At 35.3% G+C, this 144,179-nt stretch overlaps 1 protein-coding gene across 3 annotated transcripts; it reads right to left on the bottom strand.

The window, feature by feature from the left end:
* Positions 1 to 59,985: 59,985 nt before the first annotated feature.
* On the bottom strand, positions 59,986 to 121,527 carry PCDH10 (protocadherin 10). Of its 3 annotated transcripts, none has more exons than XM_041757647.1 (5): positions 117,910 to 121,527; positions 116,148 to 116,206; positions 115,476 to 115,582; positions 107,189 to 107,494; positions 59,986 to 60,461 (listed from the first exon to the last, which is right to left on the bottom strand). In XM_041757647.1, exons 1-5 carry the CDS (start codon positions 120,559 to 120,561, stop codon positions 60,394 to 60,396), a joined length of 3,192 nt encoding a protein of 1,063 aa, XP_041613581.1. In that variant the 5' UTR covers positions 120,562 to 121,527; the 3' UTR covers positions 59,986 to 60,393. The 3 variants fall into 3 exon arrangements, with proteins under 3 accessions (XP_041613581.1, XP_041613583.1, XP_041613582.1); XM_041757649.1 differs by lacking the exon at positions 59,986 to 60,461 and adding an exon at positions 79,727 to 80,360; XM_041757648.1 differs by lacking the exon at positions 59,986 to 60,461 and adding an exon at positions 101,281 to 101,484.
* Between the last annotated feature and the right edge of the window lie 22,652 nt (positions 121,528 to 144,179).

Raw genomic sequence — 144,179 nt, 5'->3', positions numbered from 1 at the left:
AGCCCCCTCTCTACTTAAGCATGATGAGTTTTGGTAAATAAGAAGAAAGGGGCCTCAGAAGGAACCATGTTGTATTATTTGCAAATAAGGCTAATGGATAGACGTTCAACTGTTGCTTGTAAAAAAAAAAAAAGTTGATGTTCTGTTTATATGCTCAAATGTGCAGCAAATCTAGGTAGTTCATACCCATTTGTCATCAAGCATGTCTTCTCACTGCTCCATAGAGCTGCCATTTAAAGCACTATCTAATCTTGTTTGCAGTGAGCAGTTATATATCTGTATATTTTTTATATATAGATGCATTTGCTTTCATCTATGAAGAAATCTTCTCCAATTATACAGATCCAAACCCTATCTATCTCTCAGGATGCAACCCAATGTCAACTCCTCCATGAAGCTGTCAACTAGAGGGAGATTTACTTCTTCTGAGCTCCAATATCACATTACCTAGACCTTTCATGTGGTTTCATAAGCTGTTCTCAGAATTTATCAGTCACAACTCATTCTGAAAGCAAGCAAGACCCAACTGAAAATAAACAATATATGGAAGTTGGACAAAAGTTTGGGCAGAAGTAGAACTCTTTTTGGGTCATTGTTCAAAGGTCATATTCATCAAATATGAGAAAATAACCAAAGGTTAGGCAAACGTAATTACCTGAGTGAGCAGCATCAGGTTATAAAATCAAGGATGTGGAGGAGACAAATTGGAGAGGATGGTGTAAAGCCAGAGTTCACATTGATTCTTCCACAAACTTGGAAAGGACCAGTCAAAACTAGAAGAGTGTTAAAATAAGCTTATCTCAAGTGTGCTGAGTGGTGGAGAGAGACAGGCATTAACACTATCCCAGAGTTGGGATATAGGACCAGAGTTCCCATATCAGAGATGCAAGGAAGTCCCAAAGAGGTATGCTCTGGTGAGTCCGTTTACCAAGATCATAACCTTTTGGCTATTAAGTTGTAGAACATGTTCACACTCTTGACTTGAGAACTATAACAGTAATTTCCTTCTAAATAATTATTGCTTAATTGAGAGTGCTTCAAATCTAGATTTCAATGTTTCAAGATAAAAAAATCAGACTTCACATGATAAGATTATAAATCACTTAAAATTATGATTTACTTCTGATTGAACCCCCTTAATGCTATCCCCAAGGTTCTTAGTGCTATGCATTTCACAAACAAGAGACTAAAGTATATTTTAAGTGGATGATTGAAAAAATGTTTTATGAAATTAAACTCCAAAAATATTTCTTAGTTATTCAGAAATCAGGCCACAGACAATGAAATAAAGAGAAGACTTACATACTATTTCTTATCATGCCTAATTTAGAATACAAATACAGCACAAATGTTTTATTACAGAAATACCATCTTTATGACCATTGATAATTCCATATTAAAACACATGTTTATATGTGTATTGTTATTCCTTTTTTTAAAAGATTTTATTTATTTATTCATGAGAGACACAGAGAGAGAGAGAGAGAGAGGCAGAGACACAGGCAGAGGGAGGAGCAGGCTCCATGCAAGGAGCCCAATGTGGAACTTGATCCCAGGACTCCAGGATCAGGCCCTGGGCTGAAGGCAGGCACCAAACCACTGAGCCACACAGGGATTCCCTGTATATTGTTATTCCTTCTATTCAGGACCCTTGCAATTGATGTTTAATTCAATACATTACAACATGGTTTCGTATACCCATTTTCTTAGTTTTCTATAGAAGTTATCTGCTTTATTATTAATTTTAAAATATTACTTAGAAGATAGGGAATAGGGTGGCAATTATCTCTTCTTTCTATAGAAGAGTTGGATCCCTTTCCATGTAATTGCATGATTTTTTTTAAGATAAGCTCTTAACCATGAGTGAAAAAGAAGATAATATTCAACTTGTAAATGGAATTGCATTCCAAGAGCTCTAGGTGAGTCAATTATTTAACACTAAGGAAGCTTATAATTGCAGAAATTATTATATACTGGTACCAACCCACAAAATCTTATTAATGTTCAATAAATAGTAATAGCATAAATTCAAGTATACCTGAACAATTTCTAAAATTATCTCCATGGACATTCAGGGGGAAAGGAATTTAATGATCCTATTTGAATGTTAGGAATACATATTCCCATCCCAATTCCCATTCCAAGTAGCAGTATTCCCCGTAGTGACAATAGACAAGAAACTCATTTAATGGTTAAATACTTCTGGTCACCAGTAATTTATGAACTCTCTTATTGTCATAACAAAAGAAAAAAAGTTCTCTGAACTTCTATATACGCTTGCAACAGAAAAGATGTCTTCCTACAAATCTGAGCTCCATGTTTTGCAAAAAGTAGCTGGCAATGATTTCCAACTAATCGCCACCCCTATGAAGGCAGGAATAATGGTGGCTGTATAAGCCCTGACTATAAACAGAGGGCCTATTATATTACTTAGCACAGAATATGTACTCAATAACAGTATGCCAAATGCATACATGCTTGGTTCGATTAATAACGAATAAAAAGAGTTGGGTAAAAGCTGCAGTTCTATTTCCACTTTGATAGAAAAATTGACTATTGTTAAATCAGAAACTTATATACTAGTTTCCTCAAGTCAATACATCTGTCAAATTCCTTTTATTGGTGAATTAAATGGATCACAGAGAGAAACTCATATCCACTAGTGAAAAAAAAAGAAGTCATAAATATTTTCCAAAAAGAATGCCGCATATTGAGTGTCACTTCCTTTGACATGTTTGCTACCTTCCTGATTCAATATATTTTGTATGCGTTTCATTGAGTCTGAAGGCTTATTAGTGCTTCAAATATGCTTTAAAATGGAGAAAAAGATTCCCATGTGTTTTCTAACTGGCTACACTTTGTGTATCTATCCTATGTATAGAGATAGAGTTTCATTTTAGACTGAAGGACTGCCATAATGGACACAGCAGCATTGTTTCTGAATCAGCAGTAACGGGAATGATGTTGCCATTAGTGTGACAAGGGCTAAAGCAATTAGATTTAAACTTGATGAAATAGCTGTACCATCCATTTACTAGATCATGTTGAAACATTTCCACATCCTTTTATGTGTTTGTAATGGCAGGTGCCCTGTGTGTTAGCTCTAGTGTTCTTGTCTGGCACCCTGACTTGTAACAGTGCATACAAAGAACACATTACAGCCTTGAGAGACTGATTATCTCTATTGTCACATCTCTCCATGGTACTGTATAATTGTTTCAGCTGCAAGAACATTCCTGAAATGCTCACTACTGCACACTGGATGAATGTCTGCTCAACCTTCTAAAAATGCTAGTCATTATACAAAGGGGAAAGCAGGTCCCTTTGGAGGCATTAAGGTTGCAGTGCATTCTTTATGTGCTGACCTATAAAAACACAGATGTTGCCAAAACCAACAAATCAAACGAGGAATTCATATGGACTATGTAGTGAATTTGTCTTCAGTGATTTGGACTGCATATTGCAAAGGAATGATTGCATATACCATAAACACATTGTAGTCTGAGTAGGTAAAAATAAATGTTACTTTGATATTTTGGCAGTTGGATTTTGTTTTCATTACTTCATATGGATAATATGCATGGATAAGTTCATCATCAGCTGTTAATGGCATAAAGTATCACAAATGAATTATTTTCCCTAAAAATATGTGTATATTTGAATTGGAAATATACTACTTTGCTTGAATTTGTAAAAGCAAGAAGAGAAATAAGCAAACTTATTCAAATTAGAATTTTTCTCTTAATTAATCAAATCTTACTTAAGCTTTTCCAGATGTTTTTAGAGTTATATGTAATTATGACTAAGTGAAAACACAGTATGTTTGATTGTTAGATGGGAACCTGAAACTGATGATCTTCTAATTATCCTGATTTTCTACTTGTGTGATAGCTAGACCTCCTTAGATTGGTTTCGGAATAAAGTCGAGATAGATTTATAATATCAGCATATAAAAGAAAGAACTGGGGAAAAACAGTACTGAATGGATACAGTTGTATTGGTGTTTTATTTTGGAGCCGGTAACCTGGCCAAATTGAGGGCAAGATGAATCGTTAACAGGTACAAAATTCAGTTATGATCATGAAGCAAAAGACTAATGTTTTAAACGTAATCACCTAGGTATCATTATGTAGCATACAGTTGAAATTGACATCCACGGGCTACAAATATTTTAGTAAATATTGCAGGAAAATGGAATATTGTGTATTATACCATCTTTTGACTCTGAAAAAAAATGTTTCCTTTTAATGAGAAAATACAATGGCACCATTTCTGGAGGCTGCTTACTCTTCTTCAATTTTCCTGCTGTTTCTACACTTAAATATTTTCTTTACAGGCTCTAATTTGTATGCCAGCGTAGTGCTGGATTGACAGGTAAATTACCCTTTATAAACATTAAGAATATTCACCAGATAAACTATTATACTAAAATACATCACGGAGCTTAGAGTTTTTTCCTGACCTTAGTCATGAAAAATATTACTTTTGAATCTGCAATGGAAATGAGCATAAATTATAACATCATTTAAAAGATAGAGTCCCCCCTCCCATACAATAGGATACATAAGAAAGCCAAACTCTCAAAAAGAAAATAACTAAGCCCTGATTCTCCCCTTTTGAAATCAGTATGTACAACCTCAAATTAACTGCAAAATCCTTGTATATGACCCAGGCAATAGAATATACCAATTGTTACCTTTGATGTCCCAGAGAGTTCTATTTGTGGATTTGGCTGTGGTATCTGCCAAATATAATTTTGGGTTAATACTACATTTTTTCCCCATTGTAAAGACTTCATTGTACTTTCAGTAGAGATTTATATCCATGCCTTCCTAAGGCAAGTATTAGACTGACAATTGGAAAATAGTATATTAGGTTACATGAATGTTTCAATTTGCTCACGAATAGAAATTTGGAAAGTCTTTAGAAGCTTCTATAAAAATCTGCAAGGAATTTATACTACATTAATTACTAAAGTTCTTGTTATATTTCTATAGCTATATTTCTACATAGCTATATTTCTATGGAGTCATACTAACATTTATATTTCTGAATCAAAAAATTACATTTCTGTAAATATATCTATATACATTTCAGTGATGTTTATAATGATACTGCCAACTAGGTATTTTTCAATACTTGCCCAGTGTCTTTATATAAATACTAACTTACAACAAAAGAGTTGGAAGTAACAACATAATTCCCTACATTATTATAGAGAAATCTAGAGCCTACTTGAGGCAGAAAAACAAGTTAGGTTAAATTTTGACTTTTTTATACTACAAATGACCAATTATTTATATAAATGGGCTGGAATCCAGTGCTGTGTCTACAAATGGTAAATTTATAACAGATGAGCCATTTATTGTTTCTCATTTAGAAAATGAAGAGCTTTAAAGAGAAACAGACACCTTCTCTAGAACTCTTAATTAAAACTCATGTATCTCTACATTGGCTACCAAATATTTCTACTTAATACTTTTAAAATAATTTGATCAGGGTACCTGGGTGGCTCAGTGGTTGAGTGTCTGCCTTTGGCTTCAGGTCATGATTCTGGGATCTTGGGATCAAGTCCTACATGGGGCTCCCCACAGGGAGCCTGCTTCTTCCTCTGTCTATGTCTCTGCCTTTCTCTCTGTGTGTCTCATGAATAAATAATAAAATCTTAAAAAAAAAAACACATTTGATTCGTTTTCATCTCTGGTTTCTTCAATGGGATTTTGTGTAAAAATAAATAAAAGAATATCAGTATTGGCATAGTGAAGAGACATTTTACTTACCTATTTATTTCTGTCTAGATTCTCTCTAACTTGTAACATATACATACACACATCTGTAGATCTGTATATACACATACATATACACACACAGAGTCAAACCTCATAATCTCATTTTGCTTTAAGTAGAAACCATGTCAAAGGGATCCCTGGGTGGCGCAGCGGTTTGGCGCCTGCCTTTGGCCCAGGGCGCGATCCTGGAGACCCGGGATCGAATCCCACATCAGGCTCCCAGTGCATGGAGCCTGCTTCTCCCTCTGCCTGTGTCTCTGCCTCTCTCTCTCTCTCTCTGTGACTATCATAAATAAATAAAAATTAAAAAAAAAAAAAGAAAAGAAACCATGTCAAATATATTTGTCAGGTACAATGACCCTAACCTGTGTCTAACAAGAAATAGGGCCTCAATCAATCTCTTCATCTCTCCTTGGAAATTAGGTTTCACCTCTGTTATGAATTGACAATAATTAAAATTTTTATTACAGCAAAATTACAAAATATTATCTGCTTTGGAATACATTATTTATATGTATCTTTTTCATATTTATAAAAAAATTATCTCTAGTTAGTTTTACTCAAAATCACATTACTTTATGTGTTTTTTAAAAGTTAAATTTTGTAGAAAAGATAAAATATAGGATATGAAAGCATTTACACTTAAGTCATACAATATATAATATATAAAATGCTGTATATGGAAATTAATATTATGCATATTAATTAACATTTATAAGAACATAGCCTTATTCACACTACTCTGATCATTTGTTTCTCAATAATATTTCTCAATATTGTTGAGAATGTGCCCATGGTCTAGTGCTATCTGTTTGTTTTAGTACATTGTTCATGCTTCTTGGGTAATCATATTAATATACACAACCAGCCCTATCTTCCCAACCCTACAAAAAGATAGTCTGGTAAATATTTTAAGTGTTCACTTGGGAGCCCTGAGATAATGTACTTCAGGAAAAAGGGCAAAATAGAAATATATCAGTTCATACAAGAACTGGAACTCAACTTTAAACAGCTTAATTCCCTATTGGATTAAGGTGATTTGCCCCTTGAACAACAGCCTGGCAAAAACAAAGGTGATTTTTCTCTGGAGGAAAGCCACAACATCAAGAACTTCTAATCATCTCTAGAATTTGTTATATGTTATATTGTATAATCAATAGAAAATTATCAAATAAAAATTAACAAAAATAGAAAAAAGCCAAAAAATCCAGAAGAGACATAGATAGCAAACAGAGATCTCAGATTGCCTATAATTAATGTTTTACAATATATATGTCAACATGAAGAACTTCCATAAAGATTTGAAATATTTAAGGGGACCGGGTGGCTCAGTCAGTTAAGCGTCTGCCTTCAGCTCAGGTCATGATCCCAGAGTCCAGGATGGAGCCTCACATCAGGCTCTCCTTCTTCCTCTCCTTTTGTCCCTCCCCTTGTTCCTTCTCTCTCCCTCACTGTCTCTCTCTAAAAAAAAAAAAAAAAAAAAAAAAAAAAAAAAAAAAAAAAAAAAAATCTTTAAAAAATGATTTTAGATATTTAAAAACAGTCAAGTGGAAGATATACAAATAAATAATACATGCAAGGATGCCTGGGTGGCTCAGTGGTTGAGCATCTGCCTTTAGCTCTGGTCATGATCTCAGGGTCCTGGGATGGAGCTGCAGGTCTGGCTCCCTGCTCAGCACTGAGTCTGATTCTCCCTTTGTCCCTCCTCCCCACTCATGCTCCCTCTTTCTCTCTCAAATAAATAAATATAATATTTTAAAAAACACATATAACAAAATTTAGCTAAATTAGCGGATTGAAATATAAATTAGAAAATGTCCAGAATAAAGCACAGAGAAGTAAAAGAGTTGAAAAAATACCAAAAAAGCCTGCAAAGAAAATTATGCTACTTAGCAAAATAGTCCAGTAAACAGTTAATCAGAGTTCAAGAAACAAAAGATGAGGGAGAAGTAATATGTGATGTAATTATAGTCAAAATAATGTTAAAAATTGATGACAGCACCAAACCGCAAATTCAAAAAAAAAAATTACAAAATGCAAAATGATTAATACGGAGAAAATTACACCTATACACATCATACATAGTGAAACAAAAAACAAAAGACAAAAGACAAAACAAATTCTAAAGCACCCAAAGAAAAGTATTTTATCTTCTAAGAAGCTATAATAAAACTGACACTTAATTTTTGACAGGGGAAAAAATAAACCTACAGCTAGAAGATAATAAAATAATGTCCAAGTTATTTATAGAATATAACTGCCAATCTAAAATTCTATGCCCACCCAAAATATGCCTCATTTTTTTTAAGGATTTTATTTATTTATTCATGAGAGACACAGAGAGAGAGGCAGAGACATAGGCAGAGGGAGAGGCAGGCTCCATGCAAGGGACTCCAAGATCACACCCTGAGCCCAAGGCAGACACTCCATCGATGAGCCATCCAGGCATCCCCCAAAATATGCATCTTAAAGGAAAGCAAAATAAAAGCACTTACTGACAAAGATCTAAACGTACCTATACCAAGCTTTAAGAAATTAAGAATGTATATTGTAAATTCCTCAGTAACTCCTAGAAATAATAATGTAATGCATAATAATGAGTTTCTAGGTTTAAAATAAAATAATAAAAATACTGTATTAATCCAAAAAGGCAAGGAAGTAAAAAAAAAAAAAAAAGTGTGAATACAGGGGAAAAAAAAGAAAAATGAGTAAAAATATAGTTAAATAAAAAATACATAAATAATTAAATTTAATGAAACCAGTCTAAATGCACTATTTAAAAGACAATTTGACCCACTGGAGAAAAGAACAAAATCCAACTATGTACTTATACAAGACATACATCATATATATACATATAGAAACCTTTAAAGCTAAAAAATATGCATTATACCAACATTAAACAATCAGATTAAAAGATTATTATAAACTATACATACTATATGCTATATATATTACATACTAGTATCAGAGAAGATACAGTTTGTGCTTAGAAAGATTATTAGTTATAATGAGCTTCATTTAATAATCATAACAGTATCAACCTATCAGGAAAATATAAAAATACTAAGTATATAAGAACTCAGTTCTCTTTTTCTATGTAACAAAACTACCTCAAAATATAGCTCTTTAAATAATACTTTATTGGGACACCTGGGTGGCTCGGTGGTTGAGCATCTGCCTTTGGCCCAGGGCGTGATCCTGGAGTCCTGGGATCAAGTCCCACATCAGGCTCCCTGCATGGAGCCTGCTTCTCCCTCTGCCTGTGTCTCTGCCTCTCTCTCTGTGTCTCTCATGAATAAATACGTAAAATATTTTAAAAAGTAAAAACAAAAACAAAAATAACCCCAATACTTTATTATTTGTCATGATTCTAAAAGTTGAGTGGGCTCAAATGGGTAATTTTCACTTAGAATATCATCTGGTTGCAATCAGATGGCAGCTGATACTTGTGTCACCTGAAAGCTCAACTCAGCAGGCTGTCCAACATGTTTACTTGTATGTAATACACTCGTATATACATACATATAAACATGAAAGAAAAGTAAAGCAAAAATAAAAACATCATAAAAACAACAATATAAGAAAACAAAAATCAAAACTTATACATTTTTCTGAAGATGTAGCTCACAGGGAATTCTCCTACATTATGGCAGGAGTGAATTTGGTACAGCCACTGTAGAAAACTGATAGTATGTATTAAAGCTGAACACACTAAAAAACTATGCATATATATTCATATCACATATATGTGCTTATCGCAACATAAGTCCAGCAATATTTGAATTGGCACAATTCAAAAAATATAAAATGGAAAATAACCCAAACGTCCTTCAGTACTAAAATTAGTAAAGAAATTATAGTATATTTCCACACTCATGACTATCTAGAGATAAAATGAATGAACTAGTGTTACCTATAAAATATAGCAAAATCTGGGAACAAATCATTTGGATGGTGAGAGACACACATAAAAAGTACACACTGTGTACTCTGTATGATCCACTTAAATAACACTAAAAAAATAAAAAAAGATGAACTTAAAAACCAGGTTGGTGTTTACCTACGAAGAATGGGAGTGATTGACAGGGAGCATATCATTTCTGTGTGAAATCATACATGCTCTGGGTTTAAGCTGCAAAGTATTATGGTATTTCGCTATACCATGATGGATGGTTGTCCTGACTTTAGAATGGAAGTGTTTTCAGGTATATCCTCAGCTAAATGCAAGATCCTCTTTACAAAGAACAACTATCATTAAAAAATATGTTTAAATACCTTGAATGCCAGAGCTCTGATTCTCTTACATGCATGTTTACTCCATTCCTGAACAGTTTTGGTTATTAAATATTATCCTTCCGTTGAAGAGTAAAGCCCATAATTTTCATTCATGTTTCCTAATTCTGCAGTTACCTGATTCTAGTTAACAGTACACAGAGAAAGGTAACTCTCTCTTAATAAGACAACCCCTTGAACATGTGAGAAGCAAACTGTTAGATTTATTTTAGGTATTTATACCTTTATGGCTTCTGCATACATATACAAAATACAAGTTCAGCACTTCTGCTAATTTTACCCACTAAAACTTTCCAGAAAGAAGAAATTCTAGTGAATTCCTGCTAAGAAATGCCAGACCAAAAGGATTAGTACTGCCCCAGGTTCTAAAGGTCAATGGGTTTGTTAAAGAGAGAGGATGAAGGATTTCCTGAAGCCAAATCTCCAGCATCCAAAATGCCCTGTCTGGTTTCCAGAAACCCAGATCTGCAGGCTGCTTACAAGGCAATATTTATAAATCTCTTATGAAAGGGTCAATGCTAGGGTATTGCAATACAAGCTATCATCACTAGAAATAATGTAAAGGTCCTGCAAGAGGCTGCCAGGGTAGGTTCAGCACACACAGTGACAAAGCAGTATCACCTTTGCCAGTCATATAAGAGCTAAGAGGAATATTGTAATTAAATTTCATCTTTATTAATAAATAACCTATAATTAGCTACATAGGGACTCATATTGGAGGAAATTCAGTCTTCAGAAAAATTTGAAACATGTTCATATTTTTAAGACTTTTTATACCAAAATGCTTACATTAATGATTAAAAGTCATATGGAAAATTAATTTTCAAAGAAAACCTTGAGATATTGAAGCTTGAATGGCATAAATAAAAACATGTAGTCTTCAATCCGTGTAAATAATGCAGATAGATTGTTCATTTATAAAGTATTTGGAAAAACATACCTCAGAAAGATTTCTATTCCTGACACTAAGCAGATTTGACATCTTAAAAATTAGCCTGCTTCATAATACCAACAAGTCTGGATTTAAGATAACATTTTTAAAAAGCATAGTTGAACTCATAAGTTAAAAACAAAAGAAGACAAACAAAAAACTCCTTTGACCCCAAATGGAGGACAGTGGAAACCAGAAGTGGCAAAATGTAGCTGAACTGCAGCTATCTGGGGAGTATTTTCTGATAAAAGAACCAAGAGGCTTGCAATTTACTTTTTTGACAACTGGAAACAATACTTTGGGTCTACAAAAATTGTTGGGTTAAAACTGAGACCCATGGAAGACAAAGATGTTAACCACAAGGGTACTAAGAAAAATACGCCCACTTATGAAGAGGTATGATTAGAAAAAGGAGTTCCTAATGGCACTGGATGGGGAATATACAGCTCATGAGAACTTGAAAATTTGGACCTAATTCCATGCAGCTTTGGAGTTTCAGTATATTGCAGGAACTCCCCGACTAAGAAACTAAGAAATTAACCTAAAATGACATGAGATAGTGGCATTTCAATTCACCTAAAAAGCAACTTTCCACTGAAGAGGCAATATTAAAGCAGGCTCCACGGGATCTCTATAGATAACATCCTACCCAGATAACATCCCATAAAGGCTCCAGATCCTAAATCATCAAACACACAGGAAGCATCTATGAATTAGAATCAGTAGAAACATCACCACAAAGTATTGATCTGCTCAAAAATTAAGGTGTTATGGAATTGGATATAAACTACAAATAGGTATATTTAAATGTTTAAAAAAATGGAAGGTGGAGTCACAGCTGTGATTTAAGAACAAAGGATTATGAAAAAAGTCCAAGTATATTTGATGATGAGTGAAATTCGTTTTCTAGACTTGACAAGTGTAAACTTTTACAGCAATAATATAGAGCTAAGTTACTCAAGTAGGTATGGATGACAAAAGAAGTGATGCTACTGGATGCAGATCTGAAAAAAATTACTCCGATTTGTAGCATACTTTTACAAGAAGCAGACATAAGAGCTGATAAAAATAATGGATGATAAAATAGTCCTGAAGTTACCTCATTGAATTTCAAAAAGAAGAAAAATGAGGAAATAAGGGACAAGCCATACTAAAAAGTAATATAATAACTGAGAATGACTCAGAATTGATAAACAGAAAACAGAAAACATGAATCGTCTTATTTAGGAAGCATGACACATCCCAAACAGGATGTATTTTTAAGAATCTATACTATGAAAGATTATATTTTTACAAAGACGATTGCAACAGTGTCTTATACTCCAAATGATTTTCTATAGTATAACCATACCACTCTCCCTCCGAGAGGAGAAATTGAATTCCCTTCTCCTTAAATCTGGGATGGCCTTGGGATTTGTTTGTAAACCATAGAATGTGGAGGGAATGATGCTATTTTACTTCTTCAGCTTGATTGGAAGAGGTCATGTGGCTTCTGCCTCTTTTCAAATACTTCTTTTAGGGAAATTCCCTCCCAGAAATCTCCCTTTTGGAAGTCAGCTGGATGCCAGGAGAAGCTCAAGGTGCATGGGAGGCCATAGGTAGCTGCACCACTCAACTGTTCAAGCTGAACCTCTCCTTAGACTCATGGCAGTTGAGGTGTCAGACATTTAGGTGAAGAGGTCCCCTAATAAGTCCAGGCCTTAGCTATTCATATCTTCTCGGCTGAGGTCCTGGACATTGTGGAGCACAGAGAAACTGTCTCTGCTCTGCTCTCGTGGATTCTTGACCCATAATAAGTATAATAATATAGCTGTTTTAGTCTTCTAAATTTAGGATGCTAAAGAACCTTTATCTATGACAGTTCCCTGCAGAATAACAACGAAATTAGAAGATCTTAAAATCAGTGTCAGGACACCTGGGTGGCTCAATAGGTTAAACATCTGCCTTCGGGTCAGGTCATGATCTTGAGGTCCTGGAGTAGAGCCCCAAGTGAGGCTCCCTGCTCATTAGAGAATCCATTTCTCCTTCTTCCTCTGCGCATCCCACCACTTGTGTGTGCATTCACTCTCTTTCTCAAATCAATAAAATCTTTTTAAAAAATCATCCTCTGAGTTTCTATTCATATATTTATTAAAGGCCTTGTATTAAGATTATGCAAAAAAAAAAAAACCCTACAACAACACTCTAGAAAAAAGGCACAAAGCTGATAGAAATAAATGGTCAAGATTGACAAACACTTTAAAAAGACAATAATAGGAGATAACCATATGGCCAATAAGTATAAGATATTCAACTGCATTCATCATCGGGGAATGCAAATAAAAAATACACTTGGTGGAACTCACCATACCACAATGGTTAAAATGAAAAAGGTGAAAAATAACAAACAATGGTGACGTAAAAACAATCGAAACCCATTTAACTCTTGGTGAGAGTGTAAATTAGTGCCCCTCTTTAAGAAATGTTATTGAGGTATCTACTCAAGTGAAATGTGCCTAACCTATAGCCCAGAAAATTTAATTCCTAGGTATAATCCTAACAGTATTACATACATAGGTTCCCCAAACAAAATCAAACCATCATGTAGTAGGATATTCATAACTGTACTTATGAATTCCAATGTCATCAAAAGCAGAATGAACAGGGGACGCCTGAGTGGCTCAGTGGTTGAGCATCTGCTTTAGGCTCAGGGCATGATCCCGGATCCAGATATCAAGTCCCAGATCAGGCTCCCTGTGAGAAGCCTGCTTCTCCCTCTGTCTATGTCTCTGCCAATATCTCTGTGTTTCTCATGAGTAAATAAATAACATCTTTAAAAAATAAAATAAATTTCAAAATTTCAAAAGGCAGAATGAACAAATATACTTTGACACAGTCACACAGTGTAATACTTCATAGCAGTGTGAATGAAAAACACCAACATAAATGCATAAATCTCACAAACACAATCTTGAGCAAAATAAGTCAGACACAAAATAGTATGTACTGTATAATTCCTCTTTAGGAATCCAAAAGAAGGCAAAAACCAGTAAAGTTTATTAGAAGACTTAATAATGCATACCAGTGAGAGGAAAGAGCTAATAATTCTAAGGTAGTTTGAGATCAGAGGTTGAGGGTTTGGGGTTTTATTTCTTCAGAGATGGCAGTTGGTTGTATTGGTTCAATTTATGGATTTTATTCAGCTGTAAACTTTAAATATCTTTTTGTATATTTAATATACTTTATAAAGCAAATATTTTTTTGTTTTTGTTGCTTTTTATTAAAAACAATTGGAGAGATACAGTGGGTTTTCAACTAAGGAATCAAAACAGCAAAAGAAAGCCACAACACACTTACATTATATCTTTAAAGATTAAAAGAAAATAATTTTCAATCAAGAATTTTATATCCAACTAACTTATTCAGAAATAGGGGTGAAATAAAACACCATAAAAAGAACCAAATGAACAGATTTATTCATCAGGGATTTCTAAAATAGTCTCTCTACTCTGCAGAAATTTTCAAACATACAAATAACTTGATCCCAGAAATTGTGAATTAGCATATTTTTAAAAATGTTTAATTCATTTATTCATGAGAGACACAGAGACAGAGAGAGAGGCAGAGACACAGGCAGAGGGAGAAGCAGGCTCCATGCAGGGAGCCAGATGTGGGACTTGTCTGGGGAACCCAGGATCATGCCCTGGGCTGAAGGCAGGTGCTAAAGCACTGAGCCACCCGGGCTGCCCCGAATCAGCATATTTGAGCAGTGCCAGGATATGTGGATCCTTAAAAACCATTTCCTACATTTTAAAATGGAGTCTGGGTTAAAAAAGTCTAGGATTAGGAAAATCTTATATTTAAAATCTAGTATTGAGAAAATAATGATGTTTCTATTCAGGTTACCAGCTACTAAAAATATTATTTGTGCTCCCGATTGTTTATTTTATTTTCCTTTGATAACGTTGTATATTTCTTTTAGAGTAATTTTTTTTTCTTTTAACTTCTTGCTGTGATGCCTACTGGTCATTTCACTTTGGAAAACAATTCTGAAATGGAGTTTATATTTGTTTGTTAGATGGTATATTCAATTTAACTGTATTATTTTGGAGCAAACTTTTTATCTTTTTAATTGACAGTTTCTCTAGCAATTATCCTGATACCCCTTGGAAAAACATGTGAGTAGATACACACAAAAATATATATAAACACAGGGCAGCCAGGGTGGCTCAGAGGTTTAGCACCACCTTCAGCCCAGGGCGTGATCCTGGAGACCCGGGATCGAGTCCCATATAGAGATCCTGCATGGAGCCTGCTTCTCCATCTGCCTGTGTCTCTGCCTCTCTCTCTCTCTGTGTATCTCTCATGAATAAATAAATAAAATCTTTAAATAAATATATAAATACACACACACACACACACAAAATTGATAGAAACTAATGGAAAAATGTGTGTGTGTATGCATCAGTAAAAAAGCAATGGTTTCATGTACTTGTTCAAAATTATCTCTTGTTTAAAAATATATATATATATACATATATATATGTATATATATATATATATATATATCACTTGTTTGACCAGCCCCATATTATGAGTAAATCTTAACTCACGTTTTGTAACTGGTATAGAGTTTTTATTTCAATGCATCAAGTTCAATATGAAGTAGACATTTTATAATGTAGTGATTGGAAGTGTTTACACCAGAACAATCAGTACATATTTAAATACTGGCTTTAATAGTTATCTGGGCCAATCCCATAATTATATTTTGTATCAATTTTTTCATTTATAAATGTGAGAAATACTAATACAATGGTAATTATATAAGTTAATTTATATAGAGGAAATGCCTGAACTTTCCTTTAACCAATAAACAATAATTAGTAATTAATATCATGAAAATTTGTTTGCTATTAAATCATCTATATATTTCAAAAATCCTTACATCTAATGTGTTCATAATTTTCTTCATTTCAATTTGAGTTTTTACAGGATTTCAGTATATGTTCAACAATCCAACTTTTCCATTTGAAAATGCGACTTAAATTATTCTGTTTCAAAAGTTTTAAAAAGTGTTAACATAAAAAAATACAATAATAACCATGATTAAATTTCAATTAAATTCAGATTTCTTTTTAGCAATTTTATACTATTAATTTCTCCCACTTCATAGACTTCGAATCATGAAAAATGTATGCATGAAATATGACTTTAAAATCTTTCTATAATTTCCTTTTAAATCTTAAATTTTTGAACCTCTTCCAAACAAAGCCAAAAAACTGACCTTCTCAGATAATGCAGAAAATAGTTATTTCAGATGAAAGATAATGCCCACAAACTTGCCCACTTCTGACCATTAAAAGGTTTTGATCATTTCTCTACTTATGTTTGATGACAAGGTGAAATACACTAATTAGGCTTTTCACTGTTACTTGCTTAATCTTTTTCTTATCCAGATTTCAGTGAATGTGTTTGATCTAACGATGTGATTTAGAATAAATTTCAATGAGTATAAGATGGAATTTTAAAAAGGTAATGAATTTAACTTTTGACGAACTGGAAATTTCACATAATCTTGTATGATATCAATTTGGAATATTCAAACAAATGAGTATGTCAAGATAATGCAAATTTACAAAATGTCTTAACAATTTCATGTAATTTCTATATAAATTTAATTAACTAAAAAATGATTTCAATAAAGGGAACAATAGAAAATATTTAAAAGATCTTAAATGAAAAATAATTTTAAATTACTTTTGAAGCATTTTTCTTTTGCAATGTTTACCTGAAAACTACTAAAATATATAAAATATTGCACAAAGAAAGGAAGAGAAATTTAATTTTCTTGAGCTCTATTTTATTTTATTTTATTATTTTTTTTAATTTATTCATGATAGTCACAGAGAGAGAGAGAGAGGCAGAGACACAGGCAGAGGGAGAAGCAGGCTCCATGCACCGGGAGCCCGACGTGGGATTCGATCCCAGGTCTCCAGGATCGCGCCCTGGGCCAAAGGCAGGCGCCAAACCGCTTCACCACCCAGGGATCCCAATTGAGCTCTATTTTAATATATATTAGGATAAAGTTGTAATTTCCCCAAGTAGGGTATAAAACTTTTCACAAAGCTTTTGAATTTTCTTATTAAAGAGTTCTAATAGATCTTTAATCCAACTGAAAGATTTTAAGGTTTTAAGTACAAAACAAAGATCTAAACAACAAAATCTAATTCACAAGAGATTAACAACCCAATCAAGTATTATCAAACATTAGTAAATAATTCTAGGAATAATGAAAAGTGTAAAAGTTTTAAAGAGCATAATTGTAAGAGTTAGTAAGTTAGCCAATGTTCTCCAGAGAAACAGAATCAGTAGAAGATCTATAGATAGATATAATTGATGTTTGTTTGTTCACTATAGGAATCGACTCATGTTTTTATGGAAGCCGAAAATTTCCACGATCTACTATCTGCAAGCTGGAGAACCAGGAAAAAACTGTCAGAAATTCAGTTTGAGCCAAAAAGCTTGACAATCAGGACTGTAAATGTCCGTGGGCAAGAGAAGATTGATGTCCCAACTCAACCAGAGAGAAAATTTGTCTTTTTTGTTCTATTCAGTGTCCAGACAGGTTGAAGAATGTTAACCTGCATTGGTGAGGGTGCTATTGTTTACCTGGTCTAGTAATTCAAATGCTAATCTCTCACAACCACACCCAGAAATAATCTTTTACCAGCTATCTACACATCCCTTACCCAGTCAAACATGAAATTAATGATCACAACTACTTCATATTATGTGTTTTAGAGTTCTGAAGAGACTGAGAGAGGAATAGACTTTAAAACAATGTGCAAGTATTACTCAAAAAATATATGATTTGAAGAAGAATCCAAGCTACTTAAGACATTATACAATTTATTTACCAAACTATATAATATATGGTCCTGGAATGACTGGGTGGCTCAGCGGTTGGGCGTCTGCCTTTGGCCTAGGGCCTGATCCTGCAGTCCCAGGATCGAGTCCTGCATAGGGCTCCTTGCATAGAGTCTGGTTCTCTCTCTGCCTGTGTGTGTCTCTGTCTCTGTGTCTCTCATGAGTAAATATATAACTAAATAAATAAATTATATATATATATATACATTTTTTTTCCTGACTTGGCACTTATATCTTCATAATGAAAAAAAAGAAAGTTTAAGTTACTATTATCTTGTGAAAATGTATCTAGAAACTTAGTACTCCAAAGCCATTAAAAGAAAAAAAAAAAAAGTGGGTTCTAGTATGTAACTTTTGATCTCAGGGATGTGAGATGGAGCCCCACATTGAGGATAGAGTTTGCTTTAAAAAAGTACATTTAAAAATGTGGGTCTTGGGATCCCTGGGTGGCGCAGCGGTTTGGCGCCTGCCTTTGGCCCAGGGCGCGATCCTGGAGACTCGGGATCGAATCCCACATCGGGCTCCCGGTGCATGGAGCCTGCTTCTCCCTCTGCCTGTGTCTCTGCCTCTCTCTCTCTCTCACTGTGTGCCTATCATAAATAAATAAAATTAAAAAAAATAAAAAATAAAAAAATAAAAATGTGGGTCTTTATTAGGGAAAGAAAGAACTTATTAGCTATCAAATTTTTTTCACTTAATAATATTGTCCTTTATGAAAATTAGTAATTTGGCACTCTAATTTTAATAGGACTCGCAAAAAGTGATTACCAGGCAGCAGAATTATTATGGAAAATAATGCTAGATGTTAATTAAAAAAACAAAACAAAACAACTATGCTTAGAGTCTTGTCTTCCATTTTATAGCTTTGTGTCCTTGGGCAAGATACTTAAGCTCTCTGATCATTAGTTTCCTCATATGAAAAATGACGATACTAAAATAAGATATATCTTGTAAGCTTAAATTTAGGTACTTTACCTAAGCCAAGAAATAGATATTTGCTAAGTAAGAATACTATATAACTCCTGAGTAAATTAAAACTGGAAAAATTTTAAAACATTAGGTTAACAAGATCACAGCCATATAAAAGGTAAAAGAAGGCCAATGGGATATTGCTGTAATTCCCATTGAATTAAAATGAGAAAATAAATATAATCTATTTATCCCAACAAACTACATCTCATAAATTATTATATTATCACGGACTTACTTTTAAACACTAGTTTAAAGACACAATAAAAATCATTGCCACAGTAACCATTGAGTGTGGTTCTCTAACAAGATGAGAATATTTTGGTTTAAATTTTTTAATACCTGAACATTCCCAGGATTGAGCAAAATGCCAGAGTTATTCATTATAATCACTAAAATGATGTATTAACATCTTCAATGAACCCAGATATTTACATGTGTTTTATCCTAAACAGTGCATTTTATTGTCTGTAGACAATCTACAGAATCTAGATATAAGATATAAGAATCTAGATATAAGAAGTAAAGAGAAACTAAAATATTGGTGCCAGTGAGCTAAGAAGGCTAATGTAAACTAGTGAAAAAATTTAGTGTTTCTTTTTTTCTTTTCTCGTATAGTATTGTGCATAGTGACCAAGGCATTATAATGTAAATCTAAGTAAATAGCAAACTATGAACAAATTTAAGTATATGTGTTTGTGATAATCACTTTTGTCTTTTATACAATTACCACTTTAAATTTAATATGCAAGACTTATAAAACTTCATGTTTTTGGACAAGATATTAAAAAATATATGAAGTTATGGATTTCAACACTTTTATTATATATTCAAAGTCCCAAAAAGGTAGAAATATATGAACCATAATAGCAGGAAACAGGTAGAAAGTATTTACTTTTTAAAATACTTTACAAGGGGATCCCTGGGTGGCGCAGCGGTTTGGCGCCTGCCTTTGGCCCAGGGCGCGATCCTGGAGACCCAGGATCGAATCCCACATCGGGCTCTCGGTGCATGGAGCCTGCTTCTCCTTCTGCCTGTGTCTCTGCCTCTCTCTCTCTGTCTCTGTGACTATCATAAATAAATAAAAATTAAAAAATAAATAAATAAAATAAAATAAAATACTTTACAATATATTTGCATATGGAAACTCATTATAATGGTATCTAAAGGCTAAGGGAATCACCTACTGAGCAAGACATATTTTATTATGAATTTCCTTAGCAATTTAATAAGCATATATCCTTAAATATTTTCCAATGATATCCTTTTATATTAAATTACTTTACATGCCAAAATAGTTTATTGAATATTTTCAATTTTTGAATATATGTATGCACATATATTAACTAAAAATTTTGGGCATGTAATACACTTCTTAATTATTATTATGTGTTCTGTAATGTTCAAATGTTCAATATTCCATATTACATATAATAAAATATTCAATATTTTACATGGACTAGGTTAACAATAAATAAGAAGTCTAATATTGTATTACCATCTTAAAAATATTATTGGAACCATGTTTGCATTCTCAAGAGAAATCTATATTGAGCGTCGGGAATTTATGTCTTCTATTTTCTCTGTTTTACAGGTATTTCAGTACTTTCATAGTTGATTCAGTAGTCAACATGAACTTATCAAAAACAAGTGATGCCAAATTGCTTTCACTTTATTTTTAGATGAGGTTTTCACTTCTCAATCAAGCGAAAGTCCTGGATGTAGTTGATCTTATTTTCTAGAAATAAAATACAAACGGGCTAGTGATTTGACAGTTCTGAAGGGATTCTAAGAGTGGATAGAAGGGATGATTACTTCCCCGTGTGGCCTTCTCCAACTTTAATGATCTTTTTCAGTGCCATACTTGGTTTATGGTGTACCAGACAAGACCTGCAATGGATGTGTCACTCGTTCAATGCTATGATTCTATTTGAATGCTTAGCTCTGTGACTCTTGTGTCCCCACCTATGTCCCAATGTGGGTTTGTATTCCATTTGCTTACCAGACACAGAGTAATAATAGGCATCAAACTTCAAACTTAACCCTAGAATCAAGCCAACATAAGCTTGTCATATGTAGAGAGAAATAATATATGTGATGAAATCTTTAGTGAGGATATTACTGACACTCCTGTAACGTCCTGTCCTTGGCCTTTGTACATTGGCTACACAGACATATATAGTATATTTAAATATCTGTATGTTCTAAAAAATGTGTATCTGCTGTCTAAATTTTATTAAATGTATACTGTCATGTCCCCATATAGATTTTATTTATAGATCATTTTATTTTCTGTTACTTAAGGTATAAACTTTGGAATTATTTCCTCCAAGCTTTTAACTACAAAAATAATTATTAATCTCCATTAAATCCACTTCTAAAATCACTTCTAATGTTATTTAATTTTCTCAGAATCTGTTGTTGCCATTCTTTTCTGGACATATTCTCAACTGTATTACAGAAACAGCCTCCAACTGGTCTTCCTGGACCCAGTAGTTATCTCAAATGTCCCAGTCAATCCTTCCTTCACCCATTCACCAAAACCACAATAAACTCCAAGCCTGACCACACCCATCTGTTGTTTAAACCCTTAAATTTTTCTGATTTAAGTCAAAACTTCTAAACATGATTTGCAAGTTTTTCATGATTGAGAACCAGTTTTACACACTAAGTGCACTACTGAATTATTGTCCGTGCCATTAAAATGCCATGTTCATCATGTCCTAACTCACCTCTTTACCTTTGAGAAGACTCTTCTTTCCAGGAAATATTTTTCTACAACATTTATCAACTTTTCCTGGATCTACATGACTCACCCATCAGTTTAAATTTTCCTTTCCTGAGACTGCCTTCTCTCACCCCCAGAGCACTCAAGTTGGAACATTTCAAATGTGAATTTATGCAACTTTGGGACTACATCCTTACACTATAAGAGAACTTGCCTTGCTCTGCATTTTCTTATTTACTCATTCCTTTCTTCTAGCAGAGTCTTTAGCAGAGTGAGCACTGAATACCATTTTTGACAAAACAGAAGGACTAGAGAAAGGGAAGGAGGAAGGGACATGGAAGGTGAGGAAAGGAAGAAAGGGGATAATGGCTAAAGCAGGAGGAAAAGTGAGAAAGTAATCTTTTAATCAAATAGGAAGTACTTAGCTGAGTCATCAACCTGTACTTCATTTACAAGAATTAATTCAACCGTAGTAACAATAATACCATATTTAATGAAGAAACATTTTTTCATTTTCCTCAATGTGGCATGCTAGAGATGACCATCAATGACATTTTTCAATATATGAATATTATAAGCAGGTTTTGACATTTTAAGAAGATTTTTCCTAAAACCCGTCAAATTATGATGTGTTAAGCCAATTCATTGGAAGGAGAAAAAAAAAAAAAGACATTCCAGGTGATAAAATCATGATTTTAAGAGAAAAACAGAAAACAATCCATTAGATATCTTTTCCTTGGTAACACTACAACTTTTAACATTTTAAAACTTTGTTATTTTAAGTGCTATAATCAGGTTTAATTGAATAGAGCTGACAAAATATTAAAACGTGTAATATATTTGCTCATTTGTTCAATACTTTTACTAATTCAATGAGATTCATATTCAGGTTAGTAATTTACTCGACTGCGTGATTCATTAAAAAGAACACTATTTAATTTGAAAGTCTCAGAGATAAAGAGATGATCGTCTGTATAAACATGTAAGTTAAATTATCTTGCTAATATGAAATTTAGAAGACGTTAGACTGAGAACATAAGACACAGAGTATGGGAAGGCTACAGTCAGAAAATACTAAGATTAGTTGTGATTTGTAAAACAAGAGAGAAAAATTCCAGCAACATCCTTATTCCAACTTGTTTTCAAATGCAGGTCCTAGGTCAGTGGTCTGAGGTGACTAATTCTTCATTCATATAATAAATATTGAATCTGTACAAAGGTGAAAAAACAGTATATAAATCTCTCACAAAATAACATGTTTGCTAAACTGTCATTTAAAAATCATCTTAGGAGGCACCTGGGGGGCTCAGTTGGTTAGTCCACTCAGGTCATGATCTTGGGGTCCTGAGATTGAGTCTGACAACCAGCATCGGTATGGCATCGGGCTCCCTGCTCAGTGGGGAGTCGGCTTCTCCCTCTCCTTCCCCCCCCCCCCCGCTGTCCCCGCTCATGCCATCTCTCAAATAAATAAGTCTTTACCAAAAAATTAAAAGATAAAAATCATCATAGTATCTGTGGAAATACTAATATAAATTTCAGAAAACTGAGATGTAATTGTGAAAGACTTTTTTACTACCAGTGAAATCAAACTAATGTAATATGTTCTTAGAAAAGAAGGGGAAGGAATTTCAGAGAACCATTCTCCACCCATCATTCCATCCATCTGTTCACCTTACTTTCCCTCCCTCATCTGTCCCCTTGTCCCCCATTGCCTTTTCCTCTGTTGTCTCTGTTTCTGGGTGTTCCTTCTTTTTTGTGCAGGCCAAATTCTCCAACTTGACAGGGACCAGGAGTACCAGAATCCTTAGCACTTCACATCTCTCTTTCTTCTACCAGAAAAGAAGTGCAGGTCGCTGTCCTGGAAGAGCTCCCTGATTTGCCCCATAAGAGCCAGATTTCCACTCCTGGGCTAAGCAGCTGTAATGGAGAGGGAATAATGATGGCCTTAGCTTAGGTCAAGTATTCAACTTCCAAAGCTGAAGATTCGAAGAAGGTAAAAGCTTCCATGTGGGCCACATGTTTAGGAGAATTTTCCAGAGGCAAGGGGTGCTGTTTTTGTTAGACAAACCATAGATGGCATGTCATAAGGTATGCTGGGTTATACAGGAATTGAAAGAGGCATAGATAAACCTAAGACATTTTTCAGAAAAATAATTTCTAAAGCAGCATAATAATGTCAATATATCAAGGGAAGAACCAAGGCTATTTCTCTGTGAAGTGATCTAAAATTAACTTGAATTAGTCAATACATCCATTTAAAGCTTTTTATAAAAGCTACTTCCTTCTTATTCTCTTTCTACCGTCCAAACTCCTTTTGCCTGACAACAAACTATTATACTTTGGCAAATTTACTCTCTGGCATTCATAGGGGAGTTGCACACAAACAGCAGAAGGTCATGTCTATCCCTGTTCTAGATTAGAGTGAAAGCAAATAAAAAGGACTGCCAGGGCATAATGCCTCACAGACCCATTCCTGGTTTGGGATTTAGCCCAAAGTAGAGGGATGGATATTTGAGTTGCTGGTTTGCTCACTTCCATCTAAAAAGTTTGATTACTTTTAATGACTTAGGATAATAACAATAGTCTCATGGTACCTTAATTTTAGATCCACAAATTTATTACTTTTTTTCATTTCTCAGCTAGTATTATCAATATTTTAAAGAATTCGAGGCTTTCTTAATTTTCCAGATATTGTTAACATTTTTTCATAATTTTTTTCTTAATCATTACAATACACGTATTAGCTATTTTTATTCTCGTTTTTGAAGTAAGAAAACAAAGAAGCAAAGTGAAAGTCTCTAAGTTCAAATAACTGGGAAATGTGTGTTTTTTACTTACAGCTATGATGGACACTGTTGCCCATGTTCTTTATACTTCAACAACTACAGCATTCTAATAGTTCTCATTATTGTCCCCTCCCACCACTCTTACTACCTAATGTTTAGATAATTCTCTAAGTATGTAGCCTATTTCAGGTGTCTCCTTAGTTTAGGCTGTTTTTCAGATCCCTGCCATACCAGATTTCTTCTACATCACTGTAAATGGCACACATGCTCAAAACCCATCGGGACCAAATGCAATAATTTACATACCATTTTCTTATATGTTACTAGTGAGAAATAGGTACCCAATGTAGCCATTAATAGAACTAGCACTGGTTATTAATGGTAGTCATAATCAGATCCAAATAACCCCCAATTCTGCTTTATGTTTAACTAAACAGGCATTTATTTAAGACCCCTCTTTGAGTCTACATTTTCGTGCTGCCTGCCCTGTGTCAGTCAGAAATCATCATTAGCTCTTCTAAGCTCCTATAGAACGCCCTTGACATGCCATGTGCCAGATTTATCCTTTCTGTGGCTGTTTGGCCACGTACTTGAGACTTGAGGTTAGAGATTTTGTAAAACGTCTTATGTACTGGCGTGCATCTAACAACTGCCTTGGATATAGATGCTCCAATAAAAAACAAAACAAAACAAAAAAAACTTACTTTCTCTTAGGTGTTAATGACCTTTATTTAATTAGGTCATGACATAAGTCATTATTAGGTCACAACATAGGTCATAATTAGTTCATTATATAGCTCATATCATAGTAGGATTAAAATATTCTTAAGTAATAATTTTTGTTCCTAGCTAAGATTTTGCCATACCAGTTTAGGTTTTTTTTTTTTTTTAATCGCAAGGAATAAAAGAGAGGAATTAAACTGGGACAAGAAGAAGGCTATGATGATATAGAGGATGTCTCTATCAGACATTAACAAAAAGTAGAACAGATACTTCTATTCCTGTAAGGAGAGAGTGAGAATGGGGGGATTTCAGATAATGAAGTAAACATGTATGATTAAGACCCGGCTTGTTAGGGAGAAAGCACTGGGCACTCACCCAACAAAAGGATAGAAAATTTCATCAGTAGTCATCCTGACAGATAAAGGTACAAGCAATTTAGAGACCATTCCAGCCAAAAAGCTCACAGCTGAGTCCAGCTCAAGGACAAAGAAAAAGCTCTATGTTATGTCAAGGAGAAATTGCAAATCAATATTGTTGGTATCATCTGGTTTGGTAGAACAAAATCATGTATGGTCGTTAAGATTGCCCACTATAAGCCCTAGAAGAATATGTGTCCATATTAGTGTGCTCACCTTTGTGTGATGACATTATGACCCTCCATGCAGGGTTTAAGGAAACTTTCACACTAAAATCCCTTCTGGAACAGAAAGAGGGAGAAGGAGGTGGTTATAAAGAGAATTGTTAAAAAAGAGAAAAACTGCCTCAAATAATAACAAAACAAGATACCTTAACTGGAAAGTGTAAGAATGCCTTAATGTTCGTGCCAGTGCCATGGTGTTTTGATCACTATAGCTTAATAGTATATCTTGAAATCTGGAATTATGGTAATTCTAGCTTTCTCGTTCTTTCTCTAGATTGTTTTCACTATTAGGAGTCTTTTTCAGTTCCATACAAATTTTAGTATTATTTGTCCTAGTGCTGTAATAGTCACATGTGGCTATTAATGACTACCATATTGATTAACATACCTCTAGACAATTACTTATCTCCTTGCATCTATCTTCCATGAATAGCAAAATATCTAACTTTACTAAATGTCTTCTCTTTGTCATCATAGGTGAAAATGCAAATTTGAATTCTCAACTGTGTTCACTAAAAGCTACAGCAGACTATCAGCTTTCTTCACATCTTCTTGAAATAACAGTGTAATAGCTGGGACAACTGAATGATAACACTGAAGGACAGTGATACCATTATAGTATCTGTTCATCTATCATCTTTTTATAGCATGGTTTGGAATAAATGATGAGTGATGAAATAATTCCTAAGATGATGATAGCAAATATTTTTAAAACATGGCAAAAATAAGTTAAGAACCCATAATGTATCTTAGATTGATAAGAATCTAGTGGACACGTACAAGTATTTGCCAGATACAATGGATTTCATTCTAATACAAAAGAAAATGTATTTTTTCCTCTGGTCTTTGGAAGATATCTAAGAAAATAATAAAATATTAATCACTATGCATAGTTAGACAGGTTCAAAAATAGAAACAAAAGCTGAAGCTAAGCACAATGCCCTCTAGTAGTCTACCAAAGACTAACGTTAGATGTTGCATGTCATTCACCATTTTGTCTCTGTGCTTTCCTCCATTGAGCTGCCCACAATATGATATAATTTTATCTACTACAGCAGTCATCCTGACTCATAAGCACAAAGTTCACACCTGTGGAAATATCAGAATGATAAGATGAGGGGGGATCCCCGGGTGGCTCAAAAGCACCTGCCTTTGGCCCAGGGCATGATCCTGGAGTCCCAGGATGGAGTCCCACGTCGGGCCCCTTGCATGGACCCTGCTTCTCCCTCTGCCTGTGTCTCTGCCTCTCTCTCTCTCTCTCTCTGTGTGTCTCTCATGAATAAATAAAATCTTAAAAAAAAAGAATGGTAAGATGAAAGAATCTGGTTATGAAACCAGAAGCTACCTCTTGACTCTTTATTTTTAATACTTGGTGGATGCCCTCAGTATGGCCTTCTTACAGAATAGTATACAAATGAGAATTATACCCATGTTTTTATTGTCATTCTCTCACCCAAAGATATTTTCACATAAAGCAATGATAAAGTTAATGCTAAATTACACACTAAAGGAAAAAAAAAAAAAAACAAAACAAAACAAAAAAAACAAAAAAACACAGCTGTCTGATTTATTTAAAATATCTTTCACCTAACTTCAATTGTCTTCTTGTTTTACTCCATACTTGTTTACTGAATGACCAGAGAATTCAAATGTCAATCAGGGTTTCTTTCATTTTTAAGAATGCATTGATGTTGAAATGATGAGAACTGGTGAATAATAATTATTGCGTAAAGTGAAATTTATTGTAAAAGCACTGACAGATCTTTGAATAGATAAAATTCTGTTAGTAAGCTTAGTGCCATCTCAAAATAGTGCCAGTTCATTCAAACATGACTATAGTTGTTACAGTATGACTTTAGACTTTTTTGTTTTTTAATGCTTTCTTAAGTCTGGACACTGTATTATCTATATTTGTTTCTGGCTGAATATGAATAAAACATCAGAAACTAAGTTATATGTCCAGGTATATAAAATTGCCTTGACCTCTTTGTAAATACCATCAAATCTTGCAGAAAAACACATTTTCTTTATTTCCAAAATACAGGGTGGTTTATTTTGAAATGAATAGGTCAAAAAATAAAATTGTATGCATTTTAAAATATGGATATAGGAAACTATAAAGGAAAAAGAGAGCATGTAGGTCAGGTTAATGATCCTTTGCTTATCACAACCTGAACAAAATCTATAAATGTTAAAATATTTTAGGTTATTTCCTCTGCACAAATTTCAAGCATATGAAAGCCTACACAGAAATGCGATTTTATGCTACTGTTATCTAAACACTCAGTCCAATTTTCCTTTTGGTGTTAAGATATCTAAGGAGATATATAAACACCAGGTTTAGGAATACAGGGGCTCTGGTGAAGAGAATTAGAATGACTGGGTCTGAAAAAAAAATTTTTTTTGCATGAAACAAAAAACAAAATGAACTTTTCTTAAAGAGGAAAAAAATAACTGTAAGCATCATGCATCTTTCTTCAAAAGCATTTTTGTCTTAGTAACTTTTTAGCATGAAAAATATTAAAGGTGAAATTTACAAATAAATTAAGATTTTGAGTTTTTGTGTCCGGATTATTCATATTTAGTACCTGAAAAATACTTCCGACCTATATTGTCCTTTTATTTTAAAAAGTAAATCTGAGCAGACTCTACAGTTGGAATTAATTTATTGAAAATTAAAGGCATGGCACCAAACACAGAGAAGACAATAACTGCATTCTGAGTTCTACTCTGACCTTTATCTTTCAAAACAGTAACTCTCCAAAATTGCTGAAAGGTTAACTAATCTCTTAAAAGGTCACCTGTCTTTAAACTAGCTACAGTGTATAAATGCTTTTCTGCTATCCTGGAGCAATTCATCAATAACTCATTAAAATGGCACTGTTTCTTCCTTAAAGTTTTTACTTTCCTGAAAGGCTATTTCCTCTTGGTCAATGTAACATTTAACATATGTCATAATTTATGGAAATATGAGTACATAAGGCTATTATAGTGCGGCTTGGTTAATTAAAACCATTTCTTGAGTACATAATATATGCCAGGTGCAGTTCTAGTTGCTAGGAAAAGTAGGCAAAGAAAAAGTCATAGAACGGAAGAAATGTTTGCTATGATATGTGCTCAAGGATCATGAGTAAGGTGTACATCAGCATGTGATATTTAAGCCAATATAATGTCTCCTTAAACACTTTGAAAGAAAATGTACTTATTTTAATATTACTGAATTGATTCAAACATTTTCAAAAGTATTTTTTCCTAACTCGTTTGAGAGCCTCCAGTATTTCTTAATATCCTTAATGTTAAATATAAATTAAAGAAAAACTTTGTCTTGGAGGTACAACTGGATATTTTAATGTGATCAGAAGTCACTAAAAGATTAATGGGTTGAATAAAGTGACTAAGGTAGATGAAAAGGGGCTCCTAATTGTGGACAAGGATAGAGTTCTAGAGTAATAACATAAAATTGGCTTCTACTTTCAGCAAGTTGACCCAGAAGCTTTTTGTTTTCTTTTTTTGGTATTGTTATTCTGAACGGGATAAGAAATATTTTTTTTTGTATAATCTTTGTCTGTTATTTAAAAATGAGTCTTGCAGAGGTACATGAGCATGTATTAGGGTTAACCATTACCCACTCATTTATTAAGGCCCAAAACGCAATTCTACCCAGAAGGACAATGATGTGCTTTATGAAGAGAGACTTCTTTCTCAAAGAAATAACAATTTGTCCACCCTTTAGATGAACAATTACAGTTAATAATAAAAGTGGAAATGCAATTTATAAATCCATTTTACTTAAAAGTGTTCTCATTTTTGGCATGTATTAAATTCATGTTTTTTTCAAGCAGTGGATCTGCCATATATTAGCTAGCTTTTCCCCAGCACAAGAAAAATTATAAAACAGAAAATGCACCAATAAAAATCAGAGAGTATCACACCTAGCAACGCCAAGAAGTGTTTTATGAAACTTGTGTTTCAATTTTGTTTATTTCTATGTCTCTACACATATATTTATGTGTAATAGGTTACAGTGTAAATCATTTTCTTGTCATTTCTTTAAATCTCTAAGACATTAAATTTGAATATTAAGTCAGTCTTGAGAGCACCAATAAGAAATAATGTCTGATTTTCACAAATAATCATTATTTTCACATCTCTTACTTTTCTTGAAAATAAGCTGGAAGTTTCAGCATTCATAAACAAATTTATGTTCATTTGGTGCAACTGGGTGACTCAGTTGGTTAAGGGTTAAATGTCTGACTTTGGCTTAAGTTATGATCCCTTTGATCACAGAGTCACAGACCAAGCCGCCCACCCCGCCTCTGCTCCCTGCTCAGCAGGGACTTGGCTTCTCCTCCTGCCCCTCACCCCACTCAGCTCTTGCTGTCCCTCTTGCACTCTCTCTCTTAAATAAATAAATAAAGTCTTTAAAAAAAAAAAAAGCACACACACACACACACACACACACACAGAAATCCTGAATTATTTACCTAATTCCTTACTTTTGAATTCTCATTCTTGCCTAGGAAACTTTCCTTTTAACTCTCCAAACTAAAGTACTATCACCTTTTGCAATGCCAGTCACTATTTAGAATGTCACTCTGTTTTATTTTCTTGATAGCAATTTTGTCATAGGAATGACAGCACTTGATTTAGGAAACCAACAAAAACAATGAAAGGTTAGAAGTCCTTTTAATGTAAAGACTTATTTTTTTAACCTTTCTGTGTAAAAGAAGCTATACAGACAAAGCCGAGGACAGATCAGTATATTGCATTTCAGATAACCTTCCCAAGCCCTTAAAATCCAGCAAATTCTATGTTTACCTTCACTCAGGAGGAAATGAAGGCAATTTAACTGGAAAAGAAGAAAGAGGTTTCAGGCTTGCTTGAGGCCCTTTCCTGTAATCCACCTTACCTATGATTCAATATTTTTGCAGTACCACCTTGCTAGTTTTATCATTACTTATCTTTCTAAAATGTCTCTTACATTTTGTATACCTATCTTTTTCACTATGATAAACTACAAGCACTGCACTACTCAGGAAGGGAAAGTTATTATTGTAATTAACTAAATCTAAATATTTCACATTTCTTTGTGAATTGAAGGTTGTTTCTCCTTTTTCCCGTGGGAAAATAGGCAATGATCAATTCACTAACACGAGTAGGTATGTATTTTTTTAGCATTCCATATACTACTTAATCACTTGAGGATCATTATGGCCCTATGGCCACTCACAAACTCATTTTTATTTATGATATTGTTGTTCTGCTCTAATTTTAGTAGTATATATATGTATGTATGTATATGTTATATTTAACAGGTATAAAATATTTTAATATATACACATGAATATACATATACATATATATGTAGTATATTAGTATTGTCCTGCCTCCTTCACAGGACGCTAGTTCCCTGGAGCAGTGCATCACCAGCAACTTCAACAACTTTGGTAATACCCAACATACCCGTGACATCTTACACATAAAACAATCCAAATCAAAGAACTTTTCCCCATAAATGAATGATTTCTGTCTTATTTAAGATTTGCTTTATGTTAATAAATTTGTTCCAGGTACAGCTTTGACTACACCTCTGAAAGAATTGTTTGGTAGTGAAATACAGACAAATTTGACATGCAGACTCAGAATTTTTCTCAGCTCCAGTACTTTTTCTCCTATTAAGTTTCTATTATAACTTTTATAATGATTGTTTTGGTTTCTAATTAACAATATCTACTAAGGCTTAGGTTTGAAATTTCTTGATGTCTACCATTTATACTTATCTCACATCATTTTGATACTTGTGCCACTTGTTTCACTCTTAAATCTTTTTTGTGCTTTTCAACTTTTCTTTCTTAATCTAATTTAGATACATTTGCATCTTTTTTTAACCTTTAATTTTAGATTGTTCTCTCTTTGGGAGATATTTTGTCTTTCTTCATAGAGCTTCTTATTGAGGATTTCTAATCTTTATTTTTTTAAATACTGGCAACAATTCATTTTCTGAGTTACTGTTGTTTTCAGTTACATCTGATTATTTTTCAACAGGTAGAATGTTTTCTTTTTCCCCTTATGGTCAAATATACATTTATCTCTCTCTTTGCAAATAGAGAGGCACATCTACTTTGTTTCCATTTTTTGTGATTTTCAAATATTCAGTTGCTAACATGAAGGGATCACCTAAATCTTGAAATCTAGTTTCTGGCATTTGCTCACCTATCTGGTAGAGGAACATTTCCCAACCTCTTTTTGATTTAGCAGCCCCTTTCAGAGTAAGACATAATCCCATTAAATGTGTAAAAAATTACTTAAAGAAGTATTTAGTATGAAATGTATTTCATAATAACTTTTTGTTAAAGAATGCATTATAAAGTTCATTTTGGTAAAGTAACAATATTCATAATAGAGTCAATATTGACTATTTTATATTTAACAGTGACATATTCTTATTTACTTAATTTAAATTAATTTATTTTACAGTATAGACATGTTGTTAAATATTTAAATCGTACATGATACTGTATTTTGGCTTTTTATGAAAAAAGATTTGAATATAAGTTTAGTTTCATATCAATGGCACCAAAATAGACAAAAGCCACTATCATGTTTTGAATCACCTCTGTTTACTAAAGGATAAAAACTTAATTTGTTTTTAAAATTACATAGATAATTTGTCAGTGAAAAAATTAGAAATGGTTTCAGGGTGCTATTTGCTAACTCCTTTACTCAAAAAAAAATTGAAAAAGATTTAAAAATTGTATGCACCATGAATAAAATCCACTTAGCAGGAATCATAATTTTACTTTCACTTTAAAATACTGGATTTTGACATAACAGAAATATTTTTGCTTGATCATAGGAATAAAAATTTGAGGTCTGTTGGCGTTTGGGGATAATTTTTGAATTTTAAGATCTTTGTTCCTTAATATTGCAGTATTTCAACTTCAGTGGTTGCTTTTTTTTTTCCTCTAATAGACTCTTACGGGTATGAAATAAATAATACATAGAATTAATAGTGGAAATAAATGTAATGGACTAACACTTAAAATATCACTTTGATGAACAGCTTTTGTCTGAGGGATTATCAAAGTTAATGAATATAACATCAGTTTTCTCAGCTGAAATTCACAGTTAAATGTACATGCTAACATAACACCTACTTCTTAATATAAGCTCTCAGAAAATGGCAGGAGGCATCTAGTTATACAGTTAAACGTAGATAAAGTGTTCTAAGTTACTTCCATTGTCTGGGAAGTAGAAAAAGTACTGTTACATTAGACTTTAATAACTTAAGGAACAGCTTGTGTACTCTAATGCAATAATGATAAAAGTCTACTAAAAGAAAGTATAATTCACAAACTAATAGACAAAAAAATGAAATAATGAGAAAAAAAACTTGATTACTCTAAAAAAAGGCAAAAAAAAAAATGGGCTACATTTTCCAATTAAAAGAGAAAGTCACTGTAATGGGCTAAATTGCATCCTCCCAAAGTTCCAAATCTCCAGGATCTCAGAATGTAAACATATTTGGTCATTGCAGATGTCTTTAGTTACATTAATATAAAGTGATACTCAATCAGGTGGGCCCCTAATTCAATGACTGATGTCCTCATTGGACACAAAGACACATGTATTTGAAGAGTATCACTTGAAAATTAGAAATATGTTGCCATAAGCCAAGAACTACCAGATGCTAGGAGTCCTCTGAAATAGACTCCAAGAAGGCTATATACAAATGATATGTCTAGTAGACAAATGGTATGTCTAAAAGGATGCTCAGCAGTCATCAGAATACTGCAAATTAAAACCACTTTAGAAATAATGACATACAGCAGATTAGCTAAACAATCTGAGACTGCCAAGTGTTAGCAGAGATGTGAAGCAACTGAACATCTCCTACAGTGCTGGTAGAAAATTTCTGTCTATATCTATACTTAGGCTGTGTTTCTGCCACACAACGTAGTATTGCCATAAGGAGAGCAGAAAAGACAAGACCACAATTCCACACTGAGCAATTGTCAGTTGTCAGCATTGCTGCTAAGGGACCAAAAAATCTACAAAAGTTTGAGTAATCTGGACTGTGATACTTGGACATAAATTCCAATCTCAAGAAATTTGTCCTGAGCAAGAATTCTAAGGAAAGGGATAAGGGAAAGAGCAGAACATAGCATGCTCCATGCTCTACTCAGGTCTGTTAGACATTTTGTGTAAATTTTGCTCTCTACATCTTTAGAGGGCATCATTTCCATGTTGGCCATGTTAGTGGGGTACTTTGGAGTTGTGCAGTGTACTATCTGACAATATAAATGGTACTTCCGTACCGAGCCAGATATCTAATCACTGACATGCAAAACTAGATTTGGATATAAAGAATCATATATTAATATTTTTTTTACATCTAAAAGTAATAGTTGGAAAACAATTGGTGCAGCCTCTGTAAAACAGAACTTTGTAAACTTTTTTTTTTTGTAGACAAAACAACAATGAAGAAAGATCTGCCCAGGTGTATGATCCAATGTTGAATATATCAGGTCAATTATTTTTGTACATACTACTGAGTTTAGTTACAAAAATAATATTTTAAGTAGCTGTAATAATGTAAAGTGAAAGACATATGATATATTTTCAAGAATTTATTTTAAAAAGAATAAAATTAAAATCAGACAGTGTAGAAATGAAAGAACTTTCACATCTCTAACTTATGTAACAAAGCATGAAGTCTTTTCTGCCTGTTACTGTAAATTAGATTGAGAGTAGTAATATCCAAAGAATTAAGAGGTAAGATTTTCCTCCTGTTGTATGATACATAAAAATGTTGATTACAAAATAGGTTATAAGGTTAAAACATTCATTTTCCCCTCAGTACTAGTGAAGCAGTCTCTGCAAGCTTATTTTCCCACTGAAGTATTTTCCAAATAAATAAAAGATTTTTCAAATTGAAGTTATCTTAATACGATGTTATATTAGAAAACCTAGAGTATACATGGGAATTAGCTCATGGAGTATTCTGCTCATTTGGAAACTTAAATCTCTGCCTCGTCAAAATATAGATACCTTCTGAAGTAGGCACTTTTACTCTTAAATATTACTGACACATGTAAGCTAGATCACTGTAGCAAGTAGCGGGCTAAATGGCACCCATTAATGTCTCATTACATAGAAGCTTATTTTAGAAGAGATTCTAATATCTTTCAGAACCCATGGAAAGGACACAGAAAACTTCATTTTCAGTACTAACCACTAAGTAAAGTTGCCAAACTTAAGATAAGTGCTCATTATCAGTGTAATCAATTTTTTAAAAGAAAGGAACTAATTGTCAGCTTTGTGGCCAAATCTTAGCAGAGACAAAATGTTGAATATTTTTAGAAACTTAGAAGTGATCTATAAGCTCTCAATAGAAATCTGTTCCTTACTCCCACTGCTAATTATTCCATAATAAAGAAAAGTAATATAAAATACATTTGGGAAACTATAAATCAAATACTGAATTAAATGACAAAGTATATATTCACTTTTCAAAAGAAAAGGCACAGACAATGACCTTTTATAAAAGACATTAGTCTGTCTTTCTCATCGTATTACAAAGATGGAATCAGAATATGGAATTATCTTCCATTATCTCCACCAGGTAATATTTCTTGAATACTCAAATTCTATATAGTGGAAGAAGCAAGAATTTACCAGAGATCATTTTAATATTTTTTTTTTATTTTTGTATTTATGAGAGTCACAGAGAGAGAGAGAGAGAGAGAGAGACAGAGACAGAGACAGAGACACAGGCAGAGGGAGAAGCAGGCTTCATGCAGGGAGCCCGACGTGGGATTCGATCCCGGGTCTCCAGGATCGCACCCTGGGCCAAAGGCAGGCACCAAACCGCTGCGCCACCCAGGGATCCCCAGAGATCATTTTAAAATTGATTTAATTTATTCAATGTACACTTGAAGAAACATTATTAATACTTTCTACTTTAATAAGGATGCATTTGGTTGCAAAGAATAGAACACCATCACAAAGTAACTCATGATGAAAAGATCATTTATCTCACCTGGATTCTAAAATGCAAATAAATAATGCCTTCAACTATCTTTTTCATTTGCTTAGTTTTGCCTGTCTTGGTTACTTTTTATCTCTTGATTTCATCCCTTTTTTCTTCAAATAGGTACATCTATTTTCTGGGGAGGGTAAACTTCCAGCATCCCATCTTAACACCTTTATGAGATAAAACCTTTTCTAACCACTACCTACTAACAGTTCAGAACAACCTAGACAGTGGGATACTTGTCCTACCTTTGGACCAAAGACTAGTTCAGAGAATGATAATCCCATCAACACTACAGGTGGTGGGGAAGTTCTCTAAAAAAAGTGTGATGGGTTATTTTAGAAGAAAATGTATGGAAACCATGCTAAGTAGACGAAACAAACAAATAAAAAACACAGTCTACTACATTTTCTATAACTAAGGTATTTAAAACTTCCATACATAGAATTCATAGAGACTCCTATGAGATATATAAAGTTAATATACTTTTCTTTTTTTTAAGATTTTATTTATTTATTCATGAGAGACAGAGAGAGAGGCAGAGACATGGGCAGAGGGAGAAGCAGGCTCCACGCAGGGAGCCCGATGTGGGACTCAATCCCAGGATCCCAGGGTCATGCCATGAGCCCAAGGCAGGCACTAAACTGCTGAGCCACACAGGGATCCCCCTATACTTTTCATATAGTATAGGTACTTATAATTGTATTTTGTTGGTATAAAATAATAATATAAAATCAGAACTGTCAAGTCAAGCATTTTAAGAAACACAAATTTGGGAAATGACAATATTTTTTAAACTATCATTTCCATTTATGATTTCCAAATTATTATTTTCCTTGATTTAATATTAACTTTAAGAGATATGTGAAGAAATAAAATATTTTCCTTCACATTATAACTCAAAAATTGCTATTGTATAAATCATGATATATAAGACCATGTCTGGACTATTATGTGTGATTTGAGGGCCAAGATTTAGGAGAGATGTGGACAGATTAATTTTATTCAGATAAGGCTGGTGTGGCCTGATTTTTCAAAAAATGTTCAAAGACCATATTCTGTGATTAATTTGAAGAACAAAGAAAGTAATGCCTAGGTATTAGAAACTTTAAGTTTAAAGGATTAAAAGGTATCTACAAATAGTTGAGGAATTCTTTGTTAGAAAGGCCATTAAGAATAATAAGTGTAAGTCATAAATGGGTAGAATTTGACTCCAAATATAAATTTTAATAGCATAACTAATAAAGAAAAATTTAATGAGGATATCCTAAACTACCTCTCCTGCAAAATACTTAAACAGATCCAGAATAAATGTTCTAATAGCTATAAAGAAGACTGAGTTGTCATAAGTTAAGAAAATAAATGCCTGTAGGCTTAATATTTTTTAAAAACAGATATATTATTTCTATTTTTGTTTTAGGTAAGTCATTGAAACTAAAATAAAATAAATATTCATCTTGATCAGTAATGGAATGATTGATGAATATTTTAGAAAGAATGTCAATTAAATATTGAATGTGTTAACCTTTTGACTTCATTCATAGATATTTTTAACAGTCAATTTTAAGAGAATAATTCCTGAAATATAATCAACCTAATTAATATATTATTGCTGACAGGAAGTAATTAATATTCATTGTAACTTAAAGAAGATATTAAGCTAATTCATGATACTTTTCCAGTAATATGTAACAAATTATTAAACTATATTAATATTAAGGAGCATGTAATACTAATAGTGTGGTAGCATTATATCACAAAATTTATGAAGAACCCGAAAGGACCTAAAAGTAATTTCTAGATATAACTTATCTTACTGATGAGAAAACTGAGTCAGGAATAAGTTATTTATTCCAGGACACAATTAATAATTCATTCCAAATCAATGATATATTCAAATTTCTTCACATTATTAATGATCTCCCATGCTGATACTCTATACTGATCCATTCTGAACTTTTTTATTTTTTAAGGACCACAAGTTTCCAATATTATCAAATTAGTGTTCCTCTAGAAAAGTGTGATCAAAATGTGGGAGGTTTGAGAAAATAACATGTTAGAGGTACATTTGGACACTAGAGATCCTTTTACTGAATCAGCAACTGTATCTCAGGTAATGAAAGGTTGGGATTTGAGAACCCAGGGTAATTCTCTTTTTTCTTAAATCCAACATAGTTCCTGCATTAGTGTTGTGATCTCTCAACTAGCTAGCCTTCCTCATTGTAACCTTCCAGAGAACCTAATACCATGCCTTATACATCGTACAATCCATTTTAAAAGCACATAATTCTATATGCCAATGGTTCTCCAAGAATGATCCAGAAATTCTCAAGGTCTCCAAGACACTTTCAATGAGGTCCACAATGCCAGCTGTTTTCATAAAAATAGAATTTGAAGAAGTTTGTTGACGCTGCTTCAGATTTTGCATTGCCACCAATACTTGGAAACAACTATTTGTCAAGTTTTAGTGTGGTACCAAAATAAAATACCCATAATTATCCAAAAGGACTATTGAAATATCCCCCTTCCTTTTCCAACTACGTATCTGTATGCCGTATACAAATATTTATTCCAAATTCTTTAGTCATAAAAAAATATATGGTAAGAGATTGAATGTGGAAATATTGGCTAAGAATTCCACTTTCTTCTAAAAGCCAGACACTAAAGAGATTTACAAAGTTGTGAAATAAGGCTCCTTAAATAAATTCTTTTTTTCTTAAATAAATTCTTAAAATGAAATATATCATGTAAATTGAGACAGCATTAATATTAACCTAGCATATTAAACCTCTGAGTAACTTAAAAATATAAGTTTCTAGCATTACGTGCCTTATCATAGCTATTTGCCATGACAAGCTCTGCCTATGAAGAATGTATGCATTCACTTATATTTCATTAATTTCACTGGTTTGGGTAAATATTTATTGAGTCCTTACCCAGCGCCATGCACTCCACTAAGCATTACAAGTATTCACATGAAAGGGCAATAGCTCTGCCTTGTAGTCCACCACTATACTTCAGTCATATTCCAGAAATTACAATCAACAGTTTGCATTGAAGAGAAGGTAATCAAAGTCTAATGGAAACATGAGATGGGATGTTCTAGAGACTTCCTGGAAATTAGGAAACATTTTGTAATATTTTACGTGATACTAACAGAGTTAGAAAAGGTAGTGCAGACAAAGGGAACAGTGTGTCATCTAACTGACACATTATAGAAAATACTGTGGTAATATTTTTAACAATAAACTGAAAAGGTCAGCAGTAAAGGGAGGAGAAGAAGGTATGAAACTAGAGACAGAGAAAAGAATAAGGAAGTTATCTGAGTAATCTTAGGGAACTCTCCGAACTAAGTCAAGGACATTTTGGATAAAAAATGGCTTCTGAATTTCAGACTTTAACATCCCGGGACAGTTAACACCATCACCTAGAAGTGCTAAGGAAAAAATGGGAGAGAGATCTTAGAATATTCATGTGGGGATGTCTAGAAGGATGGGCGGATGTGGAGAAACACTGAAATTTAATCTATGGTTAATAGTTAAATCAATAATCATTTAAGACATGAGTTTGGATATATTAACCGAGCAAAAATAAAGAGACAATACCAGAGGCAGAGTCCAAGAAAAGAAATATATAAATAAAGGGAAAAGAGTGCATATATTAAACCGTGTCAATATAAAAAGAGATACACTTTCAGAAGTAATGGAATAGGACACTCACATGGAAGAATAGAAAGAATAGAATAGAATAGAATAGAATAGAATAGAATAGAATAGAATAGAATAATAGAATAGAATAGAATAGAATAGAATAGAATAGAATAGAATAGAATAGAATAGAATAATAGAATAGAATAGAAAGAATAGAAAGCATAGAATAGAATACCATGAGAACCAAGAGAGCAGTGTGTTGTAAGGAGTGGAGAATTAATAGTGTCAGCAGACATAATCATAAGTTTAAAAGCACAACATTTAAGTACACTTAGATATAGTGATGCAAGATGAAGGGAAAAAATATAGCAACTCTTCTGCTATTGTGAGCAATGGTCATAATTTTCTAGGAGAATGCGTAGAATTTTGAACAATGTTCTTCAAGAGAAAGTTCTTTGAGCACAGATTGAAAAGTAGTTGAAAAATACTAGAAGATTTGGCACAGCAATGGGACATTAAAGAAAGTAGAGGTCTTCAGTTTATAGAAAATATGACTTAAAGCAGTTCTTCAAGTAATCCTTACATGAAGGTCTCTCATGTGGAAACTTCTCTGGAACATACCTGCTGCAATTAAGAAGTTAATATCAGAATATTTTACTGGGAAATGTTGTATTCTAATTTGGAAAAAGAGAACAAGTTTGTGACTAATGTTGTAAAATACGTATTTGAATTTGATTGGAATAGGAGGAGGTGGGGAAAAGTTATAAAGATACCTAGTATGTTACTGAAGGGAAAGCCAAAGTTTAATTGAGGAAGATCATATCTTACTGAAGATGTTTTATTTTCAGAAAAATAAATATACTTGATTTTTTTTTTTGTTTTTGTTTTACGGAATAACCGGATGGAACAAATTATGGAGATGAGACAGGTTTTGCTTCCAGTTATAAAAGATTATACAATGTCATTTTTATATCTTCTCAAAATTTTAATTGTTAATGCAGTTTCATGTTTCTGGAATGAGTATGGTAAGCACAGTAAAATTTTGCTTTCATCTTCAATTGTTTGTAAACCTGGAAAGTATTGTTAAGTATTAAAATCAATACTTAATCTTTATTAGGTCTGTAAATTCCATACTCTGAAAGCATTTGAAGATGGAAATTATAGTTCAGTAACAAAAGGAAGTATGAACCTGCTAAATTACTTTTTTAATCCAGGAAAATAATGTAGATCTAAATTATCCTGATAATTCCAAGTTTGAATGTATAACGTTTTTGTGATTGCTTTAATATTAAAATGGCAAGAAATAGCCTGCTTAGCTGCATATAAAAACTATTTGGGACTTGAACGGTAGAATGGCATATTTTAGGAAGATATGATTGATCCTTCATGACTAATGGTTTGTGATTTATCATTTTACCTCCCTTCCATAAAAATGGACTGTAAGAGAGTGACAGACACTTAAAAGGAATCAAGGGTCTTTTTTCTGGCCAAATTTATGATGGACTTTACTATGCTTCCAAGAAAGAAAAGGGTATCTTCAAGCATGGTCATCTTAGGCATAAATTTAGCCATTATTGATTATATTGTCCTCTAGTTGAAGTAACTAATCCTTCAGCTGATGGCAAATGGAAGTAAAATGGTCTGATTATTTCACTTTGAATTTTAAAAGGCACACAGTCAAGTTTAAACTTAGCCAGCTAAAAATAAAATAATGGAAAAAGGTGTTGTCAGCTAACTGAACAAAAATAGAAATGTTTTCATTACTTCAAAAATAATGAAAATATATTTTAGTAAAGAAGAAATCAACACTCCATTTCCCAGCATTATTTTGGAAACAGATCATAGGATGATAATGTAAGAAGACCAGATGGGAAAAACAAGAAACAAAAATTAGACTTTCAAAGTAATTTAGTATAAGGTACAGGGAACCTGGAAAATAACCCCATGCTTTAGAAAAAAAATTATTATTAATTACACAAAAATTTAGCAAAGATACTTTATATTAGGGCTCACATGGAAAAAATTAAACATATATATGTGTATGTGTGTGTGTATGTCTGTATTTGTATGTATATGTGTGTGTGGATATACATGTGGATATATGTGTGTGTGTGGATATATATGTGTTTGTGTGTGTGTGTGTGTGTGTGTATAAATATGTACACATATTTTGGCCTTAAACAAAAAGAAAATGATTCACTGGTTTTATAGAATTTATTAAAAATCACAGAAACCTTTCTGAATGTTGTAACACATAGTATGCTGCTGAATTTAATCAACTGTAGCATATTATAAACTTTTCCACAAATAGCTCTCTATTATGACTATAAGGAAAATTATGGTTAATATTTTCCTTATTGGAACTTGTGCTTTATATTGTAAAAGAATTCAAAAGAACAATTACAAAGTAAAATAAATATGCAGTACTTGATGATGTAAGGTGTAACGCTAGTTGCAATTTAGCATATTGCTTTTGAAAATACCAGGGTCAATCACTTCTTTTCAGTTCATATGATAAAAATTGCACACCACCTAAATTAGGGCTAATGCATCACATATTCAATGTAACATTTGGTTAAATAGACCATTTACCCAAATTTCAGTGCCCACTTTTAAAAATCAGAGTCTGTAATTTCTTAATCAAATACCATTGAACAAAGTTATTTGTGAATTTTTCACAGCTGTGAAATATCAAATATGATCAGAACTCCACAGTTAAAAATAAATAGAAAATTTATGAAATTATTTTGATACTTGAGATCAACATGCCAACATATATATTTTTTCATATGGCTTCCTTTGCCAAAACAAAACAAACCAAAATAACATATGTAAAGAGGAATTATGGAATTGATGCAATTGACAATTAAAATTAGGCCTTCATGGCTTCAAATGACGTGATTAACGCTGGAAAAGTCTGTGCTGAAAATGAAGACTACAAGTCATGAGATGATTTTGACCTATTAACATAAGTTCCTGTGAATACAGTTTAAGTTATTTATAAACAAGGAAATCACAGAGCTCTTTCATATATTTATATAAAGTGTTATCCTTAATTCACTCATTAAAAAAAAATGAAACTTACTATTAGCCTAGGATTTTGCAAGGTACTTAGCATAAAGAAATGCATAAAAAGTGGCTCCTCAATTAAAGTAACGGAGGCTCCTGTGCAGGAGCAGACATTACAATCTAGCCTCCGTACCTCTGACTCTGCCATCCACCACACCCCGTTTTTCTCATTTCCAACAAGCTATGATAGGTCTACCTTTATTCTTCAGATACACAAAAAATTTTTCCACCTAGATTGCCATTCTGGAAGTTCTCTCTGAGACTCTTGACTATAACCAGCTATTTTTCAACCTAAAGTCTTTGGCATTCACGAACAGTTGCCTGTTCGTGAATTCAGTGTGCCTGTCTCCTGTCTTTTTGCTTAACACGTCGCATGGAGGAAATGATGATGTTCATTCCAACCAAGTATAACAAAAATAGTTTCTTAGACTCCTTGGCTATTGGTGCATATACATATTTCCAAGTTGTAGCAAAACAATGTAAGCAAAAATCTGTTGGATACTTGTCTGGGAAATCTGTCCTTTCCCTCAAAACATATGACAAATGTAACTATTTCTTATTTCATTTTTGCTTTGAACAAAGGGGGGATGGATGGAAATTGCAGCAGCGACTTGTAACCATGAGGAAACAAGTAAGAGGAAGATAGCCAGCAAGCTAAGAATAAGTAAGTCACTGGTTTATTTATCGAATAACTAAACCTCTATAGCAAAGGCCTACCTCTGGAATCTCAAATGAGGGGAAAAACTACCTATTTTTTAAAAAATATTTTATTTACTTATTTATTTGGGAGAGAGAGAGAGAGAGAACAAGCAGGAGGAGGGGCAGAGAGAGAAGCAGACTCCCCGCTGAGCAGAGGGCCCAATGTGGGGCTCAATCCCAGGATCCTGGGATCATGACCCAAGCCAAAGGTGGACTTAACTTACCAAGTCACCCAGACATTCCCCAAAAAAACTATTTTTTATGCTACCAGAGTTAAATGCCATTACTGACTGGTACAAAGCCCCAGTTCAAGTTCTCTGCTCAAACATAAAGTTCTCTAAAATTTCTTCCCCAACTAGTTATGTTCAAGTGCCTGAACCCTTTTAATTGTTTCTAAGTATATGTAATAACGTGATTTTCTCCTATACTTATTTGTTCACCCGTTTATTGTCTGTCTCCAACTCTAAATGGACTGCAATCTCCCTGAGGGCAGGGACTTTGTCTTTTGGTATATCCTTTTATTCTCAGCACTTAACCCTATCAGGGAGATAACACAGAGCAAGTGAAAAGTGCCTGAATCTAAGAAATAGAGGAGAAACTTTCCATATGGAAAAAAAAAGGGGGGGGGGCGCAAAATACTCCAGGCAAGAAACACTAATGTGGGAAAAGACAAGGAAGCATGAAGCGAGGGCAAGCAGAACTTCCTAAGTGGAAGTGTGTGGTCGGAAGTAGCACAAGATGAGGTTGAAAAAGGGGTTGTCACATTGGAGGGAGTTTATACTTCACCTGCTACAAGCGGAGAATCTCTGATTGAATTTAGTAAAGCAAGCAGTGAGAGTTATACACTTTTGAAAGATAAGTTTGATGCTTTGTGTATTAGATGGGAAAGAGATGAGATTGGTACGAGTAAAAAGAAGAAAAAAAAGAAACGAAAGAAAAAGAAAATGAAGAAAGAAAGAAAAAGAAAGAAAGAAAGAAAGAAAGAAAGAAAGAAAGAAGAAAGAAAGAAAGAAAGAAAGAAAGAAAGAAAGAAAGAAAGAAAGAAAGAAAGAGAAAGAGAGGAAAGAAAGAAAAAGAAGAAGAAAGAGGGATCCCTGGGTGGCGCAGCGGTTTAGCGCCTGCCTTTGGCCCAGGGCGCAATCCTGGAGACCCAGGATCGAATCCCACGTCGGGCTCCCAGTGCATGGAGCCTGCTTCTCCCTCTGCCTGTGTCTCTGCTTCTCTCTCTCTCTGTGCCTATCATAAATAAATAAAATTAAAAAAAAAATTTTAAAAGAAAGAAAGAAAGAAAGAGAGAAAGAGAAAGAAAGAAAGAAAGAAAGAAAGAAAGAGAGAAAGAGAAAGAAAGAAAGTTTACTGCATTGAGTTATGAAAAAAAATACTGCATTGAGTTATGCAAAAAAAAAAAAAATTCAGGAAGATTCAGTCAGGTTAAGAATATTGGGATGGAAGAGGACAGGAAGGAGCTAGAACCTATGCTGTATGATAAATTATGAGAAAAAGTCAATTTCGAGCCAGTATTTCAGAAAGAAGGAATGTGGTTTGGTCTAACAGTGAAATTGGTTTTATTCATCTTGATTATAAAGCACCTACAGAGCAGCAGGGTGCCAGTATGTAATGGTAATCAACGGGCAGTAACTAAACCCAGATTGGAACTAAGATAAATTGTCAGGTCTGAAGACGCATACAGGCCCTAGTTAGAAGCGTGGAGGTGGATACATACCTTTCAGACAGAGAACATAGAGAAAGATGGAAAGTCTAAGAGAGAACTTTGGGGAAACCCAATACTGAATGGGAAAGGAGGAGGAAAATGAGATGAAAAAGCTATAGTTCAAGAAATCTAAGAAAATCAGAAGAGAATAATTCTTCAGAATACAATGAAAAGAACAGGTAAGCTTCTGGTGAGAAAATATTTTGAATGTCTCCAATATATGAAGTTAGAAAACAAATTCGAAATGCTTGCCGAATTCAGTCATTAAAATCATCCCTATCAAAAAAATAAAATAAAATAAAATAAAATCATCCCTATCTTGGAGCAGAAAACAGAAAAGTTTTCTGTTACATGTAAATCTTTTTCCAATCTCAATATACAGGCACAACTTTTTGCTCTTGTCAAAAGAACAGGAGAAGAGGAAGGATCTCCATTACTTGGACATCTCTCCACTCTGCTAAAAGTGATAGGAGAGCCAAATACAATTTAATGTAGGAAATCATAAAATGTACCGCATCTGGCACACACACGTCCTGCAGAGTGTTACACCGAGGGCACACGAATCCACAACACAACTCACTGCGACTACCTCGTGCACAATAAAGAGAATACAACTTGTCAGTGGCTATAATTCCACCAGGAACAAACCATCCATTCTTACTTTACCATTTTCAGTTATTTTTAAGATGTGAAATGACAACTGGCTGTTCATGTTACTGAGCTGGGAACAGTGGAAGGCCTCATTCTCTCCATCTGAGAGGAAATTCTCCTCTATTTAATGAGGGTTATTTCTACCTTGCAGTTACATGGTAACAGCCAAATCTGTACTTCCACCTCACATGGCAATTCATGCACGAATGGTGATTTAGTTTTGTCATGTGTTTGTTTGTTTTTTTTTTTTTTTTCCCTTGAATTCTCTTGGCTATTACCTGTTCTCGTGTCAGATGCAGTTTGTTTCCACAACACAATATTCCAATGTTTCTGAAAAGGGCTTTCTTGTTTTTGTAGGTCTGTGGCATAATTGCCTTCTTTAGTATCTTCACATTTTTGCTGAAATTAAACTGCACATAGAAAACTGCACATGTAATCACGGAGTTGCTCACAAACTAAGCACACCTGAAAAATCTGCACCTAAGTCAAGGTAGAGAATTACACCAGCATCCTGGATTCCTTCCTTATGCTTGTTCAGATATTACTGAACAAACTATAAGCATTACCCTGACACCGTATAGTATTTTCCCTCTTCTTGTGTCCTAGATAAACAGAATTTTACAATGTGTACCCTTTTGTGTCCTATTTTATTAGCTCAACATTCTGTTTGTGAGATTCATGCATATCATTGTGTGCAATTATAGATGATTCATTCTCATTGCTGTAAGGTATTTCACTATATACTTACAGCTAAAATGTATTTAGCCATCCATTTTTGCTAGCCATTTGAATAATTTTATTGTTTGTTTTCTCAGAGTTACCTGTTTGTGTTTCCAGGTTTTATTTTTTGTCTGTGCATTTGTATGTCTGAGTGTATGTTTACTACAAATTGAATTTCTAGAAATATTCTCAAACATGTCCTTTGGCGTACTCATGTAAGCCCTTCTTGGGAGTGGTTGGTCTTAAAATGTTTAGGTTCTTGCATAAATATTATCCATATTTCCATACTGCATGAGAGTCGCTATTGCTCCACATCCTGCCCCCAAATTTGTATCATCTGTTTTTCATTTTAGCCAGTACAGTGAGTATGCAATATATCTCATTGTGGTCTTGATTTATGTTTATCTGATGATCACACACTTAGCATCTTATGTATGGTTACTGATTTGGGTTATTTGAGTTTTTTATTTTGTTCAGTATCTGTTGAAATCCTTTGCTCATATCTCCACTGGGTTTATCTGTTTTCACTATTTGTAAGGGTTGTGTATTTTTTTTTAGATAAAAGTCTTTATTCGAATACATGTACTGTGAAATCTTCTCCCTTCTATGGGTCGCTTTTTCATTCTGTATCTAGTGTCCTGTGAAAGTAGAAGTTCTTATGTTTAATGTAGTCTAAATAATTTTCACTCATCATTAGGTCTGTTTAAGAAGTCTTACCTATTTTGAAGTCACAAAGGTACTGAATGATATTTTCTCCTAAAATATGTAATCAATTTACAAACAATCTTTGTGCTTGATGTAAGACAAGAGGTTTGAGTATTTGTGTATCTATGTATGTGTATACATATTGCATGTGTTATTTATATAAAATATATATAATGTATGTATAATATATAATGTATACATAATGTATATATAATATATATTATAATATATAATATATATTGTATAATATGCATTATTCTATTATATATAATGTATTATTATATATAATATATTATTATATATAATATATTATATATATTAATAATATATGTATTATATTACATATAATTATACATATAAAATATATTATATATAATGCATATTATATATACATTATTTGTAGAAAATAAAATGATAGAATTCTAAAGCTGTGCATTATACAACTCATTATTCCTAAGTATTAACCCTAAGCCTTTGAAATTTTCTTACAATTTTAACAAGGAAAAAAAAATGTTGCAGTAGGAACAGACCTTACCACCCTGAAACTTAGGACAGAGAGTTAATTACAATAGAACAGAGAAGATCACAAACTAAATCTGCATCTTCATTGTGATGAAAAGGACACCCCACAGAGAACACAGAGCCCTGGGTGAAAGGAAACAGAAAGACTGGAAGGCAGAGCAGAGAGCTATGAAATAGAGAGACGTTTAGTGGAGGTTTTCACAAGAATCAAGCAGACTATTTAAAGTAAATATTTTAAAAAATATTTTATTTGTTTATTCATGAGAGACACACAGAGAGAGGTAGAGACACAGGCAGAAGGAGAATCAGGCTCCCTGCGATGAGCTTGATACAGGATTCAATCTGAGGAACCCAGAATCATGACTTGAGCCAAAGACAGATGCTCAACCACTGAGCCACCCAGGAGTCCCTAAGGTAAACATTTGAATATGTTTCCCCTACAAACATCTTTGGAAATTTTCCAATAATGTCTACTAAATAAAGGGTAATAATTTGAAAGGATACCAAGCTATTAATCTGCATCTGGCAGCTCTCTTTATTTCTTAAAATTTTATACATATTCAGGTTGACCTTGTATTATATATCCCATCATGTTTCATATTTGTTTGCCAAGAACATGCAGTCTGATATAATGTCTGAAAAAAAATTGTAGCTATGAAATGACAAATATAATTTCAGTTGCAGAAGTTCAGTCTTTTGCAAAAAAGACTTCAGTGGTCTTTCTTGTTGAACACATCAATTGGTCTAGAGTTCATTAGATGGCTCAGGATATTTTCATAGCAAGCAATGAAATATCAAAATTGTACTGTTTAGGGATCCCTGGGTGGCACAGCGGTTTAGCGCCTGCCTTTGGCCCAGGGCGTGATCCTGGAGTCCCGGGATCGAATCCCACATCGGGCTCCCGGTGCATGGAGCCTGCTTCTTCCTCTGCCTATGTCTCTGCCTCTCTCTCTCTCTCTCTCTCTGTGACTATCATAAATAAATAAAAATTAAAAAAAAATTGTACTGTTTAAAGTGTGTGAGTCAAATGACATTAATGGTTTAAGTTATCTGTAATATATAAATACATAAAAGAGAAATAGATTCTCCCAATAAATAAATAATAATAATAAATAAATAAATTATTTAATTAATTAATAAATTAATAAATAAATAAAATCTGTCTCTGAACAACCACAGTTAAGTATTAAAGGAATCAATAAATTTAACATTATCAGAGGTTTCTTTTGGCATTTCAAGTCTGCAGATCAATTACCACTGATGTTTAACTTGCTTTGATGGTAAAATAAAGTCTGCGTTTTCTTGCCTGTATAATTTAATAAAAACTTCATTGGAGTAATCAGATTTTGCTCCATTTCGGTCTTGATTTCAAACTTGAAAGATACCAGGTCTACAGTGAGGCTCACCTCAAAATTCAAACCAGAGGATATGCTCAAGAGACAGATTCCATAGTTGAGTAGGAAAATGGGTAAAGTGCACATTATCCCTGACTCTACTGAGGATAGATACTTCTATTTTTTTAAGTATTGTTTTTATTGGAGTTCGATTTGCCAACATATAGTTTAACTTTTTAGTGACTGTATGCTTACATGTATAATGTAAACCAAAGAGTATGTTAGTTTATATACTTAAGAGAACTTTTTGTTTACTAAAGTTTCCTACTCCAAAGTAGTGGTGGCTTCTTGAGAATGGCAGTTTCCTGACTATGGCAGTGACAGTACTGATACAACTGCTCATGGACGAGGAGCATTTCTTTTAGAAACTTGGCTTCGCAGCATAGCGTTAAAAGGGCTTCCTAAATTCTCAACCAAAGATCTCTTTTCCTTAACCCTACCTAAGATCATATGAGGCATTTCATAATCTACAATAAATTCCTGCATGCTTAATATAGCTAGAGGGGATTTCTTTCTTTCTAATGTACTTTGACCGATAATGTATGGTGTAAAAATCAAATGTAATGCAAACTGGTTAAACAGTGACTGGGATATAGTTAATATACAACAAATGTTAATGAGTATCACAATTATTGAAGAGTCCCCAAATGTGTTTGAGGTATAAGCCAGAGCTAAGTAATTGTAGATGAAATACACTTTTGAGTAAAGTGAAAAGCAAAGCAAGTTCCTGGGAATTTTAAGATACCCTGGCTACCTTTTACCATTTCTCCTTATTGACAGTTGCAATTTACTTTAATCTGGGGGTGTTGACCTTATTCTTACCTTCTCAGGTGAAAATCCTGATGCCATGCTGCATCTGTTATAGTCCAGAGTCTATGAAACTCATTTATAATAGCTTTTAAACATAATCTGGAACATGAGATATATTTGATGATCAAATGAAGAATACAACTTCTCTTTGGATATCCTCCAAACTTACTTATCTAAGTATTGATTGTCTAAGCAACACGGATATTATTCTGCTCTATTTGATATGAAGAAAAAATGAAATCTTAAGACCAGATGAAGACAATTGGTTAGTCTGGGCCAGCTAAGTCGTAGATTTTTTTTTTTCATAATTATGGAATACTTGTGCAACCTATGAACATTTGAATATGAAGTTCTGAACTACTGCCAGAACTGTCTTACTCATCATTGTATCCCATAATCTTAGCCCAGGGCCATTATGGTGGCTCATTTAAGAATCACATGCTTGTCACCATCAAAGTCACAGCAACAAAAAAAAATCTACCAATTACTGTCACTTTATATAAAGCTTGTCCATATAACAATGCTTGGGGAAAAGTATTACAAACCCAAATTTACTATGAGGGTTACTGAGATCACCCACTATTACAAAGATAGAAAGTGACAAAACCAAACATTGAACATAGGTTGGTCAAAAAAATCTCAATGAGTGAATAATAGGAAGCTACTTTAGTATGAAATATTATTTTTTTCCCTATGGCACTTCAGAGAGGCTGCTACTATTTGCCTTCCCCAACTATCATTTTTATCAATTGAACACAATGGGGATTTACTTCCCCTTCTGTTTCTACAACTAGAGCTATTGTATTTCTTCCAGTTTCACCTCTGTCTTAAAGAAAAAAAATTAAAAATAAAAGAGACCTATAGGAATCCCTGCTTAAAGCCAAATTTTCCTCTATGACAAAATTATTGTGTTTATTTTTAAAATGACATTATATTATGAAATGGAGAAACGCCAAAGAAAATAAGATAAAACTCAAATGATAAAGCAGATTCCATAGCAAAAGAAATTATTAATATTTCATGTATTTTGTTTTTTCAAACATTACAATGTAACAGAAAAAAATCTGAACGTTTTTTGAAAACTATTATTTGTACAGTGCACAACTGACTTTTGAATAACACAGGGGTAGGAGCCCTGAACTCCTTACATAGGTGAAAATCCACGCATAACTTTTGACTCCCTGAAAACTTTACTATTAGCCTACTGATGACCAGAAGCCTTAACTGATAACACAGTTGATTAACACATATTTTATATGTTTTATATTTATATACTGCATTCTTACAATGAAGTAAGCTAGAGAAAAGAAAATGTTAAGAAATCATAAAGAAGAAAAAATACATTTACAGTACTGTATTTATTTTTAAAAAATCCATGTATAAATAGACCTCCAGTTCAAACCCACATTGTTCAAGGGTCAATTGTACGTATAATTTTCTCTATAAAATTTGAGGATACGGTTATTCAAAGAACTCCCATCATTTCATTAAAGGCAATTAAATCACACCATGAAGACACAATTTCAAAGAGCTGGAAGGTTGTCCAGATAGTCATTCTATTGCCAAAATAAACTTTCTCTGTTTTTATATAGCATTCTAGGAAAAAAATTAAATTACTTCCCAGATTAATGCTGAATGTCAACCTGAACTGAGCTGCTTCTTTCATAAAAGCCTTCAACTTAAAAATAAATATTCAAAGTATACTAAATATCAAGCATAGTGCTAAACTCCTGGGATGATAAAAATGATTTCTTTATAGTTCCTGATATTGATAACACTACTGTCAAACTAAACCCTGGAAATGGAAAAATCCTTCCCAAATAGTTTAGATGAACATGGGAAATAAACCTCAAAATGCCTTTTATTTCAATGTTCTAAAAAGTCTAGGCTTTATTTTTATGGCAATGTATAGATAAGAAGGTGACTGATATATTCAGCAAAAAAATAATAACTATTCATACAGCAATATAAAATCCCTCTGCAGCTAATGTATTAAATTGTTCATTTTTTCAGCATATTGCTTTAATATATAAACATTATTACATTAACACAATAAAGTGAAGTGGCCTTTACCCTATTTATGAAGAATTTAGTGTTTATTACTGATGCTTTAATAAAGATCACATAATAGTTTGTTTTCTGTAATCTCTAAAACTAATCCCTATAAATAAGTCTTCTCCAATAGGCTCTACATAGAGCTACTGTGTAATCTCTCCCCTCATAACATATCTTACTTAGACAATGATTTGTAAATTGTCTTCCTCATTCTTAAACATTTTGCATGTGACTCTCAGATATATCCAGATTATAAACATCATGAGGGCAAAAGTCATCCTTTGATTCATTTTCAAGTCACTTCCAGAAGAAGAGAAAGAGAATTGAGTAAAAGAAGTGCAGACGTTTGTCTACACCAGTCAAAGATGTCATAGAAAAATTGGTATTTGAGCCATTGAGGAGTGAAGAATGAATAGGGGTTCACCAGGCAAAAAATGTGACTGATACTGTTTCACATAAATGAATACCAAGGACCAGGGGCAAAGAGATTGAGAAAGGTTTGTTCAACTAAGGAGAAATACACCTCAGGGTTCCTAGACTGAAAAATGTGAGACAAACTTCGGAAGAAGAAAGGTTGAATTCATTGCTCAGGGTATGAACTGAGGCTGTTCATATTTTATCTGGTAAGTCAATGGTATTAAAATATTTTAGCCAAAAAAAATCTTTAAAAATATTATTTGGTATCTTAGACACAAAATAGACAAAAGTGTAATGTTAGTATTTGAAAGAGTGAAATATCCAAATATCCAAATTTTTGTTGTCTATTCTTCTCACATAAAGCCATCTCTTAGCACAGGTGACCTATTTTCTAAGATTAAGGATATTTTATTGTGTTCAGTTAGTGGCTTTGTTTTTGCGCAGATACAGGTGTACCTCAGAGATATTGTGTATCCAGCTCCAGATATCTGCGATGAAGACAATATTGAAATAAACCAAGTCAAATGAATTTTTTTGTTTCCCAGTGCATATAAAAAGTTATGTTTACACTGGACTAAAGTCTATTAAGTGCACAATATCTTTCTGTCTAAAAAGTGTACATCCATTAATTGTAAAATACTTTATCACTAAAAAAAATCCTATCATCTGAGCTTTCAGCAACTCATCATCTTTTTTCTGGCAGAGGGTCCTGCTTTGATGTTGATGGCTGCTGACTGAACAGGGTGGTGGTTGCTGAGGGTTAGGGTGGCCATGGCGATTTCTTAAAATAAGACAATAGTGAAGCTTGTTGCATCTGTTGATTCTTCCTTTCGTGAATGATTTCTATTTGAGAGCATTTTACCCACCGAAGAACTTCTCTCAAAACTGGAAGTCAGTCCTCGCAAAGCCTGCTGTTGCTTTATCAGCTAAGTTGATGCACTATTCTAAACCCTTTGCTGTCATTTCAACAGTCTTCATGGCATCTTCAGCAGGAGTAGATTCCATCCCAAGAAACCACTGTCTGTGTTCATCCTTAAAAAGCAGTTCTTCATCCATTAAAGTGTTATCATGAGTTTGCAGCAATTCAATCACATCTTCAGGCTCCATTTCTAATTCTAGTTCTCCTGCCATTTTCACTGTATCTGCAGTGACTTATCCCACTGAAGTCTTGAACCCCTCAAAGTTATTCATGAGGGTTGGAATCAACTTCTTCCGAAGACCTTTTAATGTTGATATTTCGGCTTCTTCACATGAATTACAGATGTTGTTTATGGCACCTCGAATGCTTTTCGGAAGTTTTTTCGGTTTACTTTATCCAGATTCATCAAAGGAATTGCTATCTATGGCAGTTATACTCATATGAAATGTATTTCTTAAATCATAAGACCTGAAAGTAGAAATTACTTCTTGGTCCATGAACTACAAAATAGATGTTGTGTTACATGAATCTTACTGTCCATCTCCATCAGAGCTCTTGGGTGACCAGATGCATTGTCTATGAGTAGTCATATTTTTTTTAATTTTTTTTTAATTTTTATTTATTTATGATAGTCACACAGAGAGAGAGAGAGGCAGAGACATAGGCAGATGGAGAAGCAGGCTCCATGCACTGGGAGCCCGATGTGGGATTAGATCCTGGGCCTCCAGGATCGCGCCCCGGGCCAAAGGCAGGCGCTAAACCGCCACACCACCCAGGGATCCTGAGTAGTAATATTTTGAAAGGAATATATATATTTTTTTATTCTGAGCAGATCTCAGCAGAGGACTGAAAATATTCAATAAACCATCTTATAAACAGATGTGCTGTCATCTAGGCTTTGTTGTTCATTGACAGAACAAAGGCAGAGTAAATTTAGACAATTCTTAAGGGCCTGAAGATTTTCAGAATGATAAATGAGCATTGGCTTCAACTCAAAGTCACCAAGTACATCACCCCTAACAAGGAAGTCAGCTTTACTTTTTAAAAATTTGAAACCCGGTGTTGACTTCTCCTTTCTAGCTATGAAAGCCCAAAGCGGCATCTTCTTCCAAAAGAAGGATGTTTCATCCACTTTGAAAATCTGTTGTTTAATGAAATCACCCTTATTAATTATCTTAGGTAAATTTCTGTATAACTTGCTGTATCAACACTGATTGCTCTCTCTTGCACTTTTATGCAATGGAGAGTTTCTTTCCTTAAACCTCATGAAACAGTCTCTTCCAGCTTCAAACTGCTCTTCTGCAGCTTCCTCTCTCAGCCTACATAGAATTGAAGAGATTTAGATCCTTGCTTTGGTTTGGCTTTGGCTTCAGAGTGTTGTGGCTGGTTTGATCCTCTATCAAGACCACCGAAGCTTTCTTTTCTCCACAATCAGCAATAAGGCTGTTTTGCTTTCTTATCATTCATGTCTTCACTGGAGTAGCACTTGTCATTTCCTCCAGGAACCTTTCCTTTGCATTCACAGCCTGGGCAATTGTTTGGTGCAGAAGAATTAGCTTTTAGCCTGTCTCAGCTTTCAGTGTGCCTCCTCACCAAGCTTAACCATTTTTTTTAGCTATGATTTAAAGTGAGAGCCATAAAAAAAAATAAATAAAGTGAGAGCTACGTGAGTCTTCTTTTCACTTGAACACTTGGAGACCATTGTAGGGCTAATAATTGGCCTAATTTCAATACTGTTGTATCTCAGGGAATCAGGAGAGCTGAGGAGAGTGAAGGAGGTGGGGGATCACCAGTTGGTAGAGCAATCAGGACACACATTTATCTATGAAGTTTTCTGTCTTATGTAGGTGCAGTTTATAGTGCCTCAAAATAATTACAATAGTACCATCAAAAATCACTGATCACAGATCACCATAACAAATATAATAATAATTAAAATTTGAAATAGTGTGAGAAGTACTAAAATGTGACACAGAGACATGAAGTGAGCAAGTGGTTTAGGAAAAATGGCACCGGAAGACTTGCATGATGGACTCCCTTGCCACATATCTTCAATTTGTAAAAAAAAAAAAAAAAAAAGCACTTACCTGTGAAGGTCAATAAAGCAACTATGCTTGCAATTCCCTTAGTAAGAGGAGGCCTTGGCTCATTTGGGTTGGATGTGAAGCCTGAGGGGCTCCTACAGAGGGAACAGAAGAGCTGGAAAACAAGGATTATCAGAGACTGAATTCTGGACACCTCTAGCTTTGGAGGATACCTTGATCACTTTTGTGGGAGGGAGGGATAAATCAGCAGCACCAAGACAAGTTCTACAGGGTCCACAAGTGAAGCTTTAATTTTCAGGTTGTATTGAGTTTGTGGAGTTGGCTTGAGAAACATGAAGGTTTGAGGTCAAAGGGACAATGGGATGTTTGAGCTAGGATATACTGAGACATAGCGAGAGGCTATGCCTATATATGAATCGAGATGTTGTGTAAGGATGTAATTTTTAAGTTAAGGTAGCTTAAACATGTTTATTTACATACTGAGGGAGGGATCCCTGGGTGGCTCAGTGGTTTAGCACCTGCCTTTGGCCCAGGGCGTGATCCTGGAGTTCCAGGATCGAGTCCCGCGTCAGGCTCCCTGCATGGAGCCTGCTTCTCCCTCTGCCTGTCTCTCTCTCTCTCTCTCTCTCTTTCATTAATAAATAAATAAAATATTTTTTAAAAATTAATTAAAAACTGAGGGACAAAGAGTGGAGAGGAAGAAGGAAAGGAGGAGATGACTGATAGAGCAAGATGTCCAAGAGCAAGCAGGAAGAAATGGGATTAAAATCATCAGTGAATAGATCAACCTTGGAATTTAAGAATTAGTCTTCTCATTTGGATCTTTCAATACACCCACTCATAGACCTTTCAGGTACCTGAATGAAAATAATCCTTTTCTCTTAAGCCCATGCATATTGGCATTCCGTTGCTTACCGGAGTGTTGACAAATACAAATGGTGACCAAAAAAATGTTCTTTTTAAGATGTAAAGATGGATGCTGATGATGTTGAGATTACGAGACTTTTAGAAGTTATAGGATCCTTTCTGATGCATAAACTATTTATGTGAATGAGGAAGCAAGGTCATCCACAGAAAACTTTGGGTTTTTGGGTGAGGAAGGCTTGATTTCAGGCTTGAAGAAAGCAATGATGATTTAATATTGAAAAGGAAAGGAATAGAAAATAGTATGAAATGAGATGATGCTACAATGCTTAGACTATGTGGTACCTGATTCGATGACATTTAACTAACTATAGAAGATATTGTTAGATTTTCAAATTTACTAAAAACTAGTTCTCAGAAAAAAAAATCATCAAATTTTTCATTAATTTTCATATCCCTTGGTTCTTGAACCAATAGCTATATGAACTATTCAAACTTGAAAAAGTAGTTACATGATCTGGTATTATTGATAATTGCACAGATCAAATATTAATCAGGTAAATCATGTTAGAAAGGCTTCCTGTTAGACTAAAAAAATTATCATTTTCTTCAATGCTTATATTAATTACCCTCTCTCCATTAAGGTGTACTTTCAATTCCTTTTAATTAAGAATAAGTAATGAATGTAATTTATCAGTGTCTTAAAGAGCTCCTTATTAGCCTTGATTTCATGCAAATCAATTACAAATAATCTGTTTTTAAACAAAGAGCATTGGTTTTTACAGCATTTCTGAAGGATGATAGACATCCTTTTAGATCATTAGATGAAATGTCTATTAAATTTATACGTGTACATACATTATGTATATAAACATACAACATACTTGTCTGTATTTACATGTGTGTATACATACACACATACTAGGCTGAAAAACATTAAATGGGATTTTTTTAAGTTAAAGACTCCTGTGAGACTTTTAATAGGGTGACATGAATTATAAATCTTTCAGAAATTGATATAGCAAAAAAAAAAATTGATGTAGTATGCAATGTCCCTTTGAAAATGAAAATTCCTATATTTCTTTTTCCCCCACCTTTGATCAAGTGACTCTGAAGTTTCATGTAACAGGCTTTGGGAATTTTGGACAAGGAGACCTCTAAAACACATTTTACTGCAACATATTCTATTGTACTCTATTCTATTCTATTCTATGTCCAATATTGTGACCATCAAGTTCCTACCTCATTAGGACACATATGCACATAAACTCAGTAGAGTGAGAAATGTACTATTGTACTTTGAAGTTGTAGGGAAAAGTATACAACCTACAATCCAAATCTGTTAGTCTTTTGATCATTTCTAATATTTGCACCATAAGCTTTGTTTAGACAATATAGATATGTGGTTTAAGTGTGAGAGGAACATATATATCTTAATTTATCTTTAAAATTCAAAATACAGGGACACCTGGGTGGCTCAGAGGTTGAGCATGATCTCAAGGCTCAGGGCGTGATCTCAAGGTTCCAGGATTGACTCCCACATCGGGCTCCCTGCATGGGGCCTGCTTCTTCCTCTGCCCATGTCTCTGCCTCTCTCTCTCTCTCTCTCTCTCTTTCTCTGTCTCTCATGAATAAATAAATAAAATCTTTTTAAAAATTCAGCATACACTTATTATGGGTGTTTCTAATGAAACCATATTTGCTTAATTACTTCAATTTATTTTTTTCTTCCTATATTACTTAAGGTAGCTAATATCAAGACTCCATACATCAGAAGTCACTTTTAAGCTTCAACAATCACTAGCCTTATAACTAAGGAACAATCAAGTTTACAAGCTTCTTATAGTTTCGTCATTAGTAAATTGATTAAAATATCACTTTTCATATGAATGTTGTGATCAGTAGCACAGTACTTGTCACAGATGGAATACTTAATAAATATTAGCTCTTATTACAGCTTAAAACTACTATAGTTTTGATTTTAATGCAAGTCCTATATATTTACCTTGGTTCATGTCACAATTTGGAATTGTATAAAAATTCATGGTAAAGATGGTCTTTTATCGTTCTTATCAAGAAAATTGTCACACCTGCCAGTAAAACTCACCATATAACTATTCCTTATCATTAATAAATAGAACCATTTTAGTAAGTCCTACACAGTATTGCAAGAGTTTTTTAGTTTGTTTTTTATTCCTACCCAGAACTTCCACTGAACAGTGAGTTTCACATGAATTTATGGAGTGAGTATGTCCCACACACACACACCAGATCCTAAAAGAGTCTCTCTATAAAATTACCCTAATTTAGATATGAGAATTGAATTGAGTTTCCAAATCAACTGCAGAACTCTACCAAGGTCATAACAGTTTTAATAGTAGAGCTAGAAGAGAATGCAGTTTGAAATAATTTCAGAGGCATTATGCTCCCCATTACACATTGTCTGTATATTTTCTATAGTACCGAAGTTAAGAGTGTTACTAATCTAACATATATATTGTTATATGTTTAAAGCCTTTAATTTTTTTTTTAAATCATGTCAATAATTTCAGAAGAGAGACATTTTAGGAGATTGGCATCTGTATTTTTAATTATAGTGTCAGAGCTAATTAATGATTATGTTTTTCTCAACTACTGCTTAAGTTACCATCATTTCCTCTCATATATATTTTGCAGATCAAGAAGTGGTAAGCTTAGCGAAGTGCCAAGCAAGGTACAATTTCCAAGCGTAGACTGAATACAAAAGTATCATTATTCATCATTTTCTCAATTCTACTTGAACTGGTACTAGTATCAAAGTGAATATTTTGTTCAAAGTGTTACCCCCCTCTTTGTTCTGATTTCAATTACAATTACTTAATATCTGCACGTTCTAGAAACACCAGAATTTATGAGATTTTCATCTTCAATTTTAAGATATATTTCCCTTTACTAACAAATCCAGATGAAGTGAATATTTCATTCTTTTGTTTGGATTATAATTTCAGAAGAGGATGTGCCCTTAAGCAGGAAAAAAAAAAAGTACTCATGGCTGATGTAAATAACAATTCTAGGATGTACTTTGATTTAACTTAAAACAGTTGGGATATTAAAAGTGAGCAGTGCATACTCTTTCGACATAAAGTTAGATTTTTTTAGAATCTGCTTGTAAATAAACAATACTGATTTCAAGGTTTTGAACATACAAAATTCACTGGGTTCCTTTTATCCTTTTATCTTCCTGCTAGTTACAAGAAAGAATGTGGGCGACTTAAATCCTCTTGACATGTCTGTCACGGGCACAATAAACTTCCCTCCTGTGCAGAAGAGACCCTTGTCTGTCACTGGGATCTCTACAGAGGTGACGATTGCCAAGTGGGTTTCCTGTCGACTTCCTAAAATGTAACCTCCTCATCTAGGCTGCCATCGCTAGCATGACAGATTGGGTGGATGATTCCATCATCGCATCACACTATGTTTTACCATGTGGGGCCAGATGTCATCTTTGGGAAGAGAGTTAAAGCTTTTGTCAGAGAGTATTTCTCTTGTTTCACTTAACATCTACTCACCTTTTGGTATTGAAAGAATAAAAAATACAAACTGATAAGACTATCCCCAGGCAGAGTTTTCATGCTACCCAAAGCAGTCTCGGCAGTTATAAAGATTCTTCAATAATCTGTCAAAAACTGACATCACTGTGTAAAGAGCTGTTCATTTCTATATCTCATTTTGGATTGATGTACGTGCACTTTCATATCCTTCAGTTCGATATAACATTTGGCCTTTCATGTTCTCAGTTTAAGCTACAGGGAATTCAAAGCTATTTCAAAGCATAATTATATCAATCTGCATATAAAAGGCTCTATGTCCTACAGAGGGTTCGATGGAAAAGCAAACTCTTTCAAAGAAGAAAATTAGAAGTAATTCCCACAACTAAAATTCACAAAAGTTAATACATTTTTCATCTGATGAGAACAGTTTTATTTTTTTAAACCAATAGAAGATTAATCAAGAAAGTGATGGGGACTTTCTTGTAGGGTAGGGAGGAGAAGAGGAAGAAAGGAGAACTGAAAATTGGAGAGGAAGGCAAAGAAATGGTGCATGTACATTATACATATTGTTTGATTATACGCATCACATCAGAAAAATCAATAATTCATATTGCTGTGGCAGACAATAGGATTCTCACTTCCATATCATATTAGTTATCTGTTGCTGGAAAACAATATATTCCAAACTTGTATGATTCAAAGCTCTTAGTGCACTTCACTGGGAGCCTCTAAGGGCCCTTTTGAGATTGCACTCAAGCTGTTGGCAGAAGCTGTGGTCTCCTCTGAAGATGCAACTTGGGGAAGGGAGTCTGCTTCAGACCTCGCTCATGTGTCTGTTGATAGGCCTCGATCTCGCGCCACGTGGGTCTCACCACAGAGCTGCCTCCACATCTCTGCAAGCAATCCAAAAGAGAATGAGAGAGTATACAAGAAGATTCCCAATATGGAAAACATCACCTTTTATGATCTAACATTAGATGGACATCCGGTTTCATAGAATTGGGTTGCATATCTCAACTACCTTCAGGAGAAGCGAGGTACTTAAAGACTTCAGTAGCAGCAGGTGATAATCACGACGGGCCATCCCAGAGGCTGCCTACCCTACATATATACATTCACGTTAGGTTGCTTTTGGTACTTTTTTATATTAAAAAAGACTTTTCAAAATAGAAGTCCGCTAAATGTGGTTTTAAACCGAAAGTAATTGCTACTCCACAAACTCATTATTTCCAAATATTTGCTCTCCAAATATGACCTCAGTAGTTTTAGAATGTTTCATAACTTGGAAATGACAAGTACAGTTACTTTATTCTTTAAAGTAACTCTTTGTTAATCTTTTTTTTTCCCCCTACGGCAAAAGGAAGATTAGAAAAACAACCTCACAGACATTAGTTGTGTAAATTCTGAAGCTAACAAAATACTTAGCACCGAAGTTATGTAGCATATGGTTATCCTAGTCCCAAACAGTAAAATGTGTCTGTATGTGCCAGCTCTTAATTACCAGCTCATTAACACTCAGGTGTCAATTGCTGGTGGCAAAGGCAATACCCAAATGGCCTAGTTTCTGTCATGCACAGTGTAATTAAATTGACCTCAAGTACTAAAGCTTGCAAGTTGCCTGATACTATTTGGACACTAATTTCAGGCACTATTCAAAGTAGAATAATATGGTGAATAAACCAATGTAAGAGAAAAGCACTATCAGGTTTCAAATTGTATTCTCATACATAATTATAACCTTAAAACCAATTGAATAAGTAATCACCATTCGAATCTATATCAAATATAACAATACCTGTCACATATTTGGTTTTACTGTTATCCATCTAAAATTTTTAGAACACAAGATAATGATAAACTCCTTACAAACCAAAAGTGAGAAAAAAATCACCATAATAGTCATGTTTGGGAAAACGGTAATTGCATGTCATATTTTATGATTTCACTTATTGATATGTAATGAGAGAATTATGTATAACATGTTTAAATTATTAATTCCCAAATATGAAGCATATCTGTGCTTTCTTTTGTTTAATTTATTTTTATTTTTTTTTTACATCTGTGCTTTCTAGATGACCCTAACAACAAAGAAATATGTACTTGTAGTTAAGACTCCCACAAACTCTCAATAATCTAAGAGCAGATTTTTTCATGACTTTGTGTTATAAGACTTAGCTCACTGTGTGCAAAGCTTATTCTCAAACTTCCAGTTAAAAAGAGAGAGGAGATGAATTTATGCACAGACCTTTAGCTTTTCATAAAACTTCACAGAAAAGAACATTTTCTATGGAAAAGTCTACAAGAACAAGTAAAAGATAAAGAAACAAGTGAACAAACAACTGTAACAACCTTTTGGAAGTTTGGAAATGGATTAGCAAGTTGCTATCAACTTACTAGTTTTGAAAATATATAATCTTGAGCTAGAAGTTAAGAGTATGTAGAAAGAAATCTGACTTATCCCACAGAATATTCCAAAGGCTCAGGAATTAATAGAACAAATTAGTTCTGAAGTAGGAGTGAATATAAAAATAAAAAGAAGGATCAAAAAATGTCATTGAGAAGCAATTAGACTCCTAGGTTTCTCTCATCGACTGTGCATATGTAGGTGATCAATTATCCCCTCTGGTTAGAAGACAGGAGATTTATTCTCTAAGGAGGTTAAGACAGAGGTGCCTACATTGGAAGACAGCAGGTACAGTTTAATGTGAGATCATCATACCCAGAAAATGTAGGCCCTTGAGTCTCCCAGCCATCTTTCCCCAATTAATTTTCAGAATGCAAGTGTTCAGGCTTATACCTTCAGGCAGAAGACCTGAAAACATTTCTCTGAATATCTCTAACTAGCCTAAGAAGAAAAATATACCAAACATATGGACATTGGGGTTTCCTTAATTAAATGATCCAGCAAGATCGCCCAATAGATAAACACTCAACAAGTTTTTCACACAAGGGCAGAGTTTACTTTCAGCATTTTAAACATTGTTCTTAATTATGGGCATACAGCTAAGCATCACCAGACATTTGAAAAAGAAAGAAGAAAGAAAGAAAGAAAGAAAGAAAGAAAGAAAGAAAGAAAGAAAGAAAGAAAGAAAGAAAGAAAAGAAAGAAAGAAAGAAAGAAAGAAAGAAAGAAAGAAAGAAAGAAAGAAAGAAAAGAAAGAAAGAAAAGAAAGAAAGAAGAAGAAAGAAAGAAAGAAAGAAAGAAAGAAAGAAAGAAAGAAAGAAAGAAAGAAAGAAAAAATATCTACCATAAATTCCTGGAAAGAGACACTGTTCCAGGGAGATAAAATGCATACATGGAAAATTTGCATGCATGGAAAGTGTTCAAAATACCTTTAAAGAGAAGTATTAAGGAAACACAAAGAACTCTTAGATTTAAAATAATTTAAAAAAATGAAATAAAAGCCTCAATAGAAGATTGGAAGATGAACATAAGAAAATCTCTGAGAAAGTAAATTAAAAAAAAAAAAAAAAAACTATAGAAATTGGAGAAGAAAAAGCAGAGAAAATTGGTAGGTCAGTTGAGGAGGCTCAATATTCAAATAATAAGGGATAAAGAAAAAGGATGACGGGATCCCTGGGTGGCGCAGCGGTTTGGCGCCTGCCTTTGGCCCAGGGCGCGATCCTGGAGACCCGGGATCGAATCCCACGTGGGGCTCCCGGTGCATGGAGCCTGCTTCTACCTCTGCCTGTGTCTCTGCCTCTCTCTCTCTCTCTCTCTCTTTCTCTCTGTGTGACTATCATAAATAAATAAAAATTTTTTAAAAAATTAAAAAAGAAAAAGGATGAAAAAACAATAAGAGCGGAAATGATGAGAGCAATCATTCAATAAAATATCCCAAAACTGAGAGCTTGAGTTTAAACATTGAAAGAACTTACTAAATATCTGCAATTCAGATGGAAACAGATCTACATCAAATCTCATGATATTATGAAATTTCAGAACTTGATGACAAAGAGACCCTTCCATAAGTTTCCATAGGAGCTGGGGGACCTATGTTCATAAAACATTTAGTTTCCACTTTGGAAAAATATTCTGCTTTGGAAGACAATATGGAAAACCTCTCAAAGAACCTGACCTTACTATCTGACAAGTTTGCCTTGAAATAAGCCTGACCAAGATCTAAATTCCTCAAGGGTTCTCAGGGATTTTGGTCCTATCAAACAGTGTAACTGTTCACTGTTATGGTATAACCAAAATTAAGCCCAATTTATATGTTGCCTTGACATCTGGCGCAACTAGGAAAACCTCAAATAATCCAACTCCCCAATTTTTCTCTCTACTTTGCTCCCAAAGTTAAGATACCCCAGGCAGACAACCCTACTTCTCAGGGGGACCAGATGAAGATAGCTGTTGGTTCCTTCTTAGCTTGCAGAACAAGCCGATTCAAACAGCCAATCCTATCTCAGCAGAACCAGGGAACACCTTACCACCTTGGTACCACAAAGCCTGCCTCCTACAGCCCCTGGCTGTTCACTCTTTCTGGGTGCAACCGGTGTGGATGCGCAGCATCCTTCTTGCCACCTTCCACCCCAGGGCTGTGACTACCTGTGACAAATAAATTGCTGTTGGTCTCTTCCTTCCAGATTGGATATGGCCGAGTCAGATTTGACTGCAGCCTGTAGAACCGAGCGTTTGATAACTGTGCAGGTCTAATGAGTGCTGGTTCCATGACCCAAGGCATAATGGCCAGCTTGACATGAAAGAATAGATGCTCAGAGTCCATGATGGACTGTTTGCAGAAGAGTTCTCAGTACATGGCCAACAACTACCACATATATCAGTCAGTTTCCTTTATCAGAAGTCCACAGGCAACTTATGACCCCGCACAATCCTTCTGGATAGGTGAGGGGAAGATGTCTGGGAGCCCAGCAACAGCTGTCTTCTTTTCGGGGGGGGGGGGGTTAGGCAATGTCCCCAGAGTGAGAATTTACCTCCAATAAAATCCTTTTATTTGTGGAGCCAGCCGGGCAATGAAGCCCCATGATTAGAAGATGAGCCCTTTGACATGCTGGTAACCAGCAGCACTATGACAAGCCCCAGGCACATTGGCATTGGCTAGGGGCTTTTTCATTGAAACAGCAGTTGTGTCACCTCTCCATTATTTGGAGATGGACTGGTACCCAGTACTTAGTGATATCTGCTCCCTGATATATGCTCATATATAATGGTGCCACCACTCTAATGGTGAATTGTGCAAAGCCAAGGAGAGCGGTGCCTCACCACTCCTCAGATCCTGGCCAGATGCCATGGTATTAGAGGAGGTCAGCCCTGTCCCAGACCTCTTAGCAACATGGAGAGCCCTGCAGGAGCAAGTTTGTGAATAATTAATCAGAACCTATATACTTTAGGACCATATTGCCACTGTTATATATGATGGAACTTGGTGGAATGTTGCTGCTTTTCATTTCGCATCCAGGATGTCCCTGATAAATGCAGGCTCTAAGGGTCAGCACAGTTGACCATACATCAGGCATTCATCTTAGCACTGGATAACCTGGTCAGAAAATGCCTCCATAGGTACATTGTTATAAACTCTTGGTGTATTATATAAGAATTGTTCCCTGGAGGTAAAGGACTTTGGGAACCTCTTGTCTCACTGCGACCTAAAATATAAATCAAGGTAAGAGATGTCACTAAGTGTACTGAGGCCACAATTCAAGGCCTCCCCAGGACACTCCTATTGTTCCCTTTGGAATTTCAGAGATTATTGATCCTGACCAAAGCATTAATTTCACCTCTCAAAACAGACAATGTTGGGCTCTTGAAGAAGACATTCAATACCTCTCCATGTCCCCTGTAGACCCCAGGCAGCCAGTTTAAATGGGAGGCTTAATGACCCCTTCAAAGAATTCCAAAGAAAGCAAATAACCCTCTGCTATTGCCACAGGCATGGATTAATCTAAATCCACATCCCCTGGGGACATGTACTCCCTGTGCTAATGCCAGATGAGTTCCTCAATTTCCTTTATTGGCCGTAAAGGAAACACCTTTAAAGTTCACGTTTTTGAAGGTCACCTCACTTTGTGACTCTCTGTGTTGGGGGCCCGTAGCTGATGTATCAAATTAAAAATATGCGGATTATGATCTGCTGAATGAGGAGGCAAAAGCCATCCACACAAGGTTGGCAGATGGCTCCTCAGTATCCGAGCACCCACTTTGGGGAAATGAACTCAGGGTCATTTTGATCAAAAACACAGTTTCAATACACTCACACAAAAGAAATAAAGTCACAAGGTTTCATTGCTTACAGATCTCAGGGAGGGAGGGAAAAGACAGTTCCCTGTCCCAGGCCATGAGTAAGCAGGAAATGAGAGAGCAGGGTAAGACACCTAGACAATGGTTGTCGTGGACATCACTGACTTTTCACTGGCTTAATTCTAAGTGGTTATTTTAAAAGGTGCCCCAGGAAAAGCAAAGCGGGAACTTCTGGTGGGAATCCGAAGCTCTGGTCCTTATCTGAACATCCAGACTGTGTGCATGAGCAGGGTAATTGTACTGTGAAATGCCTAGGCAGCAACTCAAAATAGTTGTTTTTCTCATCACACTGTCTTCCTCCTGGTCAAGTGCCTACTTCATGTCCTGGAGAGGTACTTCTGCTACCTAGAAGTCTCAGTTCATCACCAAGGTAAAAACTGATATCAAGATATCAAGGAATCAATCACGGTATAAGGACTAAAATTAAAGCCCGATATTATGTGCTACCTTGACATCTGGCATATCTAGGAGTGCCTTGAAGGGTCTATCCTCAAGGTCTTCATTCTACCCTGGAAGATAAGATCCCTGAGCCAAACAGCTCTGCTTATCAGGGGGACCAGGAGTGTGGTTCTCAGGTTGTGTGGTTTCATTTTCCTGCTAGCTCCATTGAATTCTCCGTGATCACATCCTCCAGTGGGAAACATGGAAGAGCCCCCACCCCTGGATACCAAAGAAGCCTGCTTCTCGTAGTTCCTAGAAAGGTGGCCCTGTGTTCTGTAAAGTGTCCTTCTACCCCAGGCTGTGAGAATATTTGACTCATACATTGTTAATCAATTTGGTCTGTCTGTCCAGTGTCCTATGTTATGTGGTCCCCATCCTCAAACCCTAAGGTGGAAATCTCTCCCTCACCAACAGGGTGAGGAGTCAACAATGAAAATCACCCTTTACCCTCTTTCTTATTTTTCATTTAGTATTTGATTAACTTAATTGAAGTAGATTGAGCTAAGTTGGGTGAATGTATTAGCGGGAATGATAACGATTTTATCAAGACAGAGGATTCAGACCTATTCTTGGTGAAGTAGCAGTTGTTAAATGGGATTTCTCTGGAAGATGTACTCATATTAGCTTGACTCCAGTTTTGCTTATTCGCTGCCAACATAACATGTTAGTTAAAAGGAATAAAAATGCATATATTAAAACAACATTTTATTCTAAATATAAAAGGACTCTAGTTTCTTAGGCCACACTTCATGGTGCCTTATACATGAGAATCATCCTTAGAAATGAGCATGTGGCATAGAGAGAGCATTGAAATTTAAAAATATAAAGTGTAGTTCTAGATGCTATAACTTATTTTTGTATTTTTAAATATAGTTACTCCTAGGATTTCAAGTAAAAATAAGACTCCAAGACTAGAAATGCAGCCTGGTGCAGGTTAAGAATTCAGTCAAGATAAAGGCTTGGGACATTAAGTTTATGGTTATGTCCTTTCATCAGTGGGTCTATATTTGTCCTATTTTCTTCATAGGTATGTTAAGGACAAGAATATTTTCAAGGACCTGCTCTGCACTAAAAGTCTATGATTCTGTGAGGATCACAGAGAAAGAAAAAGAGAAAAAAGAGAAAAAAAAAAGAAAAGAAAAAAGAAGAGAGAAGAAAATAAAAGAAAAAAGAAAAGAACAGAAAAGAAAAGAAAAGAAAATTAATTGCTAATAGAATTTAGATGGGAGTTGATGAATACAGGTTAAACAACTTGAAGGTATTATGACTTTTTTAAAAAATATTTGCTGAAAATGTTATTTGAGCAGATGGAAAGGAAAAATAAATAGCTTTTTAAAGACAATTATTATGTCTATATTTATTTTTATTTATATGTCTTCCTCTTTATTATGTGGTATCTATCATGCATGTCACACAAACAGCCAGAGGTTTTTGACTTAATCTGCCTCCTTTTTAAATTAGGCAAGACCACTTTTGGCATATGCACTAGCCAAAGTCGCACGGGGGGCGGGGTAAGAACTTTAAAAATATTTCTAATTTACATATTACATATTTATAGAATTATTTTCAAATAACATAAGGGAAAAAAATCAACTTAAGAGTTGTAATTTAGGGGCGCCTGGGTGGTTCAGTTAGTTAAGTGTCTGCCTTCGGCTCAGGTCATGAGACTGACTATCATTTGATAAAATGGTAAAAATCTAAAATTCTCTGAATATCTTTAAATATAATGATCAAGTTCAAGTTCCACTTGGATAGCAAGCAGCTAGCAAAAATTGAGTGATAGGGGCATCTGTGTGGTTCAGTGGTTGAGCGTCTGCCTTCAGCCCAGGTCGTGATCCCAGGGTCCTGGGATCGAGTCCCACACATCGAGGTCCCCACAGGGAGCCTGCTTCTTCCTCTGCCTGTATCTCTGCCTCTCTCTGTGTCTCTCATGAATAAATATAAAATCTTTTTTAAAAATTGAGGAATAATGAGAAAATTAACAAGCCCTCCTACAAATAAGATTGCCCTTTTCTTCCTTTTATGTTGTGTACTTAAAGGCAGCACAATCACTCTGGTAAATGAAAACCCCAGTCATATCATTTCTCCCTCTCCCTCATCAGTCATCTGACCATCTCATCAGGGAGGAACACCATCTATTTGGTTTTGAACTGTGTCTCTCCATTCTGTCCTTCCTCCTCCATGTGTACTAGTCCAGTCTCAGTTACCTGTGCTCACTTGCCTCCTAGCTAGAGATTTACAACAGTGGGTCTCTCATTACCCCAATTTCCGTTTTCGTTTCTCTTTTTTATTGTTATGAATTACCTCATAACATCCTCTAAATCATAATGCAACATTATTTGCAGCATTTATTTTCACCTTTTAATTATTATTATATCTAATATGGAATAGACTCTTCTGGAGTGTTAGAGGAAGTCTTACATTCAAACTATATCTAAGCTTGAAAAATGCCCAATATCATTCACTCCACCTCAGCAGCAATACTCTTGACTAATAAACACAGTGTTTTAAACGTGTCATCTAGGTTCCTTTAATGTTATGCCAGCGTCACATGCTTCTGCATGATCCCTTGGTGGCATTTCCAGTTTTCCCCCTGTTCTAGCCCCTATAATTGCAAGTGCATTTTCTTAAGATCACTGAGACACCTTAACCTTAAAATATTTGCGACACTATCATGTAAATCTGTACATCCTTTGTCAGAGAAACAATGGATGTATAGAAGGCATACCTACACATATCTACAGAAGCATCCCAATGAGATAGTTGGGTGTTCCTATATTTTAAAACAAAATTTATATATCCTTTCTCTGTTTTAGTCCTTCCTAAGGTATATCACTTTATCTCATTCTTTACTATAGTTTAGCTAGCATTGCCCAACCATTGTTCATTTTCATTAGTTTTCTCCTTGTTTTAACTTACGTATGTATAAGACTACGTGAACTTTAAAAATCATAACTGCTTCTCAGTCTCTTAAAACTTACTGGAGAATGAGGGGAGGGAAGACAATTGGTTGTATTCTCTCTCCATCTTTTTCCTCTCTCATTTCTCACTTTTTTCTCTAAGTCAACTTACTTGGTATATTTTATTATGACCATTGCGTTGTCTCTTTGTGGTCTGCATAGCCCAGCATAATTTAAGAGTGGTTACCACACGGTGCCAGAAGAAATTGATCATTGATGGCCCATGTGTGGAAAAACCCATGCCAGCCTGTTGAAGATCAAATATACCCAAATATACCATTACTTTCCAACCAGGCATTCTAAATAGTCTAAAGATTAATTAATAGAGTGGCACAAAATGTATATGTTTGCCTATAAGATGATTTTCTTCATGCATTCCTCCATGAGTCTCTTTTGTGTTGTTAATACTTTCCCCCACCACACACACACACACACACACACTCAGATATCAATTTTGAGAGAAATGTATTACCAGAAAACCTTGAAGTTGGCCACTGATTCCATTATTAATTAGAAACACAACTGAGAATATTAAACATCCTCACACTTCTAGAATAAAATTCAGTTTCAGGCTTATGCATTACCACACCAATGCTTGTATTCTTTCCTTTTTTTCATGATTAAGAGAAGAGTCGCTCACAATGATAAAGGAAGCAAGAGCATGGAGATGGTGTTCCAAATTAGATAATTGCAGCATTCATTAAATGTTTCTTATTCCCAGGCAAACTAGGTGAGCAATGACCCAAGGATTAGCAACTACTCCCAAGCCAAGTAAATATGTATGATGAAGCAAAACAAAAAGTGTCTTCATCTACACAATATTCTCAATAGAAGTTTTTACATGGATTAATCTAGTTCCCTTAAACATACAAGTGCCCTTTTAGAAGCACTAATTTAATCACAGATTAATATAAGTTGCTTTATTTTGGTGATAAGTTTAAAAACCTAGTTTTCATAATAAAGAACTAAATATTTTTATTAATTAAAAAGAGGAAAATAAAACAATTTTGAACAACCCAAGGCCAGCTCTAGAGAACATTGTCTGCCAAGCTAAGAAATGACAATTTCAAGAAGTCTACAATTAGAACCACTGGGGACTGGGGCTCTGCTTGTTGAGGCGACTTACCCTGTGGGAGATTCCCCCTCCCAAGTAGTCCTTCCTTACTGGATAGTAACACCATAACCAGGCCCCAATCAAAAAACAGACAAGTAAATGAACTTCTTACTGCTATTCTTTTACCTTCTGAAACTGCTGTCATCAAAACTGAAGCCCACACTAAAAGGACTGACCCTGAATACCAGGGAAATGCTCTAGCTAACTTTCATGCACAGACAGCAACAAGAGTCTATAAAAGTTGCAACTCAGGACTGAACTCCATTCTGCTTCAGCAAAAAAATAACCCCTCATTGCCAGACTTTTGTCACCCTGGCGTTCTTATGACATAGCAATTGTCTGCTCCTGACTCAGAAAAAAATAAGATGGGCAAACAGTGGCTATAAATTAAGTAAATGGTTGGAGCTATGGGAAACCCAAGATAACAGTTCTTCCTGCGTTCCTAGTAAACCTCAATATTAAGTTTTTGCATTCCTTTATTCTCCATGGTGCCTTTAAGATGACTCAAATTATGAATAGACATTGGTGTAGCAACTTCTTTAAAATTGTCCAAACATGGGACATCTGGGTGGCTCAGCAGTTGAATGCCTCCCTTCCCCCCAAGGTGTGATCCTTGAGTTCTGGGATCGAGTCCCATATTGGGCTTCCTTCATGGAGCCTGCTTCTCCCTCTGTCTCTCTCTCTCTCTCTCTCTCTCTCTGTCTGTCTCTCATGAATAACTTTTTTTAAAAAATGTGCAAACAGTTTAATACCAACATCTAATCTGTCAAGTTCATAATCCAGGAGATACTGTTTTTGTCCCAACGGGGTCTTGGACTTACTCCCTCTGGTCCTTTTGAGCACTTTAGCTGGACTTCATTCAATTGCCTGTTAGTGTGGGTTATATTGATATGTACTTGTTATTTTCCAGATAGTTTGAAGCTTTCCCCTGCCACAGGCTGATGCTCACAGTGGAAAGAAATTATTAGAGAACGTGTTTCTCATTTGGTGATTTCCTTCTGCAATCTCCAGTGATCGAGGCACCCACTTCACTAGACAAATTGTATGAGCCTTAACAAAAACCTTGCAAACTTCTAGGAATCATTACTGTCCCTATCATCCTCAATCATCAAGCAAGCTTGAGAAAACTAATGGGATCGTCAAACTCAAAATCTCCATATTTGTTGAAACTACTGGACTCCCTTGACCTACGGTATTTCCTTTGGCCTCGCTGACTGTTCACAGACCCCCTTTGGGAAACATAAACTAACTCTACATGAGATAGTCATCAGTAGACCAATGTCTATTGGTATACAACTTTCTGCTGATCCCTTGTTGCAGGCTAGTATGGCTAGATACTATAAGTATTTAATGTCTTAGGCTAAAGGGTATCGACAAGTTAAAGAAGCCTTCCCAGATCCCAATTCAAAAGATCCTTTTAGTCATTATCTGAAGTCTGGCCACTGGGTATGATTCTGGAAACATCATCAGAGGACTCCCCATGAGCTCCACTAGAAGGGATTTACAAGCACTCTCACCACCGACACTGCTGCAAAACTAGAAGGCACTGAGTCCATGGTACACATCTCACAGCCAAAGAAGGCTTTACTTGACAGTTGGTCCAGTACAGATACTGAAGACCCCCGACTCAAACCGACAAGGAATACAAGTAGCTGACATTCGTGTAGACTTCTTCCACTCAAGACACCAGGTTAAATCTTCATCCTTTAACTGAACATGAAAGCTATTTTCTTCTCTTTCTTTTCTTCACTCTGGCATTGGCCTAGAGAGCTAACATCCTCATCTATACTTCCTAGACCATTGGTGATGGGGATGAGCTTCAGTCAATCCCTCTTAGAAGTCTTTTACCAAGTTCAACTATTATGAACAGGACATCCAGTGCCTTGTTTTTTTTTTTTTGTTTTTTTTTTTTTCTTTTCTCCAATTATAACTGTAGTTATGCAATTAAACTCATATACCTATGTAAATCTTCATATAATCACACTCTCACATTCCCTTGAGTGTCTAGATCAGCTCTGGCATCCCCTGTGTTAATAGATCTCTCCAGCAGCACCCATCTTTGCAAGGTATTCAGAATAACTTTTTATTTTAGGCTGCGAGATTTATTCTCTGAATGTGCTGAAAACCTAATTGACGCCTGGGATGAAGGGGCAAATGCACCAATCTCCGTGAATGAATCCATTAATAGGACTTCCTTAATAGGAATGGTTTGTGCCCTAGCTGGGTTTGTTTTTGTCTATGGTGCTCACCATTCTCTTTGGACCTGAATACCTAGATGGCTGGTGCACACCTGGGCAATACCACTTAGGTTATCCAACTGTACCCCTAATTTTCCACAAACTAACTAAGACATCTCATTAGCTGGTTCCCCTGAATTTACACCATCTAGCTAGAAAGGACCTCCCAGGAGGCATTCATGACTCAGGATGTGCTCCCTTTGGCAGGGCCATACTTGCCTGGTTAGGGATAAATGTCAATGAGCATATGATAAGAAACGTCTCCTTTATTTTTGAAGGTAGAGTAGAATCTGTTGCTAAGATAATAGCTACCCACTAAGGATCCTTAGCCTTTCTGACCAAAGTTGTTCTTGATAATAATATAGCCCTCAATTATCCATTAGCTGAGTGAGGAGGTGTCTGGATTGTGGCAAACACCACCTGATCCCCATGGATTAACACTTCTGGAGAAGTTGAAACTCTGTTACAGAAGATCCCTGAGCGAGCCATTTGGCTTAAAAAGGTGACTGCTTTCTTGGGGGTCTTTCTTTGACTTATTTGATTTTGATTGGTTTGGGTTTTGTAGACCATGGCTCCAAAGTTCACTCCAAACATTAAAAATTATCCTATTAAAATCATAATAATCTCCCTAGTGCATTGTATTCTCTCAAAAGCCTTAAATGTACGTTCAGAGCTACTAACCACCAAGAAAATGATCCCCCTAAGAGTGGTATTCCAGAAAAGAAGCAAAGAGAATGGCAAATTTAAGGACTGTGAACCTGGAACTGTGACCTATGGATTCCACAAAAAGAAACAACAGAAGCTGCCAGGCGGTAGCTGAGAGTGGTGCTAATACCTTGAATTTTGATCACACCTCTCAGTCAAGCTGACAGTCTGATCAAAGGAAGGAATTGTTAAAAAGGAAACCACAGGTCCAAAATGGAGTCACTTCTGCTAGGCCCACATCACCAAATGGGGGCTTTATTCCTAACCTAATTGCAGTTTCAACTTTCCCCAGGAATGCAATCTTAATCAATCAGCCTGGAATGTTCTGCTCACCACCAGTGAAGTAATCCACATAATAAGACCCTTTTATCCCCCAAAGGGAGATGACCTTGCCTGAAATAATCCTTTATTTTGTTTATAACTCCCTTGTCCTGGCTTTAAAACCTTTCCCTTTCGGTAGCCTTTTGGAGCTCTCTTCTATCTGCCACATGGGATGTTGCCTGATTTATGAATTGTTCGATGAAGCCAGTCAGATCCTTAAAATTTACTCAGTTGATTTTTTGTTATTTCACACTGCCCAAATTCATTTTATAATATAAGTCGTATGCAAAAAATATCATTCTGTCAATTATTCAGTAACTCCAACAAACATTTATTTGCATGGAAATAGAAAGTTATTCAAAAAGCACATTGGAGGTTGAGGGGGAAAAAATCAGGTAAATATATCCTAGTGCAATCATACATATATATTTTTCATAGTAGGAATAGAGGGCTGTTTGAGAGTTGCAAAAGGGAAATGACTGGAACTCAGCAGCTGTGAGTTTTATTTCCTTGACTCCATACCACCAATAAATAGAGAGGCAAAGTTGAACTGAGCTGATGAGTGGATGCCAAAGGCAAGTCAACTTTAATCTTGAGAATTTGCAATAAGCACTGCTTAAATACAACTTGGAAGCAGTCTGGAGTTTTGTGAAAGGATTGATTTCCATTTGTAGACTATATTCCATACTTTTGGTAATTAAGAACAGCGATAAAGGGATGAAAAATGATGTTAATAATAAAATACACCAACTAATATGCATTAGCATTGTGCTATGCATTTCACATATGTCAGTTCACTTAATTCTCATAAGACTTTTACAGCTAAGTGTACTTCATATTTTACAAAGCTAAAGATCAAGATTCAGATGTGAAAGAACTTTTTAAAAAGATCTTCCCTGACTTTCTACAGCATTAAATAAATTTAAATTTGAAAGAGTGATCATATGGTGTAATGTTTTTCAAACATTTGGGCAATGATTCACAGCAAGAAATATATTTCACATTGTGACCTATTTCACACATGTATCAGAAAAAATGTTTCACAAACAATTATTTATTTTTACCATGAGTGATGCTTTTTTATACTCTTCTACTCTACATTTTTTTTTCTATTCTATTTACTTATAGTTTTGTTTTTAAGTTTTAATCTTAATACATTGAATTACTCTTGTGACCCACAGTTGGTTTTTGACCAAAATTTTGATTACTTAACTATTTGATCATTTAATTATTTAATATTTTCCTATAATTTCTTTGGTTCTCAAAGTAAACTAGAACTTTCATAAAGGTAGATATTACTACCAGGCATTCTTACCTCCCCTTATTGTTGGGCCTTAATATAGGTGTGTAATTAATAATATTTAATTTTTATGTCTGAAAATTCATAATAGTGCTTAAATAGAAGAGTCTGTGATATGATTCCTAGAAAGGGTAAAAGTGAGGAATAGGAGGTACAGGTCTAGGGGAGAAAAGTAACTTGTAGTTATAGCTGTCAACATTTTATTGAGAATCATCATTCCTGCATATTTCAATTATTTCTTTTCCACCGTAGGGTTGGCTTTATTCGATGTCCAAATAAGAGAAATTTCTAGTCCTATCCCTTGTCTCTTCACAAAATGAATTTCTGTCCAGATATGTATAGTCTGAACTCAAGAAAATCAGTTACGTAAACCACATATAAAATTACAAAGCACATTTCTTCTATTACCTTTAACTGTTTCAGAATGTAAATTTCTGCAAGATTCATTCAGATTATTCTTACATTATAAAAATCTATAATTTATATTTTCTTCTTGAATAGTGATACCCTTCTGTATTTTATTTTTTCTTAGGATTCCATTGACTTTAAATATGAAATCATTTCTTTCTAAAAGTTTAGATAAAATGCTTTCCTCTTATTGCTTGAAGGCACTCATATCCTGTGTACAACTTCTATATCATTCCTTGTGGACCCTTGGTATTACTACGAATCAAAAAAATTAAAAAGAAAATATAACATTAGGTGGGAAAAATATATATTTAAAATATTCATTGTGGGTATCATGAGAATCATATGGAACTAAATGCCTACTTTCAAAAGTATAAATATCATGAAATCCTTTAAACCTAGCATATGTTTCTTCGAATGAGACTCAGTTTTGAACAGATGTCCCCTTAGACCTGTTATATTAAGACTAAAACTACTAAATCAGCATTAGTTGTTTTTAAACTTAGGGCCATATTTTGCCACTGATTTTTATTCAAAGCTCCCACAGGCGTCAGTGGAAGATCGATGCATGGAAAAATGGCATAATATGTATCCTAGTTTTATTTATTTCATATGTATACAGCAGTATAAAATAATATATTACATTTACACTCATTTTACTTATGTATTATTATAGCATTCACAGTAACAAACACTGTAGTTAAGATTTAAACTCATCTTTTTTATAATACCCTGTTTTCACTCACAGATAACTGTCTCGAAAATGTGTTTAGAGCTGAAATTCCCTGCTTACTTTCAGCTCTCTGATGTACGGATGTATTGGAAGTCTGAGTTCTAGCATTCAGATATTTTTGAGTCTCATGTGAAATTTTAATATTTGCATCATTAATGCAAAATTTTCATGCAACTCAAAAACATCTGGAGTGTAAAACTTCAAACTAAGCATGTGACAAGTTTTCAAGAAATAAAAGTCATTTTTCTAATTTTACAAATACTTAAAAAATAACAGTGATTAGAAATACATGCATGCACACTAAAGTATTAGAATTTTAGTCATATTATTGCCTGCAATACTCTGGCGGCACCCATCTACTAGCATTCTCATAGAATGCTATAATCTAAAACCTATGCCAAGTTTTAGAAGAAAAAAAAAATACTCTATTGAACAGTAGTTTCACAAATTACTGTATAAGGATTTTGTTCAACCTAGCAGAGGGTAATTCCTTGAAGTGCTAACAATATATAAAATAATTTTACTATTCCATGGTGTAAAAAATATGGAATTTTGTCATTTTCTGTTTTTCCTTGTTAAAAAGGAACATAAAAAGGATGTTAAGTGCAAAGCCTTTACCACTACAAAATTAGAGTTGAAAAAGATAAAGAACCCAAGAAATTGCAATATGAAAAATATAGGATTTTCAGAAAAATTATCAAGTATACCAATGTTTTAAATATTTTTGAGTTCCTCGGGTATTCAAAGCACACACAGAAATATGAGGGGGGTGAAAGAAAACCACATGCAATGAGAGTTAACAATTCTCTCATCAGTCAGTACTGTAAGTAATTTTCGTTATCCTGCCCAACATTTGCAATATTCTGACTGAGTAATTATATTAAGTAGTACCTTTACTCCAGCAAATACTTTGGTAAGGTGAAATGATACAATTTACATGCAGTTATTAAAGTTTATGTTGAGAATTGTGAGGGTTTCTGCTCCTTCTTTATCAGAGAAGTAGGAGAGTTTCTACGTTACAGGAGATGTGCTGGCAAATTATAACACTATTAAGAAATGAAGCAAGAGGATGAATAATGAAAATATTTAAATCTTCTACTATAGCACTTATTTGCAATGTTTGATAAAGGCATTGCATTTAATATCTTCAAAAAACAGAATGTACATATTTCCTTCATATTTCCCAAGAAAGATGATACACTTACAGGGATACCATGATGTCTGCAAAGTAATTCTGATGTGGTATTTAAATTTTGGATTTAAAATGATTTCACAGAATTATGTTCACAAGGTAAAAATTAGAATTTTACATGTGGATAAAAGATTTCTAAAAAATTGTCGTTTGACATACCTTTGAAACATTAAGATACTGTTTCCACAGGAAAATAGTTTGACATTTTTACTACTTTTAACTAACCATGTTATAAAGGAGTAAATGCCATGATTATTCATTTTGGAAATAATTTACTGATGAAATATTGACTAATAATTTAGATATTATTTTCCTTTGATATTTATAAAATGATGTAAAATTGGGTATTAGGATGACTAGGTTAAACAGAAAAACTATTTTAAAATTGCTTTTCATACTAATGTAATAAGTGTTTTTTTGACACCTTATCGGTGGATTGCATTCTTCTGTTTTAGAGTCCCTCATCATTGGTAAATAACATTTTAGCCAATTGCTAGGTGATAACCTTACTCTATTGTAATTTCTGATTTATTCTGGATGCAATAGATAATTAATAACTAAACATTTGGTATTTTGTTTTAAATAATTCTACTTTTCCCACAAATTAGGTAAAACTTCTTTGTTTTTTGTTGTTTGTTTTTGGAGATTAATGATATAATTTAAGAATTTAAATGCAAATTAGGAGAACTGTTACTATGACATATAAAAAAAAACTAATGCATAAATATATGGCATAAGACATTTGTTCAAGGGAGATTATATAAATTGACATAAAAGTCTAAATAATTAAAGAAACTTTCTTAGAGTTGCATGAATGAATATAACTATAATATTTGAAGTGAGTATAATCTTATTTTTAATGAATGTGATAAAGCAGATGGATGTGTGTTTTCCCCCATAATTGTAAAATGATGAATGAAAGGTTTTAATTAAAGCAGAGTGATTCAACAAGAAAATCATTTTCTTGTTTAAAAAGTAATTACAACAAACAGACGTTTTTCCAGCTAAATTATATAGAAACATATCCTTACTAAAATAGTTTATCATTCAAAATATTAATGTAGTAGTGCCAAAAGTTTGAGAAAATGTTACTGCTGCAGCTATGTGAATGCATGTGCTTTTTGTGTCATATATGATGGATTAGTTTTATATATTTTCAAAGGGTCCCCAAAAGGCTGGAACATTACATATATTATTTCAGTATATAAGATGATTGGAATTATGACATATTAATATCTATAATTTGATAACAGTCAAATGAGTGATGACAAAGTGCCACTCAAATATATACATATCAAGGACTTATGAATATACATATACATTTTAATGTTAAATAGAAGGAAAATATTCCCATTTAAGTGACCATAAAATGGAGTGGGTGGGAAACATTTCTTATGTGTTAAGTTTTAATCTGTTCTTTAATATTATAGCACAGCTCAAAATATCCTGAATTCATAAGATCATTTGACGATGAAGGTAAATATTGCCAAATTGATTTGTGATTTGGATTGGGCAAACATTCAGATATATTGAAGGCTTTTTTAGAGGGGAGCTATGAGAATTCTTTTCTCTCGTAATATCTCTCTTAGTTAAGCAATAAACAGCAGGAAAAAAGAAAAAAAATAGGTAAAAGAAAAGAAAATACGTCTTAATGGATTTAATAATTAACTTCATTGACTTAAAAATAAGAGGCAAGCTTAACCTTTCAAAGCTGACTCATGAGGATGTTTCTTATTAATAAAACACTGATTATATTTAAGAGATAAAACTTTCACATGTAAGATAATACTGAAGCAATAATGTACCATGCTTCTATCTCCAAATTTATTTATTTTAAATTTAGAGATCCCTTGTGTCTTATAGTTACTCTTTACCAGTTCAGATATCAACATATCTCTATATATTCATATAGAGTTATAAATAAATTTGATATTCGTGTGTTATTAGGAGTCACAAAACTATGCAAAACTATGTAAAATAAAATTCTGTGTGAGTCATGTGGTTGAGGACTTCTTAAAAACAGTAATCTTAATGACGTGTATTATATCACAAAATTGTACAGACACCCAGTGTTTGTTTTTGTTTTTTCCTAACCACAAATACAGATGAATTTATAGATTCTTTATAAAAGCTTTAAACGATTCTAAATTCAAAGCCATAGAAATAGAATCGAAAGAATGTAGATTGTTAGATATTTTGATATTACATGTTCAGTGCTCTTCTGATAACATCGACAGCTATATCTTTGGCATTGAAAATTCAGTACGAGTTCTTGACAAAATTTTGTAGCTTAGAGCTTCATTTTCTTTTAAACAAGGAAAAACAGGGCTGAATAAGATATGAAAATTGGGAGGAAATTATTAAGGATTGTTTTTTTCTTAATAAGTTTATCTTTGGGACCCTGAATTACCTTTTACTTTACTATATGATGTGGACTGTATGAATCCATTTAAAAACCAACTGAGTTGTACCACATTTTAGGAAAATTATATAATATAATATATATATTTTATATTTATTTAGAAGCTTTGAAATAGTACAGTAAACACTTTGCAACACGGTGTATAAACTACAGAATGTCTTTGATATTTTGTGGGTCTTCAGAATACAACGTTTTTTATAACCCACAGGTGAAAAGAACATAATCACAATCTCTCTTGTAAAGTTGGAATAGTTTGGGGAACACTTGATCACACAAAAAATAATATAAAACAGTCAAGTTTAAAACAGTGATATTGCATTTATAATGCACAAATTTCCTTTATCTTTATGACTGGCTTCTCGTGGTGAATATAAACATCTAAAGGGCTCAGTGACATTTGGAGAGAGAAAGATATATAGTGCTGTAAACAGGCACACACTGATCGGAGAGGCAAAATCAGTTGCCTCTAAAGTTTCTACAGTTCTGCACATTTCAACTCATTTCTCAGGCCTGCTGAGAGCAATCAGGTCCTATAATTGGCCACGATGACTCCGCCGGCAATCTAATACTCAGTTACACACAACTAACTGGATGGCCAAGATAATGAAGTTGAAAAGTTGATGCTTTTGTTGGTCGACTTTGTGCAAATCATGCTGCTTCAGGTAAATCCTGTAGAATTGACTAGCATATCCTTTTCCGTGCTGTGAAAAAGAAAGAAAAATACTCTAAGAAAAGGAGCCTGGGTTTTGGAGTTTAGAATTGCATGTTATTGTGAAAGAAACAAATACAGTTGGAAATAAGTTGTGTCCCTGTACAGACCCATGTAGTGTCAAAATACTTCAGTGTTAACCTTGGTTTCTCATGGTCAGGTTATTCTGGCGCTTGGCTTTCTGGAAATGACAATTTTGATATTTTAAAAAATCAGTCTTGCATGGGAGATGTATACTTTATATGCTGACCACCAGGCATGTGGAGACTAACATTTTTAAGTGAAATACAAGACAATCCTTACTTCACTACTTAGGCATGATCAGAGTATAGGGAAAAAATGTATGGCCCTTAAGCATTCTTGAGCAAGTCTTTATAATACCTATGAACAACTGGCTATATGTTTAGTTCAATAAAGTCAAGTTATATATATTAAATCAATATATAATACAGAAAACTGTTCCAGAAAATACTTATATAGTTAAAAAGTTAAAGGATGCTTCACATTCTCTAGGTTTACTTTATCTCATCTTTGAGATTATGCAAAAATCAAACCTTTTTATGTCTGAAAAACAAAAAAAATATATAAATTTATCCCCTAAAAGCAATCAGTTTTTCTTATAAATAAGGTAAAGGTGAAAAGAGAAAAAGTTATTGAATTTGGCCCAGTCTTATAAAATGCATTGAATTATGAAATAGAATTTCCAAATTCTATCATTTAGATTTTATGATTTTAAGTATTTTATTTATTTATAATAATAATGGATATTTATTCCCACCTATCCATAATCTTTATATTTGGCAATGAGCACAATGAGAACAGAAACTGCATTCCCTCAGTCAGAATCTGGCACATAATAGATATATAATAAATATGTACTGAAAATTGTGTTCAATTTTGATAAAAGGTAATTTGGTTGTATAAAATCAATTGTAATAAAAATTATATATATGATATATAATATACATATATATATATAGAGAGAGAGAGAGGCAATTAAGAATTAAGAACTACTCTAAATAGCATAACTGAATTATTTCAATCTGGTGAATAGTTGGATTTTTTTGTTTCTTTTTGGGGTTCCTTTACACAAATGTAAGAATATAGTGGTCAGTTCAATTCCTCCTCTATGGTATTTCCATTTATTTCAAGTGGGTTATTTGGTTATATATTTTTCCTAATTTTTTCCCTAATTCTCTCATTTATTTTTCTTCAGAAGCTCATTTTGTGAACCAGACTATCAAACATTGCTTCCCTAGGCTACTGTTTAGCAGACACGTCAATTAAAATTGTAAAAGTCAGGTACCGTCATTGACAGAAATAAAGTGACAATGATTATATACCTGTTCTATATAGTAACTAGTATTGAAAACAATCAAAACATATTTTGTTTTGTAATATTATATAGTATCATGAATTATAAAACAAGTTAGCTATAACACAAAACTACCTGGTAGTTATAACTTACCTGGTAATAATACTGCCCTTTTTAAATAATTAAATCCTATCTTCCTATGCTGTTGAATTCAAATACTGTTTCATGATAAACTTGAGTATATCTGATTTGAATATATTTTGCTTATACCACTCAGAATTTAAAATTCTTCAGTAAATTAGAATAATTAAGCACCACAGAAATTCAAGTTCATAAAATGAATTGGGCAAGTAATTACAGTGATCAAATAATTTATTGTCCAAACTGAACAATTATGTGAGTAAAAGGGAAGTCTATTAATAATTGCATAAGACATAATCCTGTGCTTTCATGGAAAACTCAGGAAATATTAACACCCTATAAACAATATTAGTTTTCTCAAAATATGTTAGCGATATTACTTCCAGGATGAAGCTTTTTCTCAAAGTACTGATTTATAGGAAACATCTTTTTAGTAGTTCAAGGACAAGGACAAAAGAAACTCAAGAGTGACCTGTCTTCAACCTATAAAGTAACTTATTTTGTGTAAAAATTCACATACTGAAAAGCTGCATCTTTGTACAATGTGGAAATTAGTCAACCTGATACATATTTAAATCAGCAAAATATTTCTAATTAGGTTAAAAGACTACTTATGGGAAAAGCTATTAGCATGGATCTTATGCGTTCATTTGTTTTAGTCAAAATAGAAAAAGAAATTGTATTATTAAAATAGTTTAGAGTTTTAAGAAAACAGAAATTGAGCACACATTATACTTGCTATCTTAAATCTAAACATAAGCTTAAAAGGCATATTTTTTAAATGCATATTTTAATTACTGCTTAGAGTTGCATGTGTGCTGCTTTTATTTAAAGCGCACCTATTCCAGCTGTTGTATGAATAATATAATCCTCTTTTATTAAATTACCTCCTCCTACCTATCTGTTAACTCAGGAATGCCCATCTGAATAGGACAAGTGATAAGGGCTATGGTTACGGGTCAGAACAAAGTGGAATCAGGAGGAAAGATTTCCTCCATTTCTGAAGCAAATTTCCCAAATGTGAAGTACTGCCAGACAAACTAGAGAAAATAAATATTATTACTAAAGTTATAGCCACATATATTTTGTTTCAAGGCTTTTAAGAGCTGAGTTTGAATACTGAATACTCATTATCTTTGAGGGCTGTCTGGGTTAATGCTGAACAAGTAGCACACAAATATATGTGTATTATATATGTATAAATACACACACACACACACACACACACACACATATATAGCAATGTTATTACATTTAAGAGTCAGTGCCAAGGACAGTTATTCCACAGCATTAACTGTTATGGCTATGCGCTTGCTGAAGCATTTCGGGCTAGAGAGAATGGGTCATATACATCGAATCTCTATGCTTTATGATGTATTCTACATACGTCTGGGAATTATGAAAGCATACTTGAAAATTTTCTAATTTTTCTTTTCAATTCACAAATATATTTTCCCCCTAGCTATTCATCAGCATATGTAGGGAATTGGTCACTTGGTATAGATAAAAGATTTTTTTTCAGTCATATCTAAAATAATAGGAAAAGGACTGTTAGTATTTCTTTTTACTTCTACTTATTCTTTTTCTAAAATACTTTATTTATTCATGAGAGACACAGAGAGAGAGGCAAATACCTCTGAGCCACCTAGGTGTCCCTACTTCTACCTATTCATTCACTGCATTTATTCTTCAGAATAAGTCATAGAAATCTCATATTTAAGACATTTATTGTCTGAACCAAGGATGAAAAAAACCACTCTTAATGGAAAAGAGATATTCAAATATTTACTTTTTTACAATTTACCATATATATGTATGTATGTATTTAACATATACATATGCAGGGATGCCTGGGTGGCTCAGCAGTTGAGCATTTGCCTTAGGCTCAGGGCAAGATCCCAGAGTCCTGGAATCAAGTCCCACATTGGGCTCCCTGCATGGAGCCTGCTTCTCCCTCTGCCTGTGTCTCTGCCTCTCTCTTTCTGTGTCTCTCATGAATAAATAAATAAAATCTTAAAAAAAAAATATATATATATATATACATGCATATACTTAAACATACATTGTTTTAATGAAAGTTCCAGGTTAAATATCTTTCCTTATATGTGGCATCCTGTTACTGCCCTTGATAATTTGTCCTAAGTAGGATATTAAACTTTGGAACATTTACAAATTCTGATCAATGACTATAAGCATGTATGTTGCAAAGAGAATTGTAAAAATGCCAGTCCTGATATCCTATTTATACCATGCATAATAATAGTACAATTAGCTTGGTGAAAAGTAATTTGTTATGATATATTAAAATGGCAATTCAATGACTTGAATATTCACATTTCTATACCTGCCTAACAGGAAGCAAAATACCCTTTCTATTTTATGACAGTATGTGAACCACAGAAGCTAAAGAAATCAATAAACAGGGGCACCGAGGTGGCTCAGTCTGTTAAGCGTCTGCCTTCTGCTCAGGTCATGATCCCTGCTGAGCAGGGAACCTGATTCTCCTCTTCCTCTGCCCAATCACCCCCCACCATGCTTTCTCTTTCATTCTCTCTGATCTCAAATAAATAAAATCTTTAAAAAGAAGAAAGAAGAAAGAAAGGAACGAAAAAGAAAGGTGTGGAGCGATCTAACCTATTTTTGTGACTGAAAGAAAGAAAAGCCTTCCAATATCCCAGATGATTGAGACTCCACTGCAGTGAAAAACTTCCAGAGGCTGAGATCAGTAACCTACTCCAGAGCACATTCAAATATTTAATGAGCCTCAGGGTCAGGACACTTCTTTATATGTAAAGTGAATCTAGCAGAGGAGAGTTAAAGCCCATTACCCCTTATACAAGTCAGAAACACCTGCCCTCTGTTCCCTGAGTAAAAAGCATATCATAAACTGAAAGATCGTTTAAAAGCAAGCCTCCATTAGAGATCTGTCCAGTTGAATAATCAATTCTTTTAACTTCCCTCTATCTTATTCTTGAGCCATTTTTGAGGATTCTCTTTAAAAACCTGGCTATTTTTTTTTCTGTCTTAACCGTAAAGTCTAGAAATGAGCATAGCAGCAGTTAACTATTAAAAGTGGGTCGCTGCTTGATTTGTCTCTTATCTTCCCTCTTGAACAGTATTAAATTTGCTTTTATAGGGGTGGTGGAAAGGGAGGAGGGTGAGGGGTGGGGGTGAATGGGTGACAGGCACTGAGGGGGGCACTTGACGGGATGAGCACTGGGTGTTATTCTGTATGTTGTCAATTGAACACCAATAAAAAATAAATTTATTATTAAAAAAAAACAAAAAAACAAACAAAAAATTTGCTTTTATATTTTAAAATATAATTGTACATTGTTCATATCGCAAATGTTTTCCTTTTCACAAAACTGACAAGATTTTAAATTTTAAGATATATTCAATGAAAAAATGGATAACTTATCATGAATTATAAAAAGACTGAAAACCTTCTGTTAATATAATATATATTTCTTTTGTCCGAATATACTAGCTTAGAGCGGCTGTAAGAACTTGGCTAAACTTGAGTTCTTACATTTATTTCATAATATTCACAACATCCTCACACTAAATTTCTGTTTTTCCTTTCATCAGACAGTCTGCTTCTTATTCTATCTTGACAGAGTTAAGGGGTTAGAGAATATATCTAGAAATTAAGAGTTCATCTGGAGAAAGTGGTTCCAACTTGATTAGTCTTTTAGAAAGAAAACTTTGTGAAATAAATGACTCAAACAATCCTTGAGAACATTCATGCAAGAAATACCTATTAAAGCCAAAATGTTCAGTTTGGTCTATATGTGTTTGTTATGCTTACAACGTAATTTGCAATTAATAACTGCTTGTTAAAAGATACATTCGTGGGTATTTGAAGACATAAGGAATTGGCAACCGTAGTTTTGTGGTATAGAAATTTGCATCAGTGAAATGAGTAAATGGACAAGCATGTTGAGCGCGTCCTTTTCATAGACATTTTAACTCTAGCAAATTTAGCACCCTTAACTACTATTACAAAGAAAATCACTGCCTGTCCTTTTCATCTTTCAAAATGACATCACTTAGACCAAATTCCTCAACTGGAGCCGCATACCTACCTAATCTAAATGCAGTTTCAACCACCCCCAGAGATGTAGTCAGTCAGTCAGTCAGTCAGTCAGAAGGTAACTTTCTGATTAGCAATTAGCTCCAGTGAGTCAGACACAAGGGCCCTGTCCCTTCCCCAAAGGAAGATGAGGTAATCTGCATAAGACCCCTTTTTTATCCCCCTAAGGAGAAGCAGCCTTGCCTGGAACAGTCCTTTCCTTTTGCTAATAACTTTCTTGCCCCACCTTCCTTCTATAAAAACCTTCCATTTTGTAAAATTCCTCAGAGGGCCCCAGTGTTTGCTGGATGCGATGCTGCCCGATTGGTGAATCATTTAATAAGGCCAGTTAGGTCTTTAAAATGCACTCGGTTGAATTTTTGTTACTTAACACTAGCCGCCATCTCCCCTAAGAATCTAATGCAACCAATATTTCTACATATTAGTTGTGATAAAGACCTTTTACTGGGACACCTGGGAGGCTCAGGGGTTGAGTGTCTGCCTTTGGCCCAGGGTGTGATCCTGGGGCCCTAGGATCAAGTCCCACATCTGGCTCCCTGCAGGAAGCCTGCTTCTCCCTCTGCCTATGTCTCTCTCACTCTCTGTGTCTTTCATGAATTAAAAAAAAAAAACAAAAAACACCCAAATAAACAAAACAACACTGTATACTGATTTGAGGCTATGGATTATACATGAATTAGAGCTAATTTTCTCACTAAGAGTGGTATATGCAAAGAAAAAATTTATTTTGTGAGCTGGAATGAGCCCCCTAAGATCAAGTAAAGTTGATGCACTTGCAAAGCCCTGAATTTACTATCGGTGAACAGTTCAGAATGTATTGTTCAATGTTTATTTTCAAGCCAAACTTTGTTATTAATTAAAAGACATAACAACCTTGAAAATAGGAGCTTCTATTTGTCCAGAAGTACATTCCACAACTGTGACAGTTTACCATGACCCTTATGTAGCTTTGTATGAGAAAATGAATCCCCTTGAAATGTCCCGGGTTCCTTCTTGATAGACGATTCATAGGCTTCTAGAGATTTCTATATATTTGCATGTGTTTGTGTATATGTGTGACGTGTAACTTAAAATCACCTTCACACTACTCTGTGGGTTACTGCAACCATGTCAGCTACCACTAATATTTTTGACAGGGTAGATGTACAATTATAGTAACCCAATTTTGTTTGGCTTAAAAATCTTTAACTCTAATTAATTAGATTAATTAAGAGTGCTTTGAACTCTATAGCAAAAAACCAATGATAGTGTATCAGCTCCTTTAATTAGACAATACACCTTGATTATTATCATTATCTAAATTGATTTATGCAAGATAGCTAAAAACTTAGTAATCGTGCATAATTTTTCCATCTAAACCCAAGAGTTGTCAATATGCTAAATATCTGTTTTTAAATGCTAAAGACATTACACTTTTAAGTTAAAGTATTTGCGAAAAAAATAAAATCTACTATGACAAAGCATTGTATAAAACTTTATAGATTCAAGGAATCTATCTCAAACTCAGCTAGAAATGTGGGAAACTATGCCTTGGAAGCTTAACAAATTTTCCATGAAGTGGGGAAATAATGGGACATAACCCTGTCCAGCCCACGCTAGTCATTCCATCAAGCGCTTTTGATGAACAAAAACACCTTACCTCAACTCACTGGTATCTTAAAATCAAGTTTGGAGACTGAATTCATTTTTAAGTGCTTCCACTCTATTTTGATATGTAGTCGGGCAATGGAACTCTGACATATATTGCCCTCTATGTTTATGATAACATTGAAAATTTTCCTGGAATCCTTTGTCATAATCCATTAAATATGAACACTGATTTGTTCCAAAACTATTTGAAAATCACATTTTTACATGCGCAGTAAAGAAGTACTCTTGAAATTTCTTTTGAAGACAATCCACTCAATTATCTCACTTTAATAATGACAAAGAATATTTTCATTTAAGTTAGACAAATACCATTATTTTGTGTATCTAAAATTCTCACAAAATATCCATATTTTCCTTTAAAGAATAAATGGTTCTTTTTCTTTGAGACTAATGAGCAATAATATTTGCTCTAAATGTCACTCGTATTTCAACTAGTTTTCTTCAAAACAACATTAGAAGAGCAAATTAGTTATTTCCCTGCAATATTGAAATTAGCAGTAATTTTCAAAGCAGAAAGCACGAAAAATGCCTGAATGGGATTGGTCATTCCTACAGGTATAAGGATCTTATGCATATAGATCTATCTGCCACAAATATCATTGTACGGTGAGTTCAGATCAACTGCTAGTGATGCGCGCCACTTTGTCTTTTATATGAAAACCAAGCCCACATTCCAGCAAAGATAGGAAAAGCTTAAAAAGTAAATACATAAGACCTTAATTTAAAAAATATATAGCCATGTATCTAATCTCTTAACCACTAATAACCTAGTTAAATAGGGATACAATTTCAAAATAATTTAAGTAAGACCTTAGATAATTAAACCATGAAAATAAGTGGAAAATCTTCTGGATTGGTAAATAAGATACTTATAACACAATTTATACAAGTTTATTTTCAAGAAAGACACACACAATACACATGATTTAAAAACTATGTGTAAAAACATGGCTGTTTATTTAAGATTCTTAATGTTCTGATTTCCCCTAACATAATTCAGTTGCTTCTATGTCACAACAAATAGCAGATTAAAAACAGGAATTGCAGGCTCAGTGAGGGGTTGGAAGAGAAAATAACAGAATGCCCAGTTATATTTGAATTTCAAATAAATAATGAAATACTCGTTGGTGTACATATGACCCATGCAGTATTTAGGTGTCATGTCTTTTATTTGCTATACCTGACAACCCCATCCCAAGACATCTGCTTCATGGCACAGCAGATGACACTAGTTACCAGTGAGGCAAATATTACAGTGTTTTCTAGAAAAATGTTGCATTATATTTTCTAATTATCTTATAACACTAGAATTCATATAATTTTATATGTATTTCCATCTAAAATGATTTAAAATTAAGACATCAAAATTTCTTAAAATTTAAATTAAGATTTAAAATTCAAAGGAAGAAAGTAATATATATATATAAAATTCAAAAGACAAAGAAATGAAATTCAGTTATCTACAATACAAATTCATATTTAATGAATTTAATGTCATACATGAATGCAAGGTTGTCATTTGAATTATTTCTTTGTGTCGTGATTAAATTTTAACCTTGATTTTGAATGAAATCTTTGTTTTTGTGAGATAGATATAGCATATTAGATAAAATGTTCTTTCTTCTTTTGCATAATAAATATAATTTTAAATCATTTATTCTAAAATCTAAACGTATGTATACATTTTAATTTTAGTTATCTCCAGAAACTCATTAAACCTCCCTCTAGCTCTTGCAATCTAACCTATCACCAGATAATTAAAGCTTTGAAAACTGATAGGCGGGGCCTCTGGTGGGTCAGTCTGTTAAACGTCTGCCTTTGGCTCAGCTCAGGATCTCAGGATCTACCCTTGGGCTCCTTGCTCAACAAAGAGCCTGCTTCTCCCTCTCCCTCTGCTCCTTGCCTCCCCGCCCCCCCACTTATGCTCTCAATCTCTCTCTCTCTCTCTCTCTCTCTCTCTCAAATGAATAAATAAAATCTTTAAAAACTGATAGGAAGTGAACCAAACTCACCTTTAAAAAAATAGCAAAAATGCTAAATTGTGGAAATAAGATTATATCATGTTTGTTAAAAATTAATTATGTACAAAGTAAATGACAAGATTTGGGTCCTTAAACAGTTATATTACATCTCATGACTTTACACTTTGTGCTTAAACAGGGTTCATCTTAATTACGGTAAATACCCACATAATAAATAAAATAAAAGTCATGTTATATGCTTACTATTTGTGAAAAATATCCCAAAAATCTAGGAAAAAGTTCAAATTTTAGACAATCTTTGCTGGTGCCAGTTATAGATCCTATTTAAATAATATCAACAATATGTGTTTATATGTATCTATATCATTTTTAAAACATGACAAATGTACAAACCTACCTGCATGTTTAACAAAGTTCTCATACAAAACGTCAAAATTTTGTCTTATTCCAAAAGAAGTATTTGAGCTATTCAGTTGTCACAAGGTCACAGAAAAATAATTGTCTAAGAAAACAATCTGAAAATAACTTATTCAATAATGATGATAAGTAAAAATACCAAACATGTAATAATTGTTACACTGAAACTGCCAAACCTTAAAGGAAAGTCAGATAAATTGCCTGTAGCCATAGTTATCTTGTACTATCAATAATCTCCTGTCCCTGCCTATAATCATGTATAACAATGGATCTCCATTTATGCTCATGTTTAATTACCTCATATTTACTTAATTTTTTACATATATTGTAAATTAAATGCAACAGACCATTGGAAAAAATATACTGGTGAAATCAATAGTTGGTGTTAGTGAAACATGAGGCTCAAGGAGTTGTTTTTTTTTTTAAAGATTTATGTACTTATTTGAGAGAGCATGCACACACTTGCGAGTGGGGGAAGGGCAGAGAGAAGGGGAGGAGGAGAATTTCAAGCACACTTCCCACTGCAGGGCTCTCCATCCCAGGACCCTGAGATCATGACTTGAGCCAAAATCAAGAGTTGGATGCCAGCCAGGCACTTTGAGGCTTAAGGAGGTTTTAAAGAAAAAGTGATCGATCAGAAAAAATATTAAAAGGACAAATAGAGTTAAGAACAGAATAAAAAGTACATGGAAATTTCGGAATTTTGCAAGATGATGATTAGGAGTGAAAATGGTGAGGTTTGGGCGGTTTTGATTATTTGCTTTGGCTTTAAGAGATTATTATAATTATATTGATTTTGTAAGTCAGGAGGATATCTATCTAGATAACTAAAGAGAAAAACAAAAACCAACAAAAAAAAACTTGCTTTCTTAGCTTTAGGATGTTCCACTTGTTGATTCATTGATGTAGTCTATAAGTACTTACGGGTGTTTACTTTGCTCCAAACAAAATGTTGGGACTTGAGACTAAAATGAATACACATGGATTCTGCTCTTAAAAGATTTAGCAATCCAATGGTCGAGGCAATTTTTTTTACAAGGCATTTTAAAAACAGCAATCCTGTATAAAAATCTAGAAGTTAACAAGAAGAATGTATATCTGTCTTTGTCTGGAAAGGCTCCTTATTCAAGGAAAAATTAGTTGAATGTTGATTAATGATAAGAGATGGCCAACCTCATGTGTTGGGCTGTGGTTTTGTATCTGAGAGAACATTCCAGAGGGAAAATAGAATGTGTCAAAGCACAAGGACCTGGGGAAAATGGTGTATGGAGAAGCTGACAATCATTGAATGACATGAAGCAAAAACTGTAGGCAGGGTTTCAACGTAAAAACTAAACAAAAAAACCTTTTAAAGTTAGTGAACATCATTATGGCCACAACAGAGAGCTTCTTAAAATTTTTAGAGGAGACTACTGAAGTCAAACGTCTATAAATATGAATTAATATGCCCCTTGACAGTAGAAGCCCGTGGAAAACAGAGGAGTCTTCATTAATTTTGGTGAGCTGGGCAGAAAGGACTGGGTTTGGGGCATACAAAAGAAAGTGCACCTGTGTCTCTTCACAGAGCCCAGCAAAGCTACTAGGGTTTATCCTTCACATATCTGGAAATAGTTTGTATTCCATCACCCCAAATCTTCAAAATGTAACAAAATATTTTGCAATCAAATGATTACCGGGGTGTTTTGAGCTCATAACGCAATACTAAGTAAGGGTAATTGTGAAAGAAAAAAAATGGTAAAAGGAGCTGCTCAAAGAAATGATTCTGTCCCAAATCTCAAGCCTCAAGTACTATCAACAGCAAAAGCGAGGTACCTATAGAAAAGCATAGAAAAATTTTTCCCCACACATTTTAAAAAAGAAAAAATAAGGCAGATAATGATCATAGGCTAACATTAAATTTACTTTATAACTGTGAAACTGAATTTTTCTAAAATAAGATATAGCTTCTTGTTTATTCTTTCACAGAGAGACACAAGTAAATCTCATCCTGGGAACATCTGGTCGCCAATTCACAGAAATAGTGAAGACACAGGGACAATTTTAATTATGGCATTTAAAACAACATTTTTTTAAGTGATTAATGGTCACATGCATTTGATCAAATCTTTCCTATCGAAAAATAACTCCAGCCTACTTGTATTTTTAGTTATCACCCTTCCTTATATCAACTTTTCACTTCCAAAAATCTTAATTTAATAACGTACACATTTTACAGTCTCACAATTCATCGTGAGACTGTAAAAAAATTCGTACTTTTGATATATATTTTAGGCATAGTATTTTATCTCTCTCCATCTTATTGAAATGTACTTTCAAGGGTATTCCTAGTTGGTTATTAGTTTTCCTTTTAAAAATATATTTTATTTAAATTCAATTTGCCAACATGTAGTATGGTTATTAGTTTTCCAATCAAAATGTATTCCCTTCTGCGCGCCCTGGGGGCTCAGCTGGTTGAGCAACTACACTTGTTTTTGGCTCAGGTCATGATTTCAGGGTGATGAGATTGGGCCCTGGTAGTCCCTCTCTCTCTGCTCCTCCAATCTGGCTCTCTCTCTCTCAAATAAATAAATAAATAAAATCTTTAAAATGAATAAAGTCTTCAAGCACATGAACTTCAGTAGTAGTATAATGGGGGGGCGGGGGGAGAAATCTTTTCCCAATCATTCAGTTTGAAGATTTCGGAACCATCCTGGATAACTACTTTATCTTTTATTGCTACATTTAGAATTCTAATACTTTCCTTTTTTTTTTTTTTAATTCTCTAATAGTAATCCCTTCATTGCCATTCTCCACAAGGCTCTTGTTGCCACAAAGCCTGACAACTGCAATAACACTCTGTTGACAAAAAACAAAACCAAAAACACAACCAACACAACATCTTTGCAGACTCCTCTCTGAATAGCATCCAGTTTTTTTCAAGTCTGGGATTCAAATAGCGAATGGGACACAAATAAACGCTTCCTCTAGAATCAGGTGGTCTCAAATAAAAGCTTAGTTCTCCCTCACTGGCCATCAGACCATTGACAAGTTACTGGACATCTCTCTCTCTCTCTCTCTTTTTTTTTTTAATTTTATAATCTGTAAATGGGTCAAAATACTTATTTCTTTTGGTTATTGTAAGGCTTATATGGATTAGTATCTGAGAAACTCTTAGATTCCTTAGTACTAGGCTGATAATAAGTGCTTAACAATTGTTCGCTACCATTACTATTGGTTTTATTATTTAAAATGAATCTTAATCTATCCAAAACATAACTTTCAAACTTTAACTTCCACTATTCCCCTTAGATTTATGTTATAGATTCGATAACTTGGAGTATTCACTTCTTCCCATGTATCTCTCTCGTTTCACGCTTTTGTTCATCTAATTCTATACTCCATGGAATGCCCTTTTCTGTATCAGTAAAAATCATTCAGATAGTTCTCCAATAAAGGACCTAAAGTACAGTTCTCTAAATCCTTCCTTGGTTACACTCTAAGAGATCTTTTCCAAACATAGCCAAAGGTATTTATATAAAAAAGAAAATGTCTTGTTTATCTGTTAATGAGATCAGTGCATTTTGAGAAGAGAGAAAATACTTAATTGCAGTTGACACTGAAATTTCTTTTACAGATATGTAAATGAAAAAACAATTAAATCTGTTTTAAAATTTGATTTTTTTTTCCCTATAGTTGGGCAACAGTACTATTAAATGGAGGAAATTTCACCATTAAAAAAAAATGAGAAATGTTTGTTTTCATATTAGGCACATAAAAAGAAGAATATATAATACTGAATTGTAATTGGGCACTAAAACTTAGTCATTAGGTTTGTTGTTATTCAGGCAAAATAGTGATAAACATGCAAAACCGACCTGGAAGGAAGGAGACAGAAAACACATGGAATCATAAAATCCTGAACAGTACACAATGGGCCCAACGAATAAACCAGACACAGAAAGTAAAGTTTGGGTGGTTTTTCAGGCATTTCTCAAATGAGCTTGTGACATCATTTGATAGTTCTACGTGACTTTTAACGACAAAGTTACAAAAACAGAAATAAAGATGCTGACTGAAAGAATTAGGTTTATCAGACAGCGGGATCTTAGTGAAGAAAAAGAAGCAAGAAAACATTCGAGCTTCTGCAGGTTCAAATACTGATGGAGGCAGAGATATCTTTCGTCTATCTTATAGAAAGATTCAATTTTCACATAGTAACAGATTGTTTTCACTCTGTGCGATGATCTTTGGGCATCTGGGTCTCCCACACAAGGGTAGCAGAACTCTTTGGAACTCACAGTGTCCTGTCTAAGGCCAGAGTCCACTCTATTGTGCTAGTACAATTGTCACAATGCAGATTATGTCAAATTAGATATGGGAATCTATTTGTATCAGTTAACAATTTTTGGGGGGCCTGAAGAAATATAAATTCTTTACTTTCAAATATATGCTGCTTCTTATACTAAAATAAGAATCTGTCATCTCAAATGTGTATTCTTTGTCGGATTATTTTTGCCATTTGTTGTACCTAATCAAATATCTTTAGTCATTGTTAACACACAAATAAAATAAGAAGAATGTGAAATTTAAAAAAAAAAAATGATTGTGGTTTGTGACTAACATCACCATAAAATGAATACAATCTAGTCTTTGCTGGGCATTATACCTTTGGTTCTGTTCAATCGGTTTCACTGGTTTCACAGATGAAAAAGAAAAATAGGGATACAGAACTTTTAAAACATATGTATTATGTGAAAGAATATATACTGCAGATGTAAAATAGTGATATATCGTGAAAAGAACATTTGGAGTCTGATTTTTCTCTGGGAGTAAAAGAAAGCATAATTAGTTCTATTTAAGCTAGAATTTTAATTTTCTCCATACTCAGGCTGATGTCATTGTTCCAATTTTAACTGAATATATGGTTGCCGTGAACACTTAATGAGTGCTTCCTTTGGGCCAGGAACTCAATGCTTTAGATATGTTAAATAATTTAATCTCTACAATGAGCTTTTGAGGATCTATGTCACAGATGAGGTAAATGAGTTACGGGAAGGTTAAAGAAATTACGGAGGTCACACAGCTAGGAACTGGCGGGATCAGTATTGGAACGCTTGGCAGATTGGCCCTATAACCAGAGCTCTTAATTATACTACATCACTTCTCTGATACGAGGACAGATATAAAGACCTACTCCTGTAATTATGTAGTAGGATGCAAGTCCAAAGGAAGTACACACATACCATAAGAACAAAATCAGAAAAGTGATATTTGCTGAAATTAAAAATTCCAAGTGATCACAAAGTCAAAATGGATAAAATCAGTGATGCTTAAGAAGATGTATCCCCAAAATAATAAGACTACAGTATTTTTTTAGTATTTGCCAAGATCACAACCCAACTAGAAAGTAGGCTGTGCTTCATGTACATCTTAAAGGAAGTTGAGAACTTTTTGCTAGTGTTATGCCTCAGGTCGGTTTATTCTTTTTTTTTTTTTTTTTTCAGAATTATCTCAAAAGATGGCTGGTAGTTGGCATGAGGTATAGGGTGGAAGGATATAAATAATTAAAAATGCTTTTGCATATTTCTAGAATGGTGCAGAGAGAGGCGACACTAAGATGATCTGATCCGAGTATGTTGATCCACAGAGAAGATACTGTATCCTTCGACTGAATGAGGATGCATGAGGCTATGTGTGATCACTAATAATGAACTTGATCTGATGCCCTTTACATTTGCAACCAAGGTTCTCAGTATTTCTGTTTTTCCCTTGGATATCTCTCAAGAGTATTTCAATTGATTCCATTATTACATTTGTATTTAAATTAAGGTATTGATCTTATTTTCACATCTGTCTGTGATGACTTCAGGAGCCATAATCATTTTCCTACATAGTTGTCCTGCAGGACATTTATGTAATCTAGTTCTAAGGCAAACAAAACTGAAAATCACTGTGCCTGGAATATATAGTAGGTGCTCAACAATAAGTTTTCTTGAATATGGGTCACACTGTTTTTGTCAGTAGCTTGGGAAGACATGCCAAAAGCAGCTGGTTAAAAACTTTTCCTACAGCTTTAAACCACCATGGCACTACTTTAGGATAACTAATAGTATTACAAGTAATAGGACCTCTTGACATCCCTCTGAAATTAGAAAGTAACTGAGATATGAAAAACTTTGAAAGATTAATAAAGGGCATAGAGTTAAAACTAACCTCAGAGAAACATAATATGCCTTTTATAAACTACATTAAATGTTTTCATTTAAGGGGAAGATAATATTTCACCGTAATAGATATATTAGAACACCTTCTCTATAAGCTTCATGAAAACATAATTTCTATGAAGAATTCTTACAAAGCAAGCAATATAAGTTCTCAAGGATTATGTCCCTAGATCCCAGGCTCAATTGTAAATGCAAAAACTGAAAACTAAATTATTTAACATCAAGCATTTCCTAAAAATAATTCTAAGTAAGAATTACTAATTCTAAGTAATAATTCTAAGTAAGTAATTTTCTTAAAAAATTACCTTTCTCAGTAATTTCAATGAGTCAATATTTTGTTCTTATAATTTGAAAAATAATTATCTTCACACCATTCTATATGTAATTAAAAAATATTGATTTCCTAAATCCTTCGCTAATTCAAGTTCAAAGGAGTTAGAATTCATTCCAGTCTATCAAAAAAGGCATTTCTACGTTGCTTAATACCAAACTCCTTTGCCGCTATAAAATTAAGTATATTTATATAATCACAAAATATTCATGTTTCTAAATCAGAAATTATTTCATCACCCTTGCTTGATAAAAATAACTATCACCTTATAACATTGGCTGTGTATTTATGAAATCGGTGTTTTTATTGTGTCTTATTTCATCTTTTCATGCCTATAAAATGTGCACTCGGTAATAGCTACTACTGTTATTAAATTTAGACTTAATGTTTAGCTAATACAATTTCCCATCTGATTATTTTTCTTTTCATCTTATTTTTCTTAAGTGTGTAATTAATTCATGCTTCCATGTTGCCAAGCTAAGTACATTTTAATTTACTCTCCAAAGTAACAAACCAAAAAGTAATGATCATATACAGTGTACTTGCTATACCTTCCAAAATAGTTAAGAAAGCACATAGTACTATTAAGTTTAAGAAATGGGCAGCTTGACCTCAAATCGTTATTAATGGCTGTTTCCGTTTTTTACTTAATTGTGAGCCATTTCATGGTAGCTGACACCAAGGATTTTCCTTAAAATTCAGCAGAAGATAATATGATGCCAAAAGTGGAAAATTCTTATTACAGAAGAAATAAGCCAGTTCAATAAGGATTATTTATTTGATACAGTAGGATACTTAAAATCTATTCTCCTCTCTCTCCCTTTTATAAATTATTATTATATATAACATGGAGCCTTACATTTTTATTTGTAATGATACAATATTTTATTTTTAATAGATACAAAATATGTTATATATTGCACATGTACATATATACATACATATATGTATATATGTGTGTATATAGATATATATATATATATATAATATAACAGACATTTTATACTCCACTTTTGCCCTCTATACATGTCCCCAGATTTCCTTCTAAAATTATGATTTCTTAATTTATAGTCTTGGATATTTAATTGTCTGTTACAATTCCATGTGTGAGGGGAACAAAGAAGTCTTCATAAAACCAATTTTTGTCCTTTCAAAATCCCTAAGAAAATAAGAAGTCATCAACACAGAAACAGGAAGGGAAGGACATAGATCAAAACCTAGACTTTATCAATTGTCTTCCCTTCATCCTCCGGTGAAACTGAGCCGTATCCCCTTCACTCCCTCCTCACCAGCCCCAGTGCTGGGAAATGGGTTCTGCAGGAAATACATCTCAGAGCTAGAAAGTGCCATTCCACCAAATCACAGCTGACATATGCTGTCTACTTTGGTAGTTTGTAAAGCTCTCTAGGTATAGTGTTTCCGTATCTCTCAGGAGCAAATACCAATGTCAGGGTCAGAATATTTCCCATAATGTGTAATTTACATCTCTCGGGATGCAATATAGCTCCATTTTCTCTTTTCTGCTCTCAAGAAAGACAGATTAACAGATCGCTATCTTATCTGTGTAGTATTTGTTTAAACACTTAACATTTGTTAAGTCACCTCTCCCCCTTTCTTCTCAATTCACAGTCCCTCAATCCTTTTAAACTCTCTTCAGATATGCCATTTTCTAAAATGTTAATCTCTTTATTTTAGTACGTGTCCCTTTAGCATCATGAATGCCAATTTGCCACAATCCTCTAACCCAGACTCAAAGAAATGAGAAATACAGACATTTCAATTTTTCTTCTCTTTCATTATAGTCTGGTATTCAAATGAACATATAAATATTTGCTTCTATAAAACACCACTAAATTAATAGATTATTTTCCATCAATAAGGAGGATATAAAGACAGGTACCAAGCATTTTCTGAATGACCAGACATGCTAAGAATTCCAAAAATAGTAAGAGAAATCATGTGCAAGGAGAACACATGCTAACTAACCTGTCTTTTTAGCTTACACATTGTTTTATTTTAGGCTCTGCTGATTGCTTACCCTGTATTATCAGAGAGAATAACTGGCTATTACACTTTAGGGAAACACATATATTATTCTATTTCATTTATTCAAATGATAGAAAATTAAAAACCCAGAAAAATTAATTTTTGGTTAGAGGCCAGGACTGTGGCACCCCCTGAGGTGGTAGTAGCTGGAAGAGGACAAAATACAGGACTTTTTGAGGTACTAGTAATGTTTTGACTACTGAACACAATACCCAGTTAATGCTGTGGTCACAGATTACACAAGTGAGCTCATTTTGTGAAAACTTGGGTTATATATACATTTGTGATTTTGTTCTTTTCTACAAGTATTTTATACTTTTATAAAAAGTTTAAAAATAAAAATAGATTGCTATGTATGGAGCTTATTTTAATCATGAATCAAATTAGTTAAATGTAAATGGCATTAATATTTATGAGAAAATTATAAATAATAAATCTACATGTAAATATTACTTAGGAGAAAGTATGGAAATTTGAACAATTACTAGACATTGATAGTGAGAACTTTTTAAAAAAGGAATACTCTTCTTGCAGTAGTGATAAAAATAGACTTTTATCTTTAATAAACATATGCTGAAATATTAATGGATTAAGCAGTAGGATCTCTGGATTTGCTTTAAAAATCTGAGTGAAAAGAAAATGTTTTAGCATTGGATGAAACAAACTTGGCCAAGAATCGATAATTGTTTAGGCTGGAGAACATGGAGAGTTTAGTACTATTCTTTCTATTTTTGTATATGCTTGAAATTAGCCATCATTTTTATGTCTAAAAGTATAATTCAGTAGAATTCTGTAGATTCTATGTAATATTGTTTTCTATTGCCATTGTTCTTATCAAAAAGACTGAGTTAACTCTAGAATCAGGACATATCTACCAAAAGATAACTAGATTTCATGATATCCAGTGTATTCATCTGATGAGTTTTTCTCTGGCAAATAAACCTTAAAGCCACACCATTAGTGACTAGCAAAGGTTTATTAATAGTGGGGAAGAAAAGCACAATAATTTTTTACTATTCTTACAGTTCAGCCTCCAGATTTTCTACACGCTTTCTAAGAATAAAATGCCAGCAACAGTTAAACTGTAACATTAACCTTCATATCTATGGTCCTATTCCTAAGGCTATTTTGCTCAAACCTACATGTGAAAAATTTTATCTTATATACACCATCAGGTGTGTACTATCAAGACAATTTATTATGTACAATTTATTATCGACTGTTGCTGTGTTGACTCAGAACTTTCTACCATGTATTGCACTTTGAGACAAAACCCAATGATACGTTTAGTGAGATCGCAAAGAACCCCTTCACCATGGCTATTTCTTTAACCAGGGTGATTCAAAATTTAACTCAAGAAATAACTCAAGATATTTGATATTGACTTCATTTATGTATTTCTCCTGGGCTTGGGTCTTTTTTATTCCCTTTTTAGTACACTTCTTGAAAACTTTAACAAAAAATACTTTTTATGAATAATGCAGTCTTTATCTAGCTTTCAGCTTAAATATAGATATTGGAATAAATATGAATCTTCAACTACTTGATGATAAACTAAGTCACTTTTCTAGTATGTGTAAAATATACCATTAGATATCCAGCACAGGTAATATTGGAATCTAGGGTAGGATTCTGGCTAATAGTAACATGAAAAGAGGAAAAAAGTCCTATTTGTACAAACAGCAACAATAATATTTTCCTCAGAATACAAACATCTATTTCCCCTACAGTGTAATGGTTAATTTTGCTGTAATATGCAATGGGAACTGGGCCTCAAAAAGTACAACTAGTACCTTAAAAGATAAACAGACCGAAATCGATTATGTCACTTGTCTGTTTCTCAAAAAACACCATATTATTATATTTAACAGCTTCTGATAATGAAGTAGTCATTAGTTAAATAATTATGCTCTGTTTCTCCTCTGATAATTGATAAATAAAATTAAAAATTAAATTCTTCTATATGGGATGCATATAGGCACAAATGTGTCCATACAACAGACTCATGAAATAGAACACAGAAGATATGTTTACAATTACTTATTGAACTCAATGACTTAAAAGCTGTCATTGATAATTTTTTTTGTCATTGATAATTTAATAACTCTACAGATTATGGAAATTTTGTTGAAATTAAGTTCACATATACCCTTTCAATCTTCACACTTAAAAGAAAAGTATCTCTAGGAGAAAGAATATGGTTATGTGCCTAGCTATAATGTTCAAACCTAATCCCATATAATGTATTGATGAAAGAATCAGAAATAAAACCCTGATTTTTATCTGTGAAGTTTTCTAGCTTATAATTTCTCTTTATCTAGATCCTTTTGAACATAATTACATTTAGGTTTAAATGTTTTCAAATCCTCTATACTGTCCCCACCTAAATTGATTAGATGATTAGAGGCCACTAATGCAGGATTTAGGGAGTCTTATTGGATCTTGATATAAAACTTCCAAGATTTTTATTATACTTTGGGAAACATTAAATAGACTCCCATTATGCTGAGTATAGTCCTGATTTGATAAAATTATTTAATCTTGAACAAGAACCTCACAGTCCAAAACAGTTTCCAAGCCATATTGTCCAAATGATGCTGTCTAATTCCTATTAAAAGGACTCAGAAGACGCAGACTCACCCAAAAAAAGTCTGGCACATTGAGTATTGAATAATGTTTAATGATATTTATAAGCAATTAAATTTGTATATTCCAGACTTCTTTACAATATCTTTATATCTTAATGCATTTAAATTTTGACCCACACATCTTCAGTATGATGAGGCAGGAAAATATCCCAAGTAGATAATCCTTTTCATTGAATAATTCTATTTATATTTTAATTGATAATCTTCCTTTGTTAGGCTCACATGACGGACAAGGCTTATAAGGATTTACTTCCAATGTACAAAATAAGAAAGAGGATGGAAATGATCTGTAATATAAAATGAGGTATATAAATAATATTAATATGCTAAATGTTAGATCAATAAAATGCAAAATATGCACAAAATAAACTGCTTTAAATAATAGATGGAGACCCACATACTAAGGAGTGTAAATAAAATACTGAATAAAGATATAATTTACTGTTACCAATTAAGTCTTCTCTCTATATCCTTAAGTATATTTTTATTTAACTACATATCTGTCAGTTCGAAAATATAATTAATAACATGCAAATAAATAATTCCTACATGAGAATTATGTAAGAAAAATAAGTGACTAAACTGATGAAAATTTATAACTATTAGCTTTACAAAGAAGTGAAAGATGAGGCCTAATCTATGAAAGCTGCTAGTAAATAAAATATGTCAAGGAAAGATTATCTCAAAGATCTGGTAAGAAAGGAGAGTATTTAAAATTCTAAAAAAGTTGACAAGTATGAAACAAATTTAACACCTCTTTAGAATATAATAGAAGTTCTTAGAATGAATCAAGAGGAGTTTTAAGTCCCCAGGTATTGAAAAACTCCATCATATTTTACAAAGCACTTTGATTAGGTGCATTTCAATATTTTGAATGCATTCACAATCTACTTCCCCTTGTAAAAACTCGTGGGTAATAGCACGAGAGAAATATAACTAATTTAAAACATATTTTAAAAATTGGAAAAAAAGTTTGCCTAGAGATTAAAAAAATAAAACCTATGGGCAGACATGTGTGTAAATGAAAGTATAATGACAGCATTAAAGATTATTTGGGTACTTTAAAAACACTCATTTAGCTATTCATTCATTTTTTAATCACATAATTATTTAGCATTTATAGTATGTACAGCTGGGTAATGAGTCTAAATAGGCCAAGAGAGTATTGGATACTAACCAGTTCTAATGCACCCAAAGACACAAATTTTGAATGATGTGATAAGTCACCGAGAAGCACTGATGTCTGAATAAGTGAAAAATAAGCTGCCTACAGAAATTGTCAGATGTATAGGTGTAAAATGAATGTTCACCTCAGAAGGATTTTTATAGATTTCACTTGAAGTCCTACTAATTGAGGTAGACCATTACTGAACAACTATACAAGAAATCAGATGATGTGAAAATATTTCATTTATCTGGAGTTACAGGAAGGTTCCAGGGTGCTGCATAGCTAACTGGAGTAATGATATAAACCGTGACTAGATTATCATTTTTTTAAAGTAAAATATCATAAAATTCAGTAAACATTAAATCTAACAGTAGATATACAGAGAATATGAACTGGGTTTGTTTTGTTGTTTTTTTTTTTTCTGGCCCTGAGTTTTCATTTATTTTCTAATCACTGAGTTCAGGTGAGTAAACTATTTTGATTGAGTTCAATTCTTAATTACTAAACAAGGGAATTTGATGAAAAACAAATGTGATGGACTAGTGTGATTCAAAGACCAGAGATTTGTCATAAAGGGATAAACTAAAAAAGTGAAAAAGTTGGGTTCACAAATCTAGAGCTATCCTTAAAAGAGTGAGAGAAGCAAAAGTCTCAGAAATAGGGTATTATAAAAAATCAACACAACTTAGATAAAAAGGGAACAGAAATTAACATATGTACTAGGAAAAAAATCCTAAAAAAAGACGACCATTCATTTAGTGATGTATGGACCTATGCAACAGAAATGTTAAAAAGGCCATGGATAATAGTGTTATTTGTGGACTTTAATGTTTCATAAAGTGATGCTGTTTATGACATTACAGGAATATAGAAACCTCAGAGAAAACATATACAGGGACTCGTAAATAGTGAGGGTAATGTGTACCAATAAGAAAAGTTGTTTTATTTTGAATCTAATGTATGCTCTTACCACACTATCGAGTTCAACAAATTATGAAAACTCACAGAAGGCAGATTGAGATAATGAAGGGATTGAAAGTGATGTGTCTAAACAAAACATACTCTACAATTTTAATCAGCTGAAAACTTGAAGTGCACCATAGAAATAACATAGATGCCCAAAAGAATTTTCTCAAAATGAGGTTTACTGAAAAAAAATTCTAGGTAAAGTGTCAGCAGTTTTTCAAGAGGCATATTTCAAAGTTCTGACATCTTTTCTTGTATTATGTTAAGATTGAGTCGAATTGAAGTTTCAAAAGGACTCAAAAAGTAGGCAAAAATAAAATTAGGTCAGGAGATAAGTAGTAATTTTTTGGCATATTGGACTAGTCAAAATGTTGTGTAATGTGAACACAGGATGGACCATGACACTTCAATAAATGGTTCCCTACAGTCCCTTGAGTCTAGAAAATTTCATGGATTTAGAGTTTTAAATTTTTTTAGGTCAATGTATTTTTTCATTTCATTCAATGTAATTTATTATTGTACGACCCATGAAATGAAAGAAAGAATTTCATAAATAGTTTAGATGAAATTTCATTGGTTGTCTTTTGACTGTTGTTAATTCTTAGGCACTGATTATGTTTATTGACAAGAAATCAACAAGTTTCCAAGTAATAAAGTCTTACACCTTAACTACTGTACTGTGTATGATTTGAGCGAAAAGATATGCTTATTTACTGACAAAAGTCATAAGCCATGATGTTTAAAATGTGAAGCCAAAATTATAAGCAAGGATGATTGCAAAAGTAATATTAAAGATACTGTTTTAACTATTGGGGTTTTCTAAAGTATCTTAATATTACAGCTTTTAACAATTTATTCTTGAACTTCAGTTGTTTTTATGCTCCATATTGGCTGAGACTATCCAGGTTGCTTTCCGTATAATGTGTCATTTGAAAGACTGTTATTTTAAATAATGTCTATAGTACTAAAGAAATTCTTGAGTTCTCCACGATAAAATGTGGCGTTATTTTTAAACTCCAGGTAATAATTTTTTTTGTGTTTCATTTTAATATGTATCAAAAACAGTAATTATTTTTTAATTAAAAGTTAAGGTGATATTTTACTATTTTTTTTATTTCTCTAAAAAAGGTAAAGCTAAGCTAAAATTCATTAGCATTTTAAGGTAATCTAAACACAGTTTTGAATACAACAATATTCCACATGTTTAATCTCTTCAATCTTTCAGTGTATCCCTTTAGTTTTTAATCTGAGTATTAACCAACTACAACATTATAACGAAAATATGAGCAAGCATGATCATAAAGTGCTCATGACTAACGAGTTTGAATAGACATTTTCAAAATTATTCCTGATTTAAAAAATTACTTCCATTTCACTAAATGCATCATGTATACTCTTCATGGATCTTTTCTTACACGTTAAAAAGAAAAAAAGGAAATATAGTTGAATTTGGGCATTGAAAAGAAACACAAATTACATTTTTTTAACATGTGCCTGCACGCACTTTTGGGTAGAAGTTGGTTTCTTGCGATTTTTAATTTTAAATTTAACAACCAGAAGTATAGAAATGGGACGTTCTTGTGTATACAATGATCTCATTTGCATTATTAAGCATATTACCATTTTGTGATCATTTTATAAATGACAGTGGTAGCTTCATTAGGGTTTATTTTTAGAGCTTTACAAAAATGACTAAATACACAGCTGCTTTTCTTAACATTAAATACACAGTATGTTCACTAAAGAACTAAAAGCATATTCAGCAAAAGAAAACTACTACCTCAATAATTACTTAAACATTCTGATTAAAAATAAGTTGTAGGTGTCAAGTTTTCAGCTTAATTACATAAGGGGCATGCTTTTCAGTTTAGAAGATGAGAATATTTCCATTCCTGATGATAAATAATACAAGTATTAACAACTATCTCCATGTGAATTTTTAGGGCAAAATGGTCAGGAAAGGTTTTGACTTGTTGTTTATACTAACAAATTAACCATAAAATTGACTGCGTCTATTAAATCAGAACCTTGATATGATTTTAAAGATAATTGTGAGCCTAAGATAACATTAAACACTAAAAGTTAAAGTTCTATGAAGAACTAAGGAGAGTATAAGTAAGAACAGCAAAATACTTCTATTTCTGCTTATTTTTCACCCAGGTCACACTTTATCCCAAACCCTAAATTTAGAGTGGTATGAGCTGGCTAAAACAGGAAAAAAAAAAAAAAAAAGCTTTTAAAAAGTAATTTATTCTCCTATATCTGACTATTATGAAAACAAACCATTTTCTTAATTAAATAACATATGAATTCTTTGATTCCTCGCAACACGCGTAATGATTTTACATCACTAATGTGTGTAGACATGTAAACTAAACTTTAGGACCTTAGCATACAAATTTCATCATAGTAATTGTTAGACATTTTGATACTTTCCTTAAGTATATGTGCTCTCCTTGTATTATATGACTTCAAAAAAGAAAGCAATACAATGGTTCATAGACAGAAGCAATTATTTGGTTCTGAAATGCTAAAATACTGTATCATGCGTGGGGTAAAGGTATTTCCAACTAATTTGAAAAGCTGAAGGCAATCTTTCATAAAACAGTTTAATCATCATTGCCATCACAGCGCATGTATCCAATGGCAGCTCTATTCCTTTATTCATAGAACACTTGTCTACTCTTATTATCAGTGTCTAGAGTAGTAGTCTTGTCCTCAATGCCTTCCATTCGCGCCTTTCATATATACATTCATAAGAGCTGAAATATATGTTCTTCAAGTTTTTTTTCTTTCCTTTCAGTATTTTTTTTTCTATTTCCCTCCCAGTCCATAAATCATAAAAGAAATGATACATCTGCAATCTGCCTTGTATTTGTTCCTAGCTTATGATTCCATGATTTTTTTGGTACTAGAAGATGAAAGAAAGAAGACACCATGTACTTTGGATTTGATATACATGATTAAAGTCATCTTTTGACTGAGTTTTTATGAGTTGCATCCTTTTCACATATTAGTTTATGTGGTTTGACCAAACTATTGAATTATCACTGGTATTTATCCATTAACTAGAAGGAAAAGATAACTACGTGGCAGAGAATAATAGGATAATTTCATTACCAAGATCCTCAAAGGAAATACACTACAGAATCTCTACGAAATTTTATTTTCACAGTGGCTGTGTAAAATAATCCACTTAAAGAATATGGTTCCTATATTGAATGAGCTGAGTACAATTTTTAATGTCCCCGTGTTAGAAGAACACCTTTTACGTAAATAAAGAATATTGCTTTATCTATATCTTTCCATCACATAGTTGCTCTGATTCTGATCAGAGACTCTACTCCATAGGAACATATTACTGAATCATGTTGAATAGTCAAAGTCATAGCTGCACTGATTTCCTAACTTAGCCTAAAATGTGTAATGCCACTATGGAAGAAGGATCAATTGTGCGATAATGCTGGCATCAATAAAAAAAGAAAAAAAATGAAATCTCCCCGTGACTCCAGTGTCAAGAGATGTTTTTCTATCTTAACGAAGCCCTTCGAAACACAATGAAATCAAGTACGCAAGAGAGCAATATTCAAAGGAAATAAGAAGCACATTTGAAAAATGTTTCCAACATCCAAAGTGATGTTTGACTGTTGTCAACAACCATGTCCTGACACAGGAACCTGCCTTCCTGTTGCGTATATTCATTTCTCCACAGCAAAGTGCTGCCTGCCTCCAAGAGTCACTTTTATCTTTGTTTCTGAAAACCACTTGAACTCTTCTATTCTTACTGGGAAGCATGGCAGGTTGAACTCACTCCCTCAGAGGGAATACTTTGATAAAGCCTTTTATGTAATACTTACTCAAATACGGTGGTTTGTAAGGCGCTCGTGTATTAGACAGCAGTCCATCCAGCTCCTTCCTCTCCAGAGTGCTGTGAAGGGCCTTCTCTTTGCCAAAGGTGGAGAAAGACCTCTCTGCCCCAGGCTGGGCTTCTGGAGTTTCAAACACCTCGGTGTCTGGAACAGAGTCCATACCAGGAACATGCAGGTTGCTGCGATAATCAGCAGCCTGGCGTCCATCGGCGGGGACAAAAGAAGGCATCCAGCACCGATCCGAGTGGCCCAGCGCTTTGCATTCCTCAGTGCAGTTGGAGAAGAGATCCATACCTGTAAGCAGAAAAAAGAGACACTGCAGATACAGGACTCCCGACCGTGAGAGATGACAGGGAGCCTGCAAAGTGCTGGCTGAATGGGTTCTGCCAAAGTTTTCTTGCCCTTAACCTCACAGGAACCAAAAATGTCTTTGCACTCTTTTTCCAAAGAGCTAGACTCTTCTAGCAAACAGGACCCTGAGGTAGACGTCTCTAAAATTCTCAGAGTACTGGAAAGAAATTCTGGCTCTAAATTATTTAAATAGCTAGGGACAGGGGAGTAGACAAGGAGTGAATACTCAAAGATCTCTGGTGAAATTCATAACAGAGAAAAATGCAAGGCGTAAAGCTTTTCTGATCCACAATCTCTAATGATGATGAGGCATCCAACATTTTCTGTTTCTTAGAGACAAAAACAGCAGAACTATGTGACGTATAAACGATGATATTTAGATTATGGAATCTGGACATGAAACAAAAAGTGAAATTCAGCAGAAATACGGCACACATGTTGACAAGCCAATAAATAACAAGAATGAAACATTTAGATTAGATTTAAAAAAAAAAAAAAAGAATGAAACATTTCAGGAGTGGCCAAGAGCATGCTTTCTTAGGTTCTCAGAAAATGACCCTAAAAGGTATATTTCAGTGACATTCTGGTAGCCCATATTACGACAAACCACTTAATATTTACCACTGCAGACAAACCCAGAACAAATGACTATAATTAGTGAAACCAAGGTAATCAAGTGTAATGTGAGTCAGCTGCAGATACTATTGACAAATACCTTATTACTTGTTCTATATTGGAAAACACTTGTTCTAGTAGACCTAGAACTGTTTCCCTACTAATCTGAGAATTCTAAGATTTCAAATGACATCTTCAAGTTTCATTGTTTCCCACAGATTGACAAGACTATTCCGTATTATCTGATTATGACTCAAAGTTCAGTTTCTTCAGCAAAGCGTAATGGTTTTTGAGCATTATAGAATACTATTAGATATTCATTTTGATAACTATCCCTACCCAGAAAAACAAGTACATAAACCCAAATCACATTTTATATTATTCTAAACATACTAACACATTTATTCTGCATGTTTTTAAACAGGATCAATTTAAAGTAATTCAAGCATGATTATTCTGTATAAAAGAAACTCTCAAATGCATGAGTATGAATTTCTTTTTTTTAATCAACAGACTAATATTTATTTAATGAACCCATTTGATTGTTTCTTCTTATAAATGCCACGAGCGATTTGAACTCTTGAGTCAGTTTTAGTTTATAAACCCCCGATGGCACTGCTTTACTTGTTTGTGTGTATATGTTAACATTTGTATGTATAAAATACGGAAGATATTTTTTCAGAGTATTAATCTTCTAGATTATCCACAAGTATTTTGGAGTTCAGAACAGTTAATTATGTAAATTATGTTTAAAGAAATAAAACGAAGCTTCTTATCATATATTAATCTCACTATATGACTTTTTTTTATTTTAAATTAAACTATGTATAATGCCGAGTCTGACTTTGATTATAATGTTCCATTGATAATTGTCATGCATAAGCCTCGAAATAAATTACTGATCAGTGAACTGTTGAGGAACTTAAACGTGAGCTGAAACCAGGATAAGGAACCAGACTAAGAAAGCATGTGAAACATGTCAATGCTTTTCTAGACACCAGAGTAGCTCAGTTTGTTATCCTATTTCTTCAAGGAGATATGTAGAAAGAAAAAGTGTAAGGGAAGGAAAATGTCCCTGATAAATATTGACACACTAGGTAGGTTGAAGCTATATGACCAGAAAAATGTATATTTTGAATACTGAGTGCTCCCTGTTTGCACTGTGTTAGAGAAAGAGAGAGAGAAAAAAAAGACTTTTTGGATAGACGGAACTGTTATTAAAAGGCAAACTATGATGAGCAGTTATTTGTTTGAAAATTAAATTTGTCATGTTAAATTTGAAGTTGGTGGAATTAATCTAAATACTAAGATCGAACCGTATTATTAGACCCTGAAGAAGATGGGTATGTAATGTGAAATTTGGGATTAGTGCAACTTTTCTTCACATGACTGAGGAATATCATTTTAAATATACTGCATGAGACCATTAATAATCTTTCACATATTTTCAAGTACCTGTATCCAAGGCCTCTCATATTTTTAAATATGATCGTCTCTCTTATAGAAAAATTTTAATAAACTAGTCTCTCGACATTATTAAGGTATTGTTTGATTATATTAGAAGGACTTTTAGTAGAGCGTTTTTTGTGCCCATTTTCTTCTCTGGAAATTAACAATTTTTTTGGGTTTCAGCTTCTTTGATTATTAGAGGCTAGTTAAAATGCCCTTAGGTGATGTAATCAAGTTCTCATGAGTTGAGAACCTGTATAGAAAATAGATCATGTGCATAACAAGAAAAATGAGAAACATGATAAAGTTTTCTGTTGGAAGAACAATTTTACCTGACAGAAGGAAGAAAACACTTGTATATAATGTTCTTAGTAAATTTATGAATGAGTCCTTTTAAAGTGTGATCCCCATAGCAATAGTATACACAGCTTTATAAGACCAGAATGAAAGATAAGGGATCACAAATTGTGCATGAATGTATTTCACCAGCTTTACTGATAGAGCAAGTGTACCGATTTCTCATTAGGAGAATATCAGAGCAACAAAACAAAATTAAAAGAGAAAGAACAAATAGCACATCAATAAATTTCAAACCATTTGTCTTTTAGCGCTATAGTCTGAGAACCAGATAAATGTCCCCATTCCCATTCCTCACTTCAGGGAGTCACTGAAAGACAGCCAGTATTTTATCTTTTTTCATTTATCACCAGTCCCATTAAATATATTATTTAATGACCAAATAAGCAGACGTGTAAGTTTTGTTGTGATAAGTGACTACGCGATATACAGGAATGCCAGGTATCATAGGGCAGGCGACATATTAAAATGCATGCCTTCCACATTGCTCTTGGAATATTTTAATAGCTCAAATTAAAGGTCCAAGAGAGGGATCCCTGGGTGGTGCAGTGGTTTAGCGCCTGCCTTTGGCCCAGGGCGTGATCCTGGAGACCCGGGATCGAATCCCACATCAGGCTCCCGGTGCATGGAGCCTGCTTCTCGCTCTGCCTAGGTCTGTGCCTCTCCCTCTCTCTCTCTCTGTGACTATCATAAGTAAATAAAAATTAAAAAAAAAAAAAAAAAGGTCCAAGAGAAAACTTAACTTGATCTTTAGTTTCTCTTATTCAAATCCCCTTACTACGGAACCTGCCAGATTTGTACAGCGGACAAATACAGGCCAAACCTCAGTTTTGAAATTTTGGAAATTTTGAAGAAATATCTCAACATATACACATTATTTGAAATTTCTTCTCCTAGTTATTTATTTTTCCTACCTCTCAGAAATAATCTGTCCTACAAGGCATGACAGCTGACATGATAGACTGCCTGTTATGCAAAGATATATTTAGACAAATTTTAAAATACATATTTTTTAACCAGCGAGTAAAACTTGTTCCTTAGAGGCAGTGATGTTATCACTGAGAAAAAACTGTGACTTCAAAAATATTTCAACTGTACTCCATGTGTGCTATTTCCTGAGGAATGTAATAATATAGAGTTATATGTACATTTCTTCCTCGTGCACCAAGGCTTCATAAAAAATGTTTAAATTTTCATAACATGATAAATTAACTTAAGGAAAATCAATATTTCATTTTTTGAAGATATTTCCAGTCCTCCTTTAACCACTTAACACAAAAAAATGGAGAGATATAAATTATAACCACAAAAGTTGCTATAGTTTTTAGGAAAATATAGCTTGGAGGCAGGTATTTATGAACACGATTCACTCATGAAAAAATCAAAACATGTACATCAAAACTGCTCCCTACTTATCATTCAAAATGTTTATATTTTTCTCCATTTTCTCTAATATTTTATCATGTATTTTTTCCAATTATAAATCTTTCTGTATCATCAATTTGTAGTTCATATTTTCAACAGAAATCTGAATAAGCTTTTGCAATCAATCATGTAAAGTCACTTTATTTACAAGTGACTAATCTGCCTGTATCTAAATTCTTACTGGAGTTGTGAAAGGGAAATCTGTACTTGTGATAAATCAAACATTGTCTTGTTACTATTGCAGGAGTTGTGCAAACAGCTGGACACATTTCCTGATGTACTTTATCCACTAGTCTGAAGATACTGACAATTCAAATCACTTTTTGGCATGTGTAGCCAAATTTTGACCATGTGTCATGTATCAATCTCAATAATTAGTTAAAAAATAAACACATTTAGAAGCTAAGCTTGTAACTGAAATTAAAATTTACAGGAAGGAGTGACTTGACAATTTTCAGGTAAACCATAACAAGTAAGATGAACAGAATCGTTTATTAGGGTTATCTTCTTCAATATATATATCTTTTAAGAAGGCGCAATTATTAAAAATGAATTGATAATTCTAATGGTATGCATACTGCAGATATTCAATAAACGAGGCAAAGGAAATTTTACAACTAACTATATCTCCTCAGACATACCTGCAAGACCGTTAAAATGTTTAATAATAGGCAACTAAAATTTTTGTATCAGTATTGCAAATCAGAAAAAAAAATCTTTTACTCTAATCATACAATAAAATTGAAACTATATTTCTTTTAGGTACACTTTGACCTTTTTTTTTGGCTATTTAAGCCATATTAATCAGATTTTCCTCTTGTGATGGTTTATGCATAGATTTACCACATCTCCCTGGACTTCTGCCAAATGCAACCAATACATCAATAGTGCCCTGAAAAAAAACGGAAAGCACCTTGACAAGGCTATAGAAAGAAAATGCCAGAGAGCAGTGGTCAAGCCGAAGAATTTCACACATGGAGCCAGGTGCAGTAGAAAACTGAAAAAGCTTATGTGATTCTCTGTGCAGCTGCCTCCGTGTTTAAAGCCCTTCTATGAACAAGATTGGTGACTGCAAATGGCTTTAGAAAGGAGAAAAGCAAGGGGGGTAGGGGAGAAAGAACAAAAAAGAAAACTATTCATAGAAGAATAAACAGAAGGCATATCTAGATAAATAAATACAAAATAATGCTAACATCGAAAAAGAAATTGGGACTACATACAAAGGTAGGAAGATTAAACAGGTGAAGCACTAAAGCTCAATAGTGTATATAATGTCACATGGAGTGAGGGACAGACTGAAGAAGATAATTCAGAGTATTAATTAATTAATTAATGGAATTCAGAATTCCAGTATCATTTCTCCATCACAATCTGGTGTCCTCCCCCTAAAAACTGGCTGAGTAAGATTTGCTTATTAGTGTGAACTTTTCCCATATCCTAAACCTGGAAACAGATGCGCTATGAGTAATGTGTCTTAAGTATTACAAAATGGGAAGATCATCAGTACCTGGCTTTCACAAGAAAATAAAACAGATGTACTTTTTCACCTGAAATAGGCTCATCTTTTAGGAAACCTTATCGCTACTTGCTGTAGAGTGTACAGTACGCAACATCAGAATGGACTGGGCAAAGTCATTAAGTCGATGCATTCCAATTCTCTGCATTTAGGGTTTTATACTTATAAAAGAAAACACTTCAAAATCACTCTTACAATAAAATTAGACACAGTAAGTCTGATTGCAATTCAGCACACAAAGGTGAGATGACTTCTTAATACAAGAGTGTCATTACAATTCGAAAACAGCGATTATTGCACTCAGTATGTTGTGGCTGCCCTAGAACTGCCAACGCAATACCAAAATAAATCGTTAATTCTGTAATACTTTTCACGTTTAAGAAGGTAAAGATAGGGCAGATATATTTTTTTTTTTTTTGCCACTGCTGAGGAAAAATATGAACTGCCTTGCTTTTTTAGAAAATGTTCTCCAGAACACAATTTGGCATTTAAGTTTTCCTTTTAATGCTTTGACATCTCAAATGATTTGAGAGAAACATTACCAAAATGGCAACACTGAGTCCCTGTGAAATAAAGTAGCTACTGGGAAGGCTCATTGATAAGACTCTATTCCCATCCATCTTCCAAATTTAGCACTTTTTGCAGATGTTTATTCGTTTCTCTTTCTTTTTGGTTAGGTTATTATAGCTCATTATGTCTGAGGGAACTAAACTAATTGAAATGTTCATTGAGACTGGAGTGCTACAGAAAAAAAAAACAAAGCAGAGGGAGGGTGGGGGAGTGGGAAAAGAATAAAATGCACCCAAGGAAACACCAAGCAGATACTCTGTTTTAATATTAAGCCTTTTGTCTTAGAAGTTTAAAAAGGCTAACTCAAATTAGAACCCCTGAAAAAAAGGAACAGGAACGAGCAATTCTGAATGTACAGCTTTTTAAAGGTAACAATAAATCATATGCCATATATAGGCCAAAAATGAAAGGGACTTTGTACTCAAATATAAACTTCTGGCAAGTTCTGGTTTGTTGTCAGGTTCCCAGACACTAAATAGATGCTCTGTTCAGTTAGCGTGAAGGCCCGCAAGGGGCAGGGACCTCCGGGGATTCTTGGCAGTTCTCAAGTCTCATTAGGTCTGCATATTAATGACTTGCAGCAATATAAAGAGACCCTTGAGCAGCCTTTTTACTCCCCCCTCCTGACTGTGTTTCCCAAGGCTAAGGCAGCCTCAGACACAGCACACTTTAGCCAAGTGAGAGGCTTGCAGTAACCACGGCTGCCAGGCGACCGTGGGGCGGGTGCTGCCCTTTGACACACTGCCTCAGCACCCTTCAGAGGTCCACCAAGTGTGCTGAGGAATGTGTGCTCTCTAGGACTGATGTTACCTCGAAAATGAGGACTCTTCCACTCTGGGGTTACATCATTAACCAAAATGAAGCTCAAGAGCGAGGGGACAGAGTTGAGTTTGGAGATGGCCCAGTGACGGATGTTTTTATAAGTCACAAGAGTTAATCTGCCTTTCCACTTCTCTCCGTGTCACAAAGACACAGGACTCAATCAGAAAAGAAAAAGTTAAAAAAAAAAAAAAAAAAAAAAAGAAAAAAGATCAACCATTCCCCTTCGCCCCCTTCTCGGTTGAAATGCCAATGACGTGGAAAGAAAATCCAACCGTTATGAAATCATTTTCATTATTATAAGGCATATATTTTATTTTTCAAAGTGTTTTTCTTTAAGGATTAGGAAATAGAGTTATCAGCACCCTATAAAACTTCACGGTTAAATTCATAGAGGAAAAAGTAAACTAAAATAAATAAGCAATGTAAAGATCTATGTATCACGTTGCAACCCTATCAGCAGGCATCATTAACCTCACATACGAATAAGCACGGGGTTCAAATTTTGACAGGTCATGGACCGCAAGGAAAATATGAGGAAGCTTCTCGGATGCTTGAGAAAATACACATTATCCAATATTTACTAATGGACCGAAGCCTAAGAACCCAGCATTGGAGATCTTGCTGTCAGCCTGTTCATGACTTTTAATCACCATTCCGTCTCTCATTCAATACTCAGTGGCTTGCAAAATGCATCGCTCTCGAAAGGGAAGAAATTTGGATTCTAGTTCCCAATCATCATCCACTTATTCTCTGTGACTTTGTGCAGGTCAATCAATTTCATTCATCTTCAGTTACCTCATCCATAAACAAGTCTAATAATACCTTCATTGACTGAAGACTGAGGCCTGGACCAGGTGAGAAATCTATAGGTTTTTGAATTTCAATTTAATTGCACGAAAGAACATCACATAAGGAAGAAATAAGCTCATGTTCTAACATATTTCACAGTAAGTCTCTAACTGTACCCAAAGGGGCATTTTTAGAATCCTCTTTGACTATGTAATTATCAACATTGAATGACACCATATTCCTGGTGTGGACTTACCAACATTAACCCTACAAAAAAAATACCTAGGACATGACTCTTTCTAGATTTACTTTGAAAACAATAACAACAACAACAACAACAACAAACTATAAAAGTCAGCATTGCCCTTTGAGCACACTTACCAGCTGACTGGCCGCGGTTGGTGGCATCATGATCACTATCTCCCTGTTCACTGTCCCCATGACCACTGTCCTTCGAGCTTACTATGTCAGCTTCCTGGAATGCAGAACTAGAAGTACAAAAACGTGAATATTAGAATTAAAAAAAGGTGAAGAAACACAGAAAACATTCTTCTGCCACCACATGGTCACCAATGGTGCTGCAGATTCACAGACCTCTCACAGTGGCCTTTATTCCTGCAGAACAGCTAGTTTTCATCACCTTACAGCCTAACTCTTTACAACTGAGCAAAGAAGTCAGTAGGAGCCTTTAATAAGGCACGTCACGTTTAGTCATTATTCTGCGAGGAGAGCCACGCGTATGTTTATATCATTGTCATAAAACAGAGTATATAGACCCTTGGAACAGGGGGACTATCAGAAGTAGTGTTAAGAGTATAAATTGATAAAATATTCAAATATATTCAGTAAGTTGTATATAGATGAAAAACACCCCTATTTCTAATGTATTGTCCAGGAACCCCAACATAGACAGTATTTATGATCTGCCCTAGCTGGAGATGCTTTCATACATCTTATATTCTAATATTGGATAATACGTCTAATTTCTAACTTTCATAGGTAGTAAACTTGTCCATACACCAAGCTAGGGGGATAAAAAAAATGAGTCCATACCTGTTAACTCGGCGAGGTCTGTCAACTAGATAGCTGAGCTCTGCTCGCTGGTGTTTAGTCTAGAAAGAAAATAAATAAATCAAGAGCATTTGAATGCTAAGGGCTTAACTAGCAGTCCTCTTCTGAGGTTAGGAATTGAGTCTAGTTTAGGTAATTGTGTACGGTTTTATGCATTTGCAAGCTGCCCTAAGGCCTCAGGCTAGTGACTGCTGGGTAAGGGGAGAGAGATATCCAGAGACACCTCAGTCTAGATTTTCAGTAAAGGGGTAAAAAAAAAAAAAAATTGCAAAAATAAAAAGCCAATTTTAAACGTATGTGTGTGTGTGTGTGTGTGTGTATGTGTGTGTTTAAGGAGAGAATGCAAATGACCTCATAGCTAGGGCTCATAAACTACTGTCCCTAACAGAGTCAACCTAGGTATACTCTGCAGTCTTTCCCTCAGTGGCCTAAAAAAGTGTTCAGGTGCATACTGGTTGACACAAGAAAAAACAGCACGCTCAATAAGCAAAAAGTTTGGATATTTTATGGAATTATTTTGTTGTTTATTTTCAAAATGTGCTTAAGATACAAATGAGCTGTACAAATATTCATGAAAGTCAATTAATAATCTCTGAGACTCAAATAAATAAAATAACCTGCCGAGAAAGGAATTCATCATCCACACTCCCCCACCCCAGCCCCATACCTTTCCCCCTCCAAAACGCCCTGTGCACTCTCCTCCCCAGCGTCCACCATCCACCATCCACACACCTCTTCTGGCCCCAACTCTCTTGTACACAAATCAGCTGTGTTCTCCCCCTCCCTCCCTCCCTCCCTCCCTCCTTCCAACTTTGCCACTTCCCCATCTTTTAAAAAGAGATCAGAATTGACAAGCCAAATTCCTTGAGGAAGAAAGCCAACAGCAGCGATTTACCCAGAACAGTGGCAAAAGGTGAGGATCAGCTAAAAGGTATATATATATATATATATATATATTTAAGGTCACAATTGCTTAAGCCTTCCGTTAGTTAGTGTACGCTTACAGGGGGCTGTGCCAAGGCAACTTCATTCAAATTCACACCGTGTGGGCGTCGGGCTTCCAGGGCGGCTGTAAATGCTGTCCAGGGCCGAACGGAAGCCTTTTCTGCAACCCGAGGTCGGAGGACAAGGATCTGATAACTTATTCGCTAAAACATGCATTCGAGTTTAGGCGGCTGTGCAAAGTCAGACAATCCACAGCTTACTTTTACGCGCGACTCAAAGCATCGATAAACAAAGCAAACAGAATTGACTTTATTAGTGCCTGGGACAAACGCAAAGAGCGGGAAGACCTTGGCCAGGGCCCGAAAGTCCCTCCATCCGCATTTCCCTCGCTCTTCCCTCCCTCCCCCCTCCCGCGCACTTTTCCCTCCACTTTCAGATTTTTTTTTTTTTTTTTTTTTTTTTGAGAAGGGGTTAGGACTTTCAAGGAAGGATGCCAGAGGGAAGAGGGAAGGTCCAAGGTGGCAAAGCACCAAGGGAGGGAGGGAGGAGGGGGAAGGGGAGGGGATGAAAGTCAATGTGCAGGGAGGGGTGGAGCGCAGGGGATTAGGGACCACACGAAGAAGTTTAGGTTACAGACGAAGGGGTGGGGGACGGCCTCCCCCCCCCCTCCCCACAGAGATACAAAGAAGTGAGTATCCTAAGTATCAATACACAGTGCACCAGAGATACAAGGGCCGGGCTAGAGGAGGCTTTCGGATGGAGGAGATGAGAGATGGTGGTCCTTGCGCTTCAGCCTTACCTCGTTGGACAAAATGCTCCCGTTGGAGATGATGTCGGGCTGCTGGTCTGTGTAGCCGGTGACGATGGCCCCACAGGGGTTGTGCTCAGTGTCCGCGCTCCGCGAGGGGCTGCAGGGCTTCAGGAACATCAGGTCGGTCTTGGCGGACTCGGGGGTCAAGCACACCTGGTAGCAGTAGTTCTGCGCGTGGTGGTGGGCGCCGAAGCCGCCGGCCTCCTCCACGGGCACCTGCGCGGGGGTGCTGGGGACGTTGGAGCTCTGCACCAGCATGATGTCCGACTTGCTGAGCTTCTTCTTGCGCGCCCGGGCCTGGCGGCCGCAGCAGGCGGAGCCGCCGCCGCCGCAGCAGCAGCAGCAGAGGCAGCAGTCGCTGGCCAGGCACGTGTAGATGTTGAGCTTCTTCTCCTTCTGGCAGCGCACGGCGAGCACGATCATGGCCAGCAGGAACACGAAGGACACGGAGCCCAGCGCGATGATGAGGATGAGCGTGAGGTCCAGCGAGGCGTCCGCGCCGCCCGAGCGGCCGGGGCGCTGCTGCTCCCCGGGGCCCCCGCCGCCGCCGCCCCCGCCCGGGGGCTCCACGGCTCCGTCCACCAGCTGCACCACGAGCGCGGCCGTGGACGACAGGGGCGGCTGCCCGTGGTCGCGCACCTCGATCACCAGCTCGTAGGGCCGCTGGGGGTCGCGCTTGGCCGGCACGCGGCGCGCGGTGCGGAGCTCCCCGGTGCGCCAGTCCATGCGGAACAGGTTCATGTCGTTGCCGCGCACGATGCTGTAGGTGAGCCGCGCGTTCTCGCCGTCGTCCGCGTCCACCGCGGCCACGCGGGTCAGCAGGTAGCCCGGCTCGGCCGAGCGCGGCAGCGCCTCGCGCGCGGGGGTCCCGTTGCGCCCGGGCAGGGGCGCCACGATGGCAGGCGCGTTGTCGTTCTGGTCCACGATGAGGATGTTGACCGTGGCGTTCCCGGCCAGGGCCTGCGGGCTGCCCGCGTCGCGCGCCTCCACCTGGAAGCTGAAGTCCTTGAGCTGCTCGTAGTCGAAGGAGCGCAGCGCGTACAGGTAGCCGTTCTCGGAGTTGATGGACACGTAGGTGAAGACGCTCATGCCCTGGATCTGGCACTCGAGGATGGAGTAGGCGAGCTGGGCGTTGGCGCCCTCGTCGCGGTCCGTGGCGCTCACGGCGTAGATGTAGGCGCCCGGCACGTTGTTCTCGGTCACATACACGTCGTAGACCGGCTGGCTGAAGCGCGGGGCGTTGTCGTTCACGTCCGACACCTGCACCTGGATGGACTTGCTGGTGGAGAGCGCCGGCTCGCCCCGGTCCCGCGCCACCACCGTCAGCGTGTAGGAGTCCCCGGCCTCGCGGTCCAGCGGGGCCTCGGTCACGATGGTGTAGTAGTTCTTGAAGGAGGACTTGAGGCGGAACGGCACGTCCCCCAGCAGCTCGCACTGCACCTGCCCGTTCTCCTCCGAGTCGCGGTCGGTCACGCTGAACAGGGCCACCACCGTGCCGGGCGCCGCGCCCTCGCTCACCGCCTCCTTCACGGTGCTGAAGCTGATCTCGGGCGCGTTGTCGTTGGCGTCCAGGACCCGCACCAGCACCTTGCAGTGCGCGGGCACGGCGTTGGGGCCCAGGTCCTTGGCCTGCACGTACACCTGGTACACGGGGCTCTCCTCGTAGTCGAGCTCGCCGCTCACCTCCAGCCGCCCGGTGCGCGGGGACAGCCCGAAGAGCTCCCGCGCCCGGGGCGAGATGTGGCTGCTGAAGGAGTACACCACCTCGCCGTTCTGTCCCTCGTCTGGGTCCGTGGCGTTGAGCTGGATCACGAGCGTGCCCGGGGGCGAGTTCTCCGGCAGGGACACAGTGTAGACGGGTTGGTCGAAGGCGGGCACGTTGTCGTTGGAGTCCAGCACTCGGATGGTGAGTAGGGCCGTGCCGGTGCGCTGCTGTTGGGGGGGCAGGCCCCCTCCCCCTCCTCCTTCTCCTCCTCCTCCTCCTCCTCCTCCGCCTCCCCCTCCTCCTCCTCCTCCTCCTCCCCCGTCCACCGCGGTCAGCACGTAGCGGTGCACCGCTTGCTGCTCGCGGTCCAGCGGCTTCTCCAGCACCAGCTCCGCGAACCGGTTGCCATCCCCCTGGGTCTGCACGTCCAGCGAGAAGTAGCTGTTGGGGGTGATCTCGTAGTCGCGCAACGAGTTGGTGCCCACGTCTGGGTCGAACGCGCTCTCCAGGGGGAAGCGGGTGCCCGGCGTGGCGCTCTCCGAGATCTCCACGGTCAGGTCCGGCTCCGGGAAGGAGGGGGGGTTGTCGTTGATGTCCAGCACTTCGATCTCCACCCGGAACAGCTCGAGGGGGTTCTCCAGGAAGACCTCCAGGTGCAGGACGCAGGAGGGGCTCTGCTTGCAGATCTGCTCGCGGTCGATCTTCTCGTTCACGTACAGCACCCCGGTCTCCAGGTTGAGGTCCAAGTAAGGGGTCCGCGAGTTGGGCACCGTTTGAAACCTGCGAGCTGAAAGTTTTGTAATGTCCAAGCCCAGATCTTCAGCGATATTCCCCACGAAAGTGCCATGTTCCTGCTCCTCCTGCACCGTGTAGTGAAGCTGGGAAAAGACTCCTTCCACCATCCAGAGCAAGGCAAAGAATAATAGCACAATCATCTCCAAAGGGAAAGGAAGCAGCTTCCCGCAGCCAGTCAGCCACCCAATCACCTCCCCCACCACCACGGGAAAAAAAAAAAAATCTAAAAAAAAAAAAAATACAAATAAAAGTGCCCTATGTGTGTGTGTGTGTGTATGGGAGGGGGGGGTGTTCCTGTGGCTTTTCTGTCCTTAAAAATCTTATTCCTTTTGCTTCATTTTAGGGCTTCCCCCAATTCAGCCTCATTTTTCAATCTTAGCGCAGGAAGGGTGACAGGCGTCCCCTTTCCTCATCTGTAATCTTCCCACTGACCGATTAATAAGATAATAATACAATAGTCAGCGTCCTTTATTCCGACAGTCTTGGCGCAACGCGGCGCTGGCAAATCCCAAGGAGGAAATTTCGATATTTCAAGACTGTCCTCGGTTTGTCTTCTTGCTGATGGGAGGAGAAGAAGGAGGAGGAGGAAAGGGAGGAGGAGGAGGAGAAGGAGGAGGAGGAGGAGGAGGAGGTGGAGGAGGAGGAGGAGGAGGAGGAAGATGAAGAGGAAGAGGAGAAGGAAGAGGAGATGCAGCCGGCACCGCTGAACATGCCTCAATGTCAACGGCTGGCAAATGCAAAAGGGCTTAAAAACAGCGAGAGAATTTTGTGCCGGAAAAACACAGAACGGCTCTGCAGCATAAAACTTTCATTCTCTTCGTTTCTCCGGATGCATGTTCTTCTGGGCATTTTCCTCCTCTTTTCGCTCTATTGGTACGTTTTGGCTTTCAGAGTTTTGCCCCTCTCTGCGCTCCTCTCCAGCATCCTTTGCCTGTCCCTAAGAGTGATGAGCAGTTTCTTTCCTGCTGTTTTCTTCCCAAGCCTCTTTCTCTCTACCCTGTCTCCTCCTCCTCCTCTCTCTCTCTCTCTCTCTCTCTGTCTCTCTCTCTCTTCCTTCCAGTCCTTTCCCTCCTCCTGCTTCAGCCCCAGAGCCTGTGATCTCGGCTGGCAGTTTCTGAGCTCCGAGCGCTCCGCTTCTCTGTTTTTGCGCAGCGCCCTCGACCTGCCAACCAATCGCTGAGGAGCACCACCCACCGGGCCGCCGCCAATTGGCCAGCCCGGCTGTCAGGCAGGCGCGTCACTCGGCAGCCGGGAGGGGGCGGGACGCAACCCGGGCCGGGGCGGGAGGCCGGGGTGAGTGTGAGTGTGAGAGCGAGGACAGCCCGGCAGGTCCCGAGGCGCGCGCTGGGGACTGTGCCGCGGAAAGTTCCCAGTCCCCAGCCGCAGGTGAACCGACAGGGAATAGACAGAGGCTCCCCCGTTTGCATCAGCAGATGCGAAAACATAATAGCGACGGCAGCGGCATCCTCTCTCCGGAGCGGGGTTTCCAATGACGCTAACATTCTTTTTCCTTTAAGGTATTTTCCTTTGCTGCCGATCGTGGAAATAAATCACGGGGAAGGGGGAAAGTTGCAGGGAGGCCACTAACCGACTGCAAGGGGTTACCTGATTAAGGGACTCTGGCAGCGGTGGGTTGGGCATCCTTTTTTTTTTTTTCTCTTTTTTTCTCTTTTTTAAGGGATATAAGGTGGATCGTGTAAAACTAAGCGTGAGGGTGAAGCGCTGGGAGCGTGGGGCGGAGGTGGGTCCTGAGAAGCCGAGGGGGTCACGCCAGATGTGGGCCGGCAGCTGCGATGGACGTGCGGACGCGTTGGACTTGCTCAGTGTCTGTGCACACACGCTCTTACCAATAGATCAATTCCCTGGGGGGGGGGGGGGCTAGTTGGAGCCGCGAGCGCCCCGATCAGTGACCGGCTCGCAGGCAGCCGAGCATCGCTGGGCGCTGCAAGGCGCCCCGGATGTCCCTGCGCCTCGCCCGGCCGAGTGCAGCGCTGCAAGGCGCTCTCAGGCTATTTTCTGCTTTTTTTTTTTTTTTTTTTTTTTTTTTTTTGACATTTGGAGATCCCTCTCCCGCTCCACCCCCCCCTACAAAACCGGGGCGCTCTCAGGTTATTTTCTGCTTCCCCCCCCCTGACATTTGGAGATCCCTCTCCCCGCCCCTCCTCCCCTACAAAACCGGGAGGGCTATTTTCTGCTTTTTTTTCTTTTCTTTTTTTTTCTTTTTTTTTTTTTTCTTTTTCTGACATTTGGAGATCCCTCTCTCCGCCCCACCCCCACCCCGAGTGAACCGGGGCGCCCGTGGGTCGTTGCCCAGTTTGAGGCAAGACCGCTGCAGGAGAGCGGCTGCACGGCTGAGAACTCGCGCAGGGGTGAGCGCGAGTGGGCGGGCAGGGGCCGCGCACACGGGGGCGCGGGTCTGTGCCGCTGCGGCTCTCGGCGAAGGCGCTTGCACACCTAAGGGTGCCCGCATCCATCCTCCTGGGCCCGGCGCACAGGTCTGTGCCAGCCCCCACGGAGCCCCGCAGCGCGCGCGCGCACACACACGCTGATATCCAAGGATGCGCTTGGCCAGCTCTCGGGGCCCACTGCCTGCCTCCCCGACGCGGGGGCAGATGCATCCCGTTCTCCTGAAGTTAAAATACAGCGCGAACTCCTTAATGTTAGAGACGGAGATGACTGTCAATTATCCAAGAAAAAGAAAAAAAAAAGCATTTTTAAAGCATATGCATATATTATTTTTTAATACTCATTCATGGGCTGCTGGGGGTTGTTTATCCCCTAAAGCTGCCCCCCTCCCTTGTTCAGTGTTCATCTTATACCACAGTACAGAACGGTCCCCTGCGGCTTCCCGCTAATGGATGACCCGAGAGTGACACCGCCACAACCTGCGAGAAAAGGAGAGCCCCTTCCCCGGCCCGAGGTACGTCGGCCTGTGTCCGCGGCGGGGGCGTCAGGAGAGCGCGTGTCCACGCGCGGGACTGCAGAGCGAGGCAGGGCTCGGTGCGCCCCGCGAGCGCGCGTCCAGGGCCGGGGCGCCCCCACCCCCACCCCCCAGGCTCCTTCATGGACACGGGGCCCGCCTTGGAGCGGTCAGAGGGAGAGATGCCTGCAAAAATGGCTAATCCTTTCTCAGCTGCAGCAAATTGCCCAACAGAAAACCGCTGCAGTTGCAAGGATTTCAGCCTCGCGTCTGCTGCCAAGAAGGGGGCGGCAGTTTACAAAAAGGACCTGTGGATCAATGCAAAGGGGATCACAGTGCATCTGAATATTAATAACGGCAGCATTGCAGCCGTACCTCTCCCTCCCTCCACCCCCCCCCTTTTTTTTTTCTCAGATCTGCGGGATTGAAATGAAAAATCTTGAGCTCTTCCAGCTGACTCATCAGAATCCTGGAGCATTTTTTTTTTTTTAATGACGGTAATGTTGTAATGTTGTTGTTGTTTCCCCCCCCTTTATACGTTTGGAAACACTTGTGTGTGCGCGCGTGTGCACGCGTGTTTGCGTGTGAGAGACGCGTGGGCTGAATGACAATGCGGATCCGGAACCCGGGGGAGGGGGTTGGTGTGGTCGGGTTGCACGTGAAGTTTGAGCCGACTTGGGGCGGTTCGCTGGGAGCCGTGGAGCTTCCAGAGGTTGGGGACAAGGGCGTGGAGAGATGGCCAGATTGGCCTGTAAATAATCACTACATCCACTGTAACACTGGAGCTGCTGCTGCTTTTTTTTTTTTTTTTTTTTTTGGGTCCAGTCGTGCTGGAGCCGGGGACGCTCTCTGCAAATGCAAACGTGGGTTGCAGGCGTCTCCTAGCGGCGGCAGCGGCATAGGGCAAGGCGGAGAAGGCTCCAGCTCTCCTTCAGCTGGGCTCGCCTGTTGGGGGCTCTGCAGCCTTTCCTGGGTCGCCCAGGCCTGTGTCCGCGCCGCCCACGCCGGCCGGGGGGGGGGCCCCGAGGTCTCGCGTCCCTGGCTTCTGGCCCCTGCGGCTGCCCGGGACCCTCGGGGTGAGACCAGGTCCTCTGCCCGGGGAGCAGCCCCGAGCCCCGATCCAGGCCCCCCTCCCCTAGCGAGCTGCAGCCAGGGCAGTCACAGCCGGCTCTGGCACCTTTAAACAGCCCCACCCTGTCACCCACAGAAGCCTTAAAAAAAACCCCAAACGCCTCTTATTGCATTCCCTTCGGTGGATCCTGGAATTTAGTGAGGCCAGGTTTGCATAAACAAGAGCCTTGGTAGCTGGGTTCATGACCTCTTTGAAATCCAGAGTTATCCTGTGATACTGCATCCCACCCTGCACCCCCAGTTCCTGGACCGGGAAGGGAGCCCCAGTACCTAGAGAACACAATCCTACTCCCCGTCCAGGGCAGCAACCATCTGGGCCAAATTGCATCCTAAATCAGAAGGGGAAAGCAGTCCTTGCTAATTCAAGGGGTGTACCCAAATCAGTTTTCATAAAAGTCCTGGTTGGTGTAGGAGATTGATAATGCACAGGCGCGTGTTTCATTGGTTTCTAAGTTACAGCAAAAAATTGAGATGGGGGGGTGCTAAGGATCCCACAAATGCATTTTTTATATACATGGTTCCAAACTTTGAAAGTCGGTACCAGGGTTGCTTTCTTCCCTAACCCTTTTCTGGAAAAGGCGGGAGGGAAACAAGTTTGTTAACCAGCCGTTTGGATAAATGAGTGTTTGCAGTGATTTAACTTGACTTGAAAGCAATTTGTTTCTAAATCCTCTTATTATTGCAGTGTGCCCAGAGCTTTGAGAGATTTTTTTTTTTTTTAAGAAATGGAAGAAAAAAAAATTTAAATTGTCAATAAGAAGTCTTTCAAACAACCAGACTCGGCCAGGATTGAGCTAGATGGTTCCTGACGTTTGTCATTCCCAGTGCAGAGAGCAAACTCAGAGGACCCGGACTGTACCGCATCTCTTATGGGTGTCCATGAAATCGGTTTTTTCGTAGTAGTGTAACCTAACTTAAGAGGTGGGAAGGCAGGGCTTTGGAGACAATGGCACAGACACGGTGTTAGTTTTTGTTCTTCTATTTAGAGAATGTTGACTACAGTTTCTAGAAAAGATTTATAGCATGTGCTATGCATTTTTAGTTGTATATATACTAACGTTTTTAGTTAAAGGGAACTCTTTAGAGACTGTGCTCTGAACTCAACAGAGAGCAAACTAATCCATGTTTTGGGAACTGGGAATACTGGATATTCCATTAAAGCATTACCTGATATTCCAAGTAGAAATGTTCTTCTCCGTTTTGTTTAACCTAGTTAATATTGGTGCGGCTTCACATTTCAGTGTCTTTCAGTTATCAGACGGGGCCAGCATTTTGTTAAACTCTAAACAGTGAATTAAAAGCACTGATGAGCTGAAGCAGCCCTCTAATGCAAAATGACAAATTGCACTTAAGCAATACATGAAGAAGAAAATGATTTATGGATTTTTACAATGGTCTGAGCAAATGAAAGCAACATGAATTATACATCCTAATGCTCACGATATCATTTTCTAATAATACTGTTTCAGTTCAGATGCTACACTCTCATCCTTTCTATAAGAGATATTGATCAATAGAGGTCCAGGAATATTTTTAAATTAGACAATGGTGTCTGATATGGGTTCCAAATATATATATATTTCCTGAATATGGGGGGAGTGAACATTGAACGTACTAACATTCTAGGCAGCTCCTTCACATATTGTGTCTTTGAGTGATAAATAGACCTTTGGAAACTTCTGTTTCCTTCCACACCTTCTTTCAGAATGCAAATAAGTAGATCTAATTTAGAATGACCATCTTTATTCTATCATGACCTCTTTCTCTGAAAATGAAAAAAAAATATGTGATTTCATCTTAACTTTTCCCTTCATTGCTTTTGATATTGAAAAATCTGATTTCTCCAAAATATCTTTTACCTTCTTCTTATTTGTCTATCCTATTTTTCCAGAACATTGTTTAATTCCTTAGTGTGTTAAAGACACCCCTGAGTTAGTAAAAAGGTCATATACCTTAGTTTTATTTTGGCCTTAGTAGACAGAATAGATCTTATGGCTGTCTTAAATTACAGGGAAAAAAAAAATCAGTCAGATAAAATTTTATGTGGTGGTTGTTTTTTGACTTTGGGAAAAAAAAAAACAAAACTGTAGTTACTTCTGTGTTATGATGAGTGACTACTCCTAGCACTTTTATTTAACCATTTGTAGCTTATATAAGTATTTTAGGGTGTGGGTAGAATTTTAAGTGAAGGCAGTGTCTTTGCTGTATTACATACTCAACCACAGGAAACTCCTAATTCCAAAGCCCCTAATTCTGGGACTTCCAGAACTATATTATCAGGCTTGATCTTAATTATCTAGGTTTATAAAGAAAATGCAAAAGAAAAAAAAATTGAATCACAGGTTCTGCTTTTGACAGCACTAATAATCACTCTTACTGAAAGTTTACTGAAATCAATGATGTGATTAGGATTGTAAATAAGAACTACAAGACATCACATTTAAAAGGCAAGCTGCTTTGCTAACATGAGTGATATGCGGGTTTTACTGATGGGGCCCAAAGGTAGAAATGAGGGTTTGAACATTAAGATCGATTTAGAACAATTTCAAAAATTAATTGCAAGCCCTGATTAAATTTATATAAGTAAGAAGAAAGGTGTCTAGAAGTCTGTGTTTTTTCCTCCCCAGTGTATTTGCTTCTTATCTGACAATGATACAGTCAGCATAATGCTAGTGTTTGGCAAGTATAAATTGTTTTCTTAAGGGGAAGCCCCTTGAGTTTATGAATACAAAATGAGATTATCCAAATTGTGATTAGGGTTACAAGCCATAGCATTATTTTCTGAAGAGTTCAGAAATGTTATTGGAGACAGACACCATGCAAAGAATATCAAATGTAACTTGAGAATTGCACTAGTAATTAGTAATTGGAATTACAATAGTAAACAGTAAATAGATACTTCAATAAAAGAATTATCTATTTCAGTTTGACTGCCTGCCTAGTTGGTATAATTCTTTGTGTTAGAAACTTGATTTTCACGATGTCTTATTTAAATGGGTCTAGCAGTGCTATACTGTAAAATGGCTATATTTTATTAGACTTTTTGTTTTGTTTGTTTTGTTTTAGAGGAAACTGATTATTGGCTTTTAAACATCCAGTGTATTCCAAGCATTCTAACATAAGTTATCAAATCTCTCTCCAGGTCTCTAGGTATTATCATTTCAACATTATAAGGTAAAGATACTAAGGATGTTCAGAATTTAAGTAACTCACAAAACTAATACAAAATTCATATGCAGGCCTTTTGATGCTCATGTAGAGGCTTACTTTCCTACACCATGATATTTTTCTAGTTTGAGTTAGATTTACTTAAGAGGTAAAACAAACAAACAAACAAACAAAAAAAGAGCTGATTTAGAGGTGGGGTTCATCCAGATTTTGTACAGACAAGAGTACTGCTTTTCTATTCTAGGCAAAATGGCTAATATATTGAGTTGAGCTATGGAGAGATTCACAAATTAATTTAAGGAGGAGTTTTTTTAATTTTGTGTGTGTGTGTGTGTGTGTGTGTGTGTGTACGTGTGTGTGGGTTGTCGGGGAACCCAAGCTTGATTATGTTTTCTTACTAGACTGAATGGTTTATAGCAGTCATCTCTTTCTCATGTAGAAGCGCCTGACGTGGGAATTGTAGGTTTTAATGACTGAAAATGGAAATTGATACAACAAACGTGTCCAAAAGGAAGCTGTCTCTGCTTTATCCAGTCCTGAAAAGTACAATGTTGATCAATGGTCCCAGAAGTATTGCCTTAGTTTATCAGAGTTTGTTAAAAGCTGGAAAAAAAACCAAGTGTATCCACTTGATACAATGCAAATATTAGTTCTTATTTTGTGTATATTTCTGAACTGGTCTTTGATTTAAAAGGAAAACTGTTATACTCACGTGAAATTTCAGCTCTCACTTTGTACTCATTTCTTCAGTGTTGCTTAGAAAAGATCGTTTTAACTTGAAATTCGAAGTTGAACAAATTTATTTGACAATTTTGTGCCAGCAGAAAATGGAAGTAATCAACTTTAAAACAATTTTAATACAGAAAGAAATAATCAAAGGAAGATGATTATGAAAACTTAATTACCCACTGTAAATAAAATATGTATTATTATGGTGATAATAAGTATTGACGGAGGAGAATATCATGTTTCTTTGAGAAGAAACTAACTGTATCCATCCACTCAGAGTATGTGTGATGTAAGCCCTACAGGATAGGTTCTATGTCTTACTCATCTCTAACAGCACCCAACTGTGGCAAGCAATGATACATCAGTAAATTATGAAGAACATAAACTTGAGAATTAAGCCAAATTGGGCTCAAATCCCTGCTTCTCAAAATATCTGAATTTGGACACATTACTTAACTCCTTTGAAACTGTCAGTCTGTCAAACATGCTGAACATCTGTTAAAGTATGATGATATATATTGACCTTGTTGAGTCATTGTGAGGCTTAACTAAAATACTCTCTGTAAAATTCTTGGCTCATGGTAGACTCTCAAAAAATGTTAAATATTATTAGAGTGAGATGTTTTGAATGAGGTGTCTTTAAATAAGACACTTATTAAGAATAATTGGCATTGATTCCTAGTGGCTTTATTTCCCTTATGGAACACAAACTAAAATATTTACTTTGAGGTGCAAAAACAATTCCACGTGGTTTCTGTTTTATAGGAAATTATAATATAAATTTGAAGATTGGATGCAAATAATAAAGAAGAAGATTAAACTAACAAAATTTTAATTAGGCACCAAAACATAAAAATCAATAATGACCTTTATTCATAACTGTGCTTTATTTTAAAATTTATTTTCTTCCAGATAAGTTTAAATTTTCTGTAAGTTTTTAATTTATATGATAATACTGATATGTAGTTAGATTTTTAAAAATATTTTATTTATTTATTCATGAGAGATACAGAGAGAGAGAGAGAGAAAGGCAGAGACACAGGCAGAAAGAGAAGCAGGCTCGATGCAGGGAGCCCGACCTGGGACTCGATCCAGGGTCTTCAGGATCAGGCCCCGGGCCAAAGGCAGCGCCAAACCACTGAGCCACCCGGGCTGCCCTGTAGATACATTTTTTAAATTGCTTTGACAAGAACATGGCTCTGCCATTGTAAAATTTTGTTTTTCTTCTATATTTATCAAAATTTTAGGATTAAAGTATTCTTATTTGATAGATTCACTTATTTTTTCCAGTTTCTTTGTGTAAAGCCTTAATACTAATTACTCTGTTCATCCTGATAAGTACTAAATTCTCAAAATTAAAAACAAACCAGTGAAAATCAGTCACTTAAAATAGAATGAGTTTATTGGAATGACCAATTCTGAGTCTCAAGCCTCAATTGTATTTGACTCTCTTCAGCATCCTGTCCTTGCAATTTTTCTGCCTAATATTGCTGTTATTAGTATTCTCTTCAGCATCTTCTTACAATTTTAGAAACAAAAACATGCATGGGTGCTGGTGTGATAGGAGCAGAGTCATAGGGATACTGAAAGAATAGAAAAGATACATAAATCATGGATTTATATATTTTTAAGGATTCATACTCAATTTGATAAAGAATATACATTAAAAGTTTTGATAACTTCATAATCAGTATTAAAAAACTGTTAAAACATATAATGACTGTGACTTCCAGCTACATAAGGAATAGACTAAACAAAACCAATTAGTTAAGCAAAGATTTCCATAAAAAGGCAGTTTTTGTTATGATTTTATTTATTTTTGAGAGAGAGAGAGAGGAAGAGAGAGTATATACACATGAGTGGGGCGAGGGGGAGAGGGGCAGTGGGGCAGGGAGAGACTGAATCTCAAGCACATTCTGTGCTGAGCAGGATCCTAACCCGGGGCTGGATTTCATAACCTTGAGATCATGATCTGAGCTGAAATCAAAAGTCAGTCACTCTCAGCCACTCAAGCGCCCTTTTGTTATGATTTTAGAACTATCCGAAGCAGGTTAGAGGAATTTGCACAGTGAAGAAGTGAGGCAGTGACAGCAAAAAGCTTTTCTATAGAAAGCATAAAAACAGCAAAGTAGTCTCTTCAATTATGGGGCAATATCCCTACTCTGGACTCCGTCCCTTAAGTCTACACTGTCAGAAGGCCTTCATTTTGTTGCATTGGATTTTTTCTTCCCCATCACCACCTGCAAGAACTTGGCCAAATTTAAGGTTAGCAGGCAAGGGTGCATTCAGCATCATACCTGAGTAATGCTTTTGGTATGATTTGGGCTAATAGACAATATTCAGCCTCAGAATTATGATAAAATGTGATATTATTGGTTGTTCATTAGCACATACATTTGAGGACCTTGGCTGTTGCTAATCTAATGATGAAGTGCTGATTGCTGATTTTCTTAAAGAATTTTTTTTTAACCTTTCCTACTCAGACTACATAAGTATCTAATTTAACAAGAACATATTTTCATTAACCTGGACAGATAAGAGAGAGAAGTATTGTTTAAGCCCAAGGAACTTAACAAACATTCAGCTGGATGGTCACATCTTTGATGGATTTGTTGGCTGCATAACCAGTACTTCATAAAGTTGTGCTGACTAAATAACTGAATGATTGACCTTTTAAGTTTCTACTATTATTTATCTCGAAAGATATTTCTATGATATTTTTTTACTCAATTCCACAATCTATGTTTTTAATAATCCGTATTTGAGAAAGGTCTTTTCAAGTTGGTTATTGCAAAGAAATTAAGATGGAAAGTTCATTGTATAAATATTTAGAACTAATGAAATTCATTTCTTCTCTCTCCAACTACTACTCAAAAGTGATAAATTATTATGATTTTGTTTTCTAATTTTCACCCTATTTCATATGTATATGTTGACTATATATACAAATATAAATAAACCCTACATATAACTATATATAAAGTTCCTTTTGACAATATATATATTGCCATTATATATATTGCATATATATTTATATATATATAAATATATATATTTTATATATATAAAATAATAATATTTTATTTATATATATATTCCCCAGCTTCCTTATTCCATAACTGCAAGACCCATATTTTGGTTTAGATGTTATGGAGTTTGGAAATAATTCTCTAATTGGTCTGACAACTATTTTACATATACAAGATTGAGAGGAGTCCTGTGAGGTTTTTCACAGACTAATAAAGTCAGGATTAGTTGACCAAAAAGAAAGGGTTTCAGTATAAAGTTAAAGTACACATGTTAGGAGGGAAAAAGGCAGAGTAGTTAAAACTATGTTTTTGGTATAAGAAAATAAAAAAGAATCAATGGGATAGGATAGATGACACATCATCAGGTGATATGTAGACGTTTGCTTGGTTTAAAATGGAGAAATTTCATGTCTGTTGTGAAAAGAAAGGTTTGGTTTTTCATCTTTCATGATATATGAAAATGGATTCCTCACTGGATTTGAGCATTAATTAAAAAATATAAAACCATGGGACAATTAGATTCATGGTAGTATCTATCAACTGAAGAAAGAGGTAAACTCGAATGACCAGAAATTGAGTTTATTCAGGAATAGCAAAAGAATTGCAAGTCAGAAGGCAAAATGCACCAAGGTGTTGCTGAGTCTGAGGGCCTGGGGAGGGACTTAGGGACAAGGAGAGACAGCAGGGAGTCCAGCCAGCATCCAAGTAGTAAGTTTATTGGCTTGAGGGGAGGGAGAGACTCTTGGAGGATGTTCATTGGGCCAGAGATAAGTTTTCTTGCATAAATGGGACATTTATGGAAAATCAAGTCTCCCAGGTTTCCCTAAGAGCACCTGCATGAGATTTTGCATTTTGGAAACTCTGTTTCCATTTTAGATTGAAATCCTTCCACATGAGGCAAGCTTGCATCACTCCAGTCATGTTTCTTGCAACAGGGCCGAATGTTGTGCTCTTCAGCTCTACTTCTCAGATCAAGAAAAAGAACTTCTCAAACAAATCTGTGAGAAACAGCAGAAATTGTGCTCTTCCCACAACGTGAGGCCCTCAAATAGAGAACAGTGGTCTTCACCTGGGAGGCATCCTGGGAGCACCTGGGAACTCAATGGTGGCAACAGATGGAGATTCTGGAAGGGGAAATCGAGGTTTGAAACTTGTGGACCTCTCTTTACTACAACGTAAGTTCCTTTTGACACTGATGTGGGAGGAAGGGAATTTAGATTGCTAGCCTCTCAACCTATCCCTCATTACCAGAATTAGAAAAATTTCCCAATTTTTGGTGCTGAGATTCCCAGAAACTCTTAAAAGGTTTCTTTCAGTGAGAGAGTCCTAAAATAACAGCCTGTTTTTCAGATTCCAAGTGGAGAGTATTTCTAACATGCATAGGTAGCTTTGATAATGTCCTCTGATTGAAAAACTAAGTTAATGGTTGTTTTTATGGTTATTTCTTACTGAAATTTATATTAAAATTTGTCTAAAAGGTTTTTGTTTTTTCCACTCAGTTATGCTTTATTATGTCACTTTTTATTTAACTTTTTGTGGAATTAAATATATGATATTCATCTCTGAAAGTTAAAAAAAAGGAGGTAAATATCACCCTAGGTCACATGATTTATTTATTTTAAAAATTTTATTGATCCTTGTCATGATTCTTTTTAATAGCACACCTGAATTAATATTGGATGGGAAAATTCATTTACAATTTTAAAATAAATGCCCCTTTAAAAAAGTGCTTTTTTCCCCCCCTCATCCTTAAAGTTAGTAGTTTGGATTTAGCTGCATTTCTCATAACTTATGTAACATTTTTATGTTTAAAATAAAGACATGCATGAGAGCATAAGGTCTGATTTATAGTTTGGAGACTATAACGAGAACTCCTCTATTTCTGTGCTCTGAAATTTTACACATGAAGAAGAATTTTAGATGTAAAGACAGAAATGTTATCGATTCTATAGTTTGTTTTAACTTTAATAATTAGGAATAAAGTAGATTTAAAAAATGAAGGTCATGATATTTAAGAACATCTTTTTGGATATGATGCTGTTCTCTTAAATTGCTGATGGTCACAGAATCCCTGCTGTATTTGTATTGTGTTCAGCAATATTTGCGAATTTTCTTTTCTTTTTTTTTTTATCTGAAAAGAAGGTGTTATATATCAGTGAATTATAGGTGGCAGTATACACAGCTAAATTTCATGTTTTATTACAGGTAGAAGATATCTCAGTTGGTTAACAGTTTCGTATTTAAGCTTATTGTAATTCTAACTCCCATTTTAAACTCCCCCCCCCCTCCTTGTTATTACATGAGAAAATCAGATAAACTTCCTCAAATAAGAGTGTGTGCTTGGGAAGTATTTTAAATCTCAGGTTTATTCTGAAAGATACAAAGGTTTTTTTTTTATTATTTTTTGTAAGGTTATTAAAGATCCATTAGAAACAGTATAACAGGGATCCCTGGGTGGCGCAGCGGTTTGGCGCCTGCCTTTGGCCCAGGGCGCGATCCTGGAGACCCGGGATCGAATCCCACATCAGGCTCCCGGTGCATGGAGCCTGCTTCTCCCTCCGCCTGTGTCTCTGCCTCTCTCTCTCTCTCTGTGACTATCATAAATAAATAAAAAATTTAAAAAAAATAAATAAATTCTTTAAAAAAAAAAAAAAAAAAAAAAGAAACAGTATAACATACACTGGCCAGTTGATTTAATATTAGCATCAGAATTTTAAAACCGAAATTTCTTAGAATTACATATCAAAGCAGTGACAAGAGAATTTTTTATTCTGCTTCTCCATCTTCTGTTTTAAAAATTACAAGCAAATGTGCTTTGCCTGCTAATTGGAAAAATTCAATACTTTCTCGATTTACTATCTTGAGGTGTGATATCAATCTTTGCGAATAAGTACAAAATTGCTATTCCTTATGCCTCATATCCACTCTGAAAGCATTATACTCATGAGTATGATGATAAAATTATACATTATATAAAGAAACAGAAAAACTTTAAGTTGATGATCGATACCCATACTGTGGCATCTTATGGAGGATAAGAACATTCCTCATCAGAGCGGTCCATTGACGCCATTCTTTCCAGAAGTTTTCACAAAGAGCATCCAACGGTTTTATGAAGGTGACTCAGAGACATATGGGGTTGGAAGATGGGACGGAGTGGAGGTGAGAACCAAGGAGGCAAGCAGGTCAAACTCCGGTGCCCTGCAACTTTTCTGTTGTTTTGTTTGACATACTGAGCTTTGTAAGATAATCTCTTTACCTTTTAAACTAAAACCATTTTATCTAATCCCAAATCCTTACGTATAGAGGAGAAAATTGAGAATAGAGTAGATTCAGACACTTGCTCAGGATCAAGTCAATAATGAGCAGTGTAGGGCTGACATTACCAAATGCTACTATACTGCTGAGTAAGTGGTATTTACTTTGTACATGTTTTCTCCCTTGCGGGGTTTTTTTTTTCTTTTCTTTTTTTTTTAATGTTTGTTTGTTTGCTTGCTTGCTTTGTTCCTTGCCCCACCATAATTTGTTTATTCATTTTAATGTAGTCAGTTGCTTTGCAATTTTTGGCCTATAGTTTGGCTTATAGTTTTCAAATAGATTTGCTTGCTTGCAAATGCTCACATTAATGCTGGGCAATTGTTTTAGGATCATTTGATTCTCTTGAGCTGATATTTAAGCCTTATTAATTCTAATATGAAATAAGTAGACTTAGAGAAATTCAGAGAGAAACTGTTTCTTCAGACTTTTTTTTTTTTCTTTTTCAAGGTCAAAAAGATAGGTTCTCAGAACTTGAGTGTTTCTTGAGTACTTCCCAACAGGTTTTATTGTTTTTTGATATGGTTCTCTAGCATTTGGAAGTCTAAATACCCTTAAGTATTTGGAGTTTAAAATTGGCATAGACCTGTAGAAACTAAGAAGACATTAATTAAGTATACTGAGCTAAGTTCATTTGAAAAACAAACTGAAACCATGCAAATGTTAGGAGACCAACCCAAATCTGCTCTGGTTTGTGTTGGAGAAATGCAATGGACCCCAGGATTTAGCCTCCGTTTTTGAAAAATTTACTCCTTCAGATAGCTTTTGAATCAAATAGCATGTTAAACATGAGTATCTTTTCACCTGAAAGAAGTATTATGCTTGGACCTACCATAGTCCCATAGAATATGTCTTTCTAAGAATTTTTTTATTATTATATTAGTCGAGGTCTCAGTCTTTTTCACTATTGATGCCTAGGTTTAATAAAAAAATAAATAACATCTTCAAGATGTTGATGGATATTGCAGGATGAGTACAGTTGACTTATTTTGTATGTTTGGCTAGGGCCTAGAAAAATCATTTATTTAGGTTGTGCTTGCAGGGACCTATATGATAATTTAGATTTCAAGTTTATGAACTCAAGTTTATTACATGTAGGCTCCCCCAGAAGTTAATAACTTGCAATGCTCTATGTAACTTCAATTTAAAATAAAAAAATGGCAAGAAATTTTGGTTGATGAATTCACTTATTCATTCAAGAAATGCATATTGAACACCTATCATGTGCCAAGGTGTTTGGGATATATTAGTGAATAAAACAGACAAATTCTTGCCTTCAAATTCATATGTGTGTGTACAGACAGCAGCAAATGAATCTATTAAATAAATAAATTATCTCCTATGTCAGAAAAGTGCAATGGAGGATAAGAAAAGTTGAGCAGGCTAAGAGGACCTTTTAATTTAAAATTAAGTACCTCTGAAATCTGTGAGGGTTATAGAACTCAGAGATGAAAGAGAATGGGTTATTAGTAAGTGACTATGGTTGTTTTGCATTGGGAAGAGAAAACAAACGCAACTTTAGCTGTTCTTTTTTAAGATTTCCTTCAGGAGTTGCTTTAAAGTAGATTTCTCATTAGCCATTAAATTGAATGTTTTCCCACTAGGCAATTTGCCCCAAACACTAAATTAGTGGGAGAACCACTAAAATAACTTTGTCATTCTAATGGCAAGAAGGCTTTTAAAAAAAAGGTGTAAAGGGATGTCTGGATATAGAGTAGGTTCCCCCCTCCCCCTTTTTTTTTTCCCTTGGCAGAAACATAAGGTAGTATTTAAGAATGTGTCAGTGGAAGTAAAACTGTGGTTTAAGATGTTGTCCCCAGAAGGAGACCTTGAAAGAATTTCTTGGTTACATTAACAAAACCCTCATGTTTCATGAGGAATGGCTAAACGATAATAAAAATAAATTAAAAGCAAAAAAAAAAAAAAAGAAAATGTAGTTATTACCATTTGAACAAGTAAGTTTCACATGGAAACTCATGACAAAGTATCAAATTTGACTGCTCCAAGGGCCTGCCCCCATTGCCCTTTGCAAAAATACCATTCTTACACAAGCAGTGGTCTTAGAAGAAGTCATGTCCTCTTGTGAATGCATAATCTGTGATTACAAAATGCTCACGCATGTTTTAATGCTTTGATTTTTTTCCTGAGTGCCTAAATCTCCTAGTTTTATTTTAGCAAAATGCCTATCTCCCAAGCTTACTTATTTATTTGCTACTAACTTCATATACTTATTTACTTACTTATTTAAAAATGTGAAAGTCCTATGTGTTTGGGACATTGTGCTTGGTGCTTACAGAAACGTTTCTCTGGTTAAAAAATTTCATATGAAAAGTGGTAAGGTGACATGACTAGTCTGAGTACTTGCTTGCAGTGCCATTGCTTCGTTCTTTCTAGCTTAGAGTTGTATATAGATTAGAAAAGAGACAAATGACTGGCAGGATGTGGGTAGAAGTATCACCAGATTTGAAAGCAGAGTGATAGAAATCTGTATGAATTCAGTTAAGTGCTACACATGTGATGATATACATAATGAAAACAAAGAGAAAAGGTTAAATGTTGTCACCTATAGTCCTTCTAATAAGAGACATTTTCAATTCATCTTGGGATAATTTCAACACAGTGGTCCCCATGTATATAAAGTTAATAACAAATTACATTAGTGATAATAATGCTTTACATTTATATATTTAAGAAGTCCTTGATTAGTTATTTTTGAAGTTCTTTTGTAAAGAAAATTATGTTTTGCAGGTTATATTTTTAGACTTTGTAGAATAAATTATACCATTATAGATTGTATTTAATCTGTTTTTTAAAAAGATGCTCCATATATATTTAGTGTACTGATTGGCCAGACCTGATTTGCTGCAAACCTATTTTATATAGAATATATAAAGAATTTATAAAGAATTCCTGTTTACAACTTTATAATGCAGTTAACATATTTTTAATCCTAAATGTTAAAAGAATCTTGTTTGAATCATTCTTGCATTTACATACAATGAGCTCAGTTCAGTACACCATATATATAATTGTCTTACACATGCTTGTGGATATCTTGTTTCTAACAATTTCATTACGTGCAATTGGAAATGTGTTCAGGTTTCTATAGAATGATTGTTAAATTTCATATAATATCTTTCTGGGAGAAATGAGTAATTAAGAAGCACAAAGCCACCTATTTAATTAGCCTACTTGTATCCACAGAAGAGTCTCAGTTGTAAGAAGTCAGAGGCAGCTTGCCTTTAGTTAATTGAATCAGGGGATTTTTCACCTTTTTACATTTTCCCCCACTCAATTGATTTAGTTTTATTCACCCTAAATGACTCACTAAAAAATTCCAGACTGCATACATAATTTTGTCCGAGTAATATTTTGTTGAAGCTTCTCTATGTTCCAATCTAGAGTCAGTATCAATCTTATTTTGTTACCAGAAGGGAGTGAATATGTTTTTATGATAAAGAGGTATTCAAATATGAAAATAGATTTCATTGATCTTTAAGAGTAAGGGATTTAGTATTTTGACATCTACTAAATAGTTCAAAATGCAGTTTGAGAGCTGCTTAATCTTTCATTTGGATGCTGCTAAACCACAGGTATGGAGAACTTGGCTTACGGTTAATTGTCGTATTTACGAAGATGAACTTTATCTGTTTCAGCTTAATATTTCTTTGAAAGGGCAGTTCTAATTTAGAAGCAATTGAATAAAAGGCATCATGCTTTTAATTACTTTATAAAAATAACCTGGTGCTTTCCCCCTTTGAATACTCTCAATTAGATTAAACTTTTCAGGGGGAAACAAAGCAGAGGGGAGTTGCTAGTGGAGAAGTGTTTTGGAGCCAAATGTAAGTTACCAATCCTTTTATGGAATAAAGGGAACTAAGAAAAACAGCAGCTGCCATTTCAGCTCAATAACTCCAATAGCTCTTAGTGAAATCATTTTGAGACTGCTGAGTAGAAATAGTTTAAAGGTCTATTGTAAAAGAAACAATAATTTTATTCATTAATTAGACTCGTCAGAGACTGCTTTGATTTTGCAAAAGTGAATAACCTTTTATTCCCTGGTTATAGTTAAATCCTTAAGCTCATTTGATTTCCTGTGCCCCATTCGATTTCACTTTAAGGTTTCACCTTTGCAAATGCATTATGCCAGGCCAATCCCATTAATATTTTCATTTCTCTCTCACTTTAATAAAAAAGCGAAGAGTAACTTTTCTTAAAATGAACACAAGACTGGGGGAACATAAATTGCAGAATTGAATGCACAAGTAATAGAATGAGTAACATTTTGTTTATGTGTTTCTCACCTCAACCTCAGATAGATGAAGACTGTTTTTGTTTCTTCTTACCAGTGATTTTTTTTTATGTTGTAAAATATTGGACTTTTATGGAGATTATTCTCAGTTTTGCTACTTTTTAGTTGAGGTTGATTTAAAAGAATTTATGCCAGCATTTGGGATTTTGCTGTCTAGCATCTATCATATATTAATTCACACTTGATTAATTTGGAATTTCAGAAAATTTCAGTGTAGTATTGGACTTTTTTGACACAGTGGAAAAGAGTATACTAAACAAATAAATAGCGTAAAAAATTATATGGGGAAGGTATATATGCTAGAGATTAAGTAGTTTTCAAAGTTTTAAAAATAGTTGAAAATATTAAAGCATTATTGTTCAGTCACTTTGACATGACAGTTTCAACTTATTAATTATAGCATTTATGTTCCTAAGAAACATTTCTTTGTTTTAGGTTCTAACATATTTCAAGTTACAGTTGCTTAAAAATAACTAATTTTTAATTTAATGTTTTCAATATAATACATTTGGGTATATTTTAACTAAATAGTTCAGTGTGCAAAAAACAGGAATCCTCTGCTCCCACCTTCCCCATCCAAGATACCCAGTCACCAAGGACAAGTATTTTGAACTTTATAAGCTTTTTCTTTTGATATTTTTAGTTACAGCTCTAAATACCTCATTGATATTTTTATTTCTTAACCTCTCAATTTTAGGCTGCATATAGCTATTAAAGTCCCAGAGAAGAAGGTCTTTTAACAATCCACTCATACATATAAAAACACGCTTCTACTCCTTCCATTATCCCACTGAAGCCTTTTTATAATTTTGGTTAGAACATTATTTGGTGCTTACATTTATATCTGAGTTATGTGCCATGCACTATGCATATAATTACTTTCTTGTGCAATGGTTTTTATCTGGAGTCGATTATAAATTGTCTTTAATTTGTATAGACCTATCACTCCAAATTCTCCAGAAACACTATAAATTCTCTCCATACATACACATCAGATCATCTTTTAGATTTTTTTTCTTTCCTTTTCACTGCTGGCATCTTACTCTGTTCTGAAGCTGCTGGGCTGCAGGTCAGAGATACAGTTATCAATCCAGGACTTCTTTTCACCATCATCCAGAAGTTTCCTGTGTGTTCTCTTGTGTTCAGTTTATATTTCTCCTCCTTCTAGATTATTCCTTAATGTTAGGTAAATGTGTCCTCCAGAAACATAAGGTAGGAGATAGGAGTTGGTCTTGGGATTCACATTTTTGAGATCATACAATTCTGAAAAACATTGTTGAACATCGTATTTGACTGAGGATATAATTCTAGTTCAGAAATGTTTATTTTTCCAAATATTGAAGATTCCATTTCCTCTAGCTTCCAGGGTTGCTCTTGAAAAATCTTATGATATTCTGATTCTAACTCCAGCTTTGTGTAACGTGACCTGTTGTGCTCGCTTATATTTCCAGAAGGTTGTAGGGTTTTCTCCTTACCTTCGGTATTCTGAAATTTCAAGATGATGCAACCTGTGTGCTACTCCATACAAAACAAACAAAACAAAAACACATTTCATTGGGCTAACTATTCACTGGACCATTTTTCATTCCAAAATATGTGTGTGTTTAATATATATATATATATACATATATATATATATATATTTAAATATACATATGTCTTTCAGTTTTTGGAAATATTTTGATACTCTTAAACTTACTTTCTTCTGTTGTTCTAATTTTTCTTGAAACTTAATTAAATCAGTGCCTCAATTTTATTACATTTTCCTATTTTCTGTGTCTTTGTTATTTCTTTCCTGCTATCTAAGTTTCTTCTCAATTTGAAATTCCATATTTTCTACTGGATATTTTTATGTCTATTATCATATATTTAATTTATAAGAGGTGTTTAACCTTTACTGTACTTTTAAAATATCGCTTTGGGAAAAATGCTTTCTTTTGAATTATTATCCTTTTCCTGTATCAATTCTTTCTTCTCAGATCCTATCATATTTTCTGTTTATTGATTTTGTTCAATATTATTCATTTATAGGATTGTTTTGGCTGTGGTGCTCATTCACCGCCCATTCAGTGTTAAAGCAGAATGAAAATGTTGCTTTGATGATCAGAAAAAAAAGAGTTCATTGGATGCTCAGTGTACAAGGGTCAGTATGAGAATGGTACATGTCCCTCACAGTAGGAAGAATCATTTAATCTGGGATTCTTAAATATGAATGTTTGGGGTCATTTATCTTGGGCTAATTTTCATAGAGCAAAATCTTCTAATCTCTTGCAGATAAACATAAAATGGGCTGGCAAATGCCACTTTTGACTATGCAGACTTCATGTTAAACCTTTTATTTTTATTTGGGTATCTCACCTCCATCTGTCACCCTTTGTCTGGAGACCCAGAGATAATAGCCTCTTGTACTTATTCCATCTTTTAACGAATCTCCTTTTTTTTTACGAATCTCCTTATTTTCAGTCTCATCCCATGTGCTCTACTGGTAACTCCAATTCCTGAGTAATTCAGTGGTATGTAAGGAGGGACATGACTTTCTTCCTGTGAGGGCACTTTCACATTGACTTTCTATGCAATGCTATGTCAGTTATCACGTATCCATCTACTTTTCTTTTATGAAAAAAACTTCCTGACAGTCCTCATCTGCTGTGATTCCTTTTCTTTCTCTTGTGTATACATACGTTTTTAAAAATTAATTTACTTGTCACTTTAAGACAGTTTTGAGAGGCGTTAGAGGGAAACCATGTTCAACCAGAAGTCATGTAGCATAATTTTAATTTGCAAAACTATTTGGTAATTAAAAATTTTTATTATTTTGTTTTAGTGAGTTCACATTAATGACTGTTTACATCAGCTGAGATGGCAAAATGTTCTTGTGAGAAATTTTTACTTGCTAACTATAGAATTCAAATCTGATCCTTCCTCCACTGGAATAAAGATGATTTAAAAACACATATATACTTATATACTGATTGAATTCCTTCATCAGTAAAAATGTATTACCGAGCATACCAGAGTGCTCAATTGATTTTCTATAATACTCGGTTCCAAATGTTAAAAATGTATGGATGAAACATTCTGTCAGTGATACTAGAATCTGTATTTAGCCTATTGCTAGAATAATTGCCACTGTTGTTGCCCATGAGTTTTAGACATTACTAATGCTTATAAAAATATTGATATCACTGGCCAATATCATAAAATGTCCTACTCAAATGTATATAATTCAGTAAGCATATTGATAGGTAGCATTAAATTTCTGTAACTGAGGTAGAGGTAAGAATGTACTACTGGAATGAGGGTAAACTCGAGGAGGAGATGAATTCAAGTCAATGCAAGGTAATACTGTTGAGTATTTCATATTTCAAATGAGAGAGGAAGCATCCAAGGGAATGTAGGTTTTGAATAAGTGGGCAGATACTGGTATGGTTAATTGAGACATGATATATGGGAAAGAAGTTTGGGAGAGACAACTGTTTTGGTTTCAGATGCATTAACCTTGAGGATCTTTTGAAATATTAAATAGCAATCTGTATATAGGACTGGAACTCATCAGAAAGGTCTGGTTCAAATATATAGAATTGATTGAATTAACTAAGATGCACCAAATACTCATATCACAGGTGCTTAAACAAGATAGAGACTTTTTTCAGTCTTGTGGAAGAAGCATAGTGGAAGGCAACTTAGGCTGAATGGAGCACAAAAAAAGTCATCCAGACTTATTTTAGATCTCCATTCTGCCCTCCAAGGTGTGGAACTTCTTACAGGATCCAAAATTTCTAGTGTAGAAGCTCCATCACAATGGTGTCTCCAGTAGCAAAATGGAAGAAGGCACAGCTCCTCCCTTTTAAAGAGACTTAGCCAAGCTTTCACCCCAGTCTGCTTATATCTCTTTTGCATGCAAAATAATTTAGTCGTATCTCACCAAATTACCAAGAAGCTCTGGAAATATCTTTTATTCTGTGTGGTAATGTGGAAGGCTAAAAACAAAACCAAAAAAAATGGCTTTTTTTAAATTTAAATAGAAATAAGGGAATGGAAGATGGAGTATGCATCTCACAGGCCTATATTAAGTCACTGGCATATAGATTGCATTTTGAAATGTGGATATGTATGAATCACAGCATGTATATTAAAAGCCTTATTTTGAAGTCAGATTTTTGTGGATTGAGCAATGAATGGCAGATGAGGAACTAAAGAGAAACAGACAAATCCTTCAAAAGGCTTGGATGAAAGATGAGAGAAATAGGACAGTAGTCCAAAAATTTAGAGTTTGTGAAGAATAAAATGAACTCAGAAAGAGGTGACTTAAAAATGGAGGATAAGACTGATGACCAATTAATATTTATTAAGTGATGTTATTTATTGATGTATGAATGCTTCTATATGCACTAACCTTTTGCTGTAGGTATGATAATTTCTATTTTATAAGTGAATAAACAGCCCTGAAAGATTAAATTATTTAAATGGAGACCCAGAGTTGCTAAATACTAGAGCTAAGAATTTTATATGGAAAAGACCCTGTGTCAACTCATAATCGGAATCTACCTATTACTTTTTTAATTAGGCATATCTCTCTAGAGGTGCCCAGGTGGCTCAGTTGGTTAAGTGACCATCTCTTGGTTTTGGATCAGGTCATGATCATAGGGTCATGATCTCAGAGTCATGAGATCGAGCCCTGCTTTGGACTCTGTGCTCAGTGCAGAGTTTGCTTGATATTTTAATCTTCTCCTTCTCCCTCCCCTGCTGCTTCTCCCTCCATGCTCTCTCTTTCCCTCTCTCAAAATATATTTATTTGTTAACAATAGGTCTTTAAGAAATAGGCAGGATCTCTACTCTGAACCACCATACAGCTTAATACTTTTGTTTTTAGTTAGGAAGGTAAAGAGCTCAGTGAAGGTGAATGGATAAGTTTAGTCAGAATAGACACGCATGAGTAAGCTTTTAGTGGAAAAAGACTTCCTAGTGATGACAAATTTCAAGTCACATTTACCAGGAAACCAGATTAGGTGCCAAAGGTACATGTTCCTATTATATTTCCAAAGCAAAAATTGATCATCTCATTTTAAATAAAATTAATACTACTAATCTTCTTTGGACCATAAATATTACCTTAAAAAAAGGAAATTAGTGCTTGTGTTTTACATTTCATTA

Source organism: Vulpes lagopus, chromosome 6, assembly GCF_018345385.1.
Source record: "Vulpes lagopus strain Blue_001 chromosome 6, ASM1834538v1, whole genome shotgun sequence".
NCBI lineage: Eukaryota > Metazoa > Chordata > Mammalia > Carnivora > Canidae > Vulpes > Vulpes lagopus.
Note: the sequence above shows the minus strand (reverse complement) of the source record. Positions and strands in the feature narration are given on the sequence as shown.

Excerpts from the sequence above, each read along its gene's own strand:
- PCDH10 (XM_041757647.1), bottom strand. The coding sequence starts at position 120,561 with ATGATTGTGCTATTATTCTTTGCCTTGCTCTGGATGGTGGAAGGAGTC. Across the intron at positions 107,495-115,475 it reads CAACCGCGGCCAGTCAGCTG|GTATGGATCTCTTCTCCAAC; the intron begins GTAAGTGTGCTC and ends TTCTGCTTACAG. Across the intron at positions 60,462-107,188 it reads TTACAAACCACCGTATTTGA|AGATGTGGAGGCAGCTCTGT; the intron begins GTAAGTATTACA and ends GATTGCTTGCAG.